Source organism: Watersipora subatra, chromosome 1 (assembly GCF_963576615.1).
Source record: "Watersipora subatra chromosome 1, tzWatSuba1.1, whole genome shotgun sequence".
NCBI lineage: Eukaryota > Metazoa > Bryozoa > Gymnolaemata > Cheilostomatida > Watersiporidae > Watersipora > Watersipora subatra.
Window position 1 is genome coordinate 23,960,590 of NC_088708.1, and position 144,179 is coordinate 24,104,768.

General features: G+C 36.7%; 8 protein-coding genes across 8 annotated transcripts in view; 3 read left to right on the plus strand and 5 right to left on the minus strand.

Moving 5' to 3' along the window:
• Positions 1-9,238: 9,238 nt before the first annotated feature.
• On the minus strand, positions 9,239-15,214 carry LOC137407380 (uncharacterized). Its single transcript, XM_068094021.1, has 6 exons — positions 14,810-15,214; positions 12,960-13,094; positions 11,272-11,422; positions 10,844-11,068; positions 10,619-10,674; positions 9,239-9,654 (listed from the first exon to the last, which is right to left on the minus strand). The coding sequence occupies exons 1-6, from the start codon at positions 14,873-14,875 to the stop codon at positions 9,589-9,591; spliced, it is 699 nt and encodes a 232-aa protein (XP_067950122.1). The 5' UTR covers positions 14,876-15,214; the 3' UTR covers positions 9,239-9,588.
• A 5,455-nt stretch (positions 15,215-20,669) lies between these two features.
• LOC137385398 (uncharacterized) lies at positions 20,670-21,251 on the plus strand. The gene has a single exon (XM_068071853.1). It carries the CDS (start codon positions 20,670-20,672, stop codon positions 21,249-21,251), a length of 582 nt encoding a protein of 193 aa, XP_067927954.1.
• Positions 21,252-21,773: 522 nt separating this feature from the next.
• On the plus strand, positions 21,774-22,070 carry LOC137385407 (uncharacterized). Its single transcript, XM_068071862.1, has one exon. It carries the CDS (start codon positions 21,774-21,776, stop codon positions 22,068-22,070), a length of 297 nt encoding a protein of 98 aa, XP_067927963.1.
• A 2,843-nt stretch (positions 22,071-24,913) lies between these two features.
• LOC137385878 (pumilio homolog 2-like) lies at positions 24,914-55,888 on the minus strand. The gene is made up of 20 exons (XM_068072459.1): positions 55,779-55,888; positions 54,189-54,467; positions 50,562-50,621; positions 49,869-49,989; positions 49,244-49,386; positions 48,173-48,315; positions 47,057-47,229; positions 46,499-46,653; positions 46,011-46,245; positions 45,351-45,491; positions 44,055-44,297; positions 39,185-39,334; positions 37,134-37,301; positions 35,295-35,441; positions 34,940-35,198; positions 34,528-34,628; positions 34,003-34,160; positions 32,663-32,800; positions 28,782-29,029; positions 24,914-26,845 (listed from the first exon to the last, which is right to left on the minus strand). The coding sequence occupies exons 2-20, from the start codon at positions 54,444-54,446 to the stop codon at positions 26,518-26,520; spliced, it is 3,369 nt and encodes a 1,122-aa protein (XP_067928560.1). The 5' UTR covers positions 54,447-54,467; positions 55,779-55,888; the 3' UTR covers positions 24,914-26,517.
• Positions 55,889-56,068: 180 nt separating this feature from the next.
• On the plus strand, positions 56,069-92,666 carry LOC137394612 (acyl-coenzyme A synthetase ACSM3, mitochondrial-like). Its single transcript, XM_068081354.1, has 16 exons — positions 56,069-56,147; positions 80,111-80,317; positions 80,540-80,628; positions 80,867-80,979; positions 82,035-82,153; positions 82,526-82,575; positions 83,043-83,100; positions 83,799-83,920; positions 84,865-85,021; positions 86,866-86,994; positions 87,083-87,157; positions 87,261-87,341; positions 88,704-88,805; positions 90,174-90,401; positions 91,544-91,663; positions 91,860-92,666. Exons 2-16 carry the CDS (start codon positions 80,129-80,131, stop codon positions 91,950-91,952), a joined length of 1,725 nt encoding a protein of 574 aa, XP_067937455.1. The 5' UTR covers positions 56,069-56,147; positions 80,111-80,128; the 3' UTR covers positions 91,953-92,666.
• Positions 92,667-94,962: 2,296 nt separating this feature from the next.
• Positions 94,963-97,752, minus strand: LOC137385417 (uncharacterized). Its single transcript, XM_068071874.1, has 6 exons — positions 97,744-97,752; positions 97,384-97,499; positions 97,015-97,202; positions 96,038-96,227; positions 95,279-95,451; positions 94,963-95,129 (listed from the first exon to the last, which is right to left on the minus strand). The coding sequence occupies exons 1-6, from the start codon at positions 97,750-97,752 to the stop codon at positions 95,107-95,109; spliced, it is 699 nt and encodes a 232-aa protein (XP_067927975.1). The 3' UTR covers positions 94,963-95,106.
• A 160-nt stretch (positions 97,753-97,912) lies between these two features.
• Positions 97,913-120,057, minus strand: LOC137385424 (serine-rich adhesin for platelets-like). The gene is made up of 22 exons (XM_068071882.1): positions 111,957-120,057; positions 111,578-111,789; positions 111,109-111,373; positions 110,717-110,883; positions 109,859-109,952; positions 109,053-109,223; positions 108,713-108,881; positions 108,451-108,628; positions 107,017-107,149; positions 106,374-106,520; positions 105,053-105,333; positions 104,377-104,545; positions 103,983-104,246; positions 103,512-103,720; positions 102,272-102,384; positions 101,729-101,878; positions 101,461-101,627; positions 101,239-101,355; positions 100,840-101,091; positions 100,115-100,237; positions 99,673-99,776; positions 97,913-97,957 (listed from the first exon to the last, which is right to left on the minus strand). The coding sequence occupies exons 1-22, from the start codon at positions 120,055-120,057 to the stop codon at positions 97,913-97,915; spliced, it is 11,631 nt and encodes a 3,876-aa protein (XP_067927983.1).
• Positions 120,058-129,541: 9,484 nt separating this feature from the next.
• Positions 129,542-144,179, minus strand: part of LOC137397411 (mucin-like protein) — a 25,590-nt gene continuing 10,952 nt past the window's right edge. Inside the window, exons 5-23 of the mRNA XM_068083704.1 lie at positions 140,235-140,358; positions 139,964-140,110; positions 139,226-139,506; positions 138,668-138,836; positions 138,279-138,542; positions 137,673-137,881; positions 136,742-136,854; positions 136,119-136,268; positions 135,859-136,025; positions 135,634-135,750; positions 134,797-135,048; positions 134,305-134,427; positions 134,075-134,178; positions 133,429-133,544; positions 132,499-132,686; positions 131,047-131,236; positions 130,714-130,871; positions 130,539-130,608; positions 129,542-129,993 (exon numbers count right to left, since the gene is read on the minus strand). Coding sequence (XP_067939805.1) covers positions 130,586-130,608; positions 130,714-130,871; positions 131,047-131,236; positions 132,499-132,686; positions 133,429-133,544; positions 134,075-134,178; positions 134,305-134,427; positions 134,797-135,048; positions 135,634-135,750; positions 135,859-136,025; positions 136,119-136,268; positions 136,742-136,854; positions 137,673-137,881; positions 138,279-138,542; positions 138,668-138,836; positions 139,226-139,506; positions 139,964-140,110; positions 140,235-140,358 — 2,895 coding nt within the window. The 3' untranslated portion in view covers positions 129,542-129,993; positions 130,539-130,585. The remainder of the gene's footprint in view (positions 129,994-130,538; positions 130,609-130,713; positions 130,872-131,046; positions 131,237-132,498; positions 132,687-133,428; positions 133,545-134,074; positions 134,179-134,304; positions 134,428-134,796; positions 135,049-135,633; positions 135,751-135,858; positions 136,026-136,118; positions 136,269-136,741; positions 136,855-137,672; positions 137,882-138,278; positions 138,543-138,667; positions 138,837-139,225; positions 139,507-139,963; positions 140,111-140,234; positions 140,359-144,179) is intronic.

Here is a 144,179-nt window from a genome sequence, read left to right on the forward strand (position 1 = left end):
TGTCTTTTAAGACTTGGATAAGATTTAAATTTATCAAAGTCAACTGTTGTAATGAAGGATAACTTATCTCTCCCTCTCTGGCAAATGCTAGCGTTAGCCGCTATTGTACGTATTTAATTTTACATTTTACTTAATCACATTTCCTTGCATTATTTTTATTTGTTGCTTTTTGAAAGCATGTGGTAAGTTAGGACAATAACCAACATGTTCTTTCTGTTACAATATATTGTTTTGAGTGTTTTATTTGCATTTTTAAAGTATGAAAACCTATCAATATATATTTAATTGTTCTATATATAAATAAATTGCACCAACATGCGAGTAAATTGACATACGAGCTCAGTCTCTGAACGCATTAAGCTCGCAAGTCGAAGTATGACTGTAATGACTTTGGATGAGAAAGGCAAGAATCTTACACACATGGTAATGAATAATACCAATGATTTAGAAGCTTCTATATCATTGATAATACAAAGAGTGACCAAATAGAAATTAAACTAATAACAAACTAATGAATCAAATGAGGTTTAGAAGCAGTTACGCTGGACCCCTGTATTAAACACCCATTAGACATGACTTAAAATAACTAGACGAGATAGTTTTTGTCTAAGGTTGGTTGAACTAGATTCCTGCTTTGAAGCGGCATAGTGTTTTCTGATTTTAGTATAGCGATTTACTATAGTTTTGAGTAGACTGTTGGCATGCACTGTACATGTAAAACCTTGATGGAGGTTATGTAATAAAACATATATTTTACTGTCTGTGATGTTACTTGTTTAAAAGCTCTCTGTGTGATACCACAGCTCTCCACGTGTGAACGTAGGCACTTTTCTGCAGCAATTCATATTCGGCCTATCAATCTGGTCACCAATCCTCCTCTGTTTTTAACTGAGATTAGGGTTATGTCATCACTACTGCTACTTTCCACTACTTCGACATCGGTCAAGAACTTGATACACTCATCACATTTGAGTTAGAAAAAATCCTCATCACCGAACTCCTCATCTTCACCTTCCTCAGCTTTTGTCTCTTTCTTTTTCTTTCTAGCCAGAGAATGTAGCAGGAGTTGGCCAGTTTTTTCAGCCCTGCTCACATCCAGATCAATACAGTTAACATTGGGATTTGGTGTGATATCTGCTTTTATGAACAGTGCTCGAAGTGCAGATCTAAAGCACTGCACATCCGGGTTACTGTTATAGCCACCCTTAGATCGTATCGTGGAAAACAGAATCTCAATGTGATCCTGGTTGATCTTAAAGGTTAGGAAGTAGTTGATGTAAGGGTAGTTGCTGAAAAGATATTGAGCAATGTCATGTACAGATTTGACTGCTGACTCAAAACCAATGACGAAATGATGATGATTTTCCTACTATTTTTCACTAGCAGCTTCTAGCTTGGTGTCTTTAATCGGCATAGATAGCTTATGATATTGTTGAGAACTTCTCGTTTTGAGTTGAAGTTCTGTTTTGTTATGGGCAATTCAGGATATACCTGGGATGTTGTGGTCTCTTCTGATGACATTTCACTAAGAATTTGGTCTTATTGTCATGGTTATGACTTAAAAACTAGCATGCCAAGCGTGCTTCCACTACTAAACTTATTGCTCAAATGAAGGCTTTGATGCTGTGATGCACATCACTACGACGTAACGTTGTGAAAACAACAGCCAATTATAGGCCTCACTTTTGCTCCATTGTATTGATAGCTATTCGCCAATCTAGGGTTTACTATATCTATGGAAAAACTAGATAAATTATAGCGCAAGCGTAACAGCTTCTGAAGGATTTAACTGCGCCACCCTACTCCTCATAATATCTAGTTAACATAGTCTAAATATCTCTGCTGAACCAGATGACTGCCTAAAGGCGACTACATATAAACTACTAAAGAAATCTCTGGCAACACGTGCCACTTGCTAGCTAGTTAAACAGAAGATAAAAACTATAGCTTCGCACTGAGCAATTTTAATAAATTTGGATAGTGTAAGAAATTCAGAAGTTTCCAGAAGATAAAATACTTGGATAGTGCAGCAAGGAGTATGCTATAGATCTATAAATCCATAGTTATGATATGGCTAGTAGATCTTCATACAATGGCAAAAAGTACATGAAATGTTCTTAATTATAATTTACTGAACATTGATGTTTACATATTTTTAGACACACAAAAGACCAAAGGTTGTGTACTAAGCTTTAAAGGTTGACTTGCAACATAATTCACATTGCAGTTATTTGATATGAAAAAATTCATCATGTCTTACTCTGTTGTGTTGTAGGTGCAAAACATGTGGAAAGGTGATTACAAGCTCTTAAAAGCTCAAAAACGAACAGAAAATCGCAGCCACACGAGACCGCCGTAGTTTGGATTCCCTTTCCAAAACGGCTCAAATGTGATGTAGTTGTGAGAGATGGTTTCTGTTTACACTTTCTTGCAATCTCATTCGTCAAAATATTTTCACAAATATACTTCACGCAATCAATAAAACCATGTCTATTGTTCTTACGCGTCTGTTTTATCGTCATTGTAATGCTGTCACTTTTAGCACTGATATCTTATAACTTACCATAAAAAATCGTCAAACTTTTTAACCTTAGCTCGAAAGAGTACATATCATTGTCTAATAATCATGACGAGCCTGTTGGTCACCTGTGATAATCGAAAAGTGTTGCAAAAATTATTTGCGAAGTATTGGGTCACATGATCAGAGAACGACTTGACGATTGAATAATGCCGAAATAAAACTGTAAAGTAGCGAGCATCTATATTTGATACAGGGTCTTCGATAAAACCCGAAGTGTTTGTCATAAACTAGTGCTACGATAAGTTTTATATTGAGCTTTTTATTGGCCTTTCAATTCACGTGAGAACATATGTGACAAGACGATGACCAAATTACGTGGTTACGTCATCGAAATAAAGAGATTCTAATCTACGACCGCTTTTCGTTTTTGAGATTTTAAGAGCTTGTAATCACATTTCCACATATTTGGCACTTACAACACAACAGAGTAAGACATGGTGAATCTTTTGATACCAAATAACTGTAATGTGAATTTTGTTGCAAGTCAACTTTTAAGAAAACCATTGAAGTATGGCTCTTGGCAAAAAGGTGGAGACAATTCTCAATAATTTTGAGACACTCTCATCTCTCACCATTTACATGTAATGCTTGCCAAGAACAAACCAGTGAATTTTACCTTTGGCAAACTCGACCTTGTGTTAGACTGGGCTCTTCAGGTTATAAACTAAAGTGGGTTATAAACTAAAGCTACCAACGCATTTCCATTTGATATCTCAATAGCCAGACACCTGATATGAAAGCATTTTATTGCCTTTAGCAAGAGTACAATTAGAGCATTACCGAAGATCTACTGCGAGCTTGTTTGACTGAAAATATGCATATATTTAGAGATAAAATAAGTGTTACCAGTCTTAACCCTTACATGTGTCTGCTTAAAAGTAATTGTTATTCCCATATTGAAATGTAGTTTTTCTAAGTGACACCGCATAGCGAGTAGAATACTGATGTCGGCCACCTGCCACCAGTGTCACTCAGTTGGCTAATAAATAGCAGTGATGAGTATTTATTTCCTCTTCTCAGCAGACATAAAAAACTGATGTTTCCCTTTTATATCGCATGGGAGAGCAAGACTTTCCAACCTTTTTGGTTATTGATTATTTGATCTGAGACGAGTTTAGATGTTATCGAACAGAACCAAAAGAGAGAAAAAGTATTTTTTTGGTTAGCATCCGTGACAAGCTATATAAAGGTGATTCTAGTTAATGCCTCATATCTGTCATTAGCTAGGAATGCGATATACTTGAGGCATATCTGCGTGTTCACTTATGCATCACAAAGAATAAGCTGGCAATATATTCTACGTACCCAACTAGTATCGCAACAGTGTGATTTCATTCTGAAGAAAAAACGCTGAATCATGACCTTGATGTCAATATCAACTTTTTCTATTATTAAAACAATTAGTTTAATTATTTAGCTGAAATTGCGCAAAAAGTTTAAACTGTGGATTTAATGGATCACCTGACTAAAGGCCATAACACTATTCTGGTCTGTAAGCCATATCTAAATATCAAATCTAGATGACATGCCAAATAGATTATGGAGCTGTCACACCTCTAGCCCAGCTGTTTCCACCAGTAAATGTATTTTCGTTCGATGCATTCAGTGCATATAACCCAGATAAAAAATCACCATTAAACATACAAGAATACAGTTGTCATGCGTAGAAGCAACATACAGTTGAGCCTCGCTTTGTCGGCCTTCACTTACCTTAACTTTCAATTGTCCAGACAACCTCTGAGATTCGGATGTTTGTCCGATGAGGCAGCGTCTGTTCAAAGAATGGCAACTTTGACCGATAGGTAGCTCTCACGACAGACGACAGCAAGCGATGTGTGGGCGTGAGTTTTCCGCCGGCATGTTAGACTATAATTTGTGTTTGTTATTATTACTGTTATTAATATTATACTGTATCCTATTGGAGGTATAACCATATGTTACCCTCTCATGTGTACTGTACATGTACTATATAAATGTATTGTATCTTATTGTAGCTTTTAGGAGTATGTGTACAAGAATATATAGCCTGTTTGATGTACGGTACAGTAAACAGTTTTCAATGTTCAGACTTTTTCAATGTCCGAACATGTCCCAGTCTGCATTAGTTCAAACAAATAGAGTTTTGCGTATTACAATGCTCGTGATGTAGTAATACTGCAAGGATAAGACAACTTCAATGAGCTGATGAGCTTGTGATGCTATTACAGAACAGCACCTCAACTAAAACCTTTAACATTTTTTCTAATTCCATTTAGTGGCCATATTGCATTGCAGAACATCCTGATCTACAGCTGTTCATCAACAGAGCAAAACCGAACATACGCTGGCTGAGTTAACAGTATTAAAGGTGTGTACGAGGTATGTTTACATAATTTTTCATATGAAGGAATGCCTGTTTTAAATGATTAATTTCAATGCAAATACCAAAACGGAAAGGTTCTTGACCACACTCAGCTTTAGTGTTGAGTAACTCTTGCATAGTTTCTTTTGTAGGGGACTCTAAAAATAGCCACATCAGAACCAGCATGCAAGTTCCTACTGATGATCATAGCCTAGCCAAAGCAAGGAAGGTGTTGGATAGACCAAGAACCATCCTTCTATAAATATAGACTTATAGTTGACTTCAATTCAAGAGAAAGAAAAAAAGTGGTAAAAAGATATCCTATTAAAATAAATTTTATTGCTTATTATAACCATAATTTATCTTCAACAGGTTCTGTCAAAGATAAAATTCTTTAGAAGATCAACAACAACCTTGAGGGGAAAATAGAATTTCTTATATGAAGCTGCAAAAAATGAGAATTTATGTAATGAGCTAATCCTGTATTAAAGCGAAGAGTGAGAGGAGAGAATGAATGCAGTGCACACCAAGACACTAGCTAATGGCAAGCATGTACACAGTCAGGTGATTTCAGTGGACTATAAAATGCATGCAACAAAGCCTATTGCCTAGGCTTTGGGCATTGTCCAGATGGAGGAAGATTACCATAGGCTTCCGAACCTTGAGTTTCCTGAACCTTGACCTTCACATCGACCTTTGAGCAGTCAGGTCTCGGCACATTATCATATGCAAAGTTTCCTGTCCAAGACTCAATCACCTATTGAAGTAATGATTGACTATTAAATGATTCACCTTAATATTGTGTATGATTTGGAAAATCCAATAAAGATGATATATTCGATGATTCTCATAATGATATCAGAAACAAAATGTTATTTTGAAATGCTCCATAATTATTTGAACTAAAAAATTACAAAAAATTTGACAAACTACGTGACTGTTAATAAACTGTTTAAATTGTTTTTTTACTTGTTCATTCACCACTGTGGTACCAATTTCAGTGTATCTAGTTGGCCCTGTACGTTCCTGGAATGTAGTATCACCGATAACATATACTCTGATTTAATCTAGTATAACGTATAACATATATTCTGATATAATCTAGTATAGCGTATAATACATACTCTGATATAATCTAGTATAACGTATAACATATAATCTGATATAATTTGGTATAATGTATAACATATAATCTGATATAATCTAGTATAACTTATAACATATAATCTGATATAATCTAGTTTTTAAGTTTTTCTAATGGTCTGGTTTAACATCATTAAAGAAAGTTGACTTATTTTGCATAAAAAAATCTTTGAACCAAATCAAATTAATGTTATAACTTGTCTTCTATCAGCTTTCTAAGGGACTGTTTTTAAAACTAAAGTTTGTATTTAGACCGCTGTACAGAAGCTTTCTAATCATTAAGCAACTCATGTTAAAAAACTTGAGCAAGTGTAAAATTCAGGATAGAAGCAATATTGTGCATACTACGTATATGTTCCCCAAATGAAAACTTCCAGATTAGCATTAATAAACCTGCTAATGGAGTCATGGTCTTTTTTAAAGTAGTAGGAAAAGACAACTTCTGATAGAAGAATAATTTGAATAATTTACATCAAGCTGTATAACTACAAACTTTTGACTTGACCATTCAGTGAAGACTCAAAAAAGATTTTTGATGAAAAATAATGAGTTCATCACCTTGACTGGTTCATTTCGATAAAACACAGGTGGTTTTTCTCTGGGTTTTTCATAGCATCCCGGAGGAGCTGTGAACTCTGCAACAGACCCATTATGATTATTAGCCACATTACTTATTAGGTGAAACTTCATAACTCCAGCAAAGAGTTGTTCCCTCATAACACCCAAGTTTAATACTTTACCATGGGTAGGCAACTCCATAAATGATTCGAATTCTGTTCATATGAATAAAAATACTTCAAGCCAGGAGGACGTTAAAGTTTCCAAATAATATGCTAAACATACAACTGCACATTATAGTTCTAAAAAAAATCAGCACCTCATGCTCATCGCTCGTGGGTTATTATTGGCTAACTGCAACTAACTGTTGCTGATCAGTGAATCGTATTTATAAAGCGAAAACTTACGAAATTGGTCGAACGGTGTGGTGCATGGTTTTTGAACATGTTTGAGAAATTCTGCTCTTCTCTCATCATCTTTAGTGTGAATGTAATATCCTACCGGAATAGCAAAGGTTACTGCTGCCGGCAGCACTGCTACATACCTGTGCTCTACAAAGTATAAATCAAACAATATAATGAGAAAGCAGAAAACCAGGTCAAATTAAGCGCCCTTATAAAACCACTTATTTTTTATCACTATGCGGTAAGCTTAAAAACTTATAACTTAAAAGCTTAAAACTGGGACAGCTATATAAATGAAAATGTATAAACTTATAAATATCATTTTAAAAGGAAATTGGCACAGGCAAGAACCATTTGTTGTTTGCTTATACAACACAAAATGCATGATACTATTTCTATTTATTTTTGTCATTAAGCTCAAGAGAAACACAACTAGTCTTAGGAGAAAGATTTGCCTCTCTTACAGGTCACTTACCATGAAATCTAAAAACAAAACTCAATTTATAGTACTTTTGTTGCAAATGTTATCCATGACTAAATGACCAGAAATGTAAAGATTATAAAATGATGACCATCAAGATCAACAAATGTTGATTTCCTTTAATTGAAATGTAATGTTATGAAACTCACACTAAATTGTGTTCGCATATAAATATGTTTCGACTCACTAACATAAACGCATTCAAACTTAAACAATCTTTAAGTGTGTCACCTAGCAAGTTCAGGTGATACATTTGCACACCTACTTTAGTAAAACATTAATAATGTTAAACAACAATAATATATAAATAGACAAAAAGTATAATTGCAATAAAAAGCAAAAAATATTACAATTGGGAGATTATTACTGAACACTTACTAGGTACCCATTTGGTAAGAACACAGCTGGTGGCAAAACAAGCAAATGAAGTCAATCCCAAGTACACCGATTTTCTAAAATCTTTCATCTTTTTCCTTTCTGTAAAATATGGAAGGTCTACGTCTACTACAACAAAATAGTAATCTATGGGCTATTTCAAGGTCACAGTTTATGTAGCTTTAATTGCTTGACAGCAAATCAATTGATTTTAACTATATTCTATACATCTGTCAGCCACTAGTACATGACTATATGAGGTAGCAGGGAAGTTCAGTCAAGAAGTACAGTTTACGTAGGCTCAAAACATTACAGATACAGGTACTAGGAACTTAGTGATTTTGAATGTGCGTCAGTAACTACTAAGTGCTGAGGATATCATACCCTTTAAAGACTTTTGCATTGAAATAAGCAAATTATAGCCCTTACCTCCTCGGCAATACTCAAACATTTCGTAGTTCCAACTGTGGAGCCATGCTGTAGCTCACATCAAACTGTTGCAAGTCAAATTAATAAAAGAGGCAAGCATTGTTCATAATTCTCATTAATGATTTTCATGGAAAAAGGATAGACAAAACGATTGAGCGCTCCAAACGGTTGCAACTGACCAACCTAGCCCAGCTAGGTTGGTCCCCGCTAACTAGAACTAGCCCTAAGGCTAGGTTGGTAAGCTAGCCAAGCCGGCTTTGAAAAAAAACCCTTTTAACTTAACATTCATATTTAAGTTTAAAGTATCACTTTCAAGTGCTTTAATATACACATGATCGGCGCATGAATTCTAACATTAGGCAGTTGAAGTTGGTAGTGTTAAAAACTCATTCCTCCAATAGTGCATATATATGGGGCAGATAGCTATGCAATGGCCCCATATACATCTATCGATCTAGGCGAAAACCTAGATACTTGTGTCTAGATATCACCTATGCATATGATCTAGACGTATGTGCGACACAGTTGCTAGGAAACAGCTTACCTTTGCATCATTTAAGAAGTGAGTTTGTTTGGTACTATACAGGGATCCCCACTCTATAATCACTTATGGCAAGCGCTTCACAGTTTATTATTTAATTTCCATTTGGAAAATCCATAGGTTCATAGCTATCGACTCTGAAGTTAGATACCTACCGCATGCCTCCTTTGAAAGATCAGCGGCGCTTGGACAGTAACTCATCTTGTAGGTCGTCTGATTTTACGCAGTTAAAACCAAGTTAAACTAGCAAGCAATGTATCTGCATCAAGTGACAGTACACAAACTATTATGACATCATCACACTGATGGCTTCCAATGCTGCACTGAGCCATCCTCTACACACAATACAAAAAGAGAATGTGGCATTGAGTGATCAGCACTAATAGTTTAAACAATGTATATATTCTAGAGCTTATAGCAGCAGTCAAGTATATTACGACAGCATTAGATGTCACAACATAATCAGACGCAAAGGGCAGCCCATTATGTTCATTGATGAAAAATAAAGCTACAATTGCCATCAGACTTAACAGCAATTTTTAATATTAAAAGGCACCAAACACGAGCACTGCAACAATTCCACAGAACCTCACAAAATGCTGGCCAGTAAAAGAACAAATGTTGCGGTCATGAAGATCCGGGTTAAACACTCCCCAGCTAACGAGCAGTGACTATAAGTTGGAAAAAGATTTAAGGAGTGTAATTGATAAATAGAGGATGAAGGCACGATTGTCATCAGCTTCCTCTCGTTGAATACATATCTTGGTCCTCCGCCTCTGATTGCCCTTGATCCTCCTCGGCCTACAGTAACAAGACGAGATGCTAGGCATAACACAGGATTCAAGTATTCAAAAACTGGAAACTTGTTTGATAGCATGTTACTAGTAACTAGTAACATGTATCTGATTATGAGCTTTAACTACATGACTCTGATATACTTGCAACTACATCACTCTGATATACTTGTAATTACATGACTCTGATATACTTGTAACTACATAACTCTGATATACTTGTAACTACATCACTCTGATACACTTGTAACTACATAACTCTGATATACTTGTAATTACATCACCCTGATATACTTGTAACTACATAACTCTGATATACTTGTAACTACATCACTCTGATATACTTGTAACTACATAACTCTGATATACTTGTAACTACATCACTCTAATATACTTGTAACGAGAAAAAAAGCATAAGTGTAGTATTCAGCTGGCAATGAGCAAAATATAATTAAAATTATGAAGAACTTTTTACAAATAAAATGCCTTTTCAAAGAAAATTCAAGTAACAGTTTGGTGATCGAGTGAAAATATAGCGCATAATTCTCATAACATTCTACATAATTAGAGAGTTTTTAATTCAACAATAAAAAAGAGACAATAACTCTTTGCATCCCAGTCATATTTTGTTGCTGTTCTTCAATCTCACGCGAAAACTTGTAGGAACGAATATTCTCAAACCATATTGTTTCAAATTTTTGGTGAACAGATCGCGAATGTCCCTATATCTGTCACCGGCCATTTATAATTTAACTATTTTCTGTACACGACTAATTGACAGAGGGACGATGTTTATTATAACGTGGTAAAAAAACAATGGTGCTATAACGTGGTGCAATAATATCTAATCATTTGATGACTGAATTAAAAAAATGACACAAATTGGGAAAAAACAATCAACGGTTTGAAATAGTATTTTCAAGATAATCTCAAACCATGGAGTGATTCATCTATGAGAGACATACACTTACCACCAACTTGCTGCCAGGGAACACTACATTAGTGGTGGCTGCCGGTGTAATCTTACCTGCAAAATAGAAACTATGCATTGCTGGCTTAATTAAAGCATAAATGGAACAATAAAACTATCATTCTGAATTGATACCTATTCCATGAGATGAAATATTGCAAAAATGGCTTGCTAATAATACATTCTGCAACACCAAAGAACGAAACAAAAAATATCTGTGACTCACTATAGTCAGTAGTGACAGTAACTACAGGTTCCTTGTCATAGCTGTACCCCTTCCCTTCAGAGCTTGCTGTCTCAGCTACACGTCTCGGCCAGTGTACAGGAGGAACCCTTTCAGCAACAGAGTTATATCCCCAACTCACTGCGTCAACGGTCTGCTGAGGCCAGCAAATGACGGTAGCTATTCCGCTGCCGACCAACACATTTCTAGTCTTCACAATAGGTGTGCCTAAAATAAATCCCCAAATCCTAAAATATCCTAAGCTGTTTAACAAGCAAATGTATTTCTCTCTTTACAGTCAAATGTCTTTAGAATTGCTATAGATTTAAATAAAAAGCATATAAAGTACAAACTAGAATAATTTGATTTATAAGACATTGTTGTTCTTATCTCTGATGGGCAATATAAATGACGAAGAACATAGAGCTCACGCCGGTAAGCAGAAATGAGACCGACAAGGCCGGCAGTGGCCACAATCCCACAGCGTTGCCACAACTCTGGCTCACTCTGGAAATAGTCGACTACGCTGAGTGTATGTGCCTTGGCTGTGTCATACTTGTGAGTGACTGTGTCGTTGAAATTCTGCATGAAAAAATAAAACCACTGCTAAACCAGACAGAAAATTCTTGCAATCGTTACATTTTCAAGAAACAACAATTATACAGAAATGATATTAATAAATCAGCATATACAAAACATATGCGGCTCCAAGGAGCATTATGTCATACACTTTGGTCCTGTTTTAAGCAAAGTGACTAGGCAGATAGATAATAGGTAACCTCCAAAATAACTGATAAGGCCACGACATGCCTGCCAACGGGTTTGGTGCGATTGGGCTAACGACAATCGATCCAATATACCATTTGATCTAACGACTAGTCATCCAATATACTATTTGGTCTAACGACTATTCGTCCAACATACCATTTGGTCTAACGACTATTCATCCAACATACCAATTGGTCTAATGACAATTAGTCTAAAATTGATATAAAGACAAGGATAGAAATATGAAAACTTAAAACAGATACTTTTATTTAATGTACACAACACACAGCATACAACATAAGATCAGCAAAACTATACACTGTGAGCTCAAAATGCTAGATTATAGGCCAGCGCTCATAAAACCTCTAAAATATCGTTATGGTCCTCGGTAAAAACAATCGAGATTTTTTATTTCTTCGCGTAAAATAACTTTTCACTGGAGCTTAATATTAGATTCTCTTCTGATGATATATTCAATCTGCCATCTGCAGCAAGCTTTTTTCCTCTTTCAGATAGCCCAATTTCACATACAATGGAGTCCATGATAATAGTTTAGGTGATTACAATAAAAATAGTACTAGTTACAATAAAAAAGTTGGCACAGTAATTAGACCAATCGTATATTTGGCCCAAAGGGCATTAGACCAATCATATATTTGGACCAATGGGCATAAGACCAATTGTATATTTGGACCAATGGGCATTAGACCAATCACTTATTTGGACCAATAGGCATTAGCCCAATCGTATATTTGGACTAATGGGCATTAGCCCAATCGTATATTTGGACCAATGGACACTAGACCAATCGTATATTTGAACCAATGGTCATTAAAACAATCGTAAATTTGGACCGAAGGGCATAAGAGCATAAGACCAATCGTATATTTGGACCAATGGCCATTAAACTAATCCTATCATTAGACAAATTGGTTTTAGACCATTTGGCTATGAACCAATCGACATTAGACCAACTATTCCTAGATTAATTGTACAAGGCCGTTGCTAACATAGTAAAATAAATGAAACTAAGATCCTCAATTTTTTTGCAAACAAGGCAGCAAGATAGGCATAACCTATGACCTCAACTTCGATTAGTTGTTCATAATACACTCATAAATACAGAGTAGTTGATTAAGACCATCAGGTTTTTAATAACAGATAGGAAGTGCCTGCTGCTGAGCACCAATTAGGTGAAAATGATTGTGTACCAGAATGAGAAGTGAGGATACCAGAAGAATATGCTAATGAACAATCTGTCAAGAAGTCATCAACAAGACCCAACTAAGAGCTAGTCCATAGCAACACACTGATCATCTCTGATCACAGAAAAACTAACAAACTTTCGCACCTTGATAGTTTGAGTTACCCCTGAACATTGTAGCCTCACACTCCTCACATAAGACTCTACAGTTGTGCTTACTACGCCAGGGCTCTTTACAGCAGGAGCTTCTTGACGACTTTTGTAGTCATCATAGAATGGAAGCTGTAAATAACTGATAACAGTAAACTTTCACCTATAAATATGGAGTTATTAATAATGGCAAACGTTAATATTACATAAACTGATAACCCAAAATGCCTTGTACAGATGCTTCCGACTGCTTGCAATAACACTACTGTGTCTAAAACCAACGGAGTATGAATGTTGAATACCATAACTATGTTGAGAAGGTTACTTTCATGTATCATGAGCTGTATGCTAAGCGTGCAATATACGGAGCAACCGAGGTTATTGGTGTATATACACTAATATCAAGGTGTTATAAAGGGCATCCAACAAAAATTGCTCCTGTGCCAAATCCCATACACAAATGGTCACAATATACATATTTAGTTCTAGGATAAATCTGATTCGGAGTAAAGCACCATGCGACAGAGAGAAAAAAATTAATGAAATTATCTCAACTCATAAAAGTTCGAACTAAACTGTAACTACATTCAATTGTTTTATTACAATCTCGATCAGTGAGAACTTTGATTTTCAGTCCATAGTGACAAATATGGTGAGGATTTCATACACTGCTCAAAATTTTAGACAATATAACGGCACGAATCACTACGCAGGAAAATATATAAACTAAATAAAATGATAAGACTTAACTATGAACTACGCACAAAAAGCTACGCACAAAAAGATGCATGATCATGAATAAACATATACAGTCAAGTCAGGCACCGGGGCACATTTTAGTCCGAAACATGGAAGAACAACAGGAACCCTTGCCTTGCAGAACATTAGCAGACATCTTATATAGGCCATTTAGTTTTCTTTAGCAATGCTATACATCAAACTAATATCAAAGCAATTCAGAAACTTCTGGAAATTCCATTGTGATACCGTGAGATAACAGAAGAAATGATAAAAGTAGACAAAACAGCATTTTACTATAAAATTTTAAATAAAATTAAAAGCAATATTGAAAGCATTGTTGAAGAAAGATTTTTTTGTTTCAAAATTTGGTGAGGTACATGTACTGTAGATTGAAAAGCAGATGTTTTCCAGACAAAATGGACTGTTGAGGAAACTACATAAAAAACAACAGTTATGGTCCGACAAGTGCACATAAACAACTTCAGCTGCATATGGCAGACTATAGGCATGGGTAAGACAGTAAAACAATGCGATACAAGTGACAAACAAATGTCGGAGATACGTACACCGTAACACTAATAGCAGATAGATGTCTGCAGTCAATATTACTAAGGTCATGATGCACAATGCAATAAAAACAGGCAGATAATGAGAGCAATAAGGTCTAACAATGTCATTAACAATTCTCATAACACAAAAGCACAGTTAACTTATTAGTCAAAGAAACCAAATAATTTAATACATTATTAAGAGTAAATTAAGCAGTGTAGTAGAACGAGGAATGCATGAAAACACCACAAGTAATTACACTGCAAAAACTGGAGTATACAATAAGTTTACATACTCAAAGATGTTACATTTATGGATAATGTCAAACATTACGTTTTCAGTTACTTTTTGTTCGTATGAGATGAAGAGTTCTTCACATTATTAACAATATCGGTCTCAATAAACTGTTTTAACTGGGAGGTAACAAGTCCTTTACCGAATGTATATTACACCAGCGATCATAAAGGGACGACGTCAATAGGCAACGAACTCAGGCTACGTAAAGGGAAGTTAGACTAGGCAGATCTTACAACTGACTTGCAGTATTAACAACTTACATTTACTTTCTTCTTTAGTCCAGTTGAGTTTTCCGTATCCTTTGGGCCCTTAGCATCTTGAGCCATTGTACTGGCCTGCCAATGCAGCCAGACAAGTGATTGCTGCCAAAACAGATAAAGATATTAGTCTAATATGATCCCTCCCCTGGTAAACATTTGCTTAGAAATATTTTAACCCAAACGAGGAATTTTAAGTTTCAATTTAGAGAAGCCAGCTGATATGTTTAGATAAAATATAGGATTGATATGTGACCTTCAGCGATTCAGTATCAGATGTTTCATAATATGGCTACAAACATTCAACAAATCAGTTATAAAACCTTACAATAGTAATGCGCAACAATTTTAAATATGGCTGACAATAGGAAGATTCTCAAAATCTAACTAAGCATGACCCAACAAAGGATTGATTCAGATATGCAAAAACAGACATGCCAAGCACCGAAAAGAGTGAAAACTCCATTACTACAAAAATCATGCAACTGTCTCTGATTACAGACATATTTAAGGAATTCCTTTTTCAAACATAAAATGCAATACATCTCAGAATGAAACGTTTTTTTTCTGTGCAAAGCCTTGTTTCTAATTTGTAAGTATGTCATTAACTGAACTATTAAACATCAATTAAACATGTTGTAATATTCAAAATAGTTTCTCTAAAAATAGACAGTTATGATTTTATCCTGACAGTGGGTCCGTTTAGCAAACATCCCATGAAAAGCCTGCTAAGACTACCTAGCACATATTGACAAGAAAAAATGCTTTGATAAACTACGAAGCACAAAAAGAGATGCTTTGGAAACTGTTTAAATAAAAGAAACAGTATATAAAATGTTAAGAATAAATCATGCAAATAAGGGTTTAATTTCACAAAAGTATCACGTGAAAATTTTACGTAAATGCAAATACAATATGAGTAGGACTGCACAAAAGTGAACTGTAAACATTCTAGACTCTTACTGAGGTGCTAATCCAATGAAAATCACTTGCTGAACAACCCAGATCTTTGCAGAACAATGACCTGTCTGGTGGATGATGAACAAATTACATGCACAAATCAGATGATAAATGGAATTTAGTTAAGACCTTCCCAGAGTTTCTTCCATATTTGTTGAAGTAACAAACACCGAGGTTCAAGAGTGAACAAAGCCAAAACATTGAGTATTTTAACTACATGAGCCCTGAATCTGTTTATAAACTATTTATTTTGTCATTACCTTGATATTTCTAAGATACAGTCAGTCAAAGTGTTAGCCATAGCATGTCAGTTTGTCATGACAGCTTCTTTTGTTGTCCTTTACATCGTGAATCAGCAAAATATTCAGTGACTCTCAAAGCACGCTTGACTTGCTAGTATACAGCTTTAGTAATTGACCAAAACCTTTTCGCAGTACCAAATTATTTTCTAATTGACACTAAAATGTAACGCAATTATTTTTAATGGTGATTATTTGTAATACACTGTAGCCTTACAAGTTTAGTGTTTGCAAACTAGAGAAGCAAGCTGTTCATGGTCATGCTTCCCAACAGTTGAGGAATTCTTAACAGAAATCATCGAACAAAAAGGTAGTGATAGTATGATGATAAGGTTATGGTGTTTCTTGTTGCTTTTCTGCAAGCAATGATTATGAGCTCTTATTACCTTTATAAAATAAGGTTAAAAGCGATTGAGTAATACATGTAGTAGATAATTTTAGTCTAGGGGTTTAGACGTAATTTGAGACGAGTGATACATCATGTTAACCTAACATTGAATTGTGATCGCAATTATGTAGATTGAACAAACAGCCATTGCTGTTTCTAAAAATACATTTATTCAGTTGCATTTGCTTGTACTGTAATTGTACAAAAGTTGAGCAGGCAATATTAGCAATACAATATGAAACTTCGAGCTGCAGATCTTGCTGAGAATGGAAAGACGGTATATATATAAATAGAAAACTGTAAAATCCTTCCACAAACTGCGACACTCGATACTGTAGGCCTATGTTACACCGTCTTAAGTAAAAGCATAACACCTGTCAAGGATTTGAAAGTTGCTTTGTTGGAAAGAGACAGAAATTTGTGTGAATCAATGTGCCAAATTAGCATGACAGAAGGTGAATCGAAAAAAGCAAAAAACCCGTAGCTTAACAACTTGGTGGTGTTACTATCTAGAGGCTGAGAACTTAGCAGTGAACTAGAACCGTCAGATACCATTACACAATTTTAAATTGGCTTGTACTTTTACACCTCTGATATACAACAACTAGCTGTGCTACCCGGCGTTGCCCCGGTAATAAAAAGTCTAACCAGAAAATTGATTTGTATTTAACATATAACAATATTTACCATTCTAACTTTCAAACTACATATCATGAGAGAAGTGTTTTGTGTAGTTGAAATAAATGAAGAGAAAAATGATAACAACTGTAAAGGTTTTAAAACTTTGTCAAACAACTGTAACTTTCAAGCTATTAGCCTGGCACATTGTCAATGGAAAATTCTAGTAAACTGATAGGCTTCTAATGACGGTAATCCATGACATTGCGTCAGCATTGTTGTTCAGCTGCAGTTATTCTAATAATAGCTATAGCCGGAATGCAGACAAACATACGACACACGGACATATTTGAAGAAATATATATACATGTATATATAATATATATATATATCTAGATAATGAATAGTTCTGACGAGCCTGTGTCTAACTTGTGCGTGGTATTCTAATTTAGCAACATGTAGTTGAACATTAATACAATGCGTTTGCTTAAACTAAGCAATGTTGAACTCGTCATCTTTTGTTGCTACGGATATAGTATATTAGACTCACGCACTTGGTAAGATTAGCAAATAGATGTTTAAATACATTTTCATAACCATTGGTACTTTAAAACTACTTAGCCAACGTTGCTAGTGGCCTTGAACAAATTTCAAGCAGTACATACTACCTATGTCAAATTAATAATTGAAAAGCGCGGTAAATGTATCGGTGATTCCATGGGGCTTTTCAACTTCATCAACCGTGATCGAAACAGTCAAATCCGCGATTAACTGATTATAAGGTTAGGCTGCATCCTGGTCGAGGTATGCTATTTATTATTTTGAGCAAATGATATATTCATTATAATAAAAACAGTTTAAAATTTAAAGCAATTTAGAGAGTAACGATTTTTTAAAAATAAAAATGTAGTAAAAACACAAATAGTAACTCTTCTCTACCCTGATGAGCAAACTCAAGGTTTCCGTTTAGCCGGCGCTCCCAACTGTAGCTTGAAAAACAAATAGACATGTACTGCGTGTACCGCTGTAATGGATATCGAAATATCGCGTGTATGACTTACGGCTTAGAGAAATCCTGAAAGTTTAGCTGATAAATAGGTCTATGGTTACGGTAACTTTGTTATTTTATATAGATCTAACTTTAGCTGATCATGTCGCGTTCGCTTACAAACGAGTTGTCTGCTCTGGTTGATTTTTATGATCAACCGAATTATGATTGTAGGACATGGTTATTAACTAGTTCAACTACTTTGTCAACTACATAGCTCAATTAGTTGTTGAGCTATGTAGTTGATAAAGTAGTTGAACTAATTTAGTGAGAGAAATAATTGCCTTATGCTTCTCAAGGACATACACGTATATACGTATTTGCACATACTAGATAGTCGCAGGCTCAGAAAAACAAATCTGCAACTAAGCTTCAAGTTTGAGAACTGTTTGTAATGCTGTCAAGCACCTTTTGGTCATATTTTAATGAGCACCTTTTGGTCATATTTTAATGATCCATTATTTGAGCTTGAACCACATGCAAGGTTTTTAAACGAAAATGTCAAAAAGTTTAAAAACAGTGATGTAAAAATAAATGCTTTAATTTAAGCAAATGAGATAAAAAAGTAAAATATTTGAGCCAAAGCACTACATATTATTAAGAGACAATCTACGGCTGACAGACTAATTAGGAGTTATCCTCTCCGTATAGACAACTCCATATATTATCCATATCATTACACTTCTATGGTTATCTACATTAGCCAATCAGATTATTAAATAATTAGCTGCTGACTTAACTCTCTTCCTGTTATGCTGCAAAAGCCTGTAGTTGTACAAATAAATACGCGACATGTTAAGCTGAATACTACACCGCTGACTCCTATCATCTCTACTCAGAATTATGACTTTATATGAAGAGCTAACTACAATACATGACAGAGACAGAGGATGTACCTAACCAATTACTTGATTAGAACCGAAAAAACTGCTACTGGTTTACGTTCAGCTAGTGAAACAATATCTGACAATCTTATAATCGCTATACTTTTAAAAGGTTTGCCAGCAGCTTTCAACTCGTTTGTCGTTGTGCATACACAAACCGACCAGACAAAGTCCTTAATCGAATTTAAAGCTGCACTACGTAACCATGTAAACACCGAAGCTGCCTGTAATACTACAACATAATCAACTGCCATGGCAGCTAGCACTAAACTTAGACAATATCACTATATGCCTAAGACTAAAAACCTACGCTCAATAACAAACTGGTATGTCTGGCATGTGTGAAACCAGGTCACAAGGCAGGCGAGTGCAGATCAAAGTCAACATTAGCTTGTGAATACTGTAAAAGGCCTGGTCATGTTGCACTCGTATGTTTCCAAAAGAAAAAGGAAACCGACCGCTACCAACACACATCAGCCAGTGCATTGACATCAACATTTAGTTTTACAGTCAACTGTAACCCTACAACACATGCGGATAATATAACTAACACTGACAAACATACAGACAATTTTTACAATAGTTTGTTGGTCGACTGTGGAGCTACGTGCCATATCATAAATGATGCCATCCGCTTTACTACATATGACAACACATTCGACTCGAGTAAACATTACATACAGCTGGCCGATGGCCATCGCAGTTTTAAACTCGCCACAAAGAGAGGAAATGCAGAGTTTGTAATATACGACTCAGAAAACAATCTTACTAATATCACACTTACAAATGCAATACTAGCACCAACACTTCTTACAAGTCTGTTCTCCGCTTGTGCCGCCACCGAAGCAGGAGCACAAGTTACATTTGCTAAAAATATAGCTTATCTCACCTCCAAAACACTAACTTCAATGTTGTCAAACAAGGTCAGCTGTATTTCCTGCAAACTGACGACAATAGTAACAAATACGACTTGTTATACAATACCCGTACAATTGAAGAGTGGCATACGACATTAGGGCATACAAACTACAAAGATATACAGCAGCTACAGTATGTAACCCGTGAAATGAATATAGCACCGTCGCCTAAGAAACACATGAACTCTTGTCAAACATACAAAGAAAACAAACTAACTAAGCAACCCAAGTCAAATGACGACCCACCAATACATGCCACAAAGACATTACAACATGTACACACCGATATATGTGGACCTATCGACCCGGTATCAAAGGAAGGGTACCAATATATTATAAACTTTGTAAACGAGTTTTCTAGTATGCTGTTTGTAGATGCACAACGCTCAAAAGATGAAGTTAGCACAGCACTAAAGACGTTTCTAGCTGACGTTGCACTGATTAGAACTGTAGTCGAATTACACAGAGACAACGGTAGTGAGTATCTCAGCAGTGACTTTCAATCTATTCTTACAGAGAGAGGTATTAAACAAACGACTACGACACCGCACTCGCCGTACCAAAATGGAAAATCTGAACGTTCCTGAAGCACTATTTTAGAAATGTCATGCTGTCTGATCACGGGAACTACATTACCAAAAACATACTGGTCATATGCCGTATGCCATGCTGTATATATAAGAAACCAATCGTATCAAAGGAGAACTAAATCAACTGCTTACAAACTATTTACAAACATAAAGCCTGATATGACCGAACTACACGACTTTGGTTCATCGTGCACATTCTACACAGAAGGACACAAGCAAAAACTACAGCCGAAGGAACAGGCAGGTATCTACCTAAGTGTTAATCTTAAAAATCAAGGTCACTACATCTTTGATACACAAACCAATAGAATTCTAACATCGAGGAATGTACATGTGTACAGACGACTCCCCGACAACAACACAGCTGACACACAGCCCCTGACTGATGACTATGGTACCCTCGACCTGCTACCACTACAACGAAGAGGCAGTAAGCAAACAGTAGTAAACGACACCAAAACTCCAACCCCAAACAGTACAGAAAACACCGAGACGCCTCGTCGATCTAGCCGTGAAAGAAAGCCACCTACATGTCTAACAGATTATCAACTGACGACTTCAGTAGATTATGCATATGCTGCTATACCGTTTATTCCTAAAACCTACGATGAAGCAGTAAACTCAGAAGATGCTTCAAAATGGAAAGCAGCTATGAACAAAGAGATGATAACTCTGACAAACAATGACACATTGGACATAAAACCGTTACCGAAAGATCGTACCGAAAGAAAAGGCAAATAGGTGTATACACTCAAACAAGGTGCGGTAGCCGATGAAGCACAATAAAAAGCTACATACGTCGCCAAAGGCTACTCGCAACAAGCAGAGATCGATTATGACAATACATACTCGCCTACTACGATGACGTCAATCCGTATGCTGCTACAAAAGGCTGTTAATGACAGGCTACAACTACATCAAATGAATGTCAAAGAAGCTTACCTCAATGCTCTTATTGATAAAGACATTTACGTTGAGCAACCAACCGGGTATGAACAGACCGACCACAGTAAATGCCTAACATGCCATCTTAAAATGTTGCTTTATGGACTACAACAGAGTGGAAAAAATTGACATGCTGCGTTGACAGACTTCCTCAAATCTTAAGACTACACACCAAGCAAAACCGACTCCTGCGTATACATCAAACATCCCACCGACGAAAGCTCGCTAATGTTATTTTGGGTTGACGACATAATAATCGCCACCAAAAACATAGAAACCATAAACTCTATCAAACAAACTTTACACAGCAATTTCCAAATGGATGACCGAAAAGAACTAAAGTGGTTTCTTGGTATCGACTTCAAACGTACTGAAGATGGCAACTACAACATGGGTCAAGAAAGATATGCCGATGCTATTCTGAAACGCTTCAACATGACAGATGCTAAAGCAGCAATTACATCCGCTGAAAAGAGCATACAACTACAAAAGGCAACCAATCAAGAATATCAAGCCTTCCTATCGAGTAAGTTTCCGTACCGTCAAGCCGTTGATAGTTTAATCTACTTGAGTGCCACACGACCAGATATATCTTGGACTATATCCAAACTATGACAATACCTAGATAAGCCGAGTATGAAGCATGTTACAGCAGTCAAGCACCTGTTCCGAAATCGTATACACTAGTCTACAAACCTACCGACAACAATCTGAAAGCATATACAGATTGGGCTGGAAGCATAGAGGATAGAAGATCAACGACTGGCTACATCAGTACACTAGGTAGTGCGCCAGTAGGTTGGAAAACACGCAAACAGCCAACAGTAGCTCTATCCAGTTGCGAAGCTGAACATATGGCTCTAGCTGAGTATACGAAGAAGATACTTCACCTACGACGCCTCTGTGTATCGCTAGGCATAACAGTCCCTACCCCGACAATCAGGGCACAATTGCTATAGCTGACAATAATGCAGAACATCGTAACCGAATTAAACACAGATATCCACTACCATTTCGAAAAGGAGCAAAATGACATTACCCACAAATACGTAGTAACTCAGAACAACCCTGCAAATGTGCTCACTAAAAACCTCTTGGCAAGCTGCAACACAATTCTGCAATTAGTCTCCTGCAGATTGAGAAGGCCTATTTAGACAATCTACAGTTGACTAATCAGGAGTTACCCCCTCCGTATAGACAACTCCATATCATTACACTTTATCTACATGTTTGTTTATCTACATTAGCAACCAGATTATTAAATTAATTAGCTGCTGACTTACCTCTCTTCCTAATATACTGCAAAAGCCTGTAGTTGTACAAATAAATACACGATAAGTTAAGCTGAATATTTCACCACTGATTCCTATCATCTCTACTCAGAATCTGAGTACCAAAAGCAGAAAACTTACTCAACACATACTTACATATAAATCTAAGGAGTCAATAAGATGACAAAGCGATATAAAAATTTCAAGAAAACCCTCCATGTTTCACAGTATATGGGCCAGTAATTAAAAATCAGGAAAAAATGCTAACAAACCATTTGATCAATGAAAAATATTGCCTTGGTGCAGAAAGTGCCCCTTACCAACACACGTAATATACCTTGATATAGGCTTCTAATACCTTGATGTAGGCTTCTAATACCTTGATGTAGGCTTCTAATACCTTGATGTAGGCTTCTAATACCTTGATGTAGGCTTCTAATACCTTGATGTAGGCTTCTAATTAGAGTTGCCCCGATTTTGGTATCGGAATCGGTATCGGTGCCGATATGAGTGTCAAGTATCTGAATCGGTATCGGCCGATCTTTTCTTAAAAAATCTGAACCTTCCGATACTTTTTACAGATCAACCATTTAGCAGAAAACTGTATTTCAGCCTGCTATACTAATAAAAAATCATCAGCTGTAAGCTTCTTACTTTTACTTAATGAATTTCAGGCCTGCCACACAATTTATTTCATGTCTATAGCCTGATCAACACAGCGAAGGAAACTTTTTAGCCAGAACGTAAACAAAAAGTGTGGTATTTCCCAATTACAGCGATAGGTTTTATTGCAAGCAATCACGAACAAGATAACAAAAATGGGAAACAAGAACACAGTGTAATATTTCTATTTACTAGCATTACGAAAGTAATTTAAACAGTCGACGCATAAAGTTATCTATCACTCTCTTGATCCTGACGATACAATGGATCGTTTGTATTGTACAAAAAACGGTAACCCCAGTGGCGTATCGGTATGTAGCCTGTCCTCCAACATCTGTTGCAAGGGAATCCCCCTTCAGGACGCTTGGCTACATTGATAATGATGGAAGAAAAGAGACGTCTTACTGAGATAATTGAATCACTAACGGTTTTTAAAAGAAACATCGATTTGCTCTAAACTTGTACAGGCACAGCAGTTCATCTAACAATAGAAGAGGGACTTCGTTATCACAGATAGAACTGTACCACTAACAGTAATTACCTTTATTTACAAATTACAAGAAACATGGACTGTTTTGTTACTACATGCACGGTATGTCAGTATGTGAATATGTATATATTTTTTTCCATAAATGCAAACAAATAAATACAATAATATTCATGTTTTCTTTGCATTATGTTTGTATTTGCATAATAAAATGAGCTACTATCTATGCAACACAAAAGATCTGAATCGTATTATTTTTCAATTAGGATCGGTATATCGGATCGGTATCTGAATCGGCTGGTGAATTTAGAATCGGGGCATCTCTACTTCTAATACCTTGATAAGCTTAATAAATAGCTATCGTCACTACGTTGTAGGTAATCGTCAATGTCATGAGATCACATTACTGATGCAGTCCTTTTCATGACTAAAAGTGAGTTTATGATGTACGCGCTTACATTGTTGCAAAAATTATTGAAATTGTGGTTCTGTAACTTCGTAAACGTCAACATGAGATTCATATGCAACATTTCTATGAAAATGTAGATGCCCTAGCAAACCCGTAACAATAAAATTGCATCTCCAAAGAGCAGTGGTTTCTCAAGGATGGTAACACATATATTGCTCTCTAATTTGCGAGCTATATGAAATAGTTCAACGTACGGTAACTTGAACTACAAACACAAACTTTGATGTAACACTCGTGCAGCTATACGTCGAAGAGCATGTCTATTTCAGATCATTCACATTTGGTGTCGAGTAGATTTAACAGATCAACGTGTTAGGCCTTAGCTCCTAAAAGTATTTCTTAGCCTGCCATGTTTAAACAAGTACAGGGCTATAGAAGTTCAAGCCATTTGCTATAACCACACATCGCTAGTTGTACAAGTGCATATCTTTTAGCCTTTATTTAGTTGAAAAAGAACCGGCATGCTACACTTCATAATAACTAGCCACCGGCAAGCATAAAGCAAGTGGCGAACATGGAAAACAAGAAGATTTTTTAAGACTGATGGTTGATTTATCAGATAATGGCATACAGAGCGCGATAGATGTTTATTACCATCTGACTTACAATAAAAGGCATAAACTTTACATATAATAACATATGAACAATCAGGGTTGTTGAATGTGCCAAAAAACACTTACAAGTCACACTAACTGAAATGCATCAATCAGATTGTGACTAAATTAAACACACCGTACATACACATTCAAAGCGCAAAACTGCCACATCGAGGATTGAAAACTTAAACATTGCTCTGAAATAATACAAGGCTGGTTATGTAATATATTTCATTTTTGTACATTTATAAATTATTTACCTTTTACATACATCGCAAGATCATCACAAAAGATGATTACATGCATAAAATTTATGTTTACAAATATACACTTATCAACTGAAACAGAATATCTGAAGAAGAAAACACCCAAAATGTAGACAATAACAATTTGTCAATAGTGAAAATAAATAATCGTACAGCTAGTGATAGCCAAAGCTATAGGAAAAGTCTTTTTCCCGTAAGTGTTTTCTGGGTTTTACTTAATAACAGTTGCTCAAGATGAAGAAACGAGTAGAGTAGGAGTCAGCAAGATTAAAATAATCCAACTGCAGCATGTATAAATCATAGATCATACATAGCAAAGTTAAGGGTCATCTAGAAAATCGAAGAGCCGACAGAAAACTTGTTAACTAAAAGAAGTGAAGAACGTTCAATATAAGTCTACAAGTTGAATTGACCTCGATTAGTAACATCAAAGAACAGTCAAAACCAATGTCCCACAACTCTACCAGAATTATAACCCACACGCATTGAGCAGCATATGTTTGTCTTATCAAGACGCTCACTTGAAAATTCCATCAACAGCATTTTATGTGTTGTCATTGAGCCATGATATCGTTGGTAAGCTCTATGCATAAAGACAATGAAACTCCAGCCATTATAGTACACTATACAATTATAGCACCGAGACATCATTGAGCACGACTAGCCGATGGTAGGCAGCAGCACAAACTGACACAATTCACAGTAGCCCATCAAACAAAAGGGATGGGACCATCCAAAATTGTGATAAAATTACCATCAACATTTCTTTCCAAACTGTGGAATGTCGTCAAACAGTTATTACATTTACATCTATAATACAAGGGATGTCTTCATTCTTTGTACAACCAAGAACTAACGCAATCTTTCATGAAAAAAAGGAGTGGATGCATGATAAAGAATGAGACAAGAGTGGGAGGAGACAGAAGAGAGCAAAGTATTAAATTACTATGTACACTATACATACAGCGAACTAGGTTCAACCTGACTAGAGAGACAAATAACTTACTAACAAACATGAGCGACGTCTGCATACACAGAATTATTCCAGCGACTCTACACTGCTTCTCGGATGCTTATCTTAAGTACCTGTTATTAGGATGAACCCAGAGTGGCGAATAACAACGCCCTTAACATGATGCACACACGCACACTAAACATACTCGCACATCTCACAAGCCATTCATTCAGTTGCTAGATTAGGGTGATGGAAGCAGTCAAAATCGTAATAACTTAGATCTACTAAATATTTGCAGAGCTACCACACGGAGCACACAGCTAAATATATAGAGCAAGTCATTTTCAAGTCCAAGCTAGATATTAGGAAGAGTGAGTGGGCTTCCACTAAGGTCCATTCCTCCGTTTTTCATCAGATATTTTTCAAGTTTCGCAATTATATGTTTACCATAAGTGTATTTCCTAAGGGTTGCCACATGTGGGCGAATCTTGTGCACCAAGATTTTGCGCTGATTAGGTTCGGAGATATCCAACATCTTCTGAATGACATAGTTAGCATATTGGTCCTTCATCATAATGTAGAGGGCACTGTGTCCTCCTTCTCCAACAGCTGCGCACACTTCCTCTATGAGAACAGCCTTTTCAGCTCTGGAGCCATATGAGACACACTTTTCCACCACGTTGCTGCAAAACCATACATTCACCCAAGATGTATACTTCCAATGAAACAACTTTTAAGGAGTCGCTACTCGCCATATTTATGAGGAATACACAGATTGCTCAGTCAGTACCTTCCGTTTGTATTACTCGATGAATAACAAATACCGTACTTTTCGGACTATTAGCCGCTACTTTTTTCTGATGATTTGAGCCATGCGGCTTATATAAGGGTGCGGCTATTCTGTGGCTTTTTTTTCACCGCTAGGGAGCATTAACCAAAATCTCGGGTTAGTGCGCCTCTAGCGGTGAAAGAAAAAAACGAAACGATGCCTAACGGTACTGTTCCGTTAGGTACCGGGTTAAAAAGCGTCGGTTAATACGAAACAATGCCATTAGGCAGTGTTCCTTTTTAAACAGCAAAGTTGCCGCCGCGTTAAAAAGCACCGTCATGAGTTCTGCAGCCAATACAAAGGCGCGGCCTATGTATTGTTTTATTATCATTTTTTTTTGGAAAATAAAGCAGATGCAGCTTATATAGGGGTGCGTGCGGTACATAGTCTGAAAAGTACGGTAATGCACGTTTGAATAAAACGTCCTTGAGAGCAAATAAATCTTGTTATAAGAATCAAATGAACATTACTTGCTACTTATTTAAAAGGGAATTGAAATACTGCGTAAGAGCATGAGCGTGTTTAAAAAAGTTGAACAATTTGAAACAAAGTACCTCAGTTGCTAAGTCAGCATGGCACGTACACTTTAGTTCTTAATGATTTACTAGAGCATTGTTTACGAACAAAAAGTAAATATTAATATAACACTTCTAATACTGATAACACTGTTGGTGCTTTAAAACTAGATGGAAACCATCATTTGCCTGGGTATCAATCAGCTAGAGATATAGAGTTATTGTAATTGCCACCATTATTGCAAAAAAACAGGTTAGCTCCTATCGCAATGCTCCATAAACTATTATAGCTTTATTTTCGACTGCTCCATTGTATAAACACATTCAATCTTTACATAAACCAGTGCTAAAGCCCAACTTTAAAGCTTTCATAGAAATATGAACAGTGCTCAATTTCTTTGCTATCGCAGTCATGACCAAAAAAGGCGACGATGTCTCGGTCAGGTGTAAAGAGCACGCAGATAGCGGTTTTCAATACTCATGAAGTGGTACACCATGAATGCCTTCCACAGGGTACTACTGTGAACCAGTATGTTTATATTGAAAATTTAAGTCTTTAGAAAAAGTTAGGCGCAAAAGACCTAAACTGTGGTGCACAGGTTCATGGGTGCTGCACCATAATAACGCACCAGCCTGCACTGCATTTTCTGTGAAGCAATATTGCGCTAAAACAACGTGGCCGCTCTACCACATCCTCCACATTTGGTTCCCTGCGACTTATGGTTATTTTTTAATCTAAGTTAAAACTTATTATGAATGGGACCAGATTTAACAATATAGAGTCGATTCAATGTGCAACAACGAGAGAGCTAAACAGCATCGATGACTATGGCTTTCAGCCCTGCATGGCAGAAGAGGTGAGACAAGTGTATCGGTAGCCCAAGGCAGTACTTTGAAGGGGACTAACTAGATAGGTAAATTAAAGCAAAGCATTTGGAGTTATAGCTCCATTCCTGGAACTTTTGGATCAGACCTCGTATATGCAAATTATTGCATCATCAACTCAGCTAAAAGAATTGTGAGTTCAGCAGAACCCAAACATATTATAACATAAATATACTCTCGCTTGCCACTCGAGGCAAATCTAAAATCAGCTGAGACATATGGTGAAAGGTAAAAAGCTGATGCTTGTTTGAAGTACTTTAGGAGTAGATACATGTATAGGTGTATACATGTATGGGCAACTTAAAAAAGTTGTAAGAGCCGGTAGTCCATAACCATAAGAGATGACAAGACTTGTAACAGTCAGTGTTGACGAAAGATTAATAACTATACCTGGCAAACTTGTGCTGACTCAGCTGAAGAATATTCCCTGAGACATGAGAGACAATTTTGCTCTTCTCTTCCATACGGCCATGCTCGAGCACATGCTGTATCACATAATTACCATACTGATCAAGCACAAGCCTTTCGGTATGATCGTGTAACTCGGAGAGGATAGCATTTGTCTGCTCCGGTATGCAGTGCTCAAGGATGCGCTGTATGACTCGACAGCCGTATGGGTGTGTCGAAAGAGTGCACACCTACAGTAAACAGCCAGCACTACAGATGTACCGGCAATCAATCATTTACCGATCACAAGTCATTAGCTGGGTACGATGCCTACGATCACCAGATGGTTGTTAATGTCCAGCTGGCTTAATGACCCATCAGACTATTCATTTGATCCACTTTTTATTGTTGCTGTCACAAGTTACCTTCATAAAGTATCCATGATAAAGTGAGAGAGCTACTCATATGAAACAATCCTATGAACTTGGTTCAAGAAGATCCACAAATAGTTGAAATGCAACTACACTGCTATTCTGTAAGCTAAATGAATAGACAGATAATACATGCCTAGCAACCATTTAATCATTCCAAAAAGCAAGTCACACTGCGCTAAGTAGGTAAGTAGAAAGCGTTGGCGGATATCCTATAAGGAACAGTCAGTTACTGAGCAATGCATGAGCAGTTCAATGAAAAGAAGCAGCAGCAAATTTGCTATATTAAATAGAATAGTGCGACTGCCAATCAATTGCTGAATGTGAATTCTTGCATTGCTCTTACATACCATAAAACCTCTAATTCAGCACCACCTTTATTCGAACACCACCTCTACTTGACCGCCACTACCGAAGGGTTGAAAAATAGAGCGCCACCCTTTAATTGAACGCCACTGACATTCTTTAATCTTTACGAATCCATAATAGCAAGTAATCAGTATAAAGTGTCCACAAAATCATACTAATAATGACTCGGTTACATCAATAACAATTAATTCTTTCACTTTTTCAGTTTGAATTGATTAATTTCGTTTTCCAACATTAAAACTTTTTATTTTTCGTTAAAACTTAGAAAGCAACACTATAAAAATAATTATGAGCTGCCCCAGGTTAATAGTAGTTCCTTGTTTAACTCTTGATACTTGGACGTATGTGAAAAAAGGTTACATCTACGATGGTATATGAATGATTAGTTTTAGGCTAAAAGTTGTGCTTACAGTCCATAGGGCTAAAAGTTTATCATTATTTATGCAAAATGCAATGCATAAATGTTTTGCTCCGCTAACAAATTATTTGGATGCTTACATCGACTAGTTCAGCAGTGCAGAAGAATTGAAGTCAGAAGACATTGTGGAAACTATTAAACAGCCAGAAGATGAAATCCTTTTAAACGAAGGCCACAATCTAAAATGCAATTGGCCGAGAAACTGCAAAATTGTTTTTTTGCATTATTATAAGTATGGTTTATTTATGCCACTTGCTCTTGAATATGTATATACAGTCAAACATGGATAACTCGTCCACGGATAGCTCGAACACATGGTTAATTCGAACATTTCCTTTGGTCCGTTCCCACGTAATGATAAATTGCTATAGATAACTAGAACTCAACACTGTTAATTTGAACTGTTTTTTTGCCCAACGGCTACCGAAACGGTTGTTATCGCTTTAGAAAATCACTTTATTCAAAGCCATAGAGGTAAACTTCATCTTTTCGTAATTCATAAGCGTCGTTATTACCACCATCGGCAAAATATTTTTGTAAACGACTTTTCTAAAGGTTTGGTGAAATTTGATTTATACTGCTATACGATGAGTAGCACGGGCTAGCCGGGTCACGCGCGCAAGGATTTTCGCCACGCACATACAAAACAAAAATCGCATGTTGTTTTTGTTTTGTATGTGCGTGGCGAAAATCCTTGAGTGCGTGACCCGGCTAGCCCGTGATGAATAGTTTTCCGACGTTGATTCCGTGTTGAATCAACGTCGGAATGTTGAATGTTTAAAACGTCTTAAAAATTGTTGTAATTAAACTTTAACGTTGTCAGAGCTACAAAAAACTATTCATCGTTTGACCTAAACACAGAATACGTGTGTACATTCAATAAGTATCTATTAAAAAAACGTGAGTGATATAGAATGTACGTAAAACCTCGTAAAACTTCTAATTGAACTGCCTCGGAGTGTTGCTCTTAACAAATCCCAGGTAAAGTAAGATAATCTTTGCATAAACTTCAAGAAAAAACGGCAAAATTGATCGTGGGTAAAACCCCAAAAGAAAAAAATGTCTTTTCTTTTGAGCATTTCAACAACGATCAAGTTTTGCCAATGTCAATCTGAAAAACGTCCTGGCAATAACATCACCTCAAACAACAAACCAATCTCAAGTGATAGAAAAATCTCTATACTTTTTCATAAAAACGTTTTAAACTTTACATTAGAAGCATTTAATTTGAAACAAGCCATTTGTGCTTTTGATTTATATTATAGTTTGTATATGTACATGTATCTACTAATAAATAAGTAAATATATGGACTTGTGACAGTGCTCTGATAACTTGAACGCTCTGATAATTCGAACACTTTTGCTCGGTCCCTTGAAGTTCGAGTTATCCATGTTTGACTGTATATATATCTGTAGCATTTGATCGACTATCAGTATATAATATAAATTTTCAGATTTATAGCATATTATTTGATGGCATCCTTGCGGTTATCTTAGCTCGGCTTACAGTGGATAAAAAGCCAGTTTTGGCTGCAAGCTACAAGCATCAAGCTACCAAACATCAATGAGTGCAATGAGCTTTTATGCAACATTGTTAAATACAGTTATAAAATAAAAATATGCCTTCAAATTTAGAATAAAATAAAAAATTGAAAGCTCCAACAAATTTCAAAGTAGGGCACAACCTATAATACCATCAAAGGTTAATTGCAAGCAATAGCTATCAACTGGTAAAGATATTTCTCGGCTTTCCAATGCATATTTATTTATGGATCTATGACAAGTTAAGGTAAGTTAGCAGATTTTTTGCATGTTAAAGGGTTAATGTCACTCTATCCGAAGGAGAGTGGAAAATATAGGTAACATTCTCTTCACCGGAAAATGGTTAAATTTAGCTTTGCGAAGTTTTGATGAGCTATCTGAAAAATACAACGCCAGCCTTTATTTGCTGCCACTATAGAAAAAGGATTGAAAGATAAAGCGCCATGGCTTTCACATAGAGGTTAAACGGTAAATTGTTGATTCATATCTAACCGATGAAGATTTTTTGTTAAATAAAATACTTTTCTAGTATTAATAAATTGTTATTTGCTTACAACTATGCACAAAAATCAAATTACCATTTGTATAATTATTATGAATTGCAGTCTTTGACATCGTCAGCTTCAAAAGTTAGCCAATAAGCATAGTCCTCGTTTTCATTTCCTAACACGTGGCTTAACTTGCTGAATGATAAACAAACGAGGAGCCTGAAGGTATTGCTTGCTTTTTTAAGAGTGTGGTCGGTCTTCACGCCATTTATACATACACAAACATGAAGCCCAACTTCAAATTCTTAATTGAAAATAAAGATGTTTAACATGGCAGTGATGATAAGAGCATTATGACACACATACATGCAGTAATGGTGAATGGAATGCGAACAGCAAAAAGCCTACAAACATGATACTCATGGTGAAACTAAGCAATTTCCCCAACAATGGCAATCAATAGATTAAAAGGCAAAGATGATGTAATGAGATCACAGCCGGTTGAGACAGCTGACCTTGTAGAAGCATGAAATACAAGCTGACAAACATTTTGTGAAGGAGACTTAAAAAGCTGTCAGACTCAATACAGTTGTACTAAGCAGTCACATAACGCTGTTAGACTTGAGCACAACTAACCTGCCCTCTGAAGGCATCTATTATGAACTGCAGGTGATTTGGGTCGACGCATTCTATACACTTCTGCACCACATGATTACCATTTTGATCTTTGACACACCTCAGCACGTGCCCATCCAACTCTTTCACTATGCCGATCTGTAAATATGTAATCAACAGAGGCATGAAATATACTGAGAACAGATCTGCAACAAGGTTGAATTTATACAAAACTTCAGCCTCTGAACATTTTTTAGATAACAAAAAGCATCACCAACCACATTGTTACATGAAGCGACCAGTGGTGTTCAAGCTTGGGGACTCCAAGGAGTATCATATGCGAAAATTTTATTTGCGTGATGATCTACAAGTGAGCCAGCCCAACAAGGTGCTACACTTGAGACAAAAAGTGGAATGCATAACCATATTTCCCGCTTTCAAGTCAGTTACAAGTGTAAGTTACTGCCAATGCCATATACCTATCTTCGGTTAAGACTTATTACCAACACCTATTTTTTGATAAAAAATCAAGCAAATTTGTGCAACCCGGCTCAATAACTCATGCAGCATTCGGCATACATTTTATTGTTAGTCCCGGCAAAAGGTTAAAATGTTTATCAGTTTGAGGGCTGAGCTGCTGAGCTAAGAGATTTGGATGTATCAATAAACAATAAAATACCTTCCTGAAGATTAACTCATCCAACTATAAATGCAACACTTCACTCTTTAGAATATCTAATCAACACAAGCTTCACTGGCTAAGAGGCACGAAACGCTAAAAATGCTATTAAATTGATAGGTATATAAATTTGTGTGTAGCAAAACGGAGAACCAAGAACTAAATCAAAAAAATTGAAAAGCCTAATGCAAACATGTTCATCTAACTAGAAACAATTGTTTCATTTTTAATACTTAGCAACACTCAGACATGAACTTGACTGACAGACTTGACAATGAAATGTCAACCTCTTAGTCAATTTGAGAGTGTTTGTGGTTGAGCTGTGTGCCACAAATAGCAGAAGTAGCAACATTATCCAACATTTTTTTGATGTATAAAAATCGGTTAAAGTGCACTAACACCCGTCATATGATATTCGCTATTGGGCAGGTTTTATATGATGGGTAGAAACAACGCTGTTATTCACACGGTGTGCCCCATGTAAATATTTACAATGCTTGTGAATCGCCTGAGATCTAATTTTTGAGAGCCATCAGTAGGTGCTCCATGTAACAACAGTAAAATATTAAAATGGTGGCTTACGATAGTAAACTTGCTGTTTAAAACTGAACAAAATGTTAGCAACTTGAACATAAAGAGATTTCATTTGTGATATAAACACGACTTATCATTATAAGCTTACCTGCATGTCGGGAGAAATGGACTCGAGAGCCTTCTGAATCACTCTGCATCCATACATCTGATTTGCTAGAGGCAGCACATGTCCGGTGAGCCTCTGCGCAAGTGTTTGCTTGTGCTCAGGCAGGCCAAACTCAAAGAACTTTTGAATGACATAATTACCTACAAAATACACTGTAGGTATAACTAAGTACTCTAATTCTTCTAAATTAAATAGCAGCTAGGCATAAGCAACCTCCAGCAACAAAGCATAAGAAAATGCACTGCCATAATTTCTATGCAACCAGTAGTTCCTATGAACTGAACATACAACTTAACAAACTCTGCAGACCCACTAGAACTAGTGCTGCATTGTCTGACGATTAGATGACTGCAACCATTTCATGCGACCATCTTAGTAGAAATGTATGCAGTAGTGAAAGGAATAGTGTGTTTGCAGTTGGCACTTATACAAGACAAAGGATGCGCATCAGTTAACATATACGATATATAAAATTGATCGCAAATGATAGATACACGGCCGACTTACCAAAGACATCAGTCATAAGACTGTAGGCAGCTGTGAGTATCTCGTTGAAGATATGCTGTTTTTCTACCATGTTGGCTCTCTCCAGCTTTTGTTGAATAAACCTGTGAGTAATCAAGCACATGTCAGTAGATGCTGATCGGTGTCAAAGGTAGTAAAGAAGAGTGGCATCTAATCATTTCTTTGTAACAATGGATTTGGTACAACAGTGTAAAGACAGTCATATTAAATATTGATTAAGTTTCATCGTATAGCCAATGATAGCTGATGATAGCTGCAAAGTACACGCTATGCCATCTATCAGATCAGAATAATGGACTTGTAGACTGTACATCAAACAAGTGTGTTACTGGCATACAGCACTCAAGCGAACTCAGTAAATCTACATGGGATGGATCAGCCATTTCTTGCCTACCTAGATCCGTGCTGGTCCTGCGAAAACTCAACGACATGGTGCGACAAGTCCTTGAGCTGAAGGTTGGGAATTCTGTTATTACGGAAGTCCTCCAAGAGGCTGCTTCTGCCCATGTTCATAGAATCTTTAGACTGCCGATTTCCAAACATGGTGTTAGAGGCTATGTTGTTGCTGTGGTGCGATGGTGGTAGATTGTTATTTCTGAATGTACCTTCAGCACCTGGTGCTGTGCTATACAGTCGCCCACCCGAACCCATGCCTACAATAAATTGGTGAATAAAGCTAGAGAACTGCCCTATCAAAGACAACAACAGCAAACTTCAGCAACATGAGGAAGAGGCTGTAAACAACTCACCCACTCCGAGGCCTGTGGCACCAGCAAGAGCCGGCGGGGTCATAGGCGAGGGAGGTTGTACGAGACCAAGGGGACCCGCTGGGCTGGATTGCATATTCATATTGTGGTAGGCACCATCTGGGAAAGAGTCTTGCCTTTGTGGCATGGCTGAAAGTAGATTTACAAAGTGTATAGAAAATAAAGACATTGACCATTGTTGCATATACGCGCGCTACCAAGTGTGCAAAACAAGAAAAACATTCTGGTGTGCCAGAACTGGGGTAGCACTAGTTGGTCATTCGTTTCAGAAGAAAAAAGTAAAGCATGACATTGCTCTTTTGTTTATAAAGGCTGGTACACACTACACTATATGGCAGTATGTCGGCGTCAATCCCACAATTGCTTGCACTATCACAAACTCATCTGCATTTACATCAGCTAATAGTCCGCAACAGCGTTCACATTACACAATATGGCCACCGAAACGATGAAATAGTGGTATTACAGCAACTATAATGAAGGGAGATATAAATCAAGCAATCTCTGACAGCCATTCACCATCATTGAAGTAGTACACATTGCAGACTGTCGTGGCTGCTCGGCGAAATATAGGGAAGCTTGACAGCTGAAGCGCTTCTGACATATGCACATTGCCTTGGCGATGCTATTGGTCTACAGTGCACATGGTCAGCAAATAATTATCAAGAGAACAACTCCACCATACGCTGATACAATGGGAACAAGCTTTAAGGCAGTTTTCTCAAAAATCAACAAGCCAGTTTTCGGTCACAATTATGCGCGAATGAGCAGATTTCCTGGTATCCTCGCGATTGCAGGCTACAAGCTAAATGGGGATGCACTGTTTATTTTTAATTAATATTACCTTTTGCGTTTGCATTTCGTTTTAACATTTAAAAAAATCTATTTTAAAATGCGTAATGTATTTTTTCAATTTGTAATTTTTAAATGTGACGTTTCAATTTCAAATGTCCCGCCACCAGCTTGAACTTCCAGTTTTTACGGCTATCGCAATTAAAAATGAGCTTTGAACTTTTACACATAGACTTGTATAAATTATCTCAAGTAAGAATTGCATCTACATTATGATTTTTCATTTGTTTTCTTGGTTTTTAATAATTGTATCAGTATCTAATCATTTTTCATTGTTAACTTGAATTGTATTTTCTACTCTATATACTGATTCGCTGTGAAATGATGCTCAATGTAGACAATGCCTAGAAGAAAGCTTCTTTGAATACTACCAAATATAACACATAAACCATAGCTGATAATCCATCGGTAACTTTTGACTGATTTTTGTCCCAGCAATTTGCGTTGCAAATAAGCATATTTACCAATCTACATTGAAAATTGATATGCACGAAAATATGTTCATCATTCTTATTGGTTGTTTGCGTATGCTAACTAGTTCTGCATAGAACTACACTCGACCTGCTCTGAACTAGTTGTCACAACAGTACAATCACTTGCTAGTTGAACAAGTTCAAACTGTAGTTTGACTGATTTTCAGTCGTCTCAGAACGTTTCGAAACTTAACGACTGATCAAGATGTTTTCAAAATCTGCCCGATTATCGGCTAATGTACACAGAGCTTGAATGCTGCTACGAATACAAGTATTAAGCAGATAACATTGCAAACTTTCAGGGCAAACAATAAGATAATAAAATTTGAATGGTTCATGACAGCTTTCTCAGTCTTGTAGCCTCCTATGACAACTATTTTAATGAGCAGTTGCTCATCCACGGCACACATGAGTTAATCAGTTTATAAAACACTGCAGTGCCACCAAATTAAACACATTGACACAATAGGTTCGACAACACGCCATTAGAACTCACCAAAGTCCTGAGGAGGCGGCATCATATTGACATTTTGTGGAAAGCTGTGTCCATTCACCTGTCCATTGCTGACAGGCAATGGTTGAGGAGCAACTATTTGACTGACTGCACCTAGATTTGCTGGACCTCCATTACTGTTGTTGTAATTTACTGGGTTGCCACTGAATCCTGTTGTGACAAACACTACGAATGTATGATTCAGCGACAGCTTTAACTTAATACCATGATATGCTGAATTTTATATGTTAAGCAATATTACTTCAGCAGAACTAGGCCACACATTGTTCAGCAGCCTACACATTAATACCATTACTGATGTAATTATGTAGTTGTATGCTCCGAAGCCATGCAAATATGCTCGCTACGCACATTTTAGTGTTTCGTAGCGCTACCCATTAATGATGAGTTGAATTCACTCAAAAAATTGTTACTGATCTCAAGACTAACAACTGTGTTTGAAATAAGAAACCAGGAATGGACGCGAATGACGAGTAAAATCTTGAAACAAGATAATGCATTGAGTCACTACGCAATTGGAGCAAGCAACCAACATATGTTAATACTAGGAACTAGTGACCGAGTATTGTCCTAGGCCGATATTGATCAACATACAGTAAGTGAAATGTGACTGGGTGCACTGAACAGGCAGTCACAACACCTACATGTACTTCGGTGAATAATAATAAATTGATTCCTTGGCTTGCCACATGACTAGTCTTAGATAGTTATGACAAGCTCTAAACTATTAATAAATATGAAGCCACTTTGAAATCATTTGAAAGACAAATAGAAACCTGCTTATGTTTTATGACAACATTTGTTTATAGTCCTACTTATACATTTATTAAATGTAAATCTATTTAGAGGACTATTGAATTAGTGCTGCAAAACAAGCTCCAATGATAAAAATAGTGTATTTTTACTCACACAGGTTTTATTATTTCTTCAACATGTTTAGATTAATTAAAAGTGACAAATTAAACTCATAATATTGTTACTGATCCAAACAAAATAATAGAGTAATTAAAACACAAATTTTAGTTATACACTACTTCTCCATGATAATAATTACCATACATAGATATTCTTTTGAACTAGGATACGCCTTGTATAAAATACACATTAAATTAAGATACACATTAAATTAAGATACACATTAAATTAAGATACACCTAGGACACTTTTACACTCGAGGATATATTACTAAAAATAACCAAACTGGCAGCCAAAAAATCATTTCAAGACATCTGAGAAAGTTTTTTCAACGTGTACATATTGGCACCAGAACTTGTATACATAACATGTTATTAACAGTTCCTTCAATATTTGGTAAACTACGATAAGTATTTTGAATAAGGGATCACATAGAGAATGTGTTGTAATTTAATCTACATATACTTATTTATATACTATATCAACTTTATACTACATATACATTAAAAATGAAATGCAAATGTATTAAAATACTGTGTTTTGAAAATATTCTTTATTTATTATTGTTCTGAGGAAACAATTGCAAGATTTTTGTGTTGATGAAACTAAAGTTCAGAAATTCTAGTTGATTTGTACTGAAATGGGTTCAAGGACTAGTAAACTGTTACCACTATTAACTAATGCTGGCTTGTTTGTTGCTATTGAATTACTGTCTGCGCTCATTTTGGTAGTTATTAGTTATATTAAAAAATGTAGTAAGAATAATTTTTTTATGGTTTCAGGTATCACTTACAAATTTTTGCCCAACGTTCTTGTTATAGCATGAGATCTGTGAATAATAATAGATATCAAAAAACCTTCAAATGGTAAAATTTTCGCAGTTTAGAGTTTCCCTGCCTTGCAGAATGATCGGGAAAATTGACTTTTAAGCCTGGAAATGCTGTGTCTGACTCAACCAATTACACTGAAATATGATGCATCGCATGCGTTGGCATCAGCTAGTTATGCCAATTCAAATGCTGTCATCCAATGGGTTATAACAGAAGCTGCAAGGTTGTTGTGCTAAGATGTAAAAAAAGCAAAGACAATCAGTATGATTTCCTTAAATATTATTTTACCTTGTTGAGCTTGCGGAGCATTATTAGCGTTGAACATAATAGGAGCTGGAGAAATAAGGCGAATTGGTGCACCTGGCATACCTCTCGGATTGTTCATGGTAGTCACTAACTGTCCATTGTGGTCATAGAAAGCTACTATGGCAGGGAATCCTGCAAGTTGAAATAAGTTCAGCTACAAATACTTCGTTAGACAATAATACTTGAGGAAGATAGCATGAGTTGAATGAAAAGTAGTATCTACCGTACTTTTCGGACTATTAGCCGCTACTTTTTTCTGACGATTCGAGCCATGCGGCTTATATAGGGGTGCGGCTATTCTGTGGCTTTTTCTTTCACCGCTAGGGCGCATTAACCAGAATCTCCGGTTAGTGTACCTCTAGCGGTGAAAGAAAATACGAAACAAGGCCTAACAGTACTGTTTCGTTAGACAATAGGTTAAAAAGCGTCGGTTAATACGAAACAATGCTGTTAGGCACTGTTCTGTTTTAAACCGGAAAGTTGCTGCTGTGTTAAAAAGCACCGCCCTGAGTTGAGGCCTATGTATTGTTTTATTATCGTTTTTCGGAAATAAAGCAGATGCGGCTTATATAGGGGTGCGGTTTATAGTCCGAAAAGCACGGTACTCATAACAGTCAGAGATGGCCTTTCTGGTTGCAAATACTTTATTTATTAAATCACAACTACAAACAATAAAATTAGTTATAAGTTACCATACAGCAGTTTAATGTGCATTTGCTTTTCAACATTGGTTTGACCTTAGTGGAGTAGGTCACAAACTGTCGCCAATAACATTTGGGTAAGGCGAGACGGTTTGTACTATATAACAAGGGAGTCTTTAAGCATGCAATAAACATTTTAGCTATAGTTGGCTTTTATATCAATGTAGATTATTGCGGGTAGTACACTTGCAAACAATTTTAGGTTTGCAGATTTGATTCATGCGTAGAACTGCGAGATGGGTGTATTCACATACACCTCAAGTGTCTGAATATAACTGATAAAATTATATATAGCGGGTTAGTTTACCTTTTTAACTGATACAAAGATATTTTGAACTTAATTAAGCTATTTTTCAAACTTGACATCTATTAATATTTTAATTAGCCTAAAATCACTTCTCATAGAAGATTGGTAAAAACAATAACCTTTAGCGTCGACAGTTTAGTTTTAGATATTTTTATCAAAGCAGATTTTGACCACCATTGCCTGCAGATTTCAAGCAATTTGCAATGACTCCGTTTTATTCTTCTCCAACTGTTACAACTCACTTTTCAATTCACAAAAAGTTTGCCTAAACATGAATTTTGCGTTGCTGTTAGTTTTTTGACATTTACATTTGAAGGACATTATAGTGACTACACTGCACTAGATTTCACAGCACTACATGTAGATTCAATTTCATGGTAATTTCAGATCAGTAACACATATGGTTAATAGCAATAATTACTCATCATCACCTGCCAATATATTGTCAATCAAAGTCAGCATTTCAGTTGGTTCAAACTACCAGTAGCAAGTTATACGAAAGTGAAAATGTTTTTTACGTGAGATACTCAATATTCACCGCATTGGGTAAATATTGATGCCAACGCACTAGGGTCAATATAACCAGAGGAATAATTAAAAACTTGATACCTTTGGATAAAGATTATGTGTCAATGAACCTTGAGAAGTTTATTTGCTCATTCCTTTTGAACAACTGCTACCTTTTCGCATACCAATCTAGCTCAAACAGGCTGAAATAGTTGTCAAGGTTTTAGTTTTACAACATCCAACCGGAGTAAAACATTTACAATGACTATGCAACTGTAACCGGCTGTCTGAAATGAGCCTATAATAAGTCTTTTAACACTTTGAGGACTGATTGTTTGCAATGGCTTTAATATCTAGAGACTGGTCACGTACACAAATTTTCTCTTGCTTTGAAATTACTAATACAAGTGTTTGCTAGGACGAAAGCAAAATAAGAGAAGAACCGATTCAGTTTAAACCAAATGTGTGAGGAACTCGTCACACATTTGGTTTAAACAATATGCAAATAATATGGGAACTACAAATAAATTATATTTTCAGTTAAAAACAATTGGATAAATATCTGGCCGAAAGCCTAAATACCATATCTGGAATATAATAACTTTTACGAAGAAATAAATCAAACAAACTGCTGAAACTTAGGAAAGTGGAGTTATTTTGTTTTTTTAAAAATCAAAAATACACAAAGGTTCAAAGCCATAGTAACCTGAGCCTTTCTTTTACTACTATTTGTGCTTATATCTACTGATTTCTGCAATAAATACAAACTTGCTTTTATTATGACAGTCAACAAATACTATAGCTTTTAGTAAACAAATTATTGGTGAGACAGTTTTCACTTTTAAAATTATCCTATTCAGTTTTATCACTCCTGTTGGTGTATTTTGGACTCTCCTAAATAGTCTTTGGTTTGCTTGCTAATATGACCGAATCGAGTCAATCCTCAATCAGGACTCCAATCGAGTATGGCACATTTCAAACACAGCGAGTTAGTTCTTTTTTCACTGGCTTTTTAAGAGTGATTGACTCTTACGATAGAGTCAATCTAGAGTTGGGTTACTGTTATTATTTTTTGGCGGGAGTTTGTCAAAAAAGTGATCAAATTCATTTTGACTGAAGTTCAACAGCCGTGAGCCACATCATTGGAAACGCATCAGCAGTTACTTCTCTTTGCTAAATGGATACATCATGAATTATAAGAGTGTCTAAGCTTTCTTCTAAACAATCTCCCATATTTATGATTTCCACATTGAATAAACGGAAGTTTTTTTCATCACTTCAACATCTTTTTACTGGTATAACAGCTAGCCATCTGATCGTGGTGATCAATCCCTGGTTTTTCTTTATCGCAAGTGATTATATTTTGAAAGCTAGCGATACCCTTTAGGTTCTTCCTCAGTAGCTAGCGTCTCAACCGTATCTGCTGTTAAAAAGAAGAAACCATCTCTCCATTTTACTACTAATACCTGATTTTTGTTGACTGATTTTACTGCTTGCCATTTCAGACACTGTAGATGTTCTTGAATACATCATTAACCATATAAAAATCTATGCCAACCACGTTAAAAAAATATGGTGATGAATATCTAAGCATGAAAACTTTCTGTCACTCATGTGCAAGTTTATAAAAAGAACGATAACATCTCAAACATCAGCCAAAACATAAAAATGAGCGCCAAATTTAATTGAATGAATCTTAAAGGTTGACTTGCAACAAAATTCACATTACGGTTATTTGGTATCAAAAGATTCACCATGTCTTACTCTGCTGTGTTGTAGGTGCAAGATATGTGGAAATGTGATTACAAGCTCTTAAAAGCTCAAAAACGAATAGTTGATCGCAGCCATCACGAAACCGCTGTAGATCGGAATCAGTTTATTTCTCTGACGTAGTCATTACATTTGGTTATTGTTTTGTCACGTGATGTTTTCACGTAAATTGAAAGCCCAATAAAAGGTTCAATATAAAACTTCCCGTAGCACTAGTTTATGACAAACACTTCGGGTTTTACCGAAGACCCCATATCAAATATAGATGCTCGCTACTTTACAGTTTTGTTTCGACTTGGTCTAATCATCTAGTGGTAATCTGACCATGTGACCCATGCTTCGCGAATAATTTCTGCAGCATTTTCCGATTATCACATGTAACCAACAGACTCGTCATGTTTATCAGACAATGATATGTACTCCTTCGAGCTAAGGCTAAAAAATTAAACGAATTTTCACGGTAGGTTATAAGACATCAGAGCTGAACGTGACAGCATTAAAATGACGATAATACAGACGCCTAAGAACAATAGACATGGTTTTATTGAATGCGTGAAGTATATTTGTGAAAATATTTCGACGAATGAGGTTGCGTGAAAGGGTAACCGGAACCATCTTGTACAACTACATCCCATCTGGAGAAGTCTTCAAGTAAGATATGACTACTACACGGAAACATGGAAGTTTAGGACTCAGAGCAAGCTATAGACAAATTGAATTCACTATTACTTTTTTACAATGAATAATACTACTGCTTTCTGTCAGCCAAGCCAGCTATATTCCATTTTAAAACTCACCAAAAGACTTACTTCATTCTAGCGCTGAACCCTCATTATAAAGATACTCTTTGGTACTCGCTGATCCACCGATTATCCTGGATACTGCTAACTTGCATTTGCGAGGTGAATTATTATTTGAGACACATTTTACTGTCCAACATTGTAGATAAAACAGTAGCTAAATATTTCGTCTAAAACCACTGGAGTAAACTGCAACTAAAATTACGGTTATATCAAGATTTCGCGAGAAAACAACTCTAAGTAATAATGGGTTATGTCCTCAAAGCATTACAAAGGTTTTGAACTAGTTATTAAAGGGAAGAAGTATATTGGTGCTGATGTCGCTTTCCAAAAACAAAAATTCAGTGCATATATTATCTAAGTATCCAACTATTTTAGTGTCGACCGTCAGGGCAGGTAAATTGTGTTAATTCACAGTCCAAAACTATGCTAGTCACACATTTAGACCCACAGTTTTTCACTTGTACAAAGAGATGCTCCATTGAAAAATGTGTGACAGCTCCAAGGTCACACATACATACAATCGTAACAGCTAAATATTAATGCAGAATTGTCTCCTGAGTATTATAGATGACTGGCAGACCCATGACATTTGGTTGGGAAAGTGAAATGTGGAAGCATCAGGCAAACAAGGGCTAAGGAGGGTAATGGAAATGATACCCAATTGATGTAAAAAATGAGTATATGGCACAAGGACAAACTAACGGTATGGAACGAACTGAACTGAGAGCAAACTGGAAATCACCAGAAGCAACAGAAATGCTCACCATTCACATCAACCACATTGCTTGGCATTTGCATTTGAGGAGGATTAATTGGCTGGAAGGATCCATCACCCGACTGCATATTGTTTTGCTGGCCAGGAGTCAGAGGTCGTTGATCGCCTCCCATTCTCTGCTGCTGATTATTCACCTGCTGATTTGGCTGAGCCTGATTCTGCTGTGAAATGATGTTGGCAGGATAAAACCCCCATGGCATCTGTACAAGCTGTGTTGGAACCATTTGACCTGCTGAAGAACATAGAGAAAACATTTAGCTGAGTGCCTGCCAATGGGAATGGCCAATCTAAAATCTGTAAGACACTGATTATTGTCGGTCTCATTCTTCTTGATTTACTAAGCAACTTTGAACAAACATTTGGTTCAAGTCTAACAGCGGCACTGATAGTCAGTGAGTTATTTATGCTTGTATAAGCAAATACTTGAAGACACCACTCATGATACAAACTGTTTACAGATTTTGCCCTTTGAACACCATATGATTATAAAACCAGCTGCATAGTCGCTGTTCGAATAAGCCATCAACGCACCTCCATATTAGTATCTCTCGCACACAGCAATGCTGATTTTGAAGGACTAGATAGCAGACAGGCCTCTATTCGGACCAACACAAGTAATCAGGTCGAGCAGCCCTTATCTACTAGAAATATCAGCTCTAGCTGATGGAGTACAATCATTAATTGGCTGATCGTTTTTGTTAATAGAAGCTTTATACATGAATACAACTAGTACACTAGTAGTAGACTAGTAGTGACTCGAATGAAAGGGGACAATCAATTTAGCTCAGTGCCCATGTGATACAAATATCTGTTGCTGCTAGGGACTACGTATAACTAGAAAACATTGCTCATGACTTCTTGTATCCCAGTGATTTGATCGGCTTCACCAATTTTTCACTATTATGATCACAATGTCAATTGGCCACTCCATGCCAGTAGCTATAAAAGTTATGGAGCGTGCCCATTATCTAAAACTTTAGGATTTAAAAAAAGAAAAAAGCACTATAAGAATGCTACTAATTATTGCATTGACATTCAAACTTGAAAATGGGATGCTGAGGTTTGGGCCGCCACTAATGACTACAGCAAGACATCTACACCCGAGACATCTAAGAAAACCCGACACCGGAAGCCATTGAAAGAAGCACTTGAGCTGTTACTCAATTAGCTGGACTGTTCCTTGACTAATAGGCAGAGTGATGTGAAGAAGAATGATGGAGATTTGATATCAATTCACTAACCTACCGGTGAGGATCATAATTCGGACTGTCCACATGAAGCTTACCTGCTACAGGCATGCTAACAGCATATGGTTCCTGTCCATTGATGAGATATGACGGGTGAGCGAATACAGCTTGTGAAGGGGGGTTAGTGTTGGGGGGCATGTTGGGAGAGTTAGTATGGCTGGGAATAGCAGAGTTGTGACCTGCAAATAAAAACAGAAACCTTAAATACAGACATCAACTGCAAATACATGTTCAATGCAGTCAGCATTGAACATGTACATGTATATTGTACGAGTGAATGTATCACTGGGCAATATTTACTTGCAGCATACAAGCTATTTTAGACAGCCGGTAAATCGCGGCTGAAAACAAAAGCAATGCTAAAATTTCAATAGTTATCAAGTTAAATCTTTATAGAGCGAAGCTATGGCAACTCTAATAGTTCAATGGATATAAGTACTCTAAAAATTGAAGGGGAGGTCTCTCCATAGTATGATCACATCTTAATTTCAAACGCTGCCTTGCATAGCTGTTCAATATGGCTGATTTAAGGTTTGTCTTGTACCTTGCTCAACTAACACGATTTCTATGTACAATATGAAACTTACACTCCCAGAAAAAATACTTACAGACAAAGCATGGCACAAAAGATAAGACAACTTTCTGATCACGACGTAGCAGTATTACTGATTGTGTTTTACGTTTGACATGTGGCTTACCCATCTGCTGCTGGGCCATGGTGAACTGTTGGGGTGGTGGGGCATTAACGACAGTGTAGGGCATCTGAGCGGCAGGCTGGCCACCAGGAGTCGGGGGTTGTTGTGGGACTGGTTGGAGAGAAGGCTGTGGCATACTGAGGTTGAGAGAAGGCTGAGGATGGTGTCCAGTCTGTTGTTGATAGTTAGCTGGTGCCTGGCTCATCATCTTTGAGTGACCGAATCTATTGCCTTGAGACTAGTTGATATAAAATATCAATAGATTGAAAATTGCTTTGCAGCATATAAAAATGCATTCAACAGACAAAGAGTCACAACTTTTATTTTTGCTCATTACTGAACTATCAAAGCCAGCCATAACACGAGACAATAAAAAATGGACGATCTATATAATCACGCCTACAACAGAAATAATACAAGTTGGCAGTAGTTTGAACTACTAAACGAGACGGCAACATAACCTTCAGACTGGAGGTTAGAAATATGCTTACCTGAACAGTAGAGTTGGGATAGATGTCAAGGGGTGGAGCAGACATGGTATTGAATTGTCCGGCCGGGGAGTCTAGAGAGGGTGGGGCACCCATAGGAGAGAATTCTGGGTAAGGTAAGGCTTCAACAGTACTACTGTTTATTGATAACCCATAGCCTGTAATCAGCACACCAATGCTTATTAATGATACATGGGCACATCTACAGACTGTATTTCATTTATTCAGATAGTTGCAAATGCCCAACCAATACCTAAATGTAGGGTTTATGAAAAGCATGTGATATTTGTGGCGATTGATAAGCAGAGTAGTTGGTACACAAAAATGACATGCGTTACCTTCATCAAGGAACAGCAGGTTAGTTTTCAAGAGCAAATCACACAGCAAGGTAAAAACAAAAGGTTTTGTATCAACGTTTAATGGTTTAGTGTTTTTTAAATTTATAACAGATGAGTTAAAAACAATGCTGAAAACTATCACTTTATTGAAAAAAAAACTGCTCGTTTCTCTCTGTCAAATGACGCGAGTGATGAGAGACGTATGTGAAAGCGAGAATCTCACCTTGAGAGGCATTCAGCTGATCCATACTTGAGGTTTGGGGGAGAATGGGAGCATAGGTATCGCGAGATGAGGATGAAGGCTTCTTTGTTGGGGTGGAGCCAATGATGGAAGGAGGATTGGGTGGTTCATCGTCCCGAACGAGCTTGGACAGTGGCGACTCAGTCCTAAGCACCCTACCAGATGCCAGAATCTCAGCCATTCAACATTAAGAAGCTGGGAAGCAAAAGCCATGTCATGCACTACAAGCCCTTCTGTTCTAGGACATATTGTGCATGACATTTCGTATTCCGCTTCCCAGCTTTACCAAAGATATTCTCTGAGAGTCTCAGATGTCAGGTACTCACGCACTCCCTTGGTGCTTAATAAACAACTGTTGGTATGACAAATGAATGCCAGCAGGTAAACCAGCAGTAAAACAGTTACAAGAACTTGCAACAAAAAAATTTAAACAACATGACTTAATAAGGAAATCACCAACTTTTTTTAAGAAAGCTCAACACTGTAACCTGCACTTTTTGGAAAATGATTACGGGAGAGACAACTTTATACTAACCGAAAGTAATTTCCTCAGATAAAATTGTTTGACGCGTGTTCACAAGCTGCTACACAAGTATTGCTATTGTTAGGTAGCTTACTAACAACCCAGCTAACACACTTTGTGCACTAGATGTTGCGTATACCCTTGTCCATCCATTATATCCAGTTTTGTCCAATCGTGAACTAAGATTACTGAAGATTATAAAATTTACTTCTACCGTGGATAAAATTATTAACGTATTGTGATTGAAGTCAATTTCTACTGGTACACCTTGCTAAGGAATTGAAGTTCATTCTCTGTCACTGCCTAATATTGCGTCCCGCAGTTATTATAACGAATGCAATATTTCAAAACAGTTCTCAACATTGTTAAAAATTTCATGTCACTCTTGTAATAGTTAGTTTTCCATGGAAAAATTGAACACATGGTGAGTTTTGGCTGATGTGATATTGAAAGTAAAACAAACAGTAAGTTTTTATGACTACTACCTGGCTAAAGCAATCGCTATGGTAGAATATTTACAACAAACCAGATAACAGGCCTTCACCTAAATACTAAAACGATCCAAGCGAACTAACCTGTACCCATCGTCTCCACTATTAATAAGCAGTTCTGATTGGCTGTCACCACTTTTATTGTTGTTGTCTATTGGCTCAAAAGGAGAAGAGGTCTTGCTACTTATCTTACCAGTTGGCTGTCCATCATTCTCAGGGTCGTGGCTCTAAAAAATATGTAAAACAGTGGAAAAAAACAGTCCTAGCATGTGACCGATAATAAATAATTGGCAACCCTATTTATTAATTTGGAAAATAAATTTCAGCTCAATACATCAAATTACTTTAATACTGATAGGTCAAAAATTGTGGGCGCATCATCTCCACGTCAACATGTCAAGCAAGACACAAGACAGTATGGCAGGCAAAAGAAAACAAGCGTTGTCATTCTATACAGCCAATCTAGTATCATATTGCCCTTCATGTCTAAATGGTTGCTAAAGAGACACTTCATTGATTACTGATAAGTTACAAATGATTCCACTAGAATTCGAATAAATACACTCTAACTGCAATTAGCTGTGGGCATCTATGAGTAGCCAACAAACAGCGCAAAAATTGCAATTAACAGCATAATGACAGAATTGTGAGTTTATGAAAGAAGACCAATATGGTTTATTGTGTTAAAGCTTTATATGACAGAAAGTGCACACGAAAATGTCATTATGCCAAGAAAATGAGAATATGAATATATTAAAACACGTTGAGGCAATATTTCGATAAGTCTCAGAGTGATGAAATGAATCATGCGAATATATGTCAGCGACAACTGATGATCATGTGTAAAGATTCCCAAGAACGATAAGCTAGTCATTGTAAATCATTGAATGGATTTGATCATTTCAATATCATGAACTCTTTCACAAAGGAGATGGAGAGAATTCATTAAAACAATCTCCTCGCTATATATGCTGGCTGGCCTGTTGAAGCAGGAGCAATCTAAGCAAGACCCACGCCTAAAGCTTTAACTTTTTTTCAATTAGCTGATGGATGAAGCAAACAAAATGGGAAATGCAAATCCTTATAATGGCTGTGCTGTTGGGGATACTGATAAGATGAATCAATCAGCACTGTAGGATTATAATCAGTACTTACAAAGTCATGGTGTTTGATGCCTCGCAATTTGGGAAGGTTTTTGCGAAGCGGATCACCCAGCATGTATTCAACCATATCTGTACCCAAGCCACTCTGAAATGCTCTATGTCCACTTGGTGACAATGTTTGAGCAACAGTATGATCTAATAACATAATGACAGTAGAAAATAAGGGCACACAAAAACAATGAATTAAATTACTGTAACTATTTCCTTTAGGTGGTTATGTCAATATATAATGTCCATTGGTTATTTCTTGATCGCTCATAAACACAGAAAATTTTAACTATCAAGCCATGTATGACCACACAAGGTATGAGGAAAAAATTAAATACAAATTAATTGTTTAAAGTCAGAACCACATGATCAGAGCAGAGCTGAAATTGGAATGCGAAATGCTGGCTTTATATATCAAATCCTGATGTTATTTGTTGGCAGTTTTTGTCAGAAATGCACAAAGTATACATATTTCAAAACTAATTTTACTGTTAAATAAACAAAAACCTCACAGGCTACAAAAGCTTAATCTTTTGTTGAAAACGAAAAATGGCAAAACCAATAATACTTACCATTTAATAGCCTGTCACTATCACAGTCTAACACTGCCAGCACAGATATTTACATACCTGTGGTTGGTGAACTCCATGTACTAGCTCGAGGACTCCACGGACTGCTGGCTGAAAACATGGCACCCTTACTATCTGACACGTGTCCATCGTCGATCTCCCAAAACTTCTTAGCCGAAAACTGAAACCAATCCAGAGTCATCACCATTATGACTCTGAGCGCAGACTGACGAAGAGTGAATGCGAGTGCAATGACCAACGCACTGACGTTTGCTAACAACACAGCTGACGTTGTTTGCCTAATTTGAATATTGATCAAGCTATGTTTGCGCTTATGTTTAGAGGTCTAGCGGAGGTATGAATGAAGATTAGAACACTTATTCAGGGCAAGAAAGGCAATCTGTATACACGCCAACACCCTAAGCAAATGAAGGGAAAGCAGTCTAGCTTAGTATAATAATGAAAAGCACTATGCAGACCATTGTGCCTATGCAATTACTATAAACGCATAAACCAGCCAATTATCTGCAATATCTGAAAAATCTCAGATAGGAAAATAATAATCTGTTTATTCATAATAAAAGAGATCTACCATCTAGAAATGTGTATCACTGAGCCATAAAAGAGCAAGTATCAGGATTGATGAGTAACTAGCCTATTCGGTATAAGCAAAAAATGTCCCGTTGTCTGAGGTGGTCACATGACAAGCCTGAATCATCGAGTGTTAGTCACAGATCATGATAGTCAACTTACATCACTGCCAACGAGATTAACATTGTGAAACTCCCTCTCCAAGTCACTTACACTTTTGGCCTGCAATGGTAACGCAAATCTTTGAGTGAATACTTTTCTTGCGCTGTGGAATGTACTGCTTAGCATAGCAGTAATTGACAGAAAAGGTTCAAACTAACAAATAACTAACTCTTCTATAGGCAATACCGACTGTAAGCCATTGCCAACCACAACATTAATATAACAATGCATCAAAAATGTCAGGAAATCACATTCATGGCATCCTGTCGCAAGGCTCAACTAAAATGATACTAAGCAACTGGTGATTCAGCTGGAAGGAATATATTTTGCGAAAGTGAAAGAATGCCAACCATTACATATAAGAATAGGCATGTTTATATCTAACCGTAAATATACTTATTGATAAGCTGTCAAGAATGTTCAAAGATCTACTAGCTTGATATACGAAATGGCAATTGTGGCTGCAGATGATACTGCCTAGTCATGCTTGCAAATGTTTTGAAGTAAAAAGCAAATATCAGGTGTATAGAATGAGACAAGAGTGCTCCCGTTTACTATGGATACAATCAGCAAAGATAGCAACAGAAACATTTGCACAATTACAGTACAAATGGCTTTGTCTAATATTAATTCTTGAATTCAAAATATACACAACCGTGCATGGGTATCTACAAAATCAATTATACCAAGTACATAACTATTATTAAAAACCATAGCACAACTATAGCAAACTCAACTACCGTAAAACCTTTAATTGAATGCCACCTCTATTTGAACGACACCTCCATTGACCGCCACCCTGAGAAAAAGGTTGAAAGATAGACCGCCACTCTCCAATTGAACACCACCTCCATTTGACCGCCACTTTGACATTATTTGATCTTTACAAGCCACTAATATCAACTGATCAGGAGATAGGTGTCCACAAAATCGTTATTGATATACACAATTTATTATTAATACAATTAATTCTTTTGTTGTCCGATTCCAAAGCTTTTCGTTTTTTTCCATTAAAACTTTGAAAGCAACACCATAAAAATAATCGATAACGGTCTCAGGCTAGTAGTAGTTCTCTCTTTAATGCTTTGAACTTCTACTTGGTCTTTCTACTTTGAAGCAGCCTACATATATAAAAAAACTGGCTTAAATTTACAATGGTAGATGAACTTTTAAAGCAACGCTATAGAAATAATTGCTGTCTCAGGCTATTAGCGGTTCCTTGTTTAACGCCGTCTTTCTACTTGAAAGTACTACATGTACATATATATAGAAAAAAGCGGTTTAACTTTACGATGGTAGATGGAAACTTTGAAAGCAACGAAATAGAAATAACTACTAACTGTCTCATGCTAATAGTAGTTCCTCGTTTAACGCAGTCCTAATACTTCGAAGGACATGCATATAAGAACCGGTTTGCAAGTTTTGGACCGAAGGTTACGTTTAGTGAGCAGACTTTTAGCACTGCATTAGTGCTAAATGCAGCGGGTGAAAGTTTTGCTCTGCCAAAGAATGTTTGGACGCTAATATCGACTAGCTCAGCAGTGCAGAAGAAGAGTTGAGGCCAGAAGATATTGTGGAAGGTATTGGACAACTACACGTTCGTTCCATCAAAAGCAACAATCAGAACGCAGCTATCTGAGCAAACGATGGAAATATTTTTGTTTTAAAAACGTTAATTTTTGTTTCTGCATGTAATAGAAGTATGGTTCAATTATGTCACTTGTTCATGAATATATATTTGTATCATTTGATCGATTATTATTGTATAACTTATAAATATGCGGATTAAAAGCCCGTTATTTAAAAGCGTCCTTGTGGCTATCTTAACACGGCTTACAATGGATTGATGCTCATAACTCCACTTCTATTGCACATAAAAAGCTAGTTTTGGCTGCAAACTGCAGCAAACTTATCAGTGAGTGCAATGAGCTTTTTTGCAAGATTGTTAAATATGGATACAAATAGAAATGTCTTCAACTTTGGAATGAAATAAAAATTGAAAATGCCAACAAATTGCAAAGAAGGACAGATGCTATAATATCATCGCATGTCGATTGCAAGCAATGGATATCAACTAGTAGAGATATTTCTCGATTATATTACGTTTCTCGATGCACATTTATAAAGAGATATTTGACAACTAGTTGAAGGTAAGTTAGCAGATTTATTGCACACAAAAGGTTTAATATCACTCCGCAAAAAAATAAAGCCAAATATAAGCAACATTCGCTTCGCCCGTAATAGGGCTAAATCCATCTTCCGAAAATTCTGAGGAGCCATTAGAAAAATAGACCACCAGCCTCTATTTGAATGCCGCCTCCAATTGATCGCCACTATAGAGGAAAGGTTGAAGAATGGAGCGCCATGCCGTTCATTAGAGGTTTTACTGTAATTGACAAGTGAGTTGCATAGGGTCTTTGAGGAACTTTAAACTAACAACCTAAAAATCTGTCTCATCCACGTTGCCATTGAGGCTAAAGTGACTTTAATTGTGTTTTAACAAACTTGCCAATGTTTGTAATATTAATACATACAGATGACATGATAAATTAATGCTTTCAAAAGACGTAACAGCCTCGCAATAATAAAAAGCTGTTTCAAACAAACTGCATTCATCGTCTTCAACTGGACAACAATGCCAGGAGAAACATTACCACAACAATGAATCTACCACTAAATCTATTTATTGATTAGGATATGATTATTTCTAGTATAGATAGTTTCAAAACGCTTTCCCCTTGACAACATAGAAGTGATTTCAGTCAATTGTGGAACTCTGTAATTACACATTGACTTTGCAGATCATGCATATGCTCTGAGAATATTCATTGACGCAAAGATGGAAAAGTACATCATGAGAAATGATTTCTTAATTACTTTTCCCTTGTGAGAATTATCGAATTATAGTGAAATGAGCTGCATGTTTGTTTGCTAAGGATATGTTTATAATGCGGAATGGAGAGGCACCAAGGTACCTGATCAAGGCAAAGTCAACATAGTAAATTTGGCTGGGTATTTAGGTTGAGTGCAAAATCTTATTGATGTTTTATGCTTACCGGTAATATGAAATTGGGTATTTGATATCACCACAAGTTGTATATTGGACAATGAAGCTGCAAGTTCATGGTCACTTTTTACAATCCCATTTTTATTATATGTATAGGAATGCATTCAATGGTGACTTTATTGCTATTGGCTCCACTAACACACGAAAAAATTCGGAACATTTTGTCGATAAAATGAAAGGCCTTGCAAGTTTCACCTAAGACAGCGTGTATACATGATTGAGACCAAACAGAGAAAAGCAGATCCAACGCTTCTGATAGACAATAGAAACTAACAAAAATATAACCGCTAAGGAAGGTGTCCAACACAACAAGCATATACTTTAGCAAACACCAAACTGCAAAAATCTACTTATGAAGTTGCCAACTGAAATTACATATAATATGTAGCGATTGATATGAATGCCATACTTGCATGAATTCACCTACGCATTATGAGCACAAATTTAAACATTTTTTAGGGAACTGGTTTATACCAACAAAATCAAATGCTTGTGGGACTACAAATATCTACTTTCAAACCACTGAATTACATATATCGGCACTTGGGAAAGACATATACCTGCTCAACTAGCATGTCATCACCAACTGCCCATCTTTTCCCACCACCATAAGTTTGAAGATCATTTTCGCTTTGCGGTCTTTGAAAGTGGTAGCTCACAGTGGCATCATCTTGTGATCTACTGATGCCAACTGCGGATTGCCGGGAGGAAGACGAATTGAATGTCAAACCATCAAGATCACTGTTAATATGTGGTGGACTCTCCCAAGCACTGCGACTCATCTTGGTCGAGTCTAGCGATAAGGGCAAACCTCTCATTCACTCATTTCAGGTATCTACCTACAATGTGTTGAAATAATTTCATAATCAGCAACATATTTTAAAATGACACGTGAAATACACACAAAACCAACTCTTTGAACGCAACTATACTATAATAACAACGCAACAAGCTATAATATTGAGCACAGAACATTTGGGGAATAGAATATTATGCATGCATTTGAATGAATTCTTTTTCATGAACACACTCTACTTAATTAGACATCATGTCTGCAGTGTAGCCATTCAAGGAATCTTGTTTGCTGCAGGCTTTTCACTATGATAACTATTTTAGCAAAATAAATGTAAATATCACCTATAAGTTAGCGCAATATGAAATGACTGGAAAGAGTACGCTGTGTCATTAATAAAAGCTAAAAAGTTCTTGATTGCGATAATTAAGAATTTCTGAGTTGTTATATTACATAGTCATAACATATGAATCTTTTTTAACTGACAGGGTGATTATTTTTTAATAATCTTTTTTAAAGATATATTTACCCTGAATGGAACAGCATATTGAAACAACAATATTCTAAGATACTCATCGGAAACTCGAGTTCAGTGAACTTCATATTGAAATTCACAAGCAGTAACAGCTGGCATTCACAATGGTATTTAACTATATCCTACGAGCTTATTGTATCACAACATTAATAATTGTAGTTAAAAGTACAGGCAACTTCGGCTCTTCAAAAGTCGGACAAAACTTGGTTTTTCCATATAAATAATTTCAGCAATAGCTTAATAATACTTCCACTACTTTTTAAACGAGCTTTAACGGAAAACCGACCTGCTTCACCTTACCTATATGATATGTATTTAGGTTAAACCTATCTAGCAAACAATTATCACCGCTGAGATTATGGGCAACCCTTTACATTTGTTTATTTCCTGGTTATCTAAACGGAAGCAAAATTGCATTCAGTAAACGATTTTCTTGTATTCGATAACGCTTTGTATACAAAAATATATTTTGTACTACCCCGATCATACTCTACGTGATACAGAGCTTTTAACAAAATGGTACACAAGTAACAAGAGAACAGTACCTAGTTAACTTTCACTCAATAAAAATCGAACCAAAGAAATTATAAATATAACAATTAGACTTACAAAACAATATTCTCACGGTGTTACCATCAAAAACAAAAGCTGTAAAAAAGCTCCTATACCAGCTGAGCTTGAATTGTTAGGAACCAAAAAGATGCTGACCCAACTAAGGGGTTGATTTATACTCAAAATATATAGCAACACTTCTTAAAAAAGAAATAATATGAATCTTAGAAACATTTTTATCCTATTGTAATACACAATGGTGAAATAAACCTCTCATTCGACCGAGATGGATGCGATGAAAAGTCACTTGGGCAATACTTTCTTGTTCATCCTAAGCCCATCAGAAATTTTCCACAGACCCCTTTCCTTGATGCATTTTGGGTAATACAGTATGTGTCATGTGACGTAACCGGATGCAAAATACATGAAATAATTTGAATAGTTTGTATAGCACAGTATCCAAACATTGGTTCCATGGCCTGCTATGATATTTAATAAAAATCAGTTCACAGCACCCCATCTCCATATTTTTAAAAAGATTTTTGCAATAATTCTGCCAAACCGAAACGGCTGCAGAAAGGCGTTTTCTGCCCGGGATTGAAGTGGATGCTCAACTTCTGACAAGTTAACAACAATACCGTCAGTAAATTATCGACACTTGGAAAGATTTTTTTGTAATAATGTTTTTGGTTTGATTTTTAAAAACTTTTGAACGTTCTCCAAATATATATAAGCTTTATCTAGCAGATATCAAAAGTGATACATGTAGGTTCTAGTCCCGAATTGTGAATGTGTGTCGGAGATATGTGTGTGAGGAATTCCTCGAAGATCAAGTATGGTATCTGCTTATCATTTTGCAAACCGAGCCTGTGTGTGTTCTTTTAAAGAGCAATGTCGCACAAGCATTGGCTCTATTATTTTGGCTGAACATTGTTAGTTTATACAGGCAGATACAGTTAGGTTAAATGGTGAATTAGAATTCGCAAAGTTTATTATTGCAAAACGTCCCAGATTGTTCTTTCACCGAAAGTCACATCTATATCCGGTTAATACAATAACACAACATCTCCCCTCCCTGATGGATGAATGTTGGAAAAACAAAAAGGATTCAAACCAGAATACAACAGTACAAATGATAAAATTATACTAGCAATGAGTCCAACCCTAAATTTTTGTACGATGGAGCAGCTATTTTACATGTCAAGAATATGATGCGGTTTTAGCTCCCGGCCAAAGCTCGATCGTTTTGGCAAAACGTTTGATGTGGGGGGTTTTACTAAATCAGGTTGGTTACAATGGATGGTTCTGCCGGTATCATATTGTACAATGAAAGATTGCGGGGTACTTGTGGGTGCACCGGGTGACCTTTCTCTAGCACGGTGTCTTAGATCAGAGTTAATAGCACTTTTTTTTCCAGCTTTCTCTTCTTAGCAGCAATGTCCTCGGTATCGATAGCTACTGGCTGTAGCACAACGGGTAATGACGACACTGTCGTACGGATACATTTCCCCATAAGCAGTTTCGAGGGTGACTTCTCATTCTCAAGCTGCGATGATTGATAGGCCATTATCCTACCAATCATCACCGCAGGTAAGGGTCGAGTTCCTTTTTGAAGCTGGATTTTACCGTTTGGACCGCGCGTTCAGCTGCCCCCTTACTCTGTGGGCATTTGGGCGAGCTCGTAATGTGAGTGAAGGAAAATTCGGTAACAAAGGTTTTAAATTTGTCGCAAGTATTATGGGGCCCATTGTCCGACTCCAAAATTTTGGGCACGCCGTGGCGAGCAAATATGTCCTTCATGTGACGGATAACTTCAGCGCTAGCCAGATCATCGAGCCGCGCTATTTCAATATAACGCGAATAGTGATCTACCAGTAGGAGGTATGTTTTACTCTGGAACTGGAACAGGTCGCTGCCTACTCATTTCCTGGGTCTTTCTGGGTAGTCCGAACGAAAAAACGGCTTCGCATGGGCCTTACAGAACATCCGACACGAAGTACAATTTTTGACAACATCCACAATTTGTTGCGACATTCTAGGCCACCAAACAGATTTTCTGGCTCTTTCGCGACATTTCGTTATGCCTAGGCGGCCTTGGTGAACTTGATTCAACACTGCCAATCAATTAACTTGAGGGATAATAATTCGGCTGTTTAGGGCCAGAATCTCTCCTATCAGAGAGAGCCTTGTGTGATTCTCAAAGTATGGGCGGAAGAGAATCTTAATTAATGAAAGGTAGGCAGGCCACCCGTTTTTAACAGTGTATGACCCTTGCTAAAACTTCATCTTTTCGCTGAAGTATGGAGTTCATGGAGACCAGCAGCAGAAGCAGTCTGGTGAAGTGTAGAAATAGCATGAAGTTCTACATCAGCGGTGAACGCATGATCTTCGTTGGAGACAACAGCGCAGGAGCGCGACAAGGCATCTGCAATTATATTATTTTTTCCAGGGATGTAATCGATGTGGTAATCGAACCTCATGAGTCTCTTGCGAAATCTCTGGATGCAAGCAGGAAGTTTATCTATTGCAATATCATTCAGGAGTGGTCGAGAGGCTTGTGTTCAGTTTTTATTGCTACCTTTAGGCCTATTATATACTGCTTGAACTTTTCACAGGCTCAGACGATCTCTATTGCTTCTTGCTCAATTGTTGCGTAACGCTTCTTGGTGTCATTCAACGCTTGGGAAGCGGCGCTTACCAGTCTCAAACTGCCATCATCTTGTCTCTGCAATAGAGTGGCTCCATCAGTCTGAATTATTGTTTCCTGACCCTGGTTGTATGTGGCCAGCTTTACAGATTTCCGTAGCCCTTTCTTGATTTGCTTAAATGACCGTTCTTGCGATTCGCCCCAGTACCACATGCAGCTTTTACGCAACAGCTCACGTAGGGGGTACTAATACTTCCAAGTTGATTGAAAATTTACTAAACTGGTTGCACATGCCGAGAAAGCTACGAATGTCTTTAGTGCATGTAGGCATGGCAAAACTTTCGATGCCTTGAATTGAATCTGGACTAGCTCGTATGCCAGTGGATGATGTCACATACCCTAGAAATGTTATCTGGCTTCAGGAAAACTCACATTTAGTGGTGTTAATAGTCATGTTTGCGTTCGACATTCTCTCCAGCATCACGCGAATCCAGGCGTCATGTTCTTCTACCTCAGGGGTGTGCAACATGTTTCTTTTGAGGGCCACTTTTCAATATTTGAACAAGACCTAGGGCCCGCAACCCAAAACAATGTAATCTAATGGAAAATTGTGTGTCGACTTGAGGAGACTGAGATAATATTGTAATATAAGTACATTTCTTGCAAACAATAAATACAAACTTTTATTAGCATGAATCTGTAATATTGGAACAAGAAATTGAGACAAAAAATAAAGTGCAGATTGGATAATTAGTGTGAAACTTGGTACTTTTTACACAACTTTTCAATGTCCGCTTTTACTGATGTATGCATGCTTGCGAGCATGCATACAACTGCATGCTAGCAACTCGAAGTTGACCGGTCAGGTGTTCATCGGTGAGTTGACTTCGGTACCTGCCTTTATGTAGTAAATTTCATTTTTGAAAAAAGCTGTTTGCAACAATATGTACTCCCAAAAGTGATAGCATGTTTCTAGCATGCAGCTCTAGATTTGGATACTTTCCAAATACATGTTTCTCATAAAAAGTTACTAAATCATTATTAGTATATGCTCTCCTCAAATCAGCATCTGATTGTAATTCTCTTAGCTCCATTTGATAGCGGCTAGGACTGTTTTCAGGTACCATGTCAAAGGGCTGAGAAAATAGTTTGAACTTAGGATCACATTTCCTAAAATCAGTAAACCTCGTTGAAAATTCAGAATGCAACTTGTTAAGTTGTTCAGTATGTTTGGAGCAATATATTCCTGGCAGTTCTGCTTTTCTGACTGCTAAACAGGAAAAATGAGTAAGATTTGTTTTACTCAGTCAATTCCGAAACAGCTGAAGCTTCTTTTCAAAGGAACATATGTGTTCAAACATCTTGTTTACCAACTGACATTTGCCTTGTAGTTTAACATTTAAATTTGAAAGATATTGTGTGATGTCAGTCAGAAAGGCTAGGTCATTTAACGAGTCATCATCAGTTAAACAAGCAACATCTTGCTGCTTATTAATGATGAAAGTTATAATCTCCTTTCTCAGATTCCAAAATCTTTTCAGCATACTAGCTCGGCTCAACCAACGCACTGCAAAGAAATACACAACATCTGTGTAATCTGAATAAAGTTCTTCTAAAAATGACTTGAATTGGCGATGATGGAGTCCTTGAGCACGAATCTAATTGACACATTTAAAGATGTGATTGCATCAAATTTTAGTTGATTTTAAAAGAAAGCATTTCTTTTGTCTATCAGTTGATATGTTGTTTGTTGTGTCAGGCGCTCTCATTGTCAAGATATTTGAAGATTAAAATCGAAAAAACTGATCGCGGTAAAAACACTCATGCCAAAAAACATGCCCAGACTTGTCCAAAATGATGTAACGAGTGATACAACCTCTTTATATCTCGTATTCACATCGGCTATTGCGATAAAAGTCTAGTCCTATGCGTCTCTGGCATATATTTTATTTTGCATTTGCTCATGTTTGCTAAAATAAAATTTTAAATCCAGCTTCAGATACATTATTATGAATGTCTCAAACGCCTCAAATAAGGGAAATTGAAAACTTGTCATAATTATTAGCTTCCTCTAAATGCTGTGTAAACATCTAAGTACCGACTACGATATTGTCGGTCTACGGTAATTAGGTTGTCAAGTTAACTTATTTCATCGCGACCTTTGTATCAGCTAAGTTCTCAGTTGCTACCCACATCGGAAACTAGCTACTAAACAAAATAAGCACGCTGCCATCTTTGAAAAGAATATGTTCAAATATATGGTGAAACCAGCTGCATCTCAAAAGGTCATGTATAGTCAACGTTATCTAGTCATTATCAGTATCAGTTTGTAGAAAGAATTTACTGGTCACATTCGATTAGTTAATTCAAGTACAAAACAAAAGTTTTATGAGTTGACCGAAATAGTCAACGCAAAACAACGTCAATTTCGTTTAAATCAATTTACCCACCGATTTTGGCGAAGGATTACTAAAGCCATTCTTGCACCTGGTTGGCGGTTCGTGGACTCACCTGTTTTCACTTATTAGGGTGGAGCATAAAATTTTTTGAACTTAATATTTGGTTCATTGGAATTGAGTTGAGCTATACAGCTCTGATTACACTTCATAAATCCATCTATCAGAGAAGATTTCAGCACAGATGGCAACAGGGCTATGATGTATTCAATATGTTTTGCGAATTATGTTTTGCATTGTCTTCAACAATAATATTATTTTATTATATAATTTTTGCAAGCCGGAAAACTTTCATCGTAGCGTAAAGTTTTTATTAAAACCATCCATCCAAGTCATGGCCATTAACATGGTGTTAGTTTCAGATCAATCGATGTTCCTCACTTTCTACAAGTGAGAAATGAACATAAATTCTAATCATGAATCTAATTTACTAGCTAAAAATGTCAAAGGAAATTTTAAGCAAATGTTATAGCTAGGTGAAACGATAAAAAGTTGTGAAACGATTATAAAGTTATGAAACGATGATTCGTGATAGCAAAAAGTTATAATTTTACTTATTAGTAGATGTATTCATGAGTACTAAAATTATTACCGTTAGTTTAGAATATATGTCAAGGATACTCAAAGTTAAAGATTAATGTTATGTTTACCTGTTATGGTAGATGCATATTATCTGTAGTAGCAGTAGTAGTAATTATAGTAGTATTAATTATATAGTGTGCACGCACGGGCCCGTGACGTATTTGACGAGTATTAAACCGTTAATCGTAAAGTTATTCTAGTAGTCATGAAAGGCTTCTTGTTGATTATCTTATTTACATGTGGATGATTGATAGTTGATGCGCATGTGTGTAAGTCCGTACGCATGGGTGTTGATAACTGATATGATAATGTAGGAGTAGATAACCTCTAACTATGTGTAACATTATAACAAGAAGATAATTGCTAACTGTGTATAAGATTAATCATGCTAATGATACTATATACATTACACCACCCCCTCTGTAAGATGTCAAACCAAACAATGGCTAACGTGAGCAGAGAGGGTACAGGTGTAGGGCCTATTCTGGCACATAGCCTTGTAGCTACTCTGGGGGATGTCTAGTCTCATAAATTCTTTCTGTTAAATTTGATGTATCTGAAACTGTTGTAGCTAAATCTCTCTTAGGTTCTACTATTGCGGGTTTGTGGCACTGGGAGGCTTGTCATACTGGGTAGCTGTAACATAGGTGCTCAAGTTATCTTCCTGGGTTGCCTCTTCAGATTGAGTCAAGTCCAGTGATGGAGAAGTCATTGGTTGGGTTGTCACCTGACTGTTCTCACCATCTTGTTGCTCTTCTTGATGTCGTTGAGTTGATCGGGGATGTAATTGATCGTGATGTCGTCGTAGACGTACATGTGATTGCTCTGCATCTTGAATCCAAAACATACAGTTTCTTATAACATTGACTATTTTCCCAGCCAACCATATTCTATCTGGTGATTTGTAATCCCGGTACCAGACCAATGACCTAGTCTCAAATCTCGATTTGAACACAGGCTTGTCTACACGTATAGTTGCCCCTGGCTTGAGTAAGTCTACATAGTTCTGTTCTTATATTTCGACCATAGAGCAACTCTGACGGTGCCTTCCCAGTGGTAACGTGAACTGTTGTGCGATATTTAAGAAGAAATCTGTCCACTCTCTTCACATGGACCATTGCTTGCCTTGTACGATAATTTGGAATGTCTGAACTAATCTCTCCACCTGTCCATTACTTTGTTGGTGTACGGTGCAAAGGTTACGTGTTTAATCCCATTGCTTAAGAGAAACTGCTTGAACTCATCAGAGGTAAACTTGGGGCCATTGTCACTGACAACCATGGTGGGAAGACTTTGTCGTGCAAAAAGGCTTTTCAAGGTTGTTATAGTGCCGGTTGCAGTAGTTGAACGGAGAGGAAATACTTCTGGCCATTTAGAGTATGCATCTATGGCAAGCAGAAACATGTGTCTATCTAGTGGCCCTGCAAAGTCCAGGTGCACTCTCTGCCACGGAGAATCTGCAAGTTCCCAATGATGTGTGTTGGAGGGAGGTTTATTTCAAACCATGTTACATTCTTGGCATGCTTGTGAAAGGTTCTCTATGTCTTTATCTAGCTGAGGCAACCAGAAATAGTTTTTAGCAGTTGTTTTCATCTTTATCATTCCGATATGTCCCTGATGTAACTCATTCAGCAGAGGAGGCTGTAGACTGTGAGGAATAACGAGCCAAGTGCTCCTCAACAAACAGCCGTCATTTATAGATAATTCTGTCTGACAGAGATGAAATATCTTGAAGGCTGCTGGAACAGCTTGTGGTCATCCTGATTGAGTGTATTGACACACTTTAGCCAAAAAAGTGTTTCTGCTTCTCTCTTCTATAACCTTTGGAAGAGTGATAGGCAGGTCATCAGTGATGCAAGTGGAAGAGTTGCAGCTAGTTGCAGTGAACCCGTTCGCATGATTGGGGAAGTCTTGACATAGCTTCCGCATTGTTATGATTTTCTGAGCTTTTGTATTGGATGTCATGGTGAAAGCAGATAAGATAGCTGCCCATCGTTGCATGCGCATAGCAGCTATAGATAGTATGGTATGTTGGTTTTAGGTCCTAGGATAGTAGTTAAAGATCGGTGATCTGTAATAAGTCTAAACGGTCTCCCATATAGGTATATGTGAAACTTGGTGACTCCAAATATCAATGACAGTGCCTCTCTTTCAATCTGTGCATAGTTCTTTTCACTCTCATTAAGCGTTCTAGAGGCAAAAGCCACTGGACGTTCTTGGATTTCAGGCATAACATGCGACAGTACGGCTCTGAGCCCATAAGTTGATGCATTACAAGCTAGTGTAAGAAGAAGTTTGGTATTATACGGTCTTAACACCCTATCTGTAGAAAGAAGATTTTTTAACTTGTTGAAGGCATCTTCGCAATGCTTCGACCACTCCCATGTTGTGCCCTTACTAGTTGACCTACTTGTATGTAGAGGATGTAGGCCTAATGTGTTGGCTAGATTGGGCAAGAATTTCTGGTAATAGTTTATTAGACCTAGAAATGAGCGTAATTCACTGACATTATGAGGTGTAGGTGCGTTTTGAACAGCATTTACCTAGCTTTCTGTTGGGTGCAGGCCATCTTTGTCTATCCGGTACCCAAGGTAAATAATGGAGCTTTGTAAAAAAGAACGCTTCTCTTTGTTAACACGCAGTCCATGATTCTGAAGTCGTTGTAGTACTAGGTCTAGTATCTTATGATGGTCTTGACAGTCTTTTCTTGTAATGCATATGTCATTTTGGTAACACATGACATTGGAAATGACTCGCAGGATACAGTCCATTGCACGCTGGTGAATAGCTGGAACTGTAGATGTACCATATGGTAAACGATTGTATTTGTAGAGTCCCATGTGTGTGGTAATGGTGACATATTTTCTAGATTGATCGTTAAGCTTGATTTGAGCAAATGCTCAAGATAAGTCAAGCTTAGAAAATAGTGTGCCTCCACTCATTTTCTCTTGTAAGTCATCTACAGAAGGCATAGGATACATATCAGTTACTAAATTTGGGTTGAGTGTAACTTGAAAATTTCCATAGAGTCTGATTGCTCCGCTTGGCTTAATCACGGTTACTACAGGTGTTACCCATTTACTGTGTTCAACTGGTGAAATAACATTTTCACGTAACAGCGATGTTATTTCTTCCTCAACTTTACTTCTAATTCCAAAAGGCTCAACACAGTATTTGTGATAGGTAGGTATTGCATCCTTTTTGATTTTGATACTGGCCTGAACTCCCTTAAATTTCCTAGTGCATTGCTGAACAGCTGTGAATACTTCTCTGTTAGTTCTTAAATAATGCTATTTTCACCTGGACTTGCTGGTTGATGATGCGTCTGACGCCCTATCTGTGACCAGTCTAAAGTGAAGTGCTTGAGCGTGTCCCTTCCAAAAAGAGGTACTTTACTGTTTTCTCCTATAACATACAAAGAAACCTCTGCTTGTTAGTCTAGATACTGGACAGTGGTTGTTAGCTTATCTTTAGGCACAAGATATTTACTAATACCGTAAGGTTTCAGTGTGATGAACAGTGGTTGTTAACTTATCTTTAGGCACAAGATATTTACTAATACCGTAAGGTTTCAGTGTGATGTTAGCTGGTTCGAGGTCAAGTTCAGGACAAACTTGTTTATACAAAGTGTACGGTATTGTTGAGATTCCAGCCCCGGTGTCCAATTCCATCTTCACTTCATGGTCATTTATGAGAGTGTTTACCATTATCGCTGGTATTCTTCCGGATATTGAATTTATGTGTGCAATTTCAGCAGATTCCTTTTTCCTATCTCATAGAGCACTAGTTGTGGCTTGAAGAGCATGAGTGTTCCTAGCTTGCTTAAAATGTGTTTTGCCTTGAAGTCTCTGTCTTGATTCTGGATTTGCTGCCTTCCTCTATCAGACAGCTTGTAGATGTCCTTTTAGACCACAGGTGAAACACTCTGGTTGCAGATGCGGACAGTTCTTTCTCATGTGCTGAGTACTACCACATGAACGGCAAGGTCTTTGCAATGTTAAGGTTCTTGCTGAGTGACGATACATCCACGTTATTAGAAGTTGAGTTAAGTGAGGACACCAGAACAGTTTGTGGTGAACGAGGCTTTCCAGCCATACTTTGAACATCTTTGTCAGCTTGTTCCATACCTCTAGCTATTTCTAAAGCTTTATCTAGTGTCCATTCAGCCTCGGACAGAAGTTTTCGACATGCGCTGCCAGAAGAGATGCCACACACAAACTGACCTCTCAAGACATGTGGTCTAAAATCTGCATGAAAGTTACAGTGCTCTGAGAGTGATTGGAGTTGCGCTATGAACTGGTTCACTGTTTTTCCTGGTAGCTAATTCCTCTGGTGAAAACGGTACGCCTCCGCAATTTCTAGAGGTGCTGGAGACAAGTGATTAGTTAAAAGCTGAGTAAGTGCATCAAAATCTTTGTTTTTGATTATATCTGGTGTTGTGAGGCTGCGCAAAAGTCTGTAGGTTTTAGGCCCTATAACACCTAGGAAAGATGTTTTTTTAGCATCTGTAATCCCATTTGCTCCAGTAAACATTTCAAACTTTTTTAAATAGAGACTGAATGTCTCTAAGGAGTCATCATATGGGTCCATGTGTCCTATGGATCGTGCCATTGATAACAGTTTAATTCGAGTCAAAAAGGAATTAAAAGAACTGCACCCAGTTAATTTTGGTTGTTGTGTTGTTGAGCTTGTGTCAAACTTTACTATTTCACTGCACAGAAGATAATATGTTAGAACTGATACAACTTGCATTCTTTCAGACTTGGTCTGTATATATGTTCGCTTTGTTGATATTTACATTAATAAAAGGTGTGTGCCCGATCACCAAGTGAATCCCATCCTCGTCGCCATTTGTTATGTTTACCTGTTATGGTAGATGTGTAGTATCTGTAGTAGCAGTAGTTGTAATTATAATTGTATTATTTATATAGTGTGCACACATGAGCCCGCGACATGTTTGATGAGTATTAAACCGTTAATCGTAAAGTTATTCTAGTAGTCATGAAAGGCTTTTTGTTGATTGTCTTATTTACATGTGGATGATTGATAGTTGATGTGTGTAAGTCCGTACGCATGCGTGTTGATAACTGATATGATAATGTAGGAGTAGATAACCTCTAACTATGTGTAACATTATAACAAGAAGATAATTGCTAACTATGTATAAGAATAATCATGCTAATGATACTATATACATTACAATAAATTTACCTCCATTTTCGTATCTTCCTCTTTACGTCACGAATGGAGCACCCAGTCGAATCTGAGCTTTTCAAAAGATGGCCTCATTCAAACGCTTATATCTCTGGACAGGGTTAGTCTATAAAGACAAAAATTATATCAAATTGTAGCTTTATTGGTCTTAGTTTCATGAAATCCACTTTTTTGACGCAATTCCATTTTTAACAACACTTTTTATCACATCAGTAAAACCAAGCATTTTTGTGCAAAAATTTCATGATGTATAATACAGTGATTCAACGCAACCTCTGGCAATCCTATGGCATTTGAAAATTTTTTGGTGAGTCCATTAATTATTCCTGTCATTGAAGGTGCTCCATCAGTTGTTAGGCCAAAGAGCCTAGAAGGGTCCAGTTCAAACTTATCCATCAGCTTCACTACTTGGTCACAAATGTCTTGTCCAGTAGTTGTTGAGGACATACTGGCCATCTCTAAAAATTCTTCAATTATTTCAAAATTATCTGTGGTGCCTCGGGTGAAAACAACCAATTTGGCAGTGTCACTAACATCTGTGCTTTCATCAAGAGCAAAGCTATATGATGTGCATCTCTATTTGTTTTTTCAAAGTCTCTTCAATGTTTTTCGAAAGCTGGTTAATCCTGCGTGCCACAGTAAAACGAGACAAACTGGTTTGTTGCAATAACTGCTTTTTTCAAGACAGGCAAAGTCAGTGAATATACCCAAGCAACTTTTTACTAATTTTCCATCACTCAATGGTTTCCCTTTTTCTGCAAATAGCACACAGATTTTCAAGCTAAGCTTGGTTACAAGCTCAGTCTTTCTTATATGAAGTAAACACCTCTTTTTGCTTCTTAATTGCCGTGGTCATCTGTTCCAGCTTGTCTAATCTAGCTTGGCCTAACAAGGTATCATAGGTGGCTGAATGTATTGATGTGTAATGTCATTTGATGTTGTATTTCTTCAATACAGCGATTGTAGCTTAGTAGATTACACATATAACACCTTCGTTGTGCTCAACAAAAAATATTTGCTACTCCAGTCTTTATTGAAAACTCTTCCTTCAACGTCAACTTTTCTTAGTAGCAGACACGTTTAGCTACAAAATTTTTTTTACTTGACTGTTCTATTACCATCGCAAAAAAGCTTTAATGAGTACAATCAGCTGACACAGAATTGGGTAAAATCGATAAATTTTATTTAAATTTGGGATGTAAGTTTAAGAAAGTATTTTAAAAATATTTAAATAAAAATCTATTAAATTTTTGGAAGGAAAATCTGACCTGGAAAGTTCAACTTCCCCAAGAAAAGTTATTTTCATTTTGGTTCGCACTTACCAGCAATAATATTTCCCAACTGTCAAAAAAAGTGCGTGGTCAGTAAACGAGAAAATGTCCGTTTAACCTTGACATCTAGTATGTCCGGTTCAGAGAAGTTAAAAATAATATTATTGAGAAAATAAATTTAAAATACCAGCACTGCAATGCAGGGGCCACATATCTTAGCCTGTGGACCGGATTGTGGCTCCCGGGCCACCTGTTGCACACCCCTGCTATACATCTTTTTTCCAAATACAAACATTGACCTTTTGACAGATAACTCCTTCCAAGCTACTAAGGACATGGAAAACAATTTTTGAGTAAATTTCTGGGCTGGATGACAAGCCAAACGGTAGGCAGTTGAACGCAAACCTCCTGAATGGTGTTAAGAATGTAGTCAGATACTTATCCTGCTCTTTGAGAGGAATTTGATAAAATCCTGAATTGGAATCGAGTTTGGTGAAGATAGCGCCTGTACCCAACTTAGCTAAACTACACTGAACGTGAGCCACTGGGTACACTTCGCATCTCAATCGCTTGTTCAGTTCTGTAAAGTCAACAGAGATCCTAACTTTTTTGTTCTTTTTAAGCACTACTACCATAGGCACGCACCAATCGGTTTGTCGATTTACGGGAAAGATAACCTTGTTAGAGACCATGTCCTCTAACTCTGATTTAATGCTGTCCATTAGCGGATACGGGACTGTACGAGGTGTGTGAATGGTGAACGGTTTGGTGTTGTCACTCAACACAATACCTACACTATCCTCCATCTTGCCTAGCTCTACAAAAAGGTTAGGGAATTCTACCCTAAAAATATCATTAGTGTTACCTACATCATCAACATCACATGTATGTGCTACTAGGCCTAAACAAACACAAGCATGTTTATTAAGCAATGTTTTTAGTTGGTCCACAACGTATAATATTTTGTCAAGACAGGCGTTATCGACAGTTAGCCTACTTTGGAAGCATCCTAGAACAGGTATTACATGTTTACTGGGGCCAATGATCCTTTTCTGGCACCCTTCCAACTGATTGTTTGGACATAGTTTGCTTGGCAAGACTGACACGTCAGCTCCGGTATCAAGTTTGAATTCAACTGGTATATCGAGTTTGTCTACCACAACTAATTTGAACCACACGCTGAAGTCAAGAAATTCGTTATGAGTAGTAAATATTACCTCCCCCAAAAACATGCTGTCTAGGTTGGCAGTTATCTCATTGACTTGTGTTTTAGAGTGGGTAGGGTTAGTTGAAGCAGACCTGCACATTTTACTAAAATGTCCAACACTGTCATATGTATTATACTTGGCGTTTTTGGCGGAGCAGGTGTCTTTGTTATGAACGAGATACCCACATTTTGAACACGGTTTATCACGGGTATCTGTCTTGGAAGCAGCAGTAAAGCTTCAGTTTCCACCAAATTTGGAACGTCGGTGGCGTGAAGGTTGGTGTATGGCATCAACTGAATTTTGTACATCTGCAGTTAGAGTAGGATGAGAACTGGCACGTCCTTTAATGTAGATTTCAACTTGATCAGACTGACGAGCCAAGTTGATGGCAACTTCTTCGGTTAACTTATCCACATCCATTTTCTGCATCTCCCTGCTGCAGGTCACATCCCTTATGCCTACTACCATTCAGTCACGTATCTGCTCGGATCGACTAGCAAAATCACAACGATCAGCAATATCATTCAATGCTCGGACATACTGTTCCATGGTTTCCCCAGCTTGTTGATCCCTACGGAGGAATCTTGATCGTTCATGGATAATATATCTGCGCGAAGAAAAATAGTTTGTAAATGCTGTAGTAACAGTGTTATAAACTTTGCGCTCTGCATCAGTCAGGCTCAAACTTGCAAAGATACTCTCACCCTTACTACCCATGCAGTACAAGAAGCTGCTAATCTGCAGTTCTTGATACTCTTCTTCTGAGAGTTTGGTAATAGCTCGATATCTAGTCCATCTCGAGAACCATTCTGACCATTTTTCTGGTTTGAAGTCAAATTCTCTAGGTGGGCTAAATTTGGCGCCGGCTACCATAACGCTAGATAACGCAAAATCTAACTAATGCACAAAAAGGCAAAATCTACACAAATTTGACTCCTGGGACAAAACTGACAAAAAAATTCCCCAAGCATTGATTTACAACAATTTGTACTGGCCACTATGTTAGTTTATACAGGCAGATAAAGTTAGGTTAAATGGTGGATTAGAATTCACAAAGCTTATTATTGCAAAACGTCCCAGAGTGCCCTTCCACCGGAAGTCATATCTATATCCGGTTAATACAATAACACAACAGACATGTCTGAGATCCGTCTAAAACAAGTGGCAAATAAACCTTAACTATCAGATACATGCCCGGTTGCAGAGAGAAGTTTAAGATTGAATGCTATTCTTCTTATCACTGGTGGCTTTTCGGGCAATTAACTCCGACCTGGTGTTTGCAGGACAGGTATCCTAAACCACTAGGCCACAGTTGCTCTCTAAGCGATAAAAATAACTCAAAATGTTGATGCGTTCTGGTAACACTGAATTACACATTGAAAGTTTTACACGACTTCAGTGGTATTGATTATTTTTTGCAATGGCTACTTTTGTTAAGCCATGCTTTTTTTAACCTGACAGCAACTTTCTAACAGCCACAGTGTTCCTGTAATCTAAGATAGATATTTTTGACTGTATTATCTTTATGCCCTCTGTAGTATTTTTGACTATATAAATTAAATGAATATTACTCCGTATTTTGACCTAAATATTCAATCTGTATAGATTTTCTGGAGGTAGAGGTTCAGGTGTGTCCTAGTCACAGATCAAACTCAAACCTGTTATGTTGCATGATAGTCGTCTTGCTCATCGTAAAGACTGTTTATATTGGTCACTATTTAGGACTGCTAAGTAATTATTCAGAAGAAACCAATTATATGTTTGCAAACAATTGTATGCAGACAGTGTCATTTTTAGTGAAACTGAGACACTATGCATTTAAATATGTGATAATTCTCATCTTAGTATGAGTTGTTGACTTGTCTAGAACTTCTCAGCTGGCTAAGTTTTGCTCTCGGTTTACTGGCCTCTTCAGAACTACCTTGAAATTTACCCGGAGGTGACCACCCTACATTACACCTCCCTTCCAAATGTACTACTCATTCCACGGGTGCTATCGCACCATCAAAATAGAAAACACATAAGCCACTTGACACTATTGCAAACTCCAACTGATAAGACGTGATAAGTATATGCTAAAAGACAAAACATTGTCAAAGGTGATATAAATGAATGATAAAGCTACCGGTATGTATAAAAATGCCAGTAAACCTGAGGTTGATCATGCTAACACATATGTAGTCGACGAATGAATTCTGTTCTCCAATTCTGTACTCTGTTCTCTACTCCTCAGGATACATACAACTCATCAGTCAGCAGATTTGCCCTAAACGCATGCTTTCCTAGTTTTCTGTGAAATAATAGTTTTGGCAGATTCAAAGCAGGCATCTTGTTCTGATTCTTTAACCGAAGTGTACTACGGTTCTCTACCCCTACATATCCTTTAATCTGAGTGTTCTAGTACTCACAGAGCGCTGTCATCGATGGGGTTCAAGCGAAGTTGGTGTTGTACGTTTTAAAGTCTATTGGGAATATGGTACAATGCACAGGTTTAATACGAAGAATTGAGTTCATTGTAAAAGGGTGAAAAAATATGTTCAGCGGTACAGATGTTAGTGTCAACTTATGCTTTTCATTGGTGAGATGATGTCATGATGTGAATCTGAGTGGTATTGTGACAATGAATACTATTTTTTCATAGAAGAGATGACAGTTTTCAATGATTTTAATTTCAGCTGTTGCTACCCAAAACTGAGAGCTTCCGCCCCACATGTATTTTAATCTGGTGCACCCCAACATTGTTGTGAGGCTGTTGATCCTACGCATTGTTGTGTCAGGTAATCTGTTGGCTGCTGTTGCACCTGTGATTGATGCTATCCCTCCTGAAGGGCCTGCAGCGGTTGCTTCAGCACATGTAAGGGCTGTTGCACAGGCTGTCGCCTCGGAAGAACTGAATGAATGCTGGCATGTTCTCGTAATTATGTTCTGTCTTAGCGGTCTCCGCGGTCTGTCTTAGCGTATCTTACACCTGGGATCGATTGCGATGCAATACAGTACCCTCCTTGTTCACAAGAACTTCTTAATTGATCCTACTACTGTAGCTGAAAGTGGCCTTTGCTTTCCATTTTGCTACAACTCTGACTTGGTGCAGCATGCAGCGGACTCCTATCTCTAACCTTATGTCTGGAATTGTATATCCTCGCTTGGCGACTTTTATTTTTAAGTCTTTGTTGATGAAGTGTTGTTCATTGACGTACCGGTCATTGCATATTCCCATGGAGGAGCCCTCTCAGCAAATCCGGAGAATATCTAGATTCCAATGGGGTGTCTTGATAGTTGCACAATGTTGCTTGGAGATTGATGTTCTTTGACAGTAGCCTATTGATAGTCTGAATGACCCTTTTTGCCTTCCCATTACGCTAAAGTGACGTGTTCCATATTTCAAGAAGTGCTGGAAATCCTCTCACTTAAAGTAAGGAGCAATATTTGTCACCAGAGTACGAGTAGCACCATAAGTACATATGACCCTCTGAAAAACTGGCTTTAGGTTTCTAGATTCGCTTGTGTCAACTTTTGCTGCCACAATATATCGGCTGAAATAATAAACTATTACAAGATATTCTGATTCTCTTTTTCACATGTGTCCGCTACTAGCCACCACCAGGGCCATCCTGGAAGTGGCTTTTGACAGATTGGTTCTCTAGGGATTCTTCTGACTTCTGTACACTAGGCTTATTTCATTATTCAGGTCCCAATATCTTCTGCTATTCCTGGCCATCAAACAATTTCAATTGCTTGCTTAATGCATTTAGGCTCACTCTGATGACTGTGATGAATGTCTCTGAGAATGACTTTGTGGTCTTCAATTGGGATGAAGGCTCTGCCATTTTTATAGATTACTCCATCAACTACTGTCCAATAGTGTGCAAAGGTGAAAAACTTCTGAGCTTATGGGCTACTTTCTGGTGTACCGGTCATGAATAAATAATATAATCTATCAGAAGTGTACTTTCCATACCATCAGCAATTGATGGGTAGAGTCTAGCAGGCTTATTGCGTGAAATCAGAAGAACTTCAACCAAATCCTCAACAATTCCATAATTACTCATTTGGTGTCCACATCACAGGATCCTTGAAGACTACATCTGCCAACCAATTATTTTCTGGGTGTGTATGAGATGTTGTAATCATATGCCTTCAAAGAAAGCCAGAGCCCTTGAACTCTCAAGGGAAGTCTTGCAAATTCTTAGGATTGACACCAAGGGCTAGTAGTTTGGTTCAACCTTGAAACTTCATTTGGCCAGGTAGTAATGGAATTTCGAAACATATCTGATCTCTGTTGAAGACATTGTTTGGCATGCGGATGCCACCAGTTTTCAAAACATCTACTTTTTGAATGCACTTGAACCATTTGACGACGTACCAGTGCTTAATAAAGTGTCAGCATCAAACTTACAAAGCATCAGTTTGGCGATGTAGAACAGTTTTTTTCTTCTATCTACTGAGCCAGCTCTGCTGCCATGGTCTCCACACCCATTACTTGTTTTCCTGGAGTAGCTGTCAGAGTGTCATAGTGTCAAGTTTGACAAACTTCAAGTAAATAATTCATTATTCTAAAGAATCGGTATGATTCCTTTCTGTTTTGAGGCCCTGGGAAGACCACAATCTTTTTAGTTTTCTCTGGGTCTAAATAGGTTTATGTCCATCTTTATCTAGCACATGCCTCAAAAAACTTGATGGTCTCCTTGGAGAATTCACATATTTCTTGGTTTAGGGCATCTCCCACTGCGAACAAAGCCTTTAGAACTCACTCAAAAACCTCATCATGCTTCTTCCTTGTAGTGGCCTCCATCAAGATGTCATTCATTTGGCAGATTACTTCTATGATGGCTGGCAGTATTTCTTGCATTTTATGCTTGAAGATCTCTAGTGCTGAAAAAACCCCAAATGGGCGGCGTTTACATTAGTATCGTCTAAACGAGGTGATGAATGTGGTGAGTTTCAGGGAGCTTTCGCTCAGTTTCATTTGGAAATACCCGAAATTAACATCCATCTTGATAAAGTACCTTGAATTGCCCAAATCACTAAGCATCTCCCCTGTGGTTGGTAGGGGATGGAAGTCTCTAAGCACCGACTCCCGAATATGGTTAATTATCAAACAAACATGGATGTTTTTCAGCATTTTCTTTTTAACCTCTACTGATGTATCAAAGATGAACTGGTTGAATATTGGTATACTCCCAGCTCCATTTTCACAAGCATGTTGGCAATTTTCTGATTTTCAGACATCTTACCATAGTTTTTTGCTAGTTTGAAAATTTCAAATGGCAGTTTGAATTTTTCCCACATGGTAGCCTAACTACCACTTGAAAATCGATTCCTTTCACAAATCTGTCATCCTTGGAGTTGGCTTCAGTTATTGTGAATTCTGCTGTAGTTTCCACCTAATCCTTGTTCAACTGCTGTTTAATAGCAAATTTTTGGTATGCTGATTATTGTTAATTGAATTGATTGTCATTCTTCTGTAGGCTGTGTCACTTTACTCAGTCCATATTTACCTTCTTCTGACACCATGAGATACTTTGCAGCAAGATATGTAATAATTCTCACCTCTGGTACAGGTTGTTCACTAGTCTAGAACCTCTCACTTTTTGTTAGGCTTCTCTCCATGTCCCTTGATTTGTTCGTCACTCTAGAACCACCCTAACATTTCTCCGGATGCTACCGGCCTACACTACAAAAACCATAAGTAACTGAGGCCTTATGCTGAAAATTCTTTTTGTGATATATTACTAACATACTTTTGGGGGAGAAATGGACTAACTTATCTTGCGTGTAAAGCTTAAAATGCTCAACAGCCTTTACTTCATCTGCTAGTTTATACTAGGTTGTACAGTAAATCGACTCAATCAGAAAGCTGTTGTAATGATACTTTTTCTTTTGGGGGCATGAGAGAGCACTGCATCACACTAGATTGGCATCTCCGTGTAAAGCAAAGGTGATTTCAGAATTTTTAAGACATTTTAAACCAGTTTTACATCTTATTGGGCTAACTCTTTTTTGCTCTACGGTCAAAAAGGGCTTTTTCTAGCAGGTAATGGGTAGCTATTCTCAAAACAGAGGACCTGTATATAATGCAACTAATATTAAAGGAAAACGTAAACCCATTTGCTTTTGCCACTTTTGCCCTTCCGATCTGCCTTTTCATGCACATTAGTGATACTCAACGTGCAAAAATATTGGCAGCTATTGAGCATGCTTAAGTTCATTTAGACAAGACACTGCGTTTTAGCTTTGCTATTTTGCGTTGTCTACTCTTGCCAAAATAAAGGGCTTAAGGCAGATTCTTGCACGCTACTCCATAACATATTGAAAGTTCTGCTCCTTTCTTCTCACACAGATGTACTGCATGATCTATAAGTGGTTTGTCTTAATCATCGAATATTTTTGTTGAAGACTATTTCATACTTGGCTAACAGTCTGGCAACGTAATCTTTTGTTTTTAGCGCTCTTACAGCCTAGCCAAAGCTTCAGGCAAATGTTTGGAAATTCTCTCTGTTCGCCGAAATTAGTCAAATAGGCTAGGGATTACTTTGGCTCATGTAAATTATGAACATCGTTTCTTCTCCCCCTTGCCGTTTCTCGCTCTTATTTTATGTCTTACTCAGTCTAGTTAGATCACTATATCAGTCCTTCCATGTATGATCAGTTAAGGTTTAAGTTTCCAACAAAACACACCTACACAGCCTTTCTTTCTGTTCTCAGTCTATCAAGACACTAATTTTTCAACATTTTATGACAGATCATAGCGCCCAGATAAAGTTATTACCATTTTCTAGAGTTGAGCTAGCTTTACATACCTGTGCTGTCCATACTTGTGTGTGAGTTCATTTATTTCACATATGTTTTTAAAACTTACATCATATTTATTCTGCCAAAAACTGAATCGTTAGGGTTTTATATTTGCTTATCTTACTAATTATGAAAGTGTTTCCAAGATGGCTATTTTAAAGTGTATTCAACCCCTTTAGCGTAATTATTTTATAGCTAGATCACAGCAATCAGCCATGACTCTATAATGATCAAATTATACAATTTTCATTTTTCTGACTGTTTTATTTTTATGCCCTCTGCCATATTTTTGACTATATAAGCTAAATCAATATTACTCTGTATTGTGGCCTAAATATTCAACCTGAACAGATTTTCTAGAGGTCTACTTGAGTCAATTTTTGACTCAAGGCGTAAGGTTGATAATTTGGAAAGATTTTCATTATAGGTCGCATCCACCACCGTTGCTTTTTATTAATGAGGGGCATTGGAATGGTTTTTTCCAAAGTACCTCTGAAATAGCTCAACTAATATTCGTTTAACTTTGCTATGAGTCAAAATAGAGTTTTGGAACAGTAATCGACAATTGATTTGACTTTTGCTACTTCTCAACTTCAAGAAACGTTCAGCGAGCAAAAGATACCCCTGTCTCTTGACTTGGCTTTTTATTGGCTTCACTTTGGCTTTTGATTTGCTATCGCAAAATAATGCTTTTAAATTGAACTCGTCACCTCTTTTACTTACATTGCTTTGATGGCAACTATCATGCCCCATTGTGGTTTGCTGACAGTGTATGATGCATTTTCGATCAGTCAATGTATACAGTTCTGACCTCTACCCTAGTATATAGGCCTACTGTTCAGGTGCCTTCACGACGTGTGTCAACATAAACTTCTAAACTTTCATAAATTTGCCATAGCTGTTAATTAGGTTGAAATTATTGCAAGCTATATAACATTGAAACCAAAAACTTATAGACTTTGAAGTGTTGTAAATAGACAGAAAACATAATCATTTGTGTTAGGTTTGTTCTAAATATCTCAAGAGGTACAAATGCACACACTATGAGAAGTCTATAAATGCAGTTTGCATAATTGTAGCAACATTTGTGACAAATCACTTTTGATGTGGATTGGTGCCCCTAAAGAGGTCTAATTAGGTTTATTCTGTAGAGAGTATGACTAAGACTTGATAAATCCACCTTTAGCTTCAAACACAAACTCGAGCTGTTTTCACCAACTTTTTTAGGTGTTCAATCAGTGGTCCGTTAGTATTTGGCTTGTCTCTCACCAGCTTTTCACTAATCTTCTGCCAGAGATTATTGATTGTGCTCAGGTCTAGACTTTAGGTCGACCAGTTGAGAAGCTGAATCCCATAATCTTTATACCAGTCGTTCACCAAATATGCTGAGTAACATGATACATCACTGTCTTGAGATAATCAGTGTTAGCCATCTTGGAAGAGATCTTTGGTGCCCTGAATTATTTTCTTCAGCATTTTTATTGACTTTCTGCATTCATTATTCTCTTGAATTTCCTCAGCCTTCCAGCTCCATCTGCTGTCTTACAACGTCTACACCATGATCGAGATTGAATGTTCCACTATCAGTGTCTGACAGCAGAAGAAACTCTTTTAAAGGTTTTTTCGAATATAGGAGTTTTCCGAATTGCGTGTTGTTAATTTTTATTAATTTGAGAATAGAACTTTTCTCTACTCCTAATCTGATGATTTTCTGTCCAGTTCAATTACTTTTGCTTTTTATCTGTCAAAAGGGGTTTACATGCGAGCTTGACAAGCTCAAAGTCTGTTTTCAGCAATTGTCTTCTGGGGCTGGAACGTGCCTTCTTTTGCTAATTGCTCAGTTTTGGATTTGCATCTGACCAGAGTACAGTCAGATCTAATAGTGGTTTTCTGTAGTTTTTATTCCTTGGCCTAGTCTTAAAATTTTTAGTCTTCTGATGCTGCTTTACCACTGTTGATATGTTATTTTTACTAAGCGCTCCTCCTTTGCCATTTCTCTCATATATTTGCCCATTTCGTGCAGGTGAATGATCAATTCTGGCTTATACTCGGGTATTGCTTTGTCTATGAGAACTCCATTTGTGTTTACGCAACTAATGAAACACCCAATTTTGGCTTTAGTTTTATGGTGGAAGATGATGTTGACATTACTCTAAATTAATATGGTCAGTACTTCTCGACGCGGATAGGCTTTTTGTAACACCCTACATAATTACGCTATCATTCCTTAATCTGGTTTTATAGCTAATTAAATATAATCGTAATTTTATTACCATGGCTCATTAATTAGTCTTAGACCGCCATATCTTATTGTACTAATCTTGTATTCTATGACTGTTTGTCTTAAGACCTATAGGCTACCCACCTCACCAGAGTAATGTCTTGATGTCTCTGGATCATTTGACACAACAGTCATTTAGCTTCTATCACCCAGGGTTTACTTTTTAGACTCAACAGTGGAACCTCTAAAATTCTTAAGTTACGGAATGTTGTTTGGATGAAATGTTGCTTCAACTTACAAATGATGTTTCTAGATACAAATGGTCGTAATGCCTTTTGTATTTTGGCCCCAATTTATTGGCTTAAAACCTTCCCCTGGCCTTGAACATCAAGAATATTTAAATTTTTAGGGTCTTGGAGGCTTAGTTTAGACGAAGTAGGCACATGACCAAACATATTTGCCATTCGAATGCAATATTAGATAGTTTCTGCTTTCTTATGGTGGTTCAAACTGTCCATTTTTTATTGTGGCATGAGAATAATAGCATGATTTGTACGGGAGTGGTTAGTTAACACCATGATTCATGAGGCCGAGTTGCTTTTTTGAGAAGAAAACAGAATTAGCTAGTTTTTATGCATGAGAAAACTTTTAAATTAAAGTTGTAAACAACAAAATCAAGCCAAACCACAGTATGGACAAGAAGGTTTTGAACTTCCTAACAGCATTTTTAAATGGAAGTTGTCTCTGCTATCCGCTATTACAACAAAATAAAATAATCTACTAGTTTTAAATTTTAGTCAGCGTCTCGAGGGTAAACCCACAGTCAGGGTACCTATGTAAGCAAGTTTTCTGTTTTTACCTGTTGTAAGTTAGATGCAATCTACAGTTTCGCCATTACCCTCCAGCAGTGCCTTAACTAGTGAGCAGGGCTCACGGCCTCCTAGAGCACAGCTCTGACTCAATTACCCCTAGAACAAGTCTCCATTAGCTCGACAGGCTGCCACCTATCAGCCTGACAATCAAAGACTAGCAAGATTACATCTAATTGTGATAAACTTGATGCGACCTTCGAAAGCCTATCATTATAGAAGTCTTTAAACTTCATGAACAAGCAAAGAACAGCTGTAACTGTTAGCATGAGTATGTGGGCATGGCGATGTGTGCGCAACTTTAATTCTGAGCTAGTTCTTGCTTGCCTTGTTACCTCCCTGATTACTATCTGCAATTTGACTTTTTTATAATAATTGCGATGAAAAAAGAGTGGACTGTGGATACTCATTAGTTGGCAGACTACACGAATACACCGAAGACCGTAGCGTAGGAGCTGGTGAATAGGTAATTGGATTTGATGATGAAGAACTCATGATTGTCTAATCCAGCTTAATATTTTGTAGCTCTTTCCATCAAATTATACTCACTAATAACCTTGCAGTCTGGTGCACCGTGAGAGATCATAATGTATAATAACTATGTGCACAATTATTCTGCAAACAGCAAGGTGGTTGAGTGGTGCAGATGGTAGTGTGCCTGGCCGGGAAGCCAAATATCTGGGTTCGATTACTGTGCGGTGTAATCCTTTCCCCCAATGCTTTTCCCACTGCTTCGGACAGTCAGCATGGACGCAGTTCTTATTATAGTAAAGATTGTAGTAAAGCTTTAAATATTTTTGCTAAGCCACTCCTTTTTTGCAAGCTGCTAGCGTGATCTTTTTTATTTATTTATTTATTGCTTTATTGATCTTTGCTTTTACTGAGTTTTTACCATAACTCTTAACCAATCACATAAAGTATCTTCACAATCGTAATTCTGTTTCAAAGGCTGCATAACACATGAATACAGGTGATAAGAATACTATGTCATTGTAAATCGGGTAGAGAGACAAATACTATATCTCTTTATGTTTTATTCTCTTGCATATTGAACTTTTCTTAATTGATTTCAGTCTGACCTAGAAATCATTCATACAGTATCAGTAGACATAGTAGGTTAAATGTTAGTACTTTTAATACATCTGTACCACTGGATACATCACTCTTAGATAATATGCCAGTCTGGTAATGCCAATTCATCTCATGCTTAGAAAAATTAGTTTTGATGTGCAAGCCTTTGTATGCACTAAAATTGGCGGGTAAGAAAATTGCTATACAAACTACATAATGAGGCATGAACTGCAAAACTTGTTTCTGGGAATATGAACTTGACTTTTTGTAGGAGAGCATGTCGTAGAAAATGCCTGTCTCTGTCATTAAAAGAAGCGCTGCCCACATACACCGTGTAGTGAGATGGTCTCGCTGCTGTCTCAGGTCTGTTTCAAGAACAAACTTTACAGACTATGAGAAAGAGAGACAAGCATTCAAACTAGATGCACCGGAATATTTCAACTTTTCTCGAGACATTTTTGATGTCTGGACATTAAAGGTACTTTCTGCATTTTGCTATTACAAACCAATTATAGCTCTTGTTTCATAAAATTCAGGTGGAGAAACTGATTAGGAAAGACTAGCTTTATTTCGATTGTTCAGCGTACTTGTAATAATTCTACAAAACTAACCAGAGTACGTATTTGCTTTGCTGATATGGTAGTTTTGGGTTAAAAGATATTCATATTATTACTACTTGAAGGATAAATTTGCATTTCAGAAACCAGAACTGACTGCACTCTGGTGGATTGATGAGCATGGAAAGAGCATCAAGTACAGCTATTCAGTTCTTAGCCAATTGTCTAAAAGGTATTTCATGCTAGTACTAGTATTACTGTCATATACTAGTACTATCATATACTAGTACTACTGTCATATAGTACTACTGTCCTATACTAGTACTACTGTCCTATACTAGTACTACTGTCCTATACTAGTACTACTGTCCTATACTAGTACTACTAGTATTACTGTCCTATAATAGTACTACTGTCGTATAGTACTACTGTTCTATACTAGTACATCTTCTGTGTCGGCTTGCATACAGACTGGCCAATGGATTACAAGCTGGTGCAGGGCTGGAGAGAGGAAGCAAGGTACTTGTTATATTACCCAGAATTGTAGAATGGTGGATCTTAACCTTGGCTTGTATAAGGGCAGGTGCGTATGTCAATAGCAAGAAGCATTTGAAATTTTTAAACGTTCAATGTTTACTTTGTCCAGTTTTAGAATGTCTAATAATATTTTATTATATGTAATATATTATATTATGCAGGGGAGTTTTTACCTCACTGATTTAGTCTCTCACGCTGCACATGCAACTCTTCCAACCTGCTTTGACTAGATTGCAAGAGTAGGCCTATACACTAGCGTAAAGCTGAAACTTCTGTTCAACAGTGATACACCGATACGGCCTGTTCAAATAAACATAGTAATAGTACGAGATAATTACATATATGGCTGATTTGATATCAGAACTTTAGTCTCTCCTGTTTGTAAAAGTTCTTATACACCTGGTCACACGTGTCTATAATTTATCTTAATGACTACTCTGCTGCGCTTTGTAGTCATTATCAATAATGATTGAGATGCCATTTGGAGATACGGAATAATGCATGTATGAGCTAAAGTAATTAAGGCTTTGCTTAAAAAGTATTGTTTTTTATAATTATAAAATGCCATACCTCGTTTAAATAATATGCGCGCAGTATTTATTGCACTCTCTGTCCGCCCTCTGTCCTACTTTCTGTGTTTCGCTATATCAATTTCTTTAATAGACTGTAAATGGTGCTCCCAGATTTTTAGGCATTTCCTGAGTCCAGGCCGTATTGAAAGGCAACAATAAAAGAGTATCAAACCATCTGCCGGCTTAAAAAAGTTCACGTTAAGGTATAGTAAAGTGAAACTTTCAAACAAATATTAGAAAATTTAAATATAACTTGTGTCAATTAGATTTGGTATTCAAAATTGAAGATTTGGTGAAAATAGGCAGCTATCTTCTCTTGTTCTCCAATCAATTATGCATATACTTGTAGGTATTTAGCATGTTGTCCCTGACTCATGAAAAGAACTGACAAAACCAGTGAACATTTGGTCTCTTGAAAACTTCTATGAGACTATTTAAAGCATCCTTATAACAGTAATTTTATATGTGGGATTATAATATTGAGGCTAAAAATTGCTTCTTTTTGAGTTATCTTCGCTCTGACTTACAGGAGTTGTCTTCTGCCCTGGTACCACTCTTCTCACTGCCAAGGATGTTGCATGGAGACTAGAGGCAGCTGCTGTAGACGCAGTCATTGTTACTGATGGAGATGTGCATAAAATAGAAGAGGTTATGTTTGCTAGTTTTGATAGCTCATTACATAGGCTGAGTTCATTAGACTGGATTGGTTGGTAGGGGAACTTGGCTTTGTCCATGTGTGCAATTGTGTCAATTCTAATACATTGGTTTCTAATATCATGCAATAAATAGTATGTGAACTAGTAGATACTTTTGCATAATGGAATACTAGTGAACTTTTTTGTTGCTGCAGTTTAAATATTGATGTATCTCACATAAGCATGCAAAGTCCTACGTCCTTAACTGATATTTAGAAACAGATGCTGATTGCGAGGGATAGCAAGTAAATGCTGGATATTGACACATGGATTTTCTAAAAAGGCTTTGTGCTTTAATAATTAACGCAATTGCATATTCTTACAGATATCTGCAAGTTTCCCACAATTAAAGAAGATATGCGTGGCCAGGACATGGTTTGTAATAATCCTCTAATATAATCATAGTTTGATATTAAATTAGTAGGAAGTCAATTTTGTAATGAGTACACTCTGGTGTCTGGTGGCAAAACCCACATGAGCACAGTAATGCCAATTAATTCTCTAAGTGAGCTTTTTATCCATAGTAGTACGCTGGCAGTTCGGCACGCCGTTACATATCGTCCTGTGTAATAACTATGGGCACAATTTTCCTACACTGCCACAAGGTAGTCGAGTGGTGCAGTTGATAGTGTGCCTGGCTGCAAAGCCGAATGTCCAAGTTTGATTCCCGTGTGATGCATTATTTTTTCCTAATCTCTAAGCGTTGCCTTGGACAGATGGACATGACTCTCATTATAGTAAAGCTTTTGCTTCTTTAACCAAAGAGTTTTAAAGAGTCACTTATGATGGTTTGTAGCAGTAAGCAAGCCGGTTTTATGCCACTGGTACACTCATCTTTGCAGCCCACAAGGGTGGTACAAGTTAGATGACCTTCTCTCTAAAGGCAGCGCTGACCATACAGTGAGTTACTTCATCCTACCTTTTAGTGCTGTATGTCAGGCTGTCTTGTATTACATGTTCCTGCATTATGTCAAACCTGCAGTTAGTTTATTTCGTAAGGATTTGTCTTCTCTTGTCAACTCAGAATTTTCTCTATGAACAATTGTAACGAATGTCTTACATGTACTTGCCCTAATCTAAGCTCGTGTTGCTTAGATTAGGGCAATTATCCTTTGTTTGCTTAAAATTATGCTAGAAGCAGCTGCGAACTTGCATCATATATGTGTGAGGACCACTAATAATACGAAAGTGTTTTTAATGTAAAAGTTTAATATAAAATATACTAAAATAATTATATAGTAAGCCTAGGATAGATATATACTAACAATATATACAATATATTATATATAAATATAATATAATATATTATATACAAGATAATATATTAATGTATATATATTATATTGTATATAATACAATAATGTATTTTATTGTATATAATACAATAATGTATTATATACAGTATAATACGTTGTATTGTAATGTAATAATTTTATTGTAGCAATAATGTATTATATACAATATAATACATATTGCTTCATATATGTAAAATAGGTAATAGAAAAGAACTTCTATTTGATTTTCTATCGATATCATCTCTAGATGTCAATGTTGGTAAAGTCTAACTGGTTAGAATATCATGCAGCCACTTGTTGCAGTGTGTCAACACTTACTCCAGCGAGATGATGAACTTGTTTTTTACAAGTGGCACTACTGGAGCACCCAAGATGGCTCAGCACACCCATGCTAGCTACGGTCTCGGACATATTATAACCGGCAGGTATATGTTAGGATATTTTTATGTATTCTAGTGGAAACAGGCATTTAGTACTGACTATGTGATCGATCCAAAAGGTTTCATCGTAGACAAACCATGTTAGTCTACAGCTGTACTCTTACAGTGTATGACAAAAAATTAACAGTAATGTCGATGTTTGGTTGTGCATACCTCTCTTGTCCACGCACAGAGTTATGCAGTCTAATTTCAATAATTTGAGCCAAAATTTTAAACAAAAATGGCCACCCATTTTGTTACCTAATCACAATAGTGAAACAGTTGCAATAAAGAAACATTTCTTTCACAAGTTGATTATAACAGTTTTGCATAAGTAGACTAGAGGAATGAGAGTAAATAAGGGTAAATAAGAATAAGAAAACCATAAATGCCAAATTCTTGAGGCTCTTCCCTGAAATTGAAGATTCGCTAAATATCTAATTATATTTATAGAGTCTAATCACTCTTTGTTCTTTAGTACAATTAGTAATACAGTTTGTTGCAGTTGATGACACTTGCTGCTGCATAAATTGTTGCTGAAATAAATATTCTCTTCTACTAGTATTCCAATACAATATCATTGATACGGTGAATTGTTTTACTTACGTTTATCAGGTTGAACTGACACTAGTCACGCCCAACTCCCCTAACTAGTTTCCTCACATATATTGTTCGGCTTATATTCATCTCATTAGTTCAGTTAAGTGACCACCTTATAAGCATTGTTGAAGTTGTCCATTCATCTTCTTTCCGTCAAGTGAGCGCTATAACAATACTTTAAAATTATGCACTGTTTTTAATTGACCAATAAGAACTCCTGCATGTTTTTTCTCCATGGGCTCTCAAAGAGTTGGTTTGATTTATATATATAACATATATATAAATATATATGTTGTATATATTATATATATATATAAAATCACATATATAAAATATTCAAATTCTTCTAGATATTGGTTAAACTTAGTTGAAGGAGATGTGGTCTGGAGCAACAATGACACTGGCTGGGCCAAGACTGCTTTTAGCAACACATTTGGACCTTGGTCTATGGGAGCAACTGTGTTCACTCAACATACAGCCAAGTTTGACCCTTCAATTACTCTCAAGGTCATCAATTACTTGCTAGACGACTTATTTGCGTGCTTTCTATAGTCTTGAACGTCAGCATGGCCAGGATGACACAGATCCTACCCGCCTGCCTGTGTATGAATCTTTTAACTTTTAGATAAGTGAATGTTGGTTTAAACAACTTCTTTTAGTTATGAGATGTATAAAACTGTTCTGAATATTATATACAGTAGACACTCCTATATTGTAAACCTTTTATGTAAATTTTTTGCATCATATTACATAAGAAATTCCATATAACGTATCTATATACAAGCTCTCAAAATCGATTTGTGTATCTTAGTGTTCTATAGTTAGCCTTAAAGTATCGTCTCTCTTGCTGCACTGTGAATCAAATCTTTTATCCTAATAGCTAACCCCGGCTGTGGACAGACGAACAGACAGACAACCGTTTGTTGCAGTAAATGTATATTTTTCTTTCACTTCATTTTAGACATACACAACATTTTTTCTTTTTTATTTACACTGTAGACTTTGCTGGGAAAAAAAGTTAAAAAATTGATTTAAATTGACATTAAAGGTGTGCATTACTCTTAAAGTCAATTGTCGTAATCATGGACCCTAAACCAAATGATTGTCATAACAAAAAGAAAAAAATTTTCAGAACAAACTAATAATACCACGGTTACTGTGCAATCATTAAATTATAAAATATCATGTTTAGTTTCCTTTCATTTTGAAGGGTCAAAAAGGTGAGTTTGGGAAAATCTTCAAACAGATTAGGCAATTTATATGTATTTTATGATTCGCATAACATAAAATTTCTATTACGTAAATTTTCATGAAACATTAACTACGTCAAAGGTCATTTACTATATTGTATTAGAATAGTCTGCACTTTTTCTTGAAGTCTATTAACGTATCATACATCTCTAGTTAAAGGTTATTATCTGAGCATAAGTCCAATCTGTAGACCAACTCCCTGGTCAGAAAGTCAAAAAAGGTTATCATTATATCCCTAGATTTGTCTGAGTTGCTTGTTACTTTTCATGCTTGAGATAGTCATAACTCATAACGATGTTTTGCACTTGGTGCAGTGCGTAAGACAAATTGTTCTCTCTTGTTATTACAGACAGCATATGAAGTGAAAAGTTTCTAAGATTATTCTAAACTATTGTCAATGCAGCTAATAAAGATATGAATGTATCGGTGCTTGATAGAGGTGGCGGTAATCTGAGTATGCTGGTGTGCGATATAATATGTAATGTATATATATATAATATATAATGTAATATGGTCATCAACACCTGTAGGTCTAGTATAACATTGAAAGCCGCACAAGTAAAAGTTGGCTAAAACAATTTGAGAATGAAGTGGTTAGTTCTCGAGAAGATTAGCATTAGGCCCGGCGATGCTTGACATTTCTTTGATTTCTGATCAGATAGCCCGTCTGTTGGTATTTAAGAGTTTGGTTCTTGGAACCAGAGTTTTTAAGCTGAATATGTTTAGCCACCTGATGGAAGGTGGGGAGCATATTCGTGTGAAGTTTGGATACAATCGGCCAAAAACTATGGAAACGCATAGCATTTATGTGGACTAACAGACAGACACACAATGACAAGTGGGATCTATTAATATAGATGAGCATTTAGACCTGTACCCCTAGCATTGCTCATACTCTCTTACACCTAGCATTGCTCATACTCTCTTACACCTAGCATTGCTCATACTCTCTTACACCTAGCATTGCTCATACTCTCTTACACCTAGCATTGCTCATACTCTCTTACACCTAGCATTGCTCATACTCTCCTCTCTAGACATCAGACTTAAGCTCACGTGTTGAGTGCGCTGCCTGATAATAGAAGTATAACCTTTTGCAGGTGCTGTCTGACTATCCTATAACTACTCTGTGCGCACCTCCAACCGGCTACAGACTACTTGTGCAAGAAAACATCCAAGACTTCAAGTTGAAAGCTTTGAGTCACTCAGTCAGTGCCGGTGAGCCTCTGGTAGGTATTGTTGTTACACCATCATCCCCTGTCTTTGTCTTCAATGATGACTGCGCCAACTACCATAACTTTATTGTTCTGTGGGTAGAATCCAGAAGTATTGGATAAGTGGAAAGCCATGACTGAACTCACTATCATGGAAGGATACGGTCAAACAGAGACTGTGAGTAGCGTTTGTTTTTTGCTACCATTACTTGTTATGGCTCTCGGACCGAGCTAGCTCTAGGACTCGAGCTAGCTTTATTTTGAACTTTGGTTGATTGTAGGTGCTGGTATGTGGCAACTTTAAATGCCTTCCGGTCAAACTAGGCTCTATGGGAAAGGCATCTCCAGGTTTTGATTTGAAGGTACGTGCCCTAGCAGGTTTTATCTCCAAAACTGCAAACATATTATAGAACAGAAAGCAGGTGTAAAATGGTGATCATACTGGTCAGTGTTTAAGTACATCGATATTCGACAATTGACATCATGATGGTATGTTAGTGCCTACACAGGTTGTTTATGCATGTCTGTGTTTTCTTCATAATATTTCATTCGCACTTTCTATTTCAAATAATACCCACACTGGCTGAATATTGACCAATGATACTACACCTTCAAGCAAGAATGCCCACACTGGCTGTATATCAGCCAATGATATCACACATTCATAGCTATTTTAATTACCCTTTTCTACTTTATCAGCCATGAAAATAGTTATCGTACTAGGGGACTTGTTTCCAGTTGCTACCAGAGCTCACAAAAAATAACGAGTGATGCAGCACTCCAAACATTCTTCGACATACTGGAACTAGTACATGTATATTAGATGCCTGTTCAAAACTGATCATATCTCGCAATGTATTAATTATGGATTCCTCAAGTGAGTTTCATCTCTACCATTGCATGAGTGGGCACATGATATGCATAAAACGTTACATAAAGGGTCAGCCATATTTAACACTAGTACTATGATGAGATTTTCATCTTCTTGTGTAATGTGGTGGTAGTCGGTTAGCCAAGTATATTGTAGCACACCCTGGCTATACAACACTTGACAATTGAATGAGTGCAGATGAAATAAACATGAGTCAGACTAGACAAGGTCACTAACTAGAGCTAATACAATAATGTATGTAATGTAATGTACATGAACACCTACATAGAAAAAGAAAGCAAGACAGAGTAAACAATTTTAACTGATTATATAAACAAATAGTACATGCATATAAAATGTGGTTGTGTTTATGTGTACTGTAAAACCTCCTATTGAATGCCACCTCCATTTGACCACCACTATAGGGAAAGGGTTGAAAAATAGAGCATCATAGCGTTCAAATAGAGATTTTGCGGTATATGTAAGTCCATACTTTTATAAACAAGGAGATGCTCGCACAACTTATAACAGGCACTGTTGCTGCTGCCGATGTTGCTGTGTTTACTGTTTAGTGTCAGAATATTCCTCCTTATCTCTGGAATAGATATTGTTTGCTGCCCAGTCTTTTGCATTGGCTTATCTGCAGCGATACCACTGCTTGTCTGTAAAGGTGTAAGTTGGAACTGTGATGAAGACCTGGAGGAACCAGTCTTCCTGTCAATTTTACTCTAGTAGTCTCTTCATGCAGTCATAATTCTGTTGGACGCTAACAAACTGTTTGTTGTCTGTATGAAGTTTTAGTCAGCTACATGTATCTCTGCATAAGACCACTGGTGTTGCTTTTCTTGAACAGATAGTGAACAAGGAAGGTGTGGAGATGGAGCCACATAAAGAAGGAGAACTAGCGATCTCGGTTGCTCCCAAAAGACCTGTTGGCCTTTTTCCAGGATACTTGGTAAGCAAACCCTAAACCTGTCATGAAATAAATGAATATATGTACACATTTCTACAAACTAACTTTCAAAAATCGAGCATACCGTTTTTTAAACCATAAGTAATGAGATTGTTGTGATTATTTATATTCGGTACTTTGGTGTGGATGAGTGTTTGATCTACTGTCTGTCACTGTCAGTGGCTAGCATGTGCTCGTCTAATGTGAATGGCGACTGACAAGGGGCTTTCTCATATGTTAATATTAACTTAGTTAATATTAACTTAGTTAATATTAAACGTAATTAATAACTATGTAGTTAACGTAACTAATATTAACGAAAGTTACTTGACACAAGGTTATGATTGGACCGTACAGGCTACAACGATGCTAAATCTTGTCGGTCTAGCAGAAAGACCAGTAATTAAATTAAACATCTTTGTAAAAGAAGACACTATTTTAGCTGATCATATATATAACACCTGCGTGTCGATTCTGGTTGTTATGGTGATAAAAATTCTCTTTTCAATGTATGATCTGACCACCATCTACACATCTATATTCTTCTCAGTGATAGTGTCTGATGCATTTGTATGAGCTCTTGTTAACAGCTTTACTCTCGACTAGAAACTCTGTCTCTCTTTTGTAAGCGTGTTAATAATCCTGTACATAGAATGTATTTTATGAAGTTATGAACCAAAAACATCAATGAGCAACGAAATGGCAACTTTACCAAATTCTTTGCCCACTCATTGATGACCCATACAAAAGTCAGTGGTGACTTAATGGTGACTCGGCCGCGAGTCGGTGGTGACTTTTTGATGGCTCATTACTGGTCGCAGTTTGATGGCTCATTACTGGTCGCAGTTTGATGGCTCACTACTGGTCGCAGTTTGATGGCTCATTACTGGTCGCAGTTTGATGGCTCACTACTGGTCGCAGTTTGATGGCTCATTACTGGTCGCAGTTTGATGGCTCATTACTGGTCGCAGTTTGATGGCTCATTACTGGTCGCAGTTTGATGGCTCATTACTGGTCGCAGTTGATGGCTCATTACTGGTCGCAGTTTGATAGCTCACTACTGGTCGCAGTTTGATAGCTCATTACCGGTCGCAGTTTGATGGCTCATTACTGGTCGCAGTTGATGGCTCATTACTGGTCGCAGTTTGATGGCTCATTACTGGTCGCAGTTTGATGGCTTATTACCGGTCGCAGTTTGATGGCTCATTACCGGTCGCAGTTTGATAGCTCATTACTGGTCGCAGTTTTCCTAACCTTAAAATTTAGCAGCTAGTAAACCCGATATTTGTAGAAATTTTAGACTCAACAGCTGATAGAGAATCTGACGAACGCATTTATTATGTTTTAAGCTATTTACCGAATATTTTATAGAATGATGAGGATAAAACTAACAGTGTGTTTGTCAATGGGTTTTATTTGACTGGAGACCGAGCGTTTATGGATGAGGAAGGCTATTTTTGGTTTGTGGGACGCTCCGATGATGTGATAATATCAGCTGGCTACAGAATTGGGCCATTTGAGGTGGAGAGTGCTTTGCTGGAACATCCTGCCGTGCTGGAATCCGCGGTTGTAGCCAGTCCTGATTCTGTCAGAGGTCAGGTAAGAACCAACAGAGACCAAGTTTAATTGTATCTTACCAGAATGTTCGATTGATAGTAATTATGTATTATATCCGTGGTGCATATCTCTGGTGCTCTATCTCATATCAATGTATGCAGTGTTCAACTAATTTAAACATATTTACTATAATAAGAGAGATATTTACTATAATAAGAGTAGTGTCGTCCTTCAGTCTGTCTGAAGCCATAGATAAATGTTGGAAAAAAGATTGCTTCACACAGGATTTGAAAACAGACATTCGGCTTAGCAGTCAGGCGCACTAACATCCGCGCTACTCGTCTGCTTTGCTGCACCTTTCAAGAATTGTACTCATAGTTATTACACCTGATGATCTCTCACGACGCTGGACTGCCAGGGTACTAGTCATTGTAAAGGTTGTTATTGATTAGTGTAAAATTACATACGTGGATATGCGTGTCACATAGTTGACAACATCTGCTGTACTGTAAAACTATATCACTGTGATGATGTTATTAGTGCCACAATACCTTGGTATGAGCAGAAAAAATGAGTTCGTATGCTTTTGGTTGAGGAGCTCATACACTCTGCCATTACATACAGGAATCCTTGAGTTACCATGGTCCCGATTTACGCTGTTTTGAGGTTACGAGCGCGCCCATAAAAATATAACACATGACAGTAAGCATAGTTTCACCTTAAATCATTTGCAATGTAAGCGATGTTAACAGTTGTGAACTAGTTTGCAGCGTTCAGCAAATGAATATGCTTTTTTGTACTTGTATCACAAAGTTTCATTTGTGTAGCTCTGCTTCACTGATCCGTCATTTTGGTTGTGTACTGCATCTTATTAAAATTTACTTCATTTTATATGGTAGGGAATTGTGTTCTCTTTTTTATATGAAATACTTTTTTATATTATCTGTTAAATTTTATTATAACATGGTAGTTTACAGTACATTAGTTATGGTAATTTATTTATGGTTTGACTTATACTGAAATTCGGGTTATACCACATCTTCAAAACAAATTACTCTCAGAAGTTGAGAACACCGTACATCGTTTTTACCATTTATGCAGATCAAACCATTACTAATGCCATTTAGGTAGCTCATTTTTTGTGTGTAAAAACTGCAGTAACTAATGCTTGTCTTCTTCTGTAGGTGGTGAAGGCCTATGTTATACTCACGCAGTCAGCTAAGCAGCATGACAAGGATGTCTTGACTAGAGAACTTCAGAACCATGTCAAATCTGTCACAGCTCCATATAAATATCCCCGTCAGGTATATAAGCCCCCAAGATCATTCGCTGACACCAACTGTATACACTCTCCTATTAAGTTCTACTTCATATACTTCATATACTTCATATTGCCCTATTTGCTTTTAATATCATGGCAATCATTAAACTAAAACACTAAGTGCCAGCGAATTAACAACTGCAGGAAAGTGCAACATAGCTATTGTCTCCTTGTTTCAGATTGAGTTTACCGAACAACTTCCAAAAACTGTTTCTGGAAAAATCCGGAGAGTTGAGCTGAGAGAGCGAGAGATCAACAGAGGTCAAACTTGAATGAAGGCATTTTTGTGACTGACTTTTACCGAGCCTGAGCCAGTATCATACTATACTTACAATCTTTTACTGTGTCATTGTACCACGTTTTGGTTAGCGACGTAATTGGACATCATTGCAACAACTGATGGTTAGTTAAAATGGGTGCCTATCAATTCAATTTCCATGAAGAATTCTAAGTAGGCCTACTTAGTTTTAAGCATTTTTTAAAAAACATCGCTATTTTTACACATTACCTCATCGATTTTATAGGTTACAAAACTGGACAGTTTACTATTAGGTTTCGGTGATTTATTGTCACTATCAATTTTTGTATATATTATTATATATTATTATATCAATTGCAAATATATATATATATATTTATATATATATATATATTATTATATATTATTATGTCAATTGCAAATATTTGGATATTTGCAATTGACAGGTATTTTAATTCTACATAGGGACAAAGGAGGTATACACATATGACATTACGTCTCTGCTCTACTCAGCGTGATGTGTTATTATAGATTGTGAACGCACAAAGTGCTGGATTTACTGGTATTTCGTGAATGCTTTGGACCATTATTGGAAAGTTCCAGAGATAACAAATGCAGTTTTCCTGTAGCATCTTGTGTGCCTGAACCTTCCATTTTGCATTACAGGACTAACATGATGGATGGAGAAAGTTTTCAGGGTTATGATTCATATACCTAACTAGATGAATGCCCGGCATTGCACGGTAATAAAAATTCATTTGGTAAAGAAAATTAGCCAATTAAAAATAAATTTTCTATGCAAGTTTTGCATAGAAAATTTATTTTTAATTGGCTAATTTTCTTTACCAAATGAATTTGTGTAACTTCAGCTAGTAACTTAAGCTAGTAACTTAAGCTAGTAACTTAAGCTAGTAACTTAAGCTAGTAACTTAAGCTGGTAACTTAAGCTGGTAACTTAAGCTAGTAACTTAAGCTAGTAACTTAAGCTAATAACTTAAGCTAGTAACTTAAGCTAGTAACTTAAACTGGTAACCTAAGCTAGTAACTTAAGCTAGTAACTTAAGCTAGTAACTTAAGCTAGTAACTTAAGCTAGTAACTTAAGCTAGTGTAAGTCTTTACTACAATAAGAGCTGTGTATGCCTCTCTGAAGCCAGCGTTAGGAAAAAGATTGCATCATGATCTCTCATGCAATCATTATCTTCAAGCGTGCTAGCTGCAGCATGCTATCTTAACCAATCGACATTGAAGATTGGCAGTTGTAATAAGTATGATGTGCACAATTATTCTATAGTATGGTCAGCTGGATGCATAGTGTAATGAATACTAGGCATGTCTGCAGAACTGGAGGTTGTGAGTTAAAGTACAGTGCGAAGCGGGTCAACTTAATCCTTATAACTGGACACATGAATGACAGACAGACAAACAGACAAACTAACCCTGATAGTTACATATATATAGATAAGCAGGAACGAAATAACTCTTTCAATCTTTTTGGACATTGAATTTCCGCTTATATGCTGCCAATGATATTATTAGAGTACTCAATTCTATTACATGTATAGTAACATCATTGAATCTTAGTAAAGCTTTTCAGGATTTCCGCGGAGAAAAAACTTACTCTAAACAGAAAGTTGTGAAGGTCATCCAATTTTTTTAACTACCATGATATGATATCACATCATATGATATCAGGCGTACGGCTGATAAGCGCATGGTTGCACGTTCCTGAAAGGAACGTGCAGCTGTACACATATTTCAGTTCATTAGCTGTATCCGTACAGACTTCGATAGACACTCGACAATGTATCCATAAACCGGTTTAAATTTTTTAACTCTGTCTAGTTTGACAGATTAGGCTGGACGCTTTAGATGAAAGACAGTATTTTATATACTTTTTTCCTTTTTTAACTTGTCATTCCTTAAAGCATTTAGTTTTGTTCATTTGAACAAAACTAAATGCTGTATAGAATGACAAGTTATGTTACTCGCTTTATGCAGAGTAACAAGACTCCTGTTACTTGCTTTATGCAGAGTAACAAGACTCCTGTTACTTGCTTTATGTAGAGTAACAAGACTCCTGTTACTCTACATAAGCAAGTAACAGGAGTCTTGTTTCTCCTCCTTAAGATCATTACATGTCTTCTTAACTATTTTTACTTTCATGCTTTTTTGACTTTTAAAAAATTCTAAAATAAAAAATACTCAAATTATCATCTTACAGCTATGATTCATGGCTGTAAGATAATAATCCTGTGTGTTAACCTTCTGTATCTGAAGAAGCGGATTCTTGTATGTTTAATTGAACCGACTAGCCTTTTGACACTATTGCTGGTAGCAGAAGTAGCGCAGGTGGCCAAAAGAAGCGAAGATAGCGGAGGGATCTAAAATAAACTGAATCTATTGCCAGTCATTGGTCTGTCTATAGTGGTTATTATTACTTAGGAAATGAGCTGATTGTTTAGTTGACTAGCAGAAGTCAAGAAGTTGAAAGTTAACTGATTATAAAGCTGCGCTAATCAGTGCTAAACTGCTGCCTAGGTTTGTGATAAAGATTTCTCTGTTTCGCCCAACATGAATATTAACCATTGTCTTACTAGAAAATCTTTTACCTTCAAACTGCCCTTACTATTCAAAACATTGCTGCACCAGGCAGCCATCTCAGTCTGTGGGCTCACGGCAAATCTAGGATTTATAACTTGTAACAAAGGGTGAAATACCAATTCCTGACTGGTTGTGTAGACATAAGATCAACCAACCAAATTAATCAACCAGCCAACCTCCCTGATAAGGATAGTGAGACTCTTGCTTTTAGGAATCAACCAGCTGTTGACTTGTACCACTAGTACTAAACACAGCCTTCAGTTGAACTTTTTGGAATGACGATCATCGTGCTGCAACAGAACTGTTGCCACATTTAAGAGCAAGCATACTGTATTGGAAATATTGAAAAATTAACACACGAGGTTGTATAAAAGAAAATAAACAATATTTGCTGCGAAGTTATTAAAGGAATATGAAAATCGTCTTATAAAAATATAGTTACTGCTTATGGTTATGCACAAATATGATAAATAGCGCCAGCGAGCATAATGTTTGCTGCATTTTACATTCGTGGCGTTCTGTGTTACATGTATCTGAACATGTGTCATTATCATCCTGTGGATATCTATTCCCATGCGACGCTGGTGACTACAAATAATAAATAAGCTATATTTAGGGAAAATTTGGTTTTGATTAGTTTGCCACAATTTAGTATTAAAAACTGTATCAGAAATGACAGATGAAAGAAGGATGCTTCGATATGTATACAAATAGGAACACTAAGGCACTGGGCCTACCTGGTGCGTTAACCGGTGTTTCTCTTGCACCGCTCTTTATCTCTCTCTGGCCTCCATATAGGACCACTGTGGTGTTTCTGGTTGTTTTGAGATGCTCAGAACGAGCTTCCTCATCCACTAACTTAGCTGTCTTGGTATACGATAAGGGCTCTGGGGATTGTCCCACTTGTTTCCTTCAGACAGAAAATATTAGTAGTTGGTCATTATTGTTATTTGGAAAGGGGGAGGGAGGAGGAGGAGCATATATCCAAAACAGCATTATATATAAAGCTGTCATATTATAGTTAGTTTGTTAAATGCAACAAGCAATGAGGAAAGTAGGTCGTATTGAGATGATAATCAAAAGTCAGCATAAGGAAACATAGCTTACAGAGAAATAATTTTGTGATACTTTCATATGAAACCACAAACTCGAAAAATCTGCGTCATAGAAAACTTAATGAATATTGGCAGGTTTCCCTCGACGCTGTAAAGCAGTTACGAGTGCCACATTCTATGTTTACTTGTCAGGGTACCCATATTGTACCCATATTGTACCCATATTGTTAGTGTAGAGTATTGTACATGCAGCTTTCTTAAATTTTGACACAAGTTTTAGGATTTGAAGTTAATGCAACAAAGTTATAGCAAAATACTTGAAGCACATTGGCATGTGACATTGCAAGGAGTTAATATCGTTAATATCTGTAAAATAATACTGCCCATAATACAGCTCAAGTATTATTGTTTCATGTTAGATAGATTTTCGTGCTTCTTTACCGTTTTTTGGATTTGATGAGAAACACAATGAGAACAATAATGCCAGTTAAAACCACCAGCCCTGATCCAACTCCAACTAGGATGATGACATTGCTGGTAGCAGCCCTGCCAAGTACAGTGCTAGCCTCAGGGGTGCTCTGCATTGTCGGGGCTACAGTCTGGTACACCGCAATGTTGATGATTGAGGCTCCTAAAACAGATGTGCGATATTTATTACGTTGACTGCTATTTTTAATGGATACTGCATTTGGGAGAGTGTGCTTACAATTCTAGAAAAAGAACTTGGTTATGAAAGTGTGTTTTAAAAATGCATCTCGTAAAGTTATTTTCATTGGTCACTCTCTCATTTACTCTTCTGCATTCACATCTGTCCGGCTTGCTTAGAATAACAAGTTAATTAACAACATCATAAATATAATATATAATAATGGCATTCAATTAACCTTGGCTTAATAAAACTTGTCTAAATACTGTGAGAGGTAAAAACAAAAAAAACAGTGTTTATGGAAAATCTGATTTAAAATAGACATCGATCCATACACAGATTGTAATCATAGTGATTAGCGGTTACAGCAACACCTTAGAAATCCAATGCCTATAAGGAGTTGTCATACTTTCATCATAGTTCCTGATTCTGTACCTCAAGTAGCGAAAACATCTATGTACTGCTTGTGTAGTCTACTGCTCTTTTGTAGAAAGATGGAGCGACTCAGAATCTAATTAACTCTATTTCATATAGGTACACAATTTATAGTCTGTCAATAGTTATAATGATAATAGGAGGCTCTACCTCTGTTTATCTTGTTGCTACAAGAGGCGAGTTTGGCTGACCTGATGTTATATTCACGTGCATCTCCGTGTTTGGTTATTTGTGACTTTGATTTGTTAAATTTTAACTTTTTAAATAGTTTCATAATTTAGTGACACGCAGACTGCAGACTAGAATAATACTTGTGGCAGCCCGCACTGCTACTTACCAAGAGCTGCTGAAATATTAGCAGAGGCATCTTGTAGGATTCGTTTTAGTAGACCGCTTGACAGCACACCACTTCCTGGTACAAGACTGTAAGCAGCCAAGTTCAAATCTCCATTGTTCTCCTGTGGATACCCAGGAAGTCTTGAAAAGTACTCTTTGTAGAATGTTACGCTATCTGTTGACCTTTTTCTGTCAGCAGAATAGAAACAGTTTTTGATGCACTAAATATCAGTGACTAGTTTTAATTGATGACTATTGATGCAAATCAGTCAAAAAATGTTCATTGATGGCATATCTAATATTCTCACAAAAAATTCCCATCGATGGAATGATCAAGCTGTGTAAGACATATATGAGATTTTTCTTTTACCTTCTCCGGGTTAGTTCTGAAGCTACTGCAGTCCATACGCATTCTTCCTTCTGACACAGCTCTGTGCCAGATCGTGCAAGAAGAGTAAAAAGCCTTGTTTCCTTTTCTACAGTATACTACAAAATAATTGACTGACATTTTGATGCTGCAGGAAATGCTGATTGTTGTTTCATCACAGTATGTAAGTATACTAGCTGAATACCCAGCGTAGCATGGGTAATAAAAATCATTTTTGCACAGAAAATTCATTTTTATCTAACATACATTTACCACGCTAGCTTTTAAATCAAGGCGTTTGTTTATTTATACATTTGATTATTTTTATATTTGGCCAATGTGTTTGAGCTGGCTGATGCCTACTTTTGTCATTTCCACATCGCCAAGTGGTAGAAAAATGGCTCATTACACATTTTTTAAGGTGACAGGCTCCCTAGTAGGCATATCAAACACCGAAGCTTTAGACAATTTGTAATATCTAAAAAATTTGATTGTTGTACACAAAGTTTATTATATGAAAATAAAAATCCTCTCAAACTTCATATTGTGAGAAAGATGTTTTGTGCAGTTCAGAAAACTACAAAAAAAATATACAACAATAGGCAACAGTAAAGGTGTTTAAATGGGAAATAATTAGCAAGTAATGGCTAGATAAAGATTATTCTACTACAATGATTGCAATAAAAATATTTGATACTGATAGTATTAATACAAAATGAGAAGCCAAAATAAAAACCATAAATATGTTGAATTAACCATAACCATGAGCACATAGAAGTTTGCATAAAAAAATTGCTGATGCTGTAGAAGCTATCCATCAAAATTTTGAATGCAACGGCGTTGGTACAAACTTTAAAATGAGGTATCGGAATTGCATACATCACGGAAGCGCGTGAGAGTAAATAATGTTCTATTGTTTAGCTGAGTGACAAGAGAATGTAAATTACAAATTTGTAACATTTGAAGGAAAAATGTGTAAGATAACACTCAAAGTAAATATTGCAATGTGCTTTCGTGGTAAAGGGTTTTAATAAACTCAACACTCCTCTGTTGAGGATAGGAAATTGTGCCATTCACTACAGCCATATCAAATTAAAAATTGGCAATATTTATACAAATGACAATGTTTTAATTGATTAAATATAGTTAATTATGAAGAAAATTAGTTTTAATTAATATAAATAAAGACATAACCTGAAAACTGTAAATAACGAAAAGAGGCAAAATTTTGTTCAAATTTAATAATTGAGGCATGCAAGCTACGAGCCAAGAGTGCTAGTACTTTTACAATCACTGCATAAGTATGTGCCCAAATAATTCAGTTATAATTTAATAATTAATTTTATAATAAACAATGTAGCACAGTAGTTAAGTCCTGCGACTGCAGACCTGGAGGTTCCGAGTTTAAATCCTTTGCTGGAAGCAGATTTTTCATTCCTAAAAATTTATTGCTATAATTGGACGAACGACAGACACTGAGATGTAAACCGTATGTATAGATTCATAATTAGCCTAAGAGATGATAACTCCAATGTTCTGTTGTGTCTCAATCAACTGAAATGCTTCACAGGCTTTTAATAATCACAGTTAGTTAACCTTTAACATCAGTGATACTAGGTGATCATAATTATTGGCTTGTTAGTCATTTTGTGTAAACCAGATTAATGAGATGCATTGCCTCTGGATCACGCTTTACAACCAAGTGTTTTAGGTATAGCGGCATCTTAGTTACTCATTGCGTTTAACTTGTTCTTACATATACAGTTTCATTCAAAACGTGTAGCAATTTTTGAACAATACTTGTTAGTTAATTGTTGAAATCAGTGATACAAGATGAACATGATCAACGGCATGTTAGTCACTCGATGTATTTATCTCATTCTCACAGATGCAGTTCCATGTAAAATGCGAATTGGTTTATTGACAATACAACATTTTAGTTTCAGTGGTAATTATAGCGATTCATAACAGATAATTATTAATGGAATGTTAGTCAATCAATTTATTCATCACTTTTTCATAAGTATAGTGTTATATTAACCAACTAAAGTGCAGCAAGTTGACAATATCACTTGTATACTAATTATTCACCTTTTATTTGTTGTGTTTCAATAATTGATGAATCATTTCTACGCATCTGCTCATTAATTTCATTTGTTTTTAATCTCTACTTTGGAATGTAAATACTTGTAACTAATTTGTATGCCTCTGTTCATTAGTTTTAACAATAATAGCAGCAGGTATAACATGCAAATTAAGAGGAACGGAATGACAACTTTTTTATCTACTAACCTCTCCCTTAGTCATGCCTTGAAGCGAAAATGACACGGAGTTGGCTTCTGCCTCCACAGGTGGTGAACTTGTGATTTCCGTTACTGGACTCGTCTGAGAAATCACTACAACGAGGAGCAGATCATCAACAGCCTCAATGATTAGCCTTCATAGCCTGAGAGCTAACATAAACCTAAAGTAATACTTTTTGGGTAATCTCCTACACCCAAGTTACTTGTAGCGTACAAGTTAGATTTATATATTACTGCTATTATATCTGTGCATTGTTATTCCACCAGTGCAGAATTTTCTAGACAATAACAGTAATAAAAGAGTGAGAGAAATCACTGTAAGTGCATTAAAAAAATCAGTTACCTAGATGCTTAGCCTGATATTTCAGCATCATTGAGAGACAATTTAATGTGATTACAAATTTGATGCGAACTACAACCAACCTACTCACCTGTACACTGACCATCAACAAGTACAGAACTTCCTGGGCAATCACACGAATATCCTCCAACTTTGTTATTGCAGATTTGAGTGGCAAGGCAGTCATATTGTCCAGAACTGCACTCATTTATGTCTGAAGAAGTCAAAGCGATTCAATGATAAAACATTTTTTATCATAATCTAGTAACTATTTCAAGTACAATCTGTTGTTTGTTTTTGACCATTAAACTCTAAATATATACATGATATTACTAAAGCATGTCAAGCAGAAGTAGGAAAATATACTTTGAACTAGATTTGCAGACTCGTGAAAAACTTGAGATAGTTGAATTCGTAGATTTGTATACTAAGCTTGATATGCGTACATAAAGAACGTAAAAGCATTGAAGCAAATAAGTGTGCTCATGTTGCAGTGGTGATACTAGTGTGAAGCACACATTCTGTAAAAACAGCAAATGCCTAATAGCAAACATAGCAAACATAGCAAACATAGCAAACAGCAAAGCTCTGCAGCAAACAGCTGTAGAGAAATTTCAACTAAGGCCTGATTATAAGAGATTCAATTATACAGACCTTGTTTGCTTACCATGAACCAACTTCAAAAAAAGTTCAGATACTATTAAGTTATAAAGTTAAGGGCAAATAATACTTAATGTTTTGTACCGGCGTAAAATGGCATTTGCAGATTTGTTATGACTTTAGCTAATGCGATGGTAAGCGATTCACTATTCGTACCATCACAAGATGTTCCATCTGCAGCAAGACTGTATCCGGCTCCACAGCTGCAAATATATCCACCAGCTGTATTTGTACAATTCTGAACACATGCATCTGTATCAAGTAGGCATTCATTGATGTCTTCACAGGTGACTCCATCATTACTCAGTGCATATCCTTTGGTACAGTAGCAGACATCTTGTCCATCTTCTATGTTACACAGGCCATTGACTTGATCACATGAATTTGATTCTTCACAAGGGTTGGATGCTGTAATAATAAAAGTTTGTGGATGTAAAGCATTCACTTGATGTGAACCCCCTAAAACATCAAACAACACATTTTCAATGTGTTTAGAAAATAATACAGTTACTTTACAAAAACATAACACGGTGTCATGTTGGTAAGAGCCCTTACGTTCACAGTTGATGTTATCACTAGTCAGGACAAATCCAGAATGACAGGAACAGATGTAGGAGCCATCAGTGTTGTTACAGGCTTGATGACATGGATCTGTGAGGCACTCATCTATGTCTAAAACAAGAAGAGACATCTTCGGGCACCACATCAACTAAAAATGACAATGTCTAAATGTGCATGCACAAATAGAATGTACGTATATATAGCATTATAATTTACCATCACATGTAGAGCCATCTATATTCAGGGTGTAACCAGTTCTGCAGGCACAGACAAATGATCCAGGAGAGTTTATACAGATATGACCACAAACATCTCCTGTACACTCATCGATATCATTGCAAGTTTTACCATCTCCTGTGTATCCAGCAGGACAATCACCACATCTAAAATATAGCAAATAAAAAGTATCATCAAAAAGCAAATAAAAGAATCTGCAAAACAGTACAACGATTAAGTATAAAAAGTTTTATATGACATAACTTACGTATATCCCTCATGATCTGCAGGAGCAGGCAAGTCCACACAGAGCACTGATGGATAACAAGGAGAGGCAACCAATTCACAAGCATTTAAGTCTGTGTCGCAGAGGTCCCCAGTGTATCCAGTAGGACAAACACAGGCCAAAGTCACTGAGCTATAAATAGCGATGTTGCGTGTAATACGTGTAACTCAACCAGTTAAAACTGTTCAACTTGCTAGTCGTCCTCTAGAGACAGTAATACAGCTGTTATTTGGCTGCCTCCTTTAACCGCAGCAAACAAATGCACTTCTAGCGCACAGCTATGCTACAATATAAGATACAGTCAAAGAATGGTAACAACTCAAAGGTGGGTGAATATTTTTTTAAACATGGGTTTTTTATATTATTTTTATCGCGCCCCGCAAAGGTTTTGCAAATTAACTCACCTTTTTCAATCGCCACTCAAGTCTACCTGTACACACACAGCGTTTCTATTTGTTCATGGAATTTATTTAACAACAGTGTAATTTTTTATACTAGTTAGCAATGTACTAGAGAATATCATACTTTGTTTCTATTGCCTCCTGCTCTTCCTCTGTAAGCTCTAAGCACGTTCCGTTGTTGACACATTTACAGAACATTGTCAGCAATGTCTTGGAGTTTGCAGCACCAGCAGCATCCTGCAATGAGAGGCGCATGTTATCAGTCAACTAGGGGTGGAGTATATATCCAGGGCATGCATTTCTTTGAGGCTAAAGGAATACAGGGTTACTTGAAGTTTGATTGTTTGATTGTCGTTTTGCATTAAAGACACTGGAATATTTAGACATACAAAAGTATATTTACACTTGAATCGTTATGGATTGAAGAAAATTCATTCATTTCTCATGCTAAGAGAATAAAAAGTTACTAGTCTAACACAAGATACTCCTCATAGCCAGACCCTGTGAGAGACTTAAATCTTCAACCAGTTCATATCAAAACGGCAGTGGAAGCATTGCTTTCCTAGTAGGAGTGATAACTTTCTATAGAAATTTGAATACAACTATGCTGCAAGAGTTGAATAAAAGCAATATTAATGATTTTGTCACAATAATAGCCGCTTTGTAATGACACATTGCCCAACCTTTACATATAAATTTAATAGACTCTGAGATCTGCTTCATATGTTGAAACTGTTGCACGTTACCTCAAATATTCCCATTAGAAATGTAATCTATTTCATTTGTTTTTGAGTTCGAAAAATGTACAATAATTATATGGTGAGTATTGAATGTTACCACTCGAAGCATTAAAAAAAATGCTTTATATTAGAATATGTCAAACATTAAATGGTGAAAGCTAAATCAAATCTAAAAAAGCTAGCTTAATACAATAGTAGACAATAAAATAGCTTTTTAATGTTACCGTACCTGAAATACACTTTGACAGAAGTGCAGGCAATGTGCAGGAATAACGGGGATGATAGAGATAACTTGCTCTACATTAAACCAAATGAAGTTTAACTTAACTTAGTTTAAATAATTTCTTTTTATTTTGTATTTTTTATTTCAGCATTAAATGTAATGCTTTAAAAAACTAAAAAAATTGTATGTTGGAAATAACCTTGGATGCAAATTTTAATGTTTGCTCAAATTTTAGAAAGTGTTGAAAAAATTTGTATGTTGAGGTGTTCACAAGTGGATGTTTGTATGTTGAGGTGTTCACAAGTGGATCTTTGTATGTTGAGGTGTTTAAAAGTAGATGTTTGTATGTTGAGGTGCTCATAAGTAGAAGCTTGAGTGCATTTACATATTTAATACCATACCCTCGCAGTGATGGTGAAGACAAAACTAGTGCTGTTGGTGATTTGTCCAGATATAGTGACATTATCTCCCACCATGGTGATAGTAGTTTGTATGTTAGTCGTCACTGTAATGTCATCTCCATTGGAGTCATTCACAGTCATCGAGTACTCAAAATATCCTCCAATCACGAGTACCGAATTGGCTCCATCGATGGTTGGTGCAAAATTGTCTAAAACAGTACTTAATCCTTGATAAGAGCTCACAAACTCGAAAATAAATTTTCAGCTCAATTAGCCAGCTCAAGTGTGATTGAAATAGGCAAACCTGAGTGAAATATCTGTTATTCCTTAAATAAGTAGAAATAATACCTTTTTTTAAGACCAAAAAAGCTTGCAAAAAAAATGACATTGCATCTTATGCAAGATGCTATCATATCTGCATCACATCCTAATTGTATCTTGACATGCTTAGGAAAGGGTGAACAGTCATACTCAATTTTGCGCTAGTAGATTCGCTGTCAACTGCTGTTTGTTTGCTGCTCTCTCCGACACTCAGGTCTCCCGTAATATAGACATCATAGAGACAGGATGTGTCTGTTTCACAGAGGTCATAGGCAGCAGCTCTGAACTCTTCAGTTGACCAGACCCAATTATCGATATCATCAATAAATACTGGTACGAATGAGTTGTTGTTGAATGTGTACCAGTCAGTGTTGTCTGTGTAGTACATGATGGAGTCTTCCTCACTGACAGCAACTGAAAGAGATGAAATAAATGATGACTGGTGAGTGAGTAAAAAATAGCTAAAATAAACCTATTAAATGTCTTTACCTGACAATTTGGTATTGCTTAAATTGAAAAAAATCATTAAAGGGATTCAACTTACACGTGCTGCCCCATTCAAAGATGTCACTCTCACTTGAGTTAACTGGAATGTGTCCAGTTCCATTCAAATATGTCAGGTCATTCTCTTGATCATCATCGAAGGTACCAGTAAGACCAACAGTTGTTCTTTTGACACTGCTCGGTAGCCCAAGTGTAATGGTCAGCATTCCCTGCAGTCAGTTCAACAATGTGAGTGAGTGATGTGTGACAGCACAACATACATCGATAAGTTATGGAACTTGTATTACTAGTTGTGACGGCTTATATTACTATTAATAAGAGATGGTATTACTAGTAGTGACAGCTTATATTACTATTAACAAGAGATTGTATTACTAGTTGTGACGGCTTATATTACTATTAATAAGAGATTGTATTACCAGTAGAGACAGCTTATATTACTATTAACAAGAGATTGTATTACTAGTAGTGACGGCTTATATTACTATTAACAAGAGATGGTATTACTAGTAGTGACAGCTTATATTACTATTAATGAGAGATTATATTACTAGTAGTGACAGCTTATTTTACTATTAATGAGAGATGGTATTACTAGTAGTGACAGCTTATATTACTATTAATAAGAGATTGTATTACCAGTAGAGACAGCTTATATTACTATTAATGAGAGCTTGTGTTACTAGTAATAGAATTGTCAAAAAGTTAAAACTCACATTGTTAGGAGTGATAGCTAGAGAGACTCCAGAGGAGAAGAGAACTGTCAGGGTGACATTACTCCTCTCAAACTGTATCTCACTGCTCACTCCCTCTATAGACTGAGTGCTGTTCGCATCTTCCTCAATTACTGAGACGTCTACTAGGCTTCCGTTAACAATAAGCTGGGTGTTGTTCACAAGACCAGGACCTGGTGGAGATTTGTTGATCTGTACTTGTACAGACGGTAGACCAAAGGTAGCAACACATATTGCACTAAAATATGTCGCTTGTCCCAGTGCTACAAAAGAACAAAATCAAATCTTTTGCCTGTGATACACAATTGGAACAGATTTATCTTTCTTTTGCTTAAACCATGTTTCCTGTAGACATCCAAGTTTGCAATTTATATTGTTGCATAGAGCTACCATGCGCGGCTCAACAAGGCAGTAATTGAAATCAACTTCTCGATCCAACGGTCATTCACCCCTGAAAACACATGTCACAATGGTGCTTTGAATAGTCTGTTATAAAATGACATCCGTAGATGATGTGTAATGTATAATATGTAATATGTGTAATACATGAACACATAAGCGTAGTCGTAACTAGCGAATAACTACGACTAAAAATAAAAAATATATATTGTTGGCTATAAAAATAGACAACAAACTTATACAACTGCTCAGCGTGCAATAGTTTATCGTACGATCGTTAGTAACTAATACTACACCATCGGCAGACGATAATAACGCCGTGCGACAGTTGTGAATGATTATTAAAAGCATTGTCTATAGTCTTGACAATGCCATGGATAGGCGCCATCAGAGTATCTGCAAAGTATAAACGCCACAGCACACTTACTGGTGAACAACTATGGCGGATTAGAGTGCCCCAAGTTTGCAACCCTAGTTGATAAACCGAGTTATATTTACAAACTCGAGTTTGTAAATATAACTCGGTTTATCAACTCCGGTTATAAACTCGGGGCACTATAAGGCTCCATAAACAGCTACATTTATATGTTTGACAAGAATGTCATTGTATTTCAACTGTATTAAACAGGGTCCAAAAGAGTCTTCAGATTTTGATTCTAGATGTCAATATACATTATAGGTATTCATGCTGTGAAGCAAGAAAGTGTTAAAAAACTATTCATTACAATTTATAGCTGATACTTTATGCAACAGCTAAGGATATAAAACTGTCGGTCAACAAGTCGATTGTTCTCTTTTGCACTACTCATGTCAACTCATATCATGGTCGTCTACAAAAACCTTTCTTTGCACTGCTAACTATATATTAGCTTAATAAAAGATTTTGAACTAATGGGAAGCTTACTGCCATTTTCAAGGACGACCCTTTCTGTTCTGGCTTGTATTACAGTGTCATTTTCTCCAATCTTGGTGAATAAGTATTCTCCTAGTCCGTTGAATGTGTAGGATAGTCCATCGGAGGTGATTATATGAGGGTCTCCAAACCACGGCCCTATAACAACCATATTAAAAAAATGTAAGAACTCTAGGCAGCTAGACTATTTTAATAAGACTAGCTAATGCTTATGTACAGTCCAACAAACTCCGAGCTACAGCTCTATAAAAATTTATTTGAGTTATGGCAATAGACTAAACTTTACAAACCTACTCAATGGCAATAAAGTTAGAAGTGTCTTTTTGATGTTTGCAACAAACCCTCAATTGATCTACTTTTCATTTGGAATATGCACATAGATGCATATCTCGACGACTTGACTCCATACAATTTTTCCATTATACCATATGAAAAAATTGGAAATGGAACTGCCTTTGTTTGGACTAGTGCAGATACGTCAAAATAGCTTTTGATTTTTTTGCAAAATGTTTCAATCGAGTTGAGTTTGCATTTGGTAAGCTCCAACATCTCTATCACTTTCTCAGCGGACAGGCACATCGACACTTGCATACTTTGGCTTTATTTGAAACAAATGACTGGCAGCTTTCTTCACAGTACTTACTGAGTGCGGGGGGAATGTACCGCCTCCCGTCATTCACTGGGCGCACCAAGTAAAACTCTTTACAGGTGTCCGTAGAGTGGACACAACATTTTTCGTAACCCTCTTCTTCATCAGCGGGGTTGAACTACAATTAGTATAAGCATTCTACAGGCAGCCTAAAACTTTTTACAAAAGCTCGTATGTAATTATGTATGTACTGCAAAGGCATGAGCAAGGCCTGGCTACACATGCACTGATGTGATGTGTTGTTTGCATAGCCAGTGTGTTGACAACATGTCGGCAATACGTTGTCAATGCGTCGTTAACGAAATTATGATCTCAGTTCAATTTCATTCTTTTCCAACGTATGCCAGTTAGGTGCAAGATAGGCTTTCAACCAACGATGACAACACTTGTTAACTTAAACAACTATTTATGTGAACAATGATATTTTCATTTGAGACATTTAGCCTATGTGAAAGACACTAATATAAATTTAAACTGTTTATGAAACATTTCCGATAATCTTTTTTGGAAAATAAACATACTAGTTGAAATCGTTTTGTTTTTATAGTTTAGTTTATATCATTAGCTTCAATTTCTTTTGTACTGGGTTGTTTTCATTGTTAATATGTAGCGTTTTTCTACAAAATACATCGATGCAAATTGCTACACACACACAATTTTTATTAGAAATTGTTGATTACACATGTTTCAATATTATATATAACGATAGTTTAGTAGCGGTACTAGAAAATCTAGCAAGTAAGTCATAGTATTCACATGACTGAGGCCAATTTTCATAAGTGAATCCACTTGTCAACACAATGCATCAATTAGTAGTGTCAAGTATGTAGCCACAACAAATACAGCATCTACACCATGTGTCAGTGATGCATTTCATCAATGTATAATTGGGCTTTAACATCTGCATGCATTTAAAAGGCGTTTCTCATGCTAACTAAACATGAAAAGCAGCAAGTGCTTTGTTCTGAATGAATGCCTGAAAGATATGTGCTATAAGCAATTTGTTGTTCCCATTTAAATACATGTATGAAATAACCCAAATACTATTAAAAATGAAAAAAAAATCCTTATGTATTGACTACTTAAAAATAGCTTTTTCCATCTTTGGTGCATTATTTGCTCTTTTTAAAAATAGGTTGTATGTAATATTCTCAGCAAAGCTTTTTGTTTTATTATACGAAGAAATCTTTTTAATATAAAGATGCGCTGTATTGTGGCTCATTAGATCAAATCTACGATGGTCACTACATTATAATCATAAATAGGTAAATGTAAAGAGGCAAATCGCTAAACTCACAGATCATAAATGGAATAACTGGTGAAGGACAACGTACAACACTGCTTTGTAATTAGCTTTAAACCATTCTTTGGAATGTATATATCATTCCTGCTGATAGACAAGTTCAATTGTAAACTGACCGGGTTGACGACGTGGCCATGATATGGAAATTCTGTGATGAGGGTGGTAAATGAACGAGAGTCCCAGTTTAGATCATAACAGCAGCGTTGCTTCAGTCCAAAGAGTCGGTCAGGAAACACGGATTGTACGCACCAAGAATTAAATCGATCATTAAATTGGTAGGAGTGTGTTCTGAACCTAAAACAATGTACTAAGTGGTTAGTAGGCTTTATACAAATTTCGGTACGCGGCCTTTACAGGTTACAGGCAATAAATACTCACGCTGGGTCCCACCAAGCCTGCCAAAGATTCTGAGGACAGTGAGCTATCCTGTTGTAAAATGCGTAAAGAATTCTATTCTGAGTTGCAACCCATTTTCGGCACTGCACGCTGGCCTCTTCGACACCATCTGAGTCCTCCACTCTGAACAACCACTCTCCAACGCGGCCATCTAAAATTTTATCACAGCACACCTTCTTCATCTGTTCTTAAGTCAGTTTGTGGTTACAGTTATCAACTTCCATACCTATCTCTAAGCATTCTGCACCTAGTCTCTAGTTCCTTTGTTTTACTAGCATGAGATAATGAAACCTGGCTAGTTTGTGCATAAAATAAAACCTACCTATTAGGTTTCCAGAAACAGAGTCTATTGCTATGTAGTCCAGCGTACCACTGCTCTGCAAGTTAGTATAATTTACAGAGCCAGAGCTAGGAGCCTGGTAACCACCAGCTGCGACACCATAGAGATACTGAGTACTGCTAGACACTGCGGTAGATATGTCGGCCGCAACACCTAAAACAAGAGGTTAAAATTACTGAAGTCAATCATGTAACTGGACAGTTGCTTCAATTGCATAAACTCTGTTGATTGGTGCAGGGGAGACGAAGGAAAGATATATAGAAAACTCATGGCAAGATGGTTACATGTACATTATTTCTGACTAGGAGCCTACCGAATCTCTGTAGACTAAGATTATTGATTTCAACAAGGTAAAGAAGATAGTAATGATAATAATACTAGTGTGAGTGAAAATCTTCAACATAAGTATTAGTTAAACCAGAATCTTTGTAAGAAAGCAACAGCAGTGATGGAAAATGAGCATTCAAGATGTCAGATCACTCGTGGGCTACAAAACCGTTATTAGTCAGGGAGGAGTGGGAGCACAGAAGAATCTTTGCTTCAGTATTATTATACAACGCAACAAAAATTTGAATGCGGGAACTTATTTTGATAAGGACTTATCCGCTGTCATTTAATAACATGAAGTTGACAAATAGATTTTCCACAGCTTCTAAAAAGCCTTTGAAGCTGCTAAGCTATTGATGCTTGCTTTCTAGAAGGCAGCTTAGACTCCGCCGGCTAGACATTTCGGCAAGTTCTTTTGTAGGATTGAGCCATAGAAAGTGTTTGTATAAATATTATCTCACCAGGGTAGACCCAGTTGATGCCTTCCTCAGGGTAATTGTATTTGATGAAGGAGTAGACACCATCAGTAATATAGACTGCTTGGAAGTGGTTCAACTAGAAAACAGTTGATACCCATAACTGTATAGTTATGAAGGTGTGGAAGGTACCTCTATGAGATGTCTGGACTAAATCTATGATATGTGTATGCTACATCTATAATATGTCTAGGCTACATCTATGAAATGTATAGACTAAAACTAAATGTATGTGTGTTTGCTACATCTATGAAATGTATAGACTAAATGTATGTGTGTTTGCTATATCTTTGAAATGTATAGATTAAATGTATGTGTGTTTGCTACATCTATGAAATGTATAGACTAAATGTATGTGTGTTGGCTATATCTTTGAAATGTATAGATTAAATGTATGTGTGTTTGCTACATCTATGAAATGTATAGACTAAATGTATGTGTGTTTGCTATATCTTTGAAATGTATAGATTAAATGTATGTGTGTTTGCTACATCTATGAAATGTGTAGAATACTTAAAAGTAATTCCAAGCTAACTAACGGCACTATCTACATGTAGTCTTTACACAGCAATAACTGTTCAGTATTAAAATGTACAATCTCATATTGGTTCGATTGATGCATCGCCTCACAAAACTTACCACACTGATTTTTTTTAGGTAAGATTATTTTAACTCGCCTTCTATCATAATTGCATAAACATATTGGTTGAAGAATAAGGCTTACAATTAGTAGTCTGAAAAGTTGGCGCTTGTAGTAGGTCCTTAATCATTAATCTGATAAAACATGACACTCATACAAGGAGACTAGTTTTTAATTTCTCTTGAAAACATGGTAGCACTCACCGGAAACTGCTGCGCCTGTAGTCTGCAGTACTCAAGTGAACTATCACCCCAAGAAAAGCCGTATAATCTCTTATACATGATTGGCCAACGGCAACCAACATCTCCGGCTATGTTTAACCAAGTCACAACCAATACCCAAGAAGGCTGAAAGCTAGAGACTGTATAACCTGCAAATGTTTAAGATTACTATAATATATACAACTGAATACCTATTGAAAGCTGCCAGCTTGCAAGGTAACCAAATCTCAAAGTAGGATAAAAAGTAGTCCAAGAGAAGCTATGCATATCCAGTAAAATCTCAATACATGTATTAGCAGTCATGCATGAGATGTGATCACAGCATTATTGCTATAGTGTCAAGTTTACATGCTCTTAAAAACCATACAACATACTAGAGTCAAGCACATCCTGTTCAGCCCGAGACAAGATGGCTGCTGTCTGATCACTCATTCCTACAGCTCGTTCATAAACTTGGTAGTAGATCTGGGTGCGAGCTTGTGGCCAATCATCTGATAGGAGACTCATCGTTACTTCATCTGCTATGCTCCAGAGGGGAGAGAAGAATGACTGCTGCTCGTACCAGTAGTTGAGTCCAAATGACCAGGGATAATACTGCATCCAGTCAAGATCAAAGCTCATTAGTCCATTGTTACAGATCTACAAGAGACAACAACTCTCTGTTCAACCTCTAGCCAGGATTACAATTGGCAGCATAAAATTGAGGAGTTGAGCCATAATTAAAAGGGTATTCCTTGATTGCAAAGGCCAAGCAAACAATGGCGATACTACTACAATGTATGTCTACCAGATATAAAAAGTAAAAATAGGAAGATTATGTAATTAATGTCAAATAGAACTTACATTAATAGCGTAGTGACGTTTGGTGAAGAAAACTGAGCCAGCTTTCCCATTCAATGAAACACTATGACACTTGGAGTATTTGGTCCAATGCTCCGCAGCATCTAATATATCAACATCTCCTTGTTCTGAGCCCCAAGGATAGAGTCTTGCAGAATTCCAAGCTTTGGGAGTCGTCCATGAATAATTTTCTAATGGTTTTGTAGAAGTTTCGCCTAAAAAAAGGAACAGTCTCTCATAAAAATGTTCAATTTACATTTATTACAAAAACTGCTAAATTATAAATACAGCTTACATTTACAGTAAAGCAAGAAAAATCAAAAAATTCTAGATAACAGCCAATCGGCCCATCAGAATACATGGTTACTAGAAATGGACTAACCTTGGCTGTTTGTACTAGCTTCATCAGCCATGGTAACTTCTTGTTCTGATTCTACAGTGGTATCATCAAACAAAATTGTTGCTTTGTTCCCATGAGTTGTTTGGATAGTGTCAGCAGGTGCGGCGTTAGTACTTCTGCTAATGGCTGGAGACAGTGTAGTACTGCTTGTTGTTTTATCGGTCGAATTGTTTAGTGAGTTTTCTGTGGCTAAAGTCGCTGTTACTTTGGAATGATCACCAGTTTGAGAAAAATGAGGATTTGCCGTTTTTGTGGTTTCGGTCACAATACGGCTAGAATCCTGGTGGGTACTAATGTCTGGCAAAACTGTTGACTCTGTAGTACTAGTTTCTGTAGAAGTAAGGTCTTGCACATGAGCCTTATCTGTGTTCAACGTTGAAGCTTTCGAATCAAATTTTGTTGCTAGTATACTCGTACTTGCTGTCAACACAGTTGGAGCTACTGAGGTTGTCTCAGGGCCACTATTACTTATTCCATTACCTGCCTTCGTTTCTCTAGAGGATGAACTGCTAATATCTGAAGGGTATTTAGAGACTGAAGTAGATACTTTTTCAGTAGTATTAAGTAATGGTGGTTGAGATGCAGTTGTTTGGTCTGAAAACTGAGGCGCTGATGTTGATACCATTATAGACGACAGAGAACCAAGGTCTGTGCTTGTTTTTCTTGCATATGTTGACTGTTCACTGACCCAGTCTCTACCAGTTTTTGACTCTGCAGTAGTTGATTCTTTAGCAGTAACCTTAGAGCCTTGACTTGCCGACACCCATGTTGAAGGCTTAGTAGCAAATACTTCTGTTGATTTTACCATCGATGAGGTAAACTCTTTCTCACTACTCCTATCTGTTGTATGCTCTTTCTGAGTTTTGGTTGCAGTAGTTGCTGCTGAATAGTCAGTGACTGAACTGAGCACTCTATCAGTGTTTGTTGCAAGACTTCCAGATAGGGGGTGCTGAGTTGAAAAATCAGGATGGGTAGTTGGTATCATAACAGAAGACAAAGACGATTGTCTTCTGCTAATATCCGATGTATATGCAGGATGCTTACTAGTAACACCCATGCTACTTAATGCCTCATCAGTACTTGCTCGTTCAGTGTTAGCTACTGAACTTTGACTAGCAGTCGACCAAACCAACGAACTTGAAACAAAGGAGTCTGATGATTGCATCGTTGAAAGGTGTGCATCTAATTCACTACTACTTGATGTTGAATACCCTGTCTTTGTCTGAACACTCGTTGCACCAGTGGAATGTTCAGAGGTCTCTAGAGTAACTTTGTTGCTTACTGCAAAGCCATTTGCACTTTCAGTAGTTGAAAAAGGAGAATCAGAAACCATCACAGAAGGGAGCTGTTGGTTGGTGCTTGCATCTACTTCATGCCTGCTAGAGTCAGTGCTAGCTTTAGAAGATTGACTAAAGAATTCAGTAGATGTTCTTTCTGTATTTGTTTTAAAGTCTCTACTGGCTGCCTCACTAGATGGCGACTCAGAGACTACTGTTTTCGAATATGTTGTAAATGAAGGTCCTGAATTCGAATTGCCATTTGCATCTGTTGAAAAGCTGGTTACCTCAGCGGGATGTTCCGAAATTGCCACAGAGACTTTTGCAGTATTTGACATGAAGCTTTCACTCACAGTTGTGAGAGATGAATCATCAACATCCAAAGAAGTTGTTCCTAATGTAACTACAACTGGAGAAGTTGACTGTAGATTGTCATTTACATCAGTTGCGGTGCTTACTGAATGTACTTCAGCAGTTACAGAAGAAGGCTGCTGAGCACTTGTAATTACTTTTCCAGTGCTATGCCTAAAAGTGACACTAGCAGAGTTTCCAGAAAATGTAGTCTCTGTTGATTTCATGTGTGGAGAGCTAAATTTATGGTTGCTAGCGCTGTCTTTAGAAGTGAGTCCATGAGCTGAACTTGTACCATCAGTTGTCAAAAAGGATGAGACAGCAACAGAAGGTTCTGTTCTGGTCTCTGCTAGACTCGATTCACTGTGCATGTTGGTTACAAAATTGCTCTGCTCTGTTATTTCATTGAATGAGGTTATGGTTGGTTTGTTTGGCTTTGTTATGAGGGGGCTAGACTGTGACCTTTCAGTTTTATCTGATCCAATAACCGAATCTACTGTGCTTACCTTTGTGGAATAATATGAATTCGGAGAAGATACCTCAACCTTCGTCCAAAAACTACCACTTGTTTCCATTTTTGTGGAAACTTCTGGAATTACTGATTCTGTCGACCCTACATCTGAATAACTGGACTGCTGGTTTTCAGTGTGAAATTGGTTTTTGAAATTTGTTGTTCCAGTAGAATAACCTAGCTCTTTAGTGACTGCTGTGATATAAAACTTGGTTGACCAAGGAATATTAGTTGTGCCATCTGACTCAGTTGGTGTTTTTACCGAAGAACTGGCTTCTGTAGAAAAGAACAGATTTTCAGTAGATTGGCTGATAATATTAGAGATGTAACCTTTGCTTGTAAACATAACAGGTGAGGAATAAAATCTCCCTGATTTGGTTGATGCTCCCATAGCGCCAGTTGATTTACTGCTGGTTCTGATTTCAACAGGATGTGTTGAATAGTCATGTTTGTTGTTAGTTGAAAAATCAGAGTAAGCCTGTTCAGTCGATTTACTATCAGTGTTCACCCAAGAACTTTGCCTTCCAGGCATTAATGAGTCAGATGATGTAAATACTTCTGATTTTAGCTGTGGAGAACTAACTGGTTGGGAAGTACTGAAATCAGTTTTATACTTTAAACTTGTACTTGTCATTTGGGTAACATGAGCATATTCCTCAACCGGAGTCGTCTGATCAAAGGTGTGCGACTCTGGTTGAACGGATGTTGATGAATGACCAAATCCGTGATTTTTGCTTGAACTCGCTGTGTGTTTAATTTGTGTACTAAACATGACAGTAGGAGAAGCAGGTTCTTCAGTAAAAGGTGTCTTGTGGTCACTATTTGAACTTTCAGTTTCCTGAGAGGACAGGTCTGAAACTGTTGTTTCTGTTGCTGTCATCTTTGATGAACTAGATTCTTGGTATGAATAGCTCTTGGTCTTCTCAGAAAGATGAGGCAATTCTTCTGTCATCGTTTTTTCTGTATTCAACACAGAGCTTTTCACTGCTGTTTGCCCTAATGAGAAATCAAACTTGCTAGATTCTGTTGATGACGTCGTTAGAGGTTTTGTTTGCTGCTTTGTACTGAAATCACTAGCAGCGTAAGATGAACGTACATCATGGCCTTTTGTAGTATCTGTTGCATGCTCAGAATACGAGCTTGTCTCTTTGAAGACATCATTTGATTCTTTGGCTGTTGTTCTTTCTGTATGAATAGTGGGACTTGTTTTCCCTGTCTGTTCAAATGAGAAATCAAGTTTGCCAGATTCTGTTGGTGGCGTCGTTAGAGGTTCTGTTTGCTGCTTTGTACTGAAATCACTAGCAGCGTAAGATGAATGTACATCATGGCCTTTTGTAGTATCTGTTGCATGCTCTGAATATGAACTTGTCTCTTTGAAGACATCATTTGATTCTTTGGCTGTTGTTCTTTCTGTATGAATAGTGGGACTTGTTTTTCCTGTCTGCTCAAATGAGAAATCAAGCTTGCCAGATTCTGTTGATGACGTCGTTAGAGGTTTTGTTTGCTGCTTTGTACTGAAATCACTAGCAGCGTAAGATGAATGTACATCATGGCCTTTTGTAGTATCTGTTACATGCTCAGAATATAAACTTGTCTTTTTGAAGACATCAGTTGACTCTTTAGCTGTTGTTCTTTCTGTATTTGTTACAGGACTTGTTTTCCCTGTCTGCCCAAATGAGAAATCAAGCTTGCCAGATTCTGTTGATGAAGTCGTTAGAAGTTCTGTTTGCTGCTTTGTACTGAAGTCATTAGCAGTGTATGATGAATGTACTTTATGGCCTTTTGTAGTATCTGTTGCATGCTCTGAATATGAACTTGTCTCTTTGAAGACATCATTTGATTCTTTGGCTGTTGTTCTTTCTGTATGTATAGTGGGACTTGTTTTTCCTGTCTGCTCAAATGAGAAATCAAGCTTGCCAGATTCTGTTGATGACGTCGTTAGAGGTTTTGTTTGCTGCTTTGTACTGAAATCACTAGCAGCGTAAGATGAATGTACATCATGGCCTTTTGTAGTATCTGTTGCATGCTCAGAATACGAGCTTGTCTCTTTGAAGACATCATTTGATTCTTTGGCTGTTGTTCTTTCTGTATGAATAGTGGGACTTGTTTTTCCTGTCTGCTCAAATGAGAAATCAAGTTTGCCAGATTCTGTTGGTGGCGTCGTTAGAGGTTCTGTTTGCTGCTTTGTACTGAAATCACTAGCAGCGTAAGATGAATGTACATCATGGCCTTTTGTAGTATCTGTTGCATACTCTGAATATGAACTTGTCTTTTTGAAGACATCAGTTGACCCTTTAGTTGTTGTTCTTTTTGTATGAATAGTGGGACTTGTTTTTCCTGTCTGCTCAAATGAGAAATCAAGTTTGCCAGATTCTGTTGATGACGTCGTTAGAGGTTTTGTTTGCTGCTTTGTACTGAAATCACTAGCAGTGTAAGATGAATGTACATCATGGCCTTTTGTAGTATCTGTTACATGCTCAGAATATGAACTTGTCTTTTTGAAGACATCAGTTGACTCTTTAGCTGTTGTTCTTTCTGTATTTGTTACAGGACTTGTTTTCCCTGTCTGCCCAAATGAGAAATCAAGCTTGCCAGATTCTGTTGATGAAGTCATTAGAAGTTCTGTTTGCTGCTTTGTACTGAAGTCATTAGCAGTGTATGATGAATGTACTTTATGGCCTTTTGTAGTATCTGTTGCATGCTCTGAATATGGGCTTGTCTCTTTGAAGACATCAGTTGATTCTTTAGCTGTTGTTCTTTCTGTATGAATAATGGGACTTGTTTTCCCTGTCTGCCCAAATGAGAAATCAAACTTGCCAGATTCTGTTGGTGAAGTCGTTAGAGGTTTTGTTTGCTGCTTTGTACTGAAATCACTAGCAGCGTAAGATGAATGTACATCATGGCCTTTTGTAGTATCTGTTGCATGCTCTGAATATGGGCTTGTCTCTTTGAAGACATCAGTTGATTCTTTAGCTGTTGTTCTTTCTGTATGTATAGTGGGACTTGTTTTTCCTGTCTGCTCAAATGAGAAATCAAGTTTGCCAGATTCTGTTGATGACGTCGTTAGAGGTTTTGTTTGCTGCTTTGTACTGAAATCACTAGCAGCGTAAGATGAATGTACATCATGGCCTTTTGTAGTATCAGTAGCATGCTCAGAATACGAGCTTGTCTCTTTGAAGACATCATTTGATTCTTTGGCTGTTGTTCTTTCTGTATGAATAGTGGGACTTGTTTTTCCTGTCTGCTCAAATGAGAAATCAAGTTTGCCAGATTCTGTTGATGACGTCGTTAGAGGTTTTGTTTGCTGCTTTGTACTGAAATCACTAGCAGCGTAAGATGAATGCACATAATGGCCTTTTGTAGTATCTGTTGCATGCTCTGAATATGGGCTTGTCTCTTTGAAGACATCATTTGATTCTTTGGCTGTTGTTCTTTCTGTATGAATAGTGGGACTTGTTTTTCCTGTCTGCTCAAATGAGAAATCAAGTTTGCCAGATTCTGTTGATGACGTCGTTAGAGGTTTTGTTTGCTGCTTTGTACTGAAATCACTAGCAGCGTAAGATGAATGTACATCATGGCTTTTTGTAGTATCAGTTGCATGCTCAGAATACGAGCTTGTCTCTTTGAAGACATCATTTGATTCTTTGGCTGTTGTTCTTTCTGTATGAATAGTGAGACCTGTTTTTCCTGTCTGCCCAAATGAGAAATCAAGTTTGCCAGATTCTGCTGATGACGTCGTTAGAGGTTCTGTTTGCTGCTTTGTACTGAAATCACTAGCAGCGTAAGATGAATGTACATCATGGCTTTTTGTAGTATCAGTTGCATGCTCAGAATACGAGCTTGTCTCTTTGAAGACATCATTTGATTCTTTGGCTGTTGTTCTTTCTGTATGAATAGTGGGACTTGTTTTTCCTGTCTGCTCAAATGAGAAATCAAGTTTGCCAGATTCTGTTGATGACGTCGTTAGAGGTTCTGTTTGCTGCTTTGTACTGAAATCACTAGCAGCGTAAGATGAATGTACATCATGGCCTTTTGTAGTATCTGTTGCATGCTCAGAATACGAGTTTGTCTCTTTGAAGACATCATTTGATTCTTTGGCTGTTGTTCTTTCTGTATGAATAATGGGACTTGTTTTCCCTGTCTGCCCAAATGAGAAATCAAACTTGCCAGATTCTGTTGGTGAAGTCGTTAGAGGTTCTGTTTGCTGCATTGTACTGAAGTCATTAGCAGCGTAAGATGAATGTTCATCATGGCCTTTTGTAGTATCTGTTACATGCTCAGAATATGAACTTGTCTTTTTGAAGACATCAGTTGACTCTTTAGCTGTTGTTCTTTCTGTATTTATTACAGGACTTGTTTTCCCTGTCAGCTCAAATGAGAAATCAAGCTTGCCAGATTCTGTTGATGACGTTGTTAGAGGTTTTGTTTGCTGCTTTGTACTGAAATCACTAGCAGCGTAAGATGAATGTACATCATGGCCTTTTGTAGTATCTGTTGCATGCTCTGAATATGAACTTGTCTTTTTGAAGACATCAGTTGACTCTTTAGCTGTTGTTCTTTCTGTATGAATAATAGGACTTGTTTTCCCTGTCTGCCCAAATGAGAAATCAAGCTTGCCAGATTCTGTTGATGAAGTCGTTAGAAGTTCTGTTTGCTGCTTTGTACTGAAGTCATTAGCAGTGTATGATGAATGTACTTTATGGCCTTTTGTAGTATCTGTTGCATGATCTGAATATGAGCTTGTCTCTTTGAAAACATCATTTGATTCTTTAGTTGTTGTTCTTTCTGTATTTATTACAGGACTTATTTTCCCTGTCTGCCCAAATGAGAAATCAAGTTTGCCAGATTCTGTTGGTAAAGTCGTTAGAGGTTCTGTTTGCTGCTTTGTACTGAAATCATTAGCAGCGTATGACGAATGTACATCATGGCCTATTGTAGTATCTGTTGCATGCTCGGAATACGAGCTTGTCTCTTTGAAGATGTTATTTGATTCTTTAGCCATCGTACTTTCTGTATTTATTATAGGACTTGTTTTTCCCGTCTGACCAAATGAAAAATGAAACTTTCTAGATTGTGTTGATTTCATCACTGAGGATTTGGTTTGCTGCTCTGTGTTGAGATCCTTAGATGCATGTAATGTATATACATCGGGATCTTTACTGACTGTATTTAGTTTTTGTGAAGCTTTCCCAGTACTCGAGACAATACTTCCATTCTCAAGAGTTAATGTTGAAGTAGAAAAATCTTCTAATTTTGTTGACCTTATGGATTTTGACGCGGTACCAAGTTTTCTAAAGCTCTCGGTTGAATATTTAGGGCTATTTTGTATTGTACTTTCAGATTGAGTAAAGGGCTTATCTGTGTTTTTCATTGAACTTTCAGTACTGATTACAACATGGCTTTTACTACTCCTGGTGGTGGACTGTTCACTGCTTGTGACCTCTGAAGGTACTTTAGAAGAGAAAGAGCCTTCTGAAGTTTTAAACTTTGTAATCATCAGAGAAAAATCATCTTTTGAGTTGGATGTTTCAGTTTCTAATACTTCAGTTGCAAACGTAATGGGATCAGTGTCTTTTGTGGAGCTGTAAGCACTAGATTTCCAAAACTTGTCAATATTGGTCAGTGTGGCTTCATCGTTTGCATGGCTAGAAGTGATTATGGAATCACTTGTCTGAGATGTTTTCTGATCTATGTCTTGGTTGGTCACAGCCGATGAGAGTTGCTGATTTGTGTGGTTACCTTGTTTGGAAGCAGAAGTCGAGTGAGGTGTTGAAAATGCTACATTCGACGAATGTATTGATGAAAATTGATCAGTGTAAGTGTTACCACTACTGCCATACTTTAAATATGCAGTTGAATGCCATTTTTCTGTGTCAGACACTTGCGACGATGAGTCGTCCTCTTTTGGTGTGATTGACAAATCAGCCACTGTTGCTCCACTCATAGTCGATAGATTCCATTTGGTCGTGGCAGCAGTCTTGTGTGCTGGAGTTGTCCACCCATTAGCTAGATGGTTTGAAGCATTCAGGAGTGTTACCAAGACTACAATAAGGGAAACCGAAGGACTTCTCAAAAACACGTTGCCCATTTAACAGGCAACTGAGTCAGTTGTCAGTAGAAAGCGAAATTTGCTTGGTCCTTTAGCTGGTCAAATTCGGCCTGTAATAAAATATGTTGATTTGATCATAATATAGTCGGTTTTGACATTGGTGTTTGGTGCTTAGATATGAAAACAACCTATTCTCTTCTTCTCACAATGTAAAATCACATTTTTAATAAACTTCATTAAAACCATCATTTCCGCTGCACATATACATACTTGTTGTGGACTGCTGGAAAACTTGAATTTTCCTTCTCAGTTCTTTTTTATGCAGAAACCTAAAAATATTAGGCGCCCAAATAAATTATTTTGAATAACTCTAATATATTATTTTGTTAAGTAATACCCTATTTCCTTAAGGTTAGAAGGCGCCCTCAGAAAGACCCCCCATCTATACATAGTGTTACAAAGCTATTTCCTTAAGGCTCAACTTAAAAAGAAGCATTGCAGCTGATGCATCTGTAATAAAATATGTTTTGATTAACCTAATTTATTAGAAGGAAACTTCAAATTAGTTACAGTCTTAAAAACAAAAAGCTCCCATTTTAACAAATCATCTTTTAATCATTAGGAGTAGTGTTACCTACAAAGAGCTTTTTCTAGAGCTTTTCGCAATTAATTTGCTCTTTCTCTGCTCTACTATAATAAGACCATTCACTAAAGGCTGATGAAGCTGTGGCCATGAGCTGCCAAAGTATTTTATGGTCTATAATTAGCCAAACGGAGACTACTGACTGTCTGACGACATGCCACCAGCACTAGTTCAACAAGATTTCACCGTGCTTTCACAATCAATGAAAAATAGCCATGCAATCTGCTTAAAGCAACAACATCTGCTATTAAATATTGACTTGGCTAATTGTTCATACTTGACCTGAGTATCAAACAGCTAATTATCTGAAAATAGCGCAATTGTCATAGAATGTGAATACCCGGGATGCAACTTTATTCTTGCACTGTGCACTATGTATACGCGTCATTAAAGCCTAAAAACATACAAGTTTGTGAAAGTCATAAAACCTTTTCTGCAATCAGATTGGCATTTCTGGTCACTATAGCAACTTGGTCAATTGTTAAACAGTTTTTTAATTTTTACGCCATTGTTAATATTAAGTGCTGCTACTAACACATTATTTTTTATTTAACACATGATTTTCTGAGATGAGAAAACTTTTTAGTAACAAATTTGTATGTTTTCAAGTAAATTTAAAAGTTCACTTCATTTTAGTAGTGTGGATAATGAATTGTCTTCTCTTGCTTTCAGAGTTTGTAAATGCACCATTAGTTGGAAGCCAAGAATCATAAGTTCTGTTAGAATGTTTTACTGATTGAAATGCTTAATTGATAGTAAGCAACACTTAAAGGTCTGGTTCTCCCTCCTTAGTCCTGCTGTTGTTTAGTGCCCACAGGTACTTTTTGCACCCTGCAGAGTACCTGTTGTTTAGTGACAACAGGTACTTTTGCACTCTGCAGAGTACCTGCTGTTTAGTGACAACAGGTACTTTTGCACCCTGCGGAGTACCTGTTGTTTAGTGACAACAGGTACTTTGCGCCTTGCAAAGTAAGGCAAGATGAAGAGATTATAAGATCAGCATTACGCCTTATTTACAAATTATCGCTATTCCTGGCTGATCAGCTTAGTTGACCCTTGGCCAGCGCCCGACGGGATGACAGTCAATAATAATAATTAGAGAGTGAGGTAAAACTACTGGTCAAATTTAGAAATAGCAGGAATTTTGTTAAGTCAAGCATAGGATTTAACATCAATTTAAAAAAAAATTGTTGCAACATTTTGCAAAGCCCTGCTGACGCACTGGCTAGGCCCTTACAAAAGTTCACGTAAATAGTTATGGCTTAGTTTGTCTATAGGTTGCTTAAGCATTTCTCATTTGTAACGTGGTTTCATTTTAAAAGCTTCGCCTTTATAATGGATATGCAATTATGCTAATCTTTTGTCCTTTATTTAATGTTTAGAGAAAAGCAAATAGCGACCAAAGCGGTTGGGATTACACAATAACCTGATGCTGTGAGAACATCCGCCGGTTTTAGACAGCTCATGATATTACGTGCTCTCTGCTATTTATAGTCACAACCACGCATCGCGTTTATACTTCTACTTCTACTTCTATGTTACATTAAATTAATTGCTAATTGCCTGCAGAATAAAGCTTTACCAAAGTACATATTTTTACAACATTTATTACAACATGAGTAGAGAAAATAATTTAAGAAGGTAATTATATTGTAGCGAGTGAAATAATTTACTAAAATGAATTTGAACTCAAACTTACTTTAAATGTGACAATAATATTTAAATGTGACAATTATATTTAAATGTGACAATTATATTTAAATGTGACAATAATATTTAAATGTGACAATTATATTTAAATGTGACAATTATATTTAAATGTGACAATTATATTTAAATGTGACAATAATATTTAAATGTGACAATTACATGTATATTTAAATGTGACAATAATTTCATTTTCAATAAAAACCACAACCATCATTAAATCTTTATAAGTGGCTTATCTGTGTAACTACTTTTTAACCCTTTAAACTAAAATTCCTCAGTTCCTCTTTATTAGGATGAACGGACGGACGGACGGACGGACGAACGAGTCATTAAAAGCGCAACTAGCCACTATCACTCTTATGCTTGAGTTTCTTGATTACAGATAACTCCACAGCTTCAGACATGAAAGTTGAGCAGCTGTCCAGAGTAAGTTGTACTGGGAAGTCACACTACTTGGAGAAAACTCCTTCACAAAGTTAGTACAATTTCGTTACCTTAAGCATGGAACTGGCCTGCTCTGGTTTAACATAGGTAAACGTCACTGAAGACAAGGGCAAAGCCTTTAGATCAATAAATAAAAATAATTTTGCATTAATTAAATGTTTAACTTTCCTAAATTATTTAAATATTTACTTATATGGTTTGCAAATGAGTGAAACCTTAAAACTTACATTTTATGAGACTTGTGACTTTTTATTTCTTTAATTTATAAAATGTACCATATATATATAAATATGTATGTATATAAATATATATATATCTTGCATCCACATCATCAGTGGATGCAAGCGGCTAGCAGGAAACGCATGCACTGAGCGGCATAATCATGTCACAGGTGTTGTGTATAGAAGTCTATGTGATGAATATGGCCTTAATAAACCACAACACTGGTGGGAAGCTCCTGGTAAGGTCAATGAAAATGATCGCGCTAAGATCCTCTGGGACCTCTACATCCAGACTGACAAGCATGTCCTAGCAAACCAACCAGATATAGTGGTGGTGGACAAGGAGAGCAAGAGAGCTACTATAATAGATATAGCAGTACCCAATGATTACGATATAGCCAGCAAAGAAAAAGAGAAGGTAGAGAAATATCTCCCTCTTGGAGAAGAAATTGAAAAATGCTGGGATATAAGAACAACTGTAATTCCAGTAGTCATTGGTGCACTGGGCGCAATAACACCGGCGCATAAAATGTGGCTTGCCCAGATACCAACAGCAATCAACTCAGGTGAGTTGCAGAAAAGTGCGCTATTGGGAACAGCTAAGATCTTGAGGCGAATGCTCAAATTCCCAAGTATTTGGTAGGAGACCCGAGTTAGAGCAAAAATTACCGCCCATACGGGTTAACCGGGGTGAGGAAACAATTATATATATATATATATATATATATATATATATATGTATATATATATATATATCTATATATATATATATAGTATTTTATTGGCAATAATTTCATTTCACAAATAGAAATGTTTTTCAAATTAGGCCATACTACAATAGTAAAACAAAAAAGACGGAGAAAAAAAAGTAACAGTTAGCCATTAAAATTGAATAAATAGTCTGACAAATAGCGTTTAAAATGCCTTTCTCTGCTAAGAGAACAGATATTTGGTGGAAGATTGTTAAAGCAGCTGGCAATGACATTTTCAAAATGATTATTAGTGATTGTATGCAATTTTTTCACATCACGTAAATTAAAATGAGTTGAGAACCTGTAATTGTCATGTAAAAAATGAGGACCATATTTTTTCTAATATGCAGTATGTAGTAATGTTGTTTAACATGTTAAGCGTGAGATTGAAAATGTAGCCACTCTCAATTGTGTTCTAACTGGACATATAGCAACACTATAGCGCGGTGATACCATGATAGAGCTATAACTATGATTAAATGCTACAAAGTGCAACAATGACTCTTCAATACAGGATTTTCTACAAGAATTAATTTCACTTCAGAAATGTTTAAGCGGCATATTAAATTATCCTGTAATCGAAAATTTAATTTCAAGTTTGAGCTGTGAGTCAATTACTGCACTCATTTTATGAATTAGCGAATCATGATTTGCTTATTAAAACTCACAAAGATTGGTTATTACACGCTAGCTACGTATTGTGCGTTTATTCATTGCTGTTTGGTATCAAGCAGCAAGCACAGGATGTTACTGTGCGATTTTTAATGAGCTGCTTTGTTTTCTGTAATGGATCACACGCTATTGGTAAAAAGGGAAATGAAAATATTCCAATGTCAATCAACTGATGACAAGTAGGTGGCGCGATTATATAGTTAGCGTGTAAGACAAATATGAATAATTTTCGCAAATACTAAAACAGCAAATATTGCATGTTTGATAAAGAAGTATCAATTTTATGTTACGTTGATCAATAAAAAGTGAGCTATATGCATGCTTCATTACTGAGTGACTCTTTTGAAACCGACAATTGCGTAAGAGAGGCCATATATGCTATTGTATATCACGTCCACAAGTACTAATTTGCTTACCATGATATCATCATTAGATCCATCAAGTTGTCTGCAAGTTACTAAGTATGTAAATTAAAAACTAAAGTCAGTAATGACATCATTTTTACATTTTCACAAATTAACAGAAAGAAAGCCATTGTTGATAGTACGAAGGAGCCGTCATATTATAGACATCTTATAAGGTGACACAATGTTATCTTTATTAAGCCAACCGTATTAAAGATCGACACAAGTTACAATCTTACAATGAACCTTCTAAACATGAGTATTTGATTGTTTTCTTTGCGAGATGGACATTATTCACTGTATTGTTATGAAAATTATTTTTGCGAAAAACGCGTTCTAGTAATAAATTCATCTGGCTAGAAATGCTGTAATTAATACACTTACACATCATTAAGAATCATTTTGTAAAGTTAGTTTTGTTATTTAAACAAAAACTCAACTATTTCTTTACAATTCTGGGTCTAGAAGGCTCACCTCACTGATTTTGAAACAAAGGCTGTGTTTCAGTAAGCTCTCAGCCATTAGATTACACACAATGATACATTACATGATACATACATACAATGATACAAAGATTTCAAAGATCTTTTCAGTCTATTGTATTTAACTGTCAGCTAAGTTTGAGACCATCTCTCTGCTACCCTTAGCGAGACATTTAGAGAGTTCAAATAAAACTCTCGAGCGTAAATATAGTTCGTTTTATGTTCATAGAATTATTCATTACTTTGGGCATAGAGTTATAGATTCATAGATTTTTGCCACAGTTTAACTTTTTATTTCTATACTCTTCCTGCAGTAATAGATTTTAAGTGTGTAAATGTAATTAATGCAAGCTTACATAAAGCAGAAAAAAATGGATAGAGAGGTATGGGTGGTGATAACATTATGTAAGCGTACAATCTATTTACACATATATGACTGTCAGCAGCGTTACTAAAGTTGGGAGGCAGATACTAAGATGACATATGCAATGGGCATAAAAGATCAAGATTAACTAGGATAAACTGAATACCAATACTAAATATAATATGTTTGTTATATGCATAAAAGTTATCTTGTTGCTTAGTTACTTATGGGCGTCAATAATTGGAAATCAAAAGAAACTTTGAGACTTTTAGACGGTTGCCAGTCGTGAAAATCAGGTGTTAGGTTGTGTAACGGCGTGTCTAACGACTCTTGTTTCCTTTAAACACACAATTTAAATATACATCTTATGCATTCTTTACATGGTGTCAACCGCAAGCATTTCTTAAGAGCCACTTGTTTGCTGTTACACTTTTGAATTGATCTAGTAATGCTGATATATTTATTCTAATGCAACTTGAGCTTGAGTTCACCAGTTGCTCTTTTTTTACCCTGCAACTAACCCTGCTATTCCACTGCAAGATAGACAAAGGTGAACTGATAAAGCAGCTCCCTATTTATTCAAATAGAAATTATATACAAAGCTTGAGATGAAATCCAAAAATTAAAGTAGCAACAGGAGATTACGATTATACCCCAAATAAAGATTGAAGTTGTCGACATACTAGTAGCATATCCTTGTAGCATATCTTTGACAACATTTATATCAATTGCTGACCTCCTATAATGATCATAAAACTAGTTAGATTGGCAACTCTTGTGACTTACCTAACAGCTACGTAAGTACAAAAAATGCTTCTCTTTATTAAGTCTTTTTGATATACAATGTCTAAAAACATAAACAGGAAGCTTGCTTTTATGGATTAACTGCATGCGCTTGACTGCCTGTTATGTTTTTTAAATCTATTGGAATGACTCGTTGCTGCTGTTGATAAAATTAAATTAAGCATTAAAATTACTAAAAGCATTAAATTCTGACAAATATTTGTTTAATATGTAAGTAAAGCTTTTTTTATTACGCAAGAGGCTTTTGGCTGTACAAAGATTGTCAAAATATCAACATACGTATACAATTGTATTTTTTCATATAAATGCAGAAAATAAGGTGGTACAGTTGGTCTGAAATTATAAATCATGCACTTGGCAAAGTAGTTATACAAATCAGATTTGTATCCATAAATCTGGTATCATAATGTAGCAGTTTTATAGTTGCAAATCACAATATTGCTGGTGAAAAATAGTTTTTGTTTAAACTGCGGGTTCCTGAACAGCTCAACAAATGGGTCTATATTTTGACAGCTCAAAACCGTGTTCAATCTGCAAACCGTAAGTGCAAACACTATTCAACAGCATTGAATGATATTCCTTCTAGTAAATCACTGATATAAATAGAAATATATTGAACATTCGTAACGTATGAAGCAAAACTTTTCAGGAGAACTTTGAACAATCTGCTATTTAGCACCGCTGACAGATGACATCTATTTATGGAAGGCAAAATCATTCATTTATATATCCTATATAAAATTATTTCTTAAAGTGCTAAAAATATAGGTATAGCGATATAGCTCAACAATATTTTTATAAATTATAAAAAAAATGGTTTTAACCTATGCTATGAAACCCTATTAATCTAATGAGTGAAAACGGCAAACCTACCTTTATCACCAGCAACATTCCTCTGCCTCATTTCTAAGCCTTTCAATAGGTTTAAAGCAAACAGAAATCTGTCGCCATTCAGTGTCATAATGACATAAGAAAGGCAAAATAAGCAAGCGCGTTTGAATAGCATTTAAGAGTAAGACTAAAAGACAAAGCTCCTAGTAACAGGGAAACCAAAGCGAAAGACAAGTCTGGCAGGAACTCTAAACATAACAGAAAGATAATTGCTCAAATAGGGGTTCTCAATGCTGATCCTGAACTTTTATGGCTGAATGTGCACAGCCTACTTGGATATTATGCGTCTATCTAAAAAAACTAGTTAGTGATCAAGTTTAGAGTAATTTTTAAGATTAGATTTTAACTAGATGGTTGAGCTCTCAATGAGCTGGAGATAAATTTATTCTCAAGGATGCTGCCAATAAAAACACATTCGCTAAAATTAAGCTGTTGAATCAAGAGATCGTATGGCCTCCGATAGTCAGATAGTCCGATGGTCAGATCTTGAACGTTCAGGAGAATATCTACTCTAATTATGAATTTTTGCAACTTTCATCAGTACTTGGTACCCTTTTGCCAATCATGGTTTCCTTAATGATGCTGCTAATCTTGATCCTTGTATTTGAATTGAAAACTATCAGCATTGCTGTTACTCTTGTATTCTATAAAGTCTGTTATAAAGTGGTATTCTATACCATCTATTGAGACTAGACTATTTTGTTTGGCTACTGGCAACACCTAATGTGACCAGACTGTTTTGGTCGAGTACTAGCAACCATCTATTAAACTAGACCGTGTTGGTCAACCAGTTGACCAACAGCCACCATCTATTGAGACCAGACTGCTCTAGTCGACCTCCAACCATCATCTACAGAGATCAGACAGTTTTAGTTGAGTGTTAGCGCCCCACTATTAAACCCAACAACGTCGGTCGATCAGCTGATCACCAGCCACCATCTATTGAGACCAGACTGTTTCAGATGACCACCAGCTACCATCTATTGAGAACAGACTGCTTCAGTTGACCACCAGCCACCATCTATTGAGACCTGACTGTTTCAGTTGATCACCAGCCACCATCTATTGAGGCCAGACTGTTTCAGATGACCACCAGCCACCATCTATTGAGAACAGACTGTTTCAGATGACCACCAGCCACCATCTATTGAGAACAGACTGTTTCAGTTGACCACCAGCCACCATTGGTGAGATCAAATGATCAAATACTAAAGAGCTGAAGCAGGCTCATACAGTCTTAGAAAGGAATTACCATATTCAGCAGATGTACAAATATAAGGGCAGAACAAGAACCCAAATTATAAGAAAGCCAGGAAGCTAGTTCTCTATTGACACACCCAGGTAAATCGGAGTATTAGGTTTAGCCCCAAATAATTACAGTTTTGTTTTCCGAGTGCAACCTAAACTAGAGACAGAATGTTTGCCTTACTGGCTAAATAATCAGTGTATTAAATGACCCAGCCAAAGTTGATCATTGCGTCACAATCAAATTGACCTTCAAGTATAAAAAAATACAAGGAACACAAAGTATTTAAGGCACAACTTGTGAAATGTAACACCGTAAAATATCTTGCTTGGTACTAGGTAGGCAGAGACTGATCTATATATTGTAACTTATTGTTCTTGCTCTGTTGCTCTCAGGAAATACTGGTCATTGCATGGATATACCTAATTCAATGAAAACACACTTTTACTATCTTTGCTACTAATGGTGCAATTCAAACCTAAATTCTAATTTTGACTAACTGCTTGTTAACAAATAGGACTGGTTTGTAACTCCATGAATAATTCTACGTAAGAAGTAGATCATGCACATCTCTGGGCTCTAGCTTTGGTGTTAAACTGCTATTCAATATGATTTTTGTATGACATTTCACATATATCGTATAACATATATTGTATAACAGATATTGTATAACATATATTGTATAACATATATTTCGACAACACAAAATCATGTGTATTTGTACAATTGTACAATTGGTCCAAATTGTAACCCAGATAAACTATGATGAAAAGCATATTTCAGGCAGCTACCAAGATGAACACAAGTTATCCATCAAGATTGAGACCTGTACCATGATTCAGGTCTCACGGTTCTAAAGCAAAGCACTTAATATCTTTACAAAATTATTAAAATGATAAATTGATAAAACTAATAAGCAAATTATTTTATGCTGCACAATAAAACAGAATTACCTGGTAAAACAAATAAAAAATAGAATAGGAATCAGACCAGCTGATTCCTACATGTCGGAGTCACATGAGATATGCGAGTTGAGCAATTTAATCTCATAAAATAATAAATAAAGTCCATTAGATAATTAACATGCCAAATTAAGCTTTATGACTCTGCGGGCAGTGCATGTTTGCCTTTGACTCCATAGAATACCACTTGCATTTACTGTTCTACTTGGCACGATCAATCAAAAACATCACGTCATCTACAAATAGAGCAGCTTTAAGAGTGCTGGTTACGGCAAACAAATACTTAAACGCATTCGCCGGTCACACAGAGCAACGCAGCTAGGGCAGGCATTTGATCTCACTGACAGGTCTCCATTATAAATAAAGCTGCTTTTTATTCATTCCCTATGCATCTGCAAGCAGCTAAATTAAGTATACAAATGACATGCATAAGTATACAAATGACAAATTAAATCAAGCAAACATTTTCTAATTGCTAGCCTTACATGACTGTTGAACTACATACAAATTAAAACATGATTTGGCTGCAGTGGATGCTTTTTTGCACATTTACCAAAAACGATAACTTAAGTTAAAAATTTATTTCTTGATAATACCTTGATATGTGGAGTAATCGAACACTGAAATTGTAAAAACAGAACTTGTAATACCTCTTTAGAAAAATAGATTCTCATGTAATCAAAGTAAATATAAGTGCTGCTACATTGAGGTAACACAAATGAGTAGAAAATACATGAAAAGCAGACTTTGTAAGAATGGATCAGAAAAATGTGTAGTTTACCTGTGGACTTTGTCAGCATGAAGCATTCTGTTACAGTTAGATGTAAGCTAGTCCCATGCCACAGTAGAAACTGCAAGCAAACCAAAAACAAACGATGTTATAGTTCTTTCCAAAAGACAAAAACCAATAAAATCTTAGCTCGATTATTAATGTTTGGTGTATGAAATAATCACACCTGGTGGTTGAGTTGCAGTCTTTGACGAGCCATTAGTTATATCTCTGTGACCACCATGCACAACCACTGTTGTATTTCTTGTTATTTTGTTATACTCTGAATCGGCCTCTTCATCATGTCGTTTGTACGACAGCGGTTCAGGATGTGTCATTTTTTGTCTAAAGTACAAAAATTAATTTTGCCTCATGTAATGAACATTGTCGAAAAATGTACAAAGTACAACACCTCGAGATTAAAATGGTATGAAAAGCTTTTCAGAGAAGCCAATTATTTCTCTTTCTTTTCTGAGGCAGCAAAGAACTGCTTATAAATGTCACGTCTGTATCCACTTACCTCTTGTTATATCTGATAAGGACCATGATGAGAACAATAATGACAGTTAAAACTACCAGCCCTGATCCAACTCCAACTAGGATGATGATATTGCTTGAAGCAACAGTGCCGACTAGAGTACTAGCCTCAGGGGTGCTTTGCATTGTCGGGGCTACAGTCTGGTACACCGCAATGTTGATGATTGAGGCTCCTAAAACAGATGTGCGATATTTATTACGTTGACTGCTATTTTTAATGGATACTGCATTTGGGAGAGTGTGCTTACAATTCTAGAAAAAGAACTTGGTTATGAAAGTGTGTTTTAAAAATGCATCTCATAAAGTTATTTTCATTGGTCACTCTCTCATTTACTCTCCCGCATTCACATCTGTCATGGATACTGGGCTCCTACAAGAATTCTTTCTAGTAAATTTCAAGTAAGGAAACTAATCAAAACTTGAGGTAACCTCGTACGTCAAAGATTATGACTCTCTATAACTCTGTAACAACAAAACTACTCTATAACATTAACAATACTCCATAGCAATAAAATAATAACACCACTCTATATATAACAATACGGTGACAGATGACAACAGTCTATAACAATAATACAACTCTATAGCAATAACAATAGCAACACTCTATAACATTAATAACACTATAACAATTGCTAACACATGATTCAATAAACAAGATTTAACCGAAAGTATTAAAAATTAAAATGCTCTATTCTCTATATATGACTCGATCGGCTCAACTTTTTCTGAACTAAACTATTTCACATGTTACTGATAGAATGAACTAAAGACAAGCGTAGAAGTAGATGACAAAAGAAGTAGACTTTAATTACTTGTTTATAAGGCTGGTTCACACTATATCGCTGTATGGAGGTGCTTTCCTTTCGGCGTTCATCGTCAATTATGTGAGCCATAAATCGACGGCATTGACGAAGCAACATGGATACGCCGGAAACGTTTGCAGCTGTCAAACTTTCCTGATATTTTATGTATCGATGACTACCTTTTTAATGTGAACCATTTCAGCGATAGTAATTTGAGTGATTTATTTATTTCTGTTTATGATAGTTGCTGCAAGACTAGTATCTGACTCAAGCACGCGAAAAAGATGAGGTTTCTTCGTGAAACTTTAAAAAGAAAAATGAGAACCCTACATGACGGAGTATTTGCTGATGCAATCACGGATGGGTTTGTGATAATCTGAACGTTGTTATCATCGATGGTCACCAAAGTATTGTGGCATCAACGCCGAGATACGGAGATATAGTGTGAAGCAGCCTTTAGAGAATAACTTACAATCTTAGCTTGAATCATTCGAACTTATTCATTTTTTAATATAAGTTATAGCATCAGTAGCTTGCAATATGCAACTATAGAAGGTGCTCTTTACATTAACCATGCTAGATCAGTTTTAGCTTAGGAAATGCACTTTTGTGTTAATTATAATGCTTACCAAGTGTGGCCGATACATTGATAGATGCGTCTTCTATGACTTGTTTCAGTACTTCACTAGGCAGCACCCCACTTCCTGGTACAAGGGAGTAAATAGCCATTTCTAGATCTCCATTATTTTCCTGCGGATATCCAGGAAGTCTTGAGAAATACTCTTTATAGAATGTTACGCTGTTTGTTGACCTTTTCCTATAGAACGAATAAGTCACAAGTGCTCTATAGTAAAACAAGCAATGGACCTACAACCTAAAGAGTAAATTGCTAATCAGTAATTAAAAGCATCAAGTTGAGACATCAAAAGTTTGATAACTGGAGAAAAATAGAACTTGTTTGGAAAATGTATTTACAAGCATCTTTGTACAGTGCTTATTTCTATGCCTTTGCAGAAGAATCTCTCAATGTAAAAATAGCTAGCTATCAATATACATATATATTCATGTATATTCAGTATGCTTGTATCCTCTTGTCAGTTTGAATGTATTTATCTGTCAGTGGATATCAGTAGATATGGCTTTATCTGTCAATGTATCTACATGTAGCTATCAGTGTACACTTCTGTCGGTGTATATGTATTTATCAGTCAATGTACGCATACATATCCGCTAGTATACATGCACATAAAAGTCATTGTATATGTATTTATCTGTCAATGTACATGTCCATGTTTATCAGTATGCATATGTCTAGCTGTCAGTGTGTATGTATTTATCTTTCAGTGCACATGTACATATCTGTCAATGTATATGCGTTTAGCTGTCCATGCATATGAGCATTTCTGTCAATGAACATGTACTTATCTGCCAGTGTATACAAACTAATGTGTCAAGGTACACGTATGCATTTTTAAAAATCAATGAATGCAACTGGCACTGCTAGTATTGCAACATACATGTAAGTACGTGTATATAGAAGAGAACTGGAGTTGTCTTACCTCCTACGTTTAGCCTCTGAAGCTGTGGAGACGAGAGTACAAGCGTCATTTATGCATCTTTCAGTAGCAGAAGTTGCGAGCAATGTGAAAAGAGTGACCTCCATTTCCACCGTGTACTGTCGGATAGCAAATACATTTATAGGACTGTTAATTTGTCAAATTGAGTTTAAGTGGGGAACATATAATTTCTAGTGGAAGAAGGTAATTAAAGTAGATCCTTGCTGCCAAGTATAAAATGTTGGTACTATAATACTTGATAGAAAACTCATAATTATATTTGAACTAACACGTACTAGTCAGCACTATTTGTCACGAGTCAGATGATTACATACAAAGGTTGAAGTTGATTCAAATTGGAAAAGCTTAAAAAGATATATAGCCTCGAAGGTACCAATTTTAAAGATTGTAAAAGATTTGGAATAAAATGATGAATTATAAATGAGTAATGGTAATGATGAGTTCTCAAAACATGCTAAAAATGAAGTATAATCTTTTTCTAATCAGTTTGTTTTACTCTTTTGATAAAAAGTTATTTTTAATCTTTATAACTAGTTTAACCTGCCTGTATCTCTACGGGTTTCCCAAAGTTGCTATTTATTTAGTACCTTGTGAAAGCTTTAGATGAGTTAGCTTATCTCTAACTTACCTCATCTTTAGTCATGCCTTCAAATGAGAAAAATACTGAGTTCTCTTCAGCTTTCTCTGATGGTGAATCTACAACCTCTGCTACCGGACTCGTCTGAGAAATCACTGTAATCAGATTTAGACAATCAGTTACCTGCACGCTTAGCCCTATATCTCAACACAAGCTTGAGACGATAGAGTGTGATTGAATAAAGATTGAGAGTTACATTGAAATACAACCAACCTACTCACCTGTACACTGACCGTCAACAAGTACAGAACTTCCTGGACAATCACACGAATATCCTCCAACTTTGTTGTTGCAGATTTGAGTGGCAAGGCAGTCATATTCTCCAGCACTGCACTCATTTATGTCTATAATGAAGCACACCAGTATCAGGTTAGTGTGCTAAAACTATACCAATTGTTGTAATAAAATAGTAAACAAAACATTTTAAGAACTTGTAAGGTACTTGAAATGTTATCAACTTAACAAGAAAAAGCGAACCAAAAGACTGATTGAACTATAATCACTAAAGATCAGATAAACGGATGTACATCTAAAGCATGCTTTGTTCAGGTGGATTAGTTGAAAAACTTTCATCGATTATTCTACCCTTTTAACATACAGTATATCCTCTGTACTTTAATTATCAAAACACAAGTTGTGTTGTGTCAGCACAAGGTTGTGTCTGTAGCTTTAGGTTGCTATAAATTTTTCTAGCACACATGTAAATTTTTTACCATCACATGATGTTCCATCTGAGGCCAGACTGTATCCAACACCACAGCTGCAAGTGTATCCACCAGCTGTATTTGTACAATTCTGGACGCATGCATCTGTATTAAGTAAACATTCATTGATGTCTTCACAGGTTACTCCATCACTACTCAGTGCATATCCCTTGGTACAGTAGCAGACATCTTGTCCATCTTCTACGTTACACAGGCCATTGACCTCATCGCATGGACTAGGCTCTTCACAGGGGTTGGCCGCTAAAAATCCAAATGGCATAAATAAATGTAACAGGTAAGGTTACTCAAGCATTTCACTAACCTGTGCCAAATTTATGTCAAGACTCTTTTACCATTCATCAAGTTTCTATCTTCGTTTAAACAAACTGTATTAAACTTAAAATTGTAGTTATAATAATGGTAATACAGTAAGTGCAATGATATAATAAAATCACAGTAACAAAAGTAATAATAAGGTAATACAACAGGAATGATAACAGCAGACAGTGCTGAGAAAAAGAATATTGTCATTGCCTAAACATTGTACACAACAGAAAGCGAGCCAGAGGTCAGCCAGAGGTCAACACACAGTTTTTTAAAATCCCTGCCTATTAACAAAAGTATTAAATGAAAAAGTTTAATTTATTTCTCCATCATCCATTACAATTCAGAGCTAAAAGACAACATATAGCTGTTATCAGTAGTAACTCTTTACTATCAAACATGACTCAGACAATTACTAATTTGTCTGAGTCATGATTTTCTAATTTGTCTGAGGATAACTTGCTAATAATGCAAAATACATGGCAAGAGGAAGCAAGTTCATGATGCTTATCGTCAACTTACGATCACAGTTGGTGTTATCATTAGCCAGGACAAATCCCAATTCACATGAACAGACATAAGAGCCATCTGTATTGTTACAGACTTGATGGCATGGATCCGTGAGACATTCATCTATATCTATAACAAAAGCAAAGAAATCTAATATGTGCACCAGAAAGTGGTAATGCCAGTTTCTACAAACACTCAGACAGTGTATTATAAGGTCTATTAAACTTAAAAACTTACCATCACATGTAGAGCCGTCTATATTTAAGCTGTAACCAGTTCTGCAGGCACAGACAAAGGATCCAGGAGAGTTTATACAGATATGACCACAGACATCTTCTGTACACTCATCAACATCAGTACAAGTTTTACCATCTCCTGTGTATCCAGCAGGACAATCACCACACCTGAAATAGAAACACAGATAGTCTAGTCAACCGAGAAACCTGCAAAGAGTTCTGATTACTTCAAAAAACATTTATAAAGATGGTTTAGCTTACGTATATCCCTCATGATCAGCCGGAGGAGGCAAGTCCACACATAGCACAGATGGGTAACAAGGAGAGGCAACCAATTCACAAGCATCTAAGTCTGTATCACAGAGGTCTCCAGTGTATCCAGTAGGGCAGATGCAAGCCAGGACAATAGAGCTGTAGTTAAACAAAGCGAATTGTCATTACAAAATAGGTTTGCTGGGGATGCCTGATGTGCTTAAAATACAGTAAACCAATTAGGCCAAGCCTATACAATATTATGCTGACTAGTGCAGCATACTAAACATAGGTATCTCATGTCATGGCAAGGCATATAGAGAGTTATACTTGTAGGATTTGACAATTACTACAAACATAAAACCCCACAAAGATAAGTTAGAGCAAATACATCCAATGTTCTTGTTGGCAACCTTCTCAAAATAATCACATCAGACATGGAGACGAGCAAATTGCAGCGGTTTATTTAAGGGCCTCTGCTGCTGAATTGAAATTGTTTTAATATTTTATTAGTTAACCAAACCAGCACTAGCATTATCAAATGTGAGTATCAAGACTACTTGTAGAGGATCAAAGATGCATGAAAAAGCAAGGCTTATAATTATATTATATTATTGGCTTATATAGTTTACTTTGTTTCAACAGCATCTTGTTCTTCTTGGGAGAGCTCAATACATGTCCCATTGTTGGCACAATTGCAGAACATTGTCAGCAGAGATTTTGAACTTCTAGCACCTGCAGTGTCCTGTCATGAAACAAATATGAGAAAAATTACATTCATATTGGCATATATTACTTTCAGAAAAATATAAGGATATCAAAATTAAGGATGGTGTACAATAAATAAACTGAAGTATCACAAAATAAAATAAATATAACATAATATATCATAAAATGACAGAACAAAACAAAATGTATACCAAATCATATTATAACATACATTATAGCGCAGAGCAACATAACCAAATTTAGTATAACACTATAAGTACACTACAGTGTTTATTAATGCATTCTCTAAACTGTATATTATAATATGACATAACAGTATATATTGAAGACACGTCATAATATATACAAATACAATAATTTATTACATCATATACTCTAACATTATATAGAGATAATATAAGTAGCATCATATAGAATAGCGTAACACAATATCATGTAAGGTAGCCCAAATGGCATGAAGCTAAGCTTTATGGCATAGGACACGGCACGGTATAATGCAAGTAAAGCACAGGAGTTCAATGCAAATAGAAGCTATTTAATACACCATAATAAGACCAAATTTAATATCCTGTATATATAACATAATAATTTGTGCTATGATAAACCGAAATAAAACATCATAAAACAATATAATAAAAAAGATACTATATGATAAAATAGATTATATGATATGACAAAAATAGTATAATGTAAAGTAATATAATGCTTTTAATATAAGAATGTGATATAAAATATAAAACATATTTGCAATAATGTAGCATATTAAAGTACATTATAATAAAATATAGAATAATATAAGACAACATACTATAAGTGAAATGCAACTTTTCGAACCTGGGCAGTGATGGTAAAGAGAAAGTTAGAGGTGTTGGTGATTTGACCAGTTATGATCACATCATCTCCAGTCATAGTGATAGTATCATTGATGTTAGTCTTGACTGTAACCTCATCTCCATTTGAGTCATTCACAGTCATAGAGTACTCAAAATATCCTCCAATCACTAGTACTGAGTTGGCTCCGTTGATGATTGGCGCAAAGTTGTCTGAAACACATGTATACAATCCATGAAATGACAATGATATTAGATAGGTCTTCACGGGCTAGCAAGCTAGGACAAATCTAATAAAAATGTGCATTCAGCTGTTTTGATTGACCTGTGCTCGGGGAAAAATAAACTATTATAGAATCTAGGAATCTAGAGGCATATCCTATTAATGCTCACTGATACCAAACACTCCCCTGTAAAGACATTAACAGTAACAATTTGTAAGGAAGAGCATTTTTGGCCATCGACATAGTCACACTATCTAGGGCTGACAGTTTTTTATGGGTTAGAGAAAGAATTGTTGACTTCACTTTTTAACCCAAAGTTTAGTTTAATGCTTTTATTCAATTTCTTTGAATCAGAAGTAAGGAAACAGATAAAGCGATCTACATACTCAGTTGAGTGCTAGCAGCTTCACTCTCTTCCGCTGTTTGTTTGCTGCTTTCTCCAACACTCAGATCTCCCGTAATGTAGACATCATAGAGACAAGCTGTGTCTGTTTCACAGAGGTCATAGGCAGCGGTTTTGAACTCTTCAGACGACCAGACCCAATTATCAACATCATCAACAAATACCGGTACGAATGAGTTGTTGTTGAATGTGTACCAGTTGGTATTATCTGTGTAGTACATGATGGAGTCCTCCTCACTGACAGCGACTGAAAGAGATAAAAATAAATGATGGCTGATGAGTAAAAAATATCTAAAATAAAACTATTAAATGTCTTTAGCTAAAAATTTGGTATTGCTTAAATTGAAAAAACCATTAAAAGTATTTACTTACACGTGCTGCCCCATTCAAAGATGTCACTCTCACTTGAGTTAACTGGAATGTGTCCAGTTCCATTTAAATATGTCAGGTCATTCTCTTGATCATCATCAAAGGTACCAGTGAGACCAACAGTTGTTCCTTTGACACTACTTGGTAGCCCAAGTGTAATGGTCAGCATTCCCTGCAGTCAGTTCAACAATGTGAGTGAGTGATGTGTGGCAGCACGTCATACATCAATAAGTGATGGCACTTATACAATAAGAGATTGTATTACTAGTAGTGACAGCTTATACTACTATTAATAAGATATTGTATTACTAGTAGTGACAGCTTATATTACTATTAATAAGAGATTGTATTACTAGTAGTGACAGCTTATATTACTATTAATAAGAGATTATATCACTAGTAGTGACAGCTTATATTACTATTAATAAGATATTATATTACTAGTAGTGACAGCTTATATTACTATTAATAAGAGATTATATCACTAGTAGTGACAGCTTATATTACTATTAATGAGAGATTGTATTACTAGTAATAGAGTTACCAAAAGTTTAAACTCACATTGTTAGGAGTGACAGCTAGAGAGACTCCAGAGGAGAAGAGAACTGTCAGGGTGACATTACTCCTCTCAAACTGTATCTCACTACTCACTCCCTCTATAGACTGAGTGCTGTTCGCATCTTTCTCAATCACTGAGACGTCTACTACGCTTCCGTTAACAATAAGCTGGGTGTTGTTTGCCAGACCAGGACCTGGTGGAGATTTGTTGATCTGTACTTGTACGGACGGTAGACCAAAGGTAGCAACACATATTGCACTGAAATACGTTGCCTGCCCCAACGCTACAATGTAAAAATATAATGTACTAATTGCATATATTGAATAATTAGTTTGGATTATGAGTACATGTGATATCGGTACACATCGACTACCCACTCATATGGGTTATGAAACTCTCCAACAAATACTGTAGCCAATTTACACAATGACAGATCTACATGTAATTAGCTGCTGATGTCACAGAAGCAAGATTAGCCACAATCAAAGCTTCCAAGTGTCTAGAAAGTTTAGCAAAAATATACATACAAATGGCGAAGCACCTGCTTGAAATGTCAAGAACTAACTCGATCAGCACCAATTGACTCAAGTTAAATGCAAAACTTACAATTACCTATTTACATTCCCTTAGAGAGCAAGCTACATGTACACGTATCACATAATGGTTTACATTGGTCTATATGACATTTCAATGGCAATTTTAAACAGCTATGTAACAGTGCAAAGTAATGGCAGGCTTACTGCCATTTTCAAGGACAACTCTCTCTGTTCTGGCTTGTATTACAGTGTCATTCTCTCCTATCTTGGTGAATAAGTACTCTCCTAGTCCATTGAATGTGTAGGACAACCCATCAGAGGTGATGATATGAGGGTCTCCAAACCACGGCCCTATAAAATCATTTTAAGAAAGTCTTAGAGTTTTGGCTATAAACTTAAAGCATATTCAGCAATAGTAAAAACCATAGTAATGCATGAAGCGTAGCCAAATGGTTAACAGTAATACTGTACTTACTGATTGCGGGTGGTATGTAGAACCTCCCATCATTAACAGGACGAACGCTGTAGAAATCTTTGCAGGTGTCAGTAGAATAGACACAGCACTTCAAGTATCCATCTTCTTCATCTGCTGGATCAAACTGAAGAACAACTAAATTGCATCAGCCTAGTTGGATCCTTAGACTCTGATTGAACAAGTGGATAAAAAATGCTAGCAATAATTCCACTTGCAGTCTCATTTTCTTGTAACAATCGTTCTAAACATTTGAAAAATTTTTAAAACATTTTTTAGAATTATCCTAATTGAAAATAGGAAAATCTTGCTAAAATTCTATACCGAGATTTGATTCATAGTTAAGATGTCAGAGCTGTACAAGGATTAACTTTATGTTAAGCTAACAAACAGCTTATTAAACAGTTGATAAGGTTTCGTAAAAACATACGGTATGTAAAATAATGTAAAAGAACGTAATAACTCGGGATGGTGCTGAATGGTGCAACACGCATTATAAACTGCAGGTTTATCAAAATACAACTAGATGACCCAATACGGTGTGATAGGATAAAAAGACACGATTAACATTGGGATAAACGTAGACAAAAAGATATACTGCTAATTGATTGGTTGATGCGAGAAGTTAGCAACTCTATATTCTGGCTCCGGTCATCTTAACTGTTTAATGCTGACTGTTCTGTGGAGCCGATGTTACAAAAATCAGCTGTCAGTTGTGAAAAACTGACAGCCTGCACTTAGTTGTCTTCCAGTATAGTGCTTATTGGTCTCTCAACAGACTAAATTCTCATTAGTCTCAAAGACACTTGAATAAATTTAAATAATATACATAATAATAATATAATTTAAATAATAAATAGAGTTCCAAACTGCGATGAAACTCTCATCATGTACAGCTTTTACTTGCAATAACCAAAAATAAGAATTGCAGGAGTTCATCTCGACAAAACTAACAAACAGCTAAAATCCACCATTAACTAAACTCACAGTGCATGCACCATTAACTAAACTCACAGTGCATGCACCATTAACTAAACTCACAGTGCATGCACCATTAACTAAACTCACAGTGCATGCACCATTAACTAAACTCACAGTGCATGCACCATTAACTAAACTCACAGTGTATGCACCATTAACTAAACTCACAGTGCATGCACCATTAACTAAACTCACCGTGCATGCACCATTAACTAAACTCACAGTGCATGCACCATTAACTAAATTCACAGTGCATGTACCATTAACTAAACTCACAGTGCATGCACCATTAACTAAACTCACAGTGCATCCACCATTAACTAAACTCACAGTGCATGCACCATTAACTAAACTCACAGTGCATGCACCATTAACTAAACTCACCGTGTATGCACTATTAACTAAACTCACAGTGCATGCACCATTAACTAAACTCACAGTGCATGTACCATTAACTAAACTCACAGTGCATCCACCATTAACTAAACTCACAGTGCATGCACCATTAACTAAACTCACAGTGCATGCACCATTAACTAAACTCACCGTGTATGCACCATTAACTAAACTCACAGTGCATGCACCATTAACTAAACTCACAGTGCATGTACCATTAACTAAACTCACAGTGCATCCACCATTAACTAAACTCACAGTGTATGCACCATTAACTAAACTCACAGTGCATGCACCATTAACTAAACTCACCGTGCATGCACCATTAACTAAACTCACCGTGCATGCACCATTAACTAAACTCACCGTGCATGCACCATTAACTAAACTCACAGTGCATGCACCATTAACTAAACTCACAGTGCATGCCCCATTAACTAAACTCACAGTGCATGCACCATTAACTAAACTCACAGTGCATGCACCATTAACTAAACTCACCGTGCATGCACCATTAACTAAACTCACAGTGTATGCACCATTAACTAAACTCACAGTGCATGCACCATTAACTAAACTCACAGTGCATGCACCATTAACTAAACTCACAGTGTATGCACCATTAACTAAACTCACAGTGCATCCACCATTAACTAAACTCACAGTGCATGCACCATTAACTAAACTCACAGTGCATGCACCATTAACTAAACTCACAGTGCATGCACCATTAACTAAACTCACAGTGCATGCACCATTAACTAAACTCACAGTGCATGCACCATTAACTAAACTCACAGTGCATGCACCATTAACTAAACTCACAGTGTATGCACCATTAACTAAACTCACAGTGCATGCCCCATTAACTAAACTCACAGTGCATGCACCATTAACTAAACTCACCGTGCATGCACCATTAACTAAACTCACCGTGCATGCACCATTAACTAAACTCACAGTGTATGCACCATTAACTAAACTCACAGTGCATGCACCATTAACTAAACTCACAGTGCATGCACCATTAACTAAACTCACAGTGTATGCACCATTAACTAAACTCACAGTGCATGCACCATTAACTAAACTCACCGTGCATGCACCATTAACTAAACTCACAGTGCATGCCCCATTAACTAAACTCACAGTGCATGCACCATTAACTAAACTCACAGTGCATGCACCATTAACTAAACTCACAGTGCATGCACCATTAACTAAACTCACAGTGCATGTACCATTAACTAAACTCACAGTGCATGCACCATTAACTAAACTCACAGTGCATGCACCATTAACTAAACTCACAGTGCATGCACCATTAACTAAGCTCACAGTGTATGCACCATTATTTAAACTCACAGTGGATGCACCATTAACTAAACTCACAGTGTATGCACCATTAACTAAACTCACAGTGCATGCACCATTAACTAAACTCACAGTGCATGCACCATTAACTAAACTCACAGTGCATGCACCATTAACTAAACTCACCGTGCATCCACCATTAACTAAACTCACAGTGCATGTACCATTAACTAAACTCACAGTGCATGTACCATTAACTAAACTCACAGTGCATGCACCATTAACTAAACTCACCGTGCATCCACCATTAACTAAACTCACAGTGCATGTACCATTAACTAAACTCACAGTGCATGCACCATTAACTAAACTCACCGTGCATCCACCATTAACTAAACTCACAGTGCATGCCCCATTAACTAAACTCACAGTGCATGTACCATTAACTAAACTCACAGTGCATGCACCATTAACTAAACTCACCGTGCATCCACCATTAACTAAACTCACAGTGCATGTACCATTAACTAAACTCACAGTGCATGCACCATTAACTAAACTCACAGTGCATGCACCATTAACTAAACTCACAGTGCATGCACCATTAACTAAACTCACAGTGCATCCACCATTAACTAAACTCACAGTGCATGCACCATTAACTAAACTCACAGTGCATGCACCATTAACTAAACTCACAGTGCATGCACCATTAACTAAACTCACAGTGCATGCACCATTAACTAAACTCACAGTGTATGCACCATTAACTAAACTCACAGTGCATCCACCATTAACTAAACTCACAGTGCATGCACCATTAACTAAACTCACAGTGCATGCACCATTAACTAAACTCACAGTGCATGCACCATTAACTAAACTCACAGTGCATGCACCATTAACTCAACTCACAGTGCATGCACCATTAACTAAACTCACAGTGCATGCACCATTAACTAAACTCACAGTGTATGCACCATTAACTAAACTCACAGTGCATGCCCCATTAACTAAACTCACAGTGCATGCACCATTAACTAAACTCACCGTGCATGCACCATTAACTAAACTCACCGTGCATGCACCATTAACTAAACTCACAGTGTATGCACCATTAACTAAACTCACAGTGCATGCACCATTAACTAAACTCACAGTGCATGCACCATTAACTAAACTCACAGTGTATGCACCATTAACTAAACTCACAGTGCATGCACCATTAACTAAACTCACCGTGCATGCACCATTAAC

What these genes read in the sequence shown, in the direction of transcription:
- LOC137407380 (XM_068094021.1), bottom strand. Translation starts at nt 14,875, where the DNA reads ATGGCTCAAGATGCTAAGGGCCCAAAGGATACGGAAAACTCAACTGGA. An exon ending in GACTAAAGAAGAAAGTAAAT is followed by an intron (nt 13,095 to 14,809) that starts GTAAGTTGTTAA and finishes AGTTATTTACAG; the next exon opens with CTTCCATTCTATGATGACTA. An exon ending in TACTGTCACTACTGACTATA is followed by an intron (nt 10,675 to 10,843) that starts GTGAGTCACAGA and finishes TCTATTTTGCAG; the next exon opens with GTAAGATTACACCGGCAGCC.
- LOC137385398 (XM_068071853.1), top strand. Translation starts at nt 20,670, where the DNA reads ATGACCGAACTACACGACTTTGGTTCATCGTGCACATTCTACACAGAA.
- LOC137385407 (XM_068071862.1), top strand. Translation starts at nt 21,774, where the DNA reads ATGGATGACCGAAAAGAACTAAAGTGGTTTCTTGGTATCGACTTCAAA.
- LOC137385878 (XM_068072459.1), bottom strand. Translation starts at nt 54,446, where the DNA reads ATGAGAGGTTTGCCCTTATCGCTAGACTCGACCAAGATGAGTCGCAGT. An exon ending in CAATGTGGTTGATGTGAATG is followed by an intron (nt 39,335 to 44,054) that starts GTGAGCATTTCT and finishes TTCAACTTGCAG; the next exon opens with GATTCCCTGCCATAGTAGCT. An exon ending in AGTCAGCACAAGTTTGCCAG is followed by an intron (nt 26,846 to 28,781) that starts GTATAGTTATTA and finishes ATGGTTTTGCAG; the next exon opens with CAACGTGGTGGAAAAGTGTG.
- LOC137394612 (XM_068081354.1), top strand. Translation starts at nt 80,129, where the DNA reads ATGCCTGTCTCTGTCATTAAAAGAAGCGCTGCCCACATACACCGTGTA. An exon ending in TTGATGTCTGGACATTAAAG is followed by an intron (nt 80,318 to 80,539) that starts GTACTTTCTGCA and finishes TTTGCATTTCAG; the next exon opens with AAACCAGAACTGACTGCACT. An exon ending in CTCCAGGTTTTGATTTGAAG is followed by an intron (nt 87,342 to 88,703) that starts GTACGTGCCCTA and finishes TTTCTTGAACAG; the next exon opens with ATAGTGAACAAGGAAGGTGT.
- LOC137385417 (XM_068071874.1), bottom strand. An exon ending in TCAGAACTAACCCGGAGAAG is followed by an intron (nt 97,203 to 97,383) that starts GTAAAAGAAAAA and finishes TTCTGCTGACAG; the next exon opens with AAAAAGGTCAACAGATAGCG. An exon ending in TAATATTTCAGCAGCTCTTG is followed by an intron (nt 96,228 to 97,014) that starts GTAAGTAGCAGT and finishes CATCTGTTTTAG; the next exon opens with GAGCCTCAATCATCAACATT.
- LOC137385424 (XM_068071882.1), bottom strand. Translation starts at nt 120,057, where the DNA reads ATGAGTGGAGCAACAGTGGCTGATTTGTCAATCACACCAAAAGAGGAC. An exon ending in AGCTAGTACAAACAGCCAAG is followed by an intron (nt 111,790 to 111,956) that starts GTTAGTCCATTT and finishes TCCTTTTTTTAG; the next exon opens with GCGAAACTTCTACAAAACCA. An exon ending in TGATAACATCAACTGTGAAC is followed by an intron (nt 101,092 to 101,238) that starts GTAAGGGCTCTT and finishes TTATTATTACAG; the next exon opens with CATCCAACCCTTGTGAAGAA.